We start from the raw sequence: 142,406 nt of genomic DNA on the forward strand, positions 1-142,406 counted from the left end.
TCAAATCTTTGTGCGACAGACTCCTGCCTAACCTCCAGTTCTGAATTTAAATCCCATGCCCTCACAGTGATCTTCCTTGGTCATTGGATCTGAAGCAGCTCTTAGGTTATCTGTTGGTAAACACCCAATTTTTGCTTATTGTTGGCCCTTACTTATTTTTCTCTCTGCCTCCCCGTGACAGTTGAACTCTGTCAGCTTATCTGCGCTCTCGGGACTGCGTTCCTACTGCTCCTGCCAGTGCCAGGCACGTAAATCAGTAATGCCCACTGAGTAAATAGAAGGGAGCTCTGACCGTCTCTCTCCTCCCCAGTTCAGAGTCGGTTACTTCGTCCCCTGTGCGGGCACCTGCCTTTTCCACGATCTTACTGGTTCTGCAGTCACACACAAGTCTGTTTACAAGACCTTGGGGCAGGAACTGTACGTTCAGTGCTGCATTCCCAAGCCCTTTCACTGTAGAAGGCATGGGTTAATATTTGATGAATGAATGACTTCACCCTCTTTGCAGGGGTTGACACCAGGTGGTCACATCACCAACAATCCACTTAAGCCATTTACAAGGCCAGTGGTGATGGATATTGAACGTGTCTTATGTAGGGCATATGGGTCAGGCACAGAAGACCTGACACTTCCCTTCTCATTAAAGTACGCAATTCGGCAGGGTCAGGAAGCTTCTGGCCAAATACCTGTTTCACAAAAAACACACCAAAAAAGGAGCAAAGCTGCACACCCAAAGCACAGTTGTATCATCTAGAAATATTTTGAATTGAAACACTCTTCCAAAAGGCGTATCATCTAAAGCAGCAGAGAAAGGAAAGCCCCATAAAAACAATATGACAAATTTCATTCAAATTAAAATCAATGGTTTACATAAGGGATGTTCCTGTGGACTCTGGGGTCTATCAAGTCTCTGGGAGGGAACCAAAGTGGATGAGGGAAACTCACAGAATAAAGTCATCTTAAAAGCAGACATGGCTTTTTAAAATCTGTGCTGTTACAGGATCATGTTAATACTCTTAAAAATGCTTTAAAACGATCCCCCAATTCATCTCGAGTTTATTGTTATTGTGGCTTTTCTTGCGTTACAAAAATGTGTAATTAGATACAAGCAAAACTGAGCTACCAAAAAAAAAAAAAAAGACAAGCCAAATAGGCAATAAAAAGAAAACCTCTGGAATGAGGTACCTAAAATGTCTAATCTTTGTGGCTATTGCATAACGTCCTCAATCCACGTGTCTTAACTAGTTTTCAATGGGCTGGAAACTTAACCTCCAGAAAGAAGACTTTCTCTTTGCTGCTTCCCACCCAGTCCACACCTGCTGGCCATGCTGCACCCAGCCACACCAGCCCCAGGGGCCAGTGCCGTTGTTCAATTCATTCACCAGCCTCTTGATCCTGGGATACAAAGTTTTGCCAGCAGGACCACGACAAGAACAAAGTGATACACCTAATTCCCTGGGACCCAAAGTCTTCAAAATGGCTTTTAACTATTTTTCAAGGAGAATGTTAGTGGATTTTCTTTTCCCTTTGAGTTATTCTGACAAAGAACAGAATAAAGAATTAGAAACTAAGATCCATTGAAGGGAACATAAAACAGGTGTCTGGGCAACAACGCTAACCCACCAGGAGCCAGCAGGTAAGACCAAAATCCCATCAAACGCTTCTGCATGAGAGCCATAGGATATGGGGCTGAGTATTTTTACCCAGAAATAAGCAGCTCTATAACTGTTCAGAAGACTGTAGAAATACAGTGTGCGAGGCAATGCTTACCACTGGCAGCTCTCTGAAACCTTGTGAACTGGAGGTCAGGAGACAGCCTGGGTGTTATAAGGCTAATGAACTAGAATGGGTTGGGCAGGGGGCGTGAAAGATGGAAGATGTACACTGGGGAGCTCAAACAGGGAACTGCAGAGACAACAGAAAGAGAAAACCCTAAGGGCAAGTGACCACTATCACTCTTTGTCTTTTCCTGAACATGGGGACTGGTGCCTGGAAACAAGCATTGAGTGGGAATCTGGTTTTGTCCGTATCACTGGTCAGCTGTCTGCCTATCAGTGAGTCTCCAATCCTCTCTAAACAGCCATTTCTTCCCTTAGAAACATTGGCTTTAAACTCTCCCGTTGATCCTGTAAGCTCTTAAATTCTTCAGTGAGTTGAGTTCAGATAATTCAGAATTGTCAGTTTTAACTAGACAGTCTTTCCCAGATACATACTTGTTTAGTGAATTACTCATTTGTCTAGAGAGTATAAAAGGAGTTATTTTTATTGGATCTGAACTGAAGATTTCGTTATTAATTTGATGTATACAATTAATGTGTGAATTCATTTCAATTAAATTTCTTTTCCTGATGAGAGGTTAAGGAGGTGATGCTAGAATTTTAATTTAAATGAATAGAAGCATATAGACCGAAATTTTATTCTTAAAAATTAAAAATTTTTTTTTCTAAAAAAAGTTTAGACTCTGAACAAGTAAAAACTTGAAACTAGAGCCATGATGATGATAATGAAGATATAGTTAACACCTATAGAGCACACATATAATAGAATTTAATTCTGATGACAATCCTAAAAGATCAACAACACGATCAACATTTTTCAAATGAAGAAACTTTCAAGGAAATGAAATAAGCTACCAAAGGGGCAGGGCTTTCTGAGGAGTGGAGCTGGAAATACAATCCAGATTTGAGGGATTCTACAGCCCACACTCTTAGTGGGCTTGCTGCAAACACTAGCAGAGTCACGGGAACGGTGGGTTGCTGGACAAACAAGGGTAAATGGCAGTTGAGATGAGCAGATGTCTTTGTATATTTTAGCAGTAAGATTGTCCATTCTTTCTGGATAAGGAGAATCAATTTATCGAGATCTATCTGAAGGACAACTAAACCTTTTCTGGACTTGAGCAATGTCAGTGCTCTACCCCTTTAAAAGTAGCAGAGAAAAGTAAATACCAGGCTCTTTCTAAACTGGGGATAGGACCATGTCTCATCTGCACCTGGGCTGGTCCACCCTTTTCTCACTTGTACCTTCTCTTTCTCCTCCCACAGCATCTCAACTCACACCCAACATGGTGACGGTTGCTTTCACTGCGGAAACCTCCCATCTCGTTTCTTCATCCATGTGATCCTGGTGTCCTGTATGAGATCTTGGAATGATCATCAACAGAGTGGTGGAACACAACCCCGCAGGACTAGATTGCTCATACCACATCGCTTGAGCAACTGGATAATATTTGGTGAGTGGCTGATGGCTAAAGCGGCTCTGGGAGGGAAGCAGCCACATCATTACCGGGAAATGAGTCATAGGGACCCAATTTTATCACCCCTGGGAAATGAGTCAAAGGAATTCAATTTAGGATAACGTATGTATTTAGTTCACTTGTTTAATTGCTCAAAGGTGGGGGGGAACAGTGCCTCTAGGCACTGATTTGCTGCTATGGATTCAGAGGAAGTCCTTATTTGCACAACTTACCCATATATAGGGGTTTTGTTTTTTCAATTTTTTATTGGGATATAAGTCACCTACCATAAAATAAACCTTTTGAAAAGTCAGTGGTTTTTAGTATATTCATAAAATTCATTATTTTATGTCAGAACATTTTTATCACACCAAAAAGAAACTCCACCCATTAGTGGTCATTTCCTATTCCCATTCCTCCCTTCTCCCAACCCTGCTAACCCTAGTCTACTCTCCATCTCTTCGGATTTGCCTGTTCCGAACACTTCATCTAAATGAAACATAGGGGTGCCTGGGTGGCTCCGTGGGCTAAAGCCTCTGCCTTCAGCTTGGGTCATGATCCCGGGGTCCTGGGATTGAGCCCCGCATCGGGCTCTCTGCTCAGCAGGGAGCCTACCTCCCTTCCCCTCTCTCTCTGTGTCAAATAAATAAATAAAATCTTTATAAATAAATAAATAAATGAATGAATCATAAATAGGTGGCCTTTTGTGTCTGCCTTATTTCATGTAGCATGATGTTTCCAAAGATCCATCCATGTTACAGCACAGATCAGTACTTCGTTCCTTCCTATGGCTGAAAAATATTCCACTGTCTGGTTATTCCTCGTTTTTTTAATCCGTTTCTCAGTTGATGGATATTTGGGCAGGGCCTACTTTTTGGCTTCTATGAATAATGCTGCTAACGAACATTCGTGCACACGTTTTTGTGTAGACATGTTTGTTTCCGGTTCTCTTGGGTATATACCGAGCAGTGGAATTGCTGGGTCATGTGGTAACCGCGCCGAACTTTTCTGAGGAACTGTTAAACTGTGTCCCAAAGCTACCGTACCATTTTAAATTCCCGCCAGCATTGTGTTAGGGCTCTGCTTTCTCCACCTCCTCGCTAACGCTGCTGTTCATCTTTTATTATCAGAGCCAGCCCAGTAAATGTGAAGTGGTGTCTCACTGTGGGTTTGATTTGTATATCCCTGATGACTGATGACGTTGAACATTTTTTCCAAGAGCTTATTGGCCATTTGTATATATTCACTGGAGAAATGTCGGCTCAGATCTTTTGCCCATTTTTTAGCTGGGTTGTTTTTTGTTTTTTTTTTTTTAGATTTTATTTATTTATTTGACAAAGAGATCACAAGTAGGCAGAGAGGCAGGCAGAGAAGGGAGAAGCAGACTCCCCGCTGAGCAGAGAGCTCGACGTGGGGCTCAATCCCAGGACCCTGAGATCATGACCTGAGCCGAAGGCAGAGGATTTAACCCACTGAGCCACCCACGTGTCCCTGGGTTGTCTTTCTTATTGTTGAGTTTTAAGAGTTGCTCCAAACAGTTTAAAGTACAAAAAGGAATGTGGCACACGTTATGTTATACCAAGCTGGAAATACAAGTTTAGAATTCATATATAAGCTTATTTTTGTTCTTTCAGGTTCAATAATTTTTTTTATAAATTGATACTTAGGGAATTCAGTTCTGGCCATAGTTATAAAAAGAAAGGCTCTACAAACTCTTCAATAGATACTAACAAAAGAAGTGCCAAATATACTTGAATTTTATTACAGGAAACTAAGTAATTTCTCAATGGGCATGATATCCAGTCACCTGTTCAGCTCTTCACATATAAACTGGCCACATATCTTTTTCCAATGATAAGTAATTGAAAAAATTCAGTTATATCAACCTGAACAAAGCAGGTTATATACATATATTAAACCACGTCATTAAATATTGGGAAAACAAGATTTTAAACACCTAAATTGTATTCCAAAAGAGATATGCAATAATTTATTAAACATTCCAGTTTGCATTAGTAAAAATATTTTAATAAATATCCTTATACATAAATCTGTGTGTACATATAGTGTTACCTTTAGAAAGAGTTCCAGGAATAGGCTTTCTGGGATTGATCCATACACGAGTCTTACTTATTACCAAACGGCCTCCCAAGACATTTTCCTAAGTTTACACTCTGACATCAGGTTGTGAATGTTCATTTTGCTTGATCTTTACTGATGGGGAGTTTTTAAGTAGTCTTTAGTATTATTATAAGCAGAAGTTGGTATCTCATTGTCTAAATTGTATTTAAACTGCTAGCTAGAGAAGCTATTTTCTCAAGTCTTTTTGCTGGTTCTAGTTCCTTTTGTGGGGGGGATTTGCCTATTCACATCCTTAGTATGTTTCTTAAATGTTTAGTAAAGAAACATTTTTCCTATTTGGAATATATTCATCCTCCAATATCCATTCTAGAGATTAACTTACGGAATTGCAGTCGAGCAAAGATTCTGAAAGTTGGTTCCTAATTAGAGAACACGAACAGCCCCCAGGTTCACTGGGGCAGTGGGCGGTGTAGCCTACTGGCCCTGCTTTGTAAGTCCCGTGTCACTCGCACACAGTGCAGCTGGCCCATTTCCGTAGCGCTGCTTTTGTTCTGCTGAGGCAGTGCCCAGTGGTTGGGACAGAGACCACACTGCCTGCAAAGTCTAAATATGTATTATCTGGTCATTTTAAGGGTGCAGACCCCTAACCTACAGAACTAGTAAAGAAATTTATGGCCTGACTAAAAAATTATCTCCGTCATTAAAAATCACTTTATATACTGCTAATGACGGAAGAGTACTTTTCAATTATTAAAATGTAAAAGCAGACAGAATATTTCCATAATTGTATGCCCAAAAAACCCCAATTATAATTGGGAAACTCGACATCAACATGTTGATATTGGTGATCTCAGGGTGATGAGGTTATTCTTTGGAGGGGGAGGGGCTCTTTTAAAGTTTTCTTCAATGAACAGATTTTACTTTTGTAAAAATGCAAATAACAGATCTATGAAGTAACTGCTTTTACCTGTTCAAAGGTAAATGGTTGGGGTACAAGAAAAAAAAATGTGAAATCATTTCTTTGAAAGCCCCTCCGCAGCCAGTGTCCAGCGTCCCGGGCAGCCCCTAGGCCAACAGGGGAGGGACCCTCCTCCTTTCCGTCACTGTTCTTCTGTGCCAACTGCTCCAGTGTGCATTGCCACAGTTCAGCGGTCACTACCAAGAAACACCTCCGGCGTCCTTAGCTGCTTCAGTTCTGTCATCTGCAGAGCCTCCTTTGCTTGCCAGTGACTGGCTTCAGTGAGCTGTGACCTTGAAGCCCGTTTCCTTTGAACTCCCCTCTTCCACAAACCCCTCTGAAGAGAAAGGCTTATCTCTTTCAGGCACACCCTCCTTTTACAGCCTCACCTAATGCCTTTATGTGTTATGAGGTCAGCCCTGGCATATGTCTTTACTAATTCTTTTTTCAACAAATAAAATACCCTCTGCACTGACTCCTGATTCCTAGAAACATTTAAAACTGAGTAAAAGGGAACTGAATTCAAATGTGCTTTTACATAATTTCTTTTCGTTTTTCTTAATCTACCTTAAGATTCTCTAAGGCAATCTTAGCAAAAAAAAATTTCTAAGATTTAAAAAGCTAGATGCAAAACTTATTTCTCTAACACAGGACCAAAAGTGGTGCATCTCGATCTCTTCAATGTGTACAAATCACCTGAGATTTGTTAAAATGCAGACACTGACTTATTACTGGGGGATGAGATTCTGCATGGTTAACACGCTCCCAGGCAACATCCAGGCTACAGAGCCCCAGACCACACTCTCGAGTAGCAAATAACCATGATCGTCTTTAATGCAACAGCTGCAATACAGATGTTGTAGAGAAATCCAAATTATTACTACTTTGCAAAGGAAAGTATTTGCAACAAGTATTTCTACACACACACACAAACACATTATCCTTTCACCTAATGCTCTAATTCCCTGGGGAAAAATTGGCCCAAGTGTTTCTAACAGCTGCTTTTCTGTAATTATGGAGTACCCACAACACAAACTCCTCTTCATCCTGCTTCCCTCTACTTCTGCTGTCTTAAATCTTATTCTTAGATTATTCTTCCCTCTACTTCTGCTGTCTTAAATCTTATTCGAGGCTACCACTGCTTTGTCAAGTCTACATCAGGCAGGGTTGAGATGTTTCCCACTCTCCAGAGCTCCCTTTCCCTGCCCTTGATCTGCACCAATGCATCCATCAGTCTTCCCCCAGCCCCCAGGTCTAGGGGGTCCTTTCCTTCAGGTGACAGTAAAGTGGTTCTGAGCACCTGCTTCGAGTGACAGCTGCATTGAGAGGTCAGTGCTAGCACCCACTTTGCCTGAGCAATTAAATCACCATCTCTAAGCCTGTCTTGCCCGATAAAATATAAGTCATTCCTACATATAAGGTTGTGAGGATTATTGGAAATAATATTTAAAAATTATTTAGCAAAGTAGCACCAAAATGACACTAAATGGGAGCTACTATTATGAAAAGGACATAAAGCATTTAATTTCTTTTACATGGGTAGTTCTCAAACATCACTTAAAAAGTCAAAATTGTTATGCATTTTAAAATGTTAGGCATTTTAAAGGTATTATTCTTAATATTAATTAATAACATTTTAATTAAATATCTTAATTAACACTTAAGATATTATTTCTAAATAGGAGAAACTCAAAATATTGGAAGTATCTCAATGGCCTGGGACTTGCAATTTTCTCTATTCTGAAATTCCCAGTTTACTTAGGATGTTGGATATCTTTATCTGGAAGACGTGGCAATTCCTCACTTCTCTCTTTGAGAGAGCCACCCAAATATGTATAGTAACTGAAAATAAGGCTTGAGGGGAACCGCACTGTTCCAAAATCATAACTAATGTAGTCTATAAATAAACACTATCCTTCTGTGGTAATTTCATGGAAATGTAGTCTGAAATGTTTTTTATAACCATAAAAATTTTAATATTTAAAATTCCTCTAGGATTACAGAAAATTTTCTTTCAAAATCTTGAACATTACTGTAGAAGCGCAAACGGCAGAGATGACACTTAAAGACACAAAGATCAAGAAACTTGTAGAACTGGTAAAAACTCAAGGACCATCAAATTCCATGCACAAAATAAATAATAAACAAAATAAACACCTACATCCAAATCCCATGGTGAAACTGATATATCCTGCAAAAGAGCCACTTTACTAGTTCTTTACTAGACTTTACTAGTTCTGTAGATCTGCACTCTTTTCTTAAAATGACCAGATAGTACGTCCTGCAAAATAGCCATTTCTGCATGTAGCAAATTCAGAGAAGGGAGAAAAGATGAGTTCATGGGCCTGCATAATGGCCAGCTCAACTAGGGGATCTGAAAAAGCAATCTTTTTTTTTTTTTTAAGAGATTTTATTTATTTGAGACAGAGTGCATGAGCAGGCAGGAGGGGGAGAGAGAAGTAGGCTCCCCGCTGAGCAGGGAGCCAGATACAGGCTGGATCCCAAAGTCCTGGGATCACGACCTGAGCCAAAGGCAGATGCTTAACCACATGAGCCACGCAAGCACCCCAGAAATAATCCGTTCTGGATTAAAAAAGAAAAAAAATTATGAAACTAGAAGGAATCTCAGCAGTTTTCTAGATTTGAAATCCCATTACAGATGAGGTTATTTATCCTAAATGACATCATTAGCATTAGAAAGGTTCTCCTTTGTATGTGTAATCCCCAAATACAGAATGTGATAAATAAAGATATACATTTAGGTGACCTAATTAATATTTTTACATTAACTTAAAAACAATCCACAAATGAGAAAAAACAACTAGGAAATCATGGGAAAAATCAACTTCAGTAATCAAAGAAAGGAAAATAAGATGAGGCATTATTTCATATCCCTTAAATTAGCAATCATTAAAAAGAATTCCCTCTGGCAACTGGATATAAGGTAAAAATGGGCCACATGCCTTTTAGGTATTTTTAAAAATTAAATCAATCCCTTTAAATAGCAATTCAGTTGAGAGGATAAAATGTTAATCCTTATACACCATTTGCGTGATTTTATAAGAATTTATTCCAAGACCTAACACAAATGAAAGGTTATACACAGCAAAATACTCAATTAACATTAAATTACGAATAATAAGTAACAAAGAGATACACTGCTCACTCAATAATTCTAAGAAAATCTGATGACAAACCCTAAGTGTATAAAGGGGGAGGTAAAAATTCTGATGCTGAAAAATTAGAAGCAATCTCAATGTTCACCATAGAGAGGCAAACACCACATAATGAAACATCCTTGACAGAGAATGTAGATCTACGTTTGAAACTGAAAGAAACCCATGGTATATTGAGGAAAAGGTTACAATATAGTGAGCACAGCATGATTCCACTCTGGAAGAGGTCTTTATATTTACTTATACATGGAACAGAATCCAGAAGTACTTACAATATATCTACACAAGAGTATAGTTTTTTTTTTTTAAAGGAAGTAATTTTCTCGATTTTCAGATTCTTTACAATAAGCATATTATTTTTACAAGCAGGAATGACAGTAAATACATTTCCAGTTTGGAAGAACATAGTCATGTGGGGAAAGTATCTTAAAAATTAACTGGCTATGATCACAATGCAAGATCTGCTACGGGCAAGGAGCAAATACGAAGGGGAAAAACAGCCAGAACTAGATCACTTAGGATAAGAAGGCTTTTTTTTTTTACTTCCATTAAGATTTGTGAAATAGGTTGTTTTTTCAAAAACAAAACCCCACTCTTACTAGAACTACTGGAACTAGAAGTTTCAAAGTATGAATATAGAAGAGGATGAATTATAAAGTCAGACAGAATTCTACTCCTGCCACTTACTAAATAACTATAATCTTGGCCAAATACCTAAATGTCAACTTTTCTGTCACAAATACTGCCTGGAAAAAGTTGTTGTGACTATTAAATAATAGCAATTCCATGTGATACAGGTCACAAAATTGGTAATTAACAAATACTAAATTCTAAACTGTATGAATTAGAATTCCCAAGGCTAATCACTATCTAATTTAAACACATATTCTAATGGCTGAGGGGAATCCTACTTCACCATTTGGAAGAGGTGTCATTTTGAACTTGAGGAACTGAAAGGATCTCAATTACAGGCCTGAAGGCCAGTTAACAGCAGAACTTAAGATTTGAACGCAGGAAATTTGACTCTGGTTTCTTTTTCCAGAGTCCCAATCAAGTTCAGTAAAAATTGTTAGCATACCCTTTAACGTGGGGAAAGAAAAGGAAAAAAAGAATTTTAATCTTTTCTCATTAAATGAGACTAAAATAATTTTCCCATAAAATGAGACTAAAATAGTTTTCCCCCAGGAGAAGGGAGGTGATACTGGTGATCATGGTGGAAATAAGGATTCTAAAGAAAGCACATTTTCTTCTGGGTTCTGGTGATGGTTATTAATGGAAATAAACAGAAATGTACAGAATAATCAGGATGGATAAAAATAATAGTAACGGCTACCACAAAGACTGGGGAGTAAAGAACCAGGCAGGTAGTTCACGATTTACCTGTTAAATTTCTGTAGGTAATAGTGTGTGTAAAACCCAATTACAATAAACCTATCTTAAAAAACAAACCAGATCAACATGTATCTCAAGGGAAAAAAGTCATCTTTTAGGGGCAAAAAATAAAAAAAAAATCAGTACTGGAAACAGTAAAAATACATGCTTTTAAAAAACGTTTTGTAATGTAAAAAGACAAAAGTAAGAAACGTTACTAATGTATAATTAATAGAATAGAAGAGATTAAGCTGTTAGTAGATGCATGAGCTGCTTTACAAAAAAATGTTATGTGACAATTAAAGAGGCTATTCTCAAATGGTACACAAATTGAGGAGTCTTTATTTTGAAAAAATTCTTCCAACAATATTTTACAATGAACAAAAACTCAACCAAATTTATCTACTATACTAAAAGGTTTTAAGAGATAAATACTGAAATCAGCCAGCAGGTTTTCGTCCCAATACCTAAAACCACCTCCTGCATTAAGATTGGTCTTCATAAATGTTGGCATGTTAAACACATCTTCCAAGACCTGTCTTGCTAGCTAAAAAGCTCTCCTCCTTTCTTTCAGACTTCTCAGTAAGTCCTCTCTCTCCCTATACTTAGCCTGAAGGTGCTACAGTACTTTCGCTATCAGCTAGTAGCGCTGACATCGGTCCTCCTAAAGAAACCTCCAGGAAGCACATCCTGTTCTGACTAATGCTAAATGCACATTAAGAAATTCTCTAGTCTTTTGAGGAGTAAGATCAGAACTTTAAGTTATTATCCAAGTCTTTTCTAAGGCAAAGGGAACTAATTTTGAAGAATAAAATACATGGTTGTGCCAGTATAGTTTACTGTAGTAAATCTATACCTTTTCTTTTTAAATATGAGGCATATTCTAAATGTTGATAAGGAAAGGTGCAACACCAACAAGCAGTAATAGAAAATCACCCCAAAGAGCACTTTTAGAAACTTCCAGAGTCATGGGTAGAGACAATGGAAAAATTGAAGTGCAAAATGGGTATGAACTTGCACAACCTTTCAATGACTGACTGAAAACCTTCAAAGTTTAATTAAAAAGCACAGAATTTTTCAAATATCTTCAGATAGTCAATTGGAAGGGTTCCCCTGCCTCCTTAACTAGAAGAATTTCCTAAATGCAAGTGTAAGAAAATAAACAGCTGGTGAGCCTCAAAATTGAATGAGGTCTGTCTGATTGAGTTTCCAGTCAGGCAGGGTCAAGACTTATCTTCATATATACGTAAGGATATAATTTTAATAATATAATTTTAATAATGGTTTTAGTAGAAAAATCTATACAAATACTCTTCAAAAGGGACATCCATATAATGAAATCCTGTAGCCAATAAATAATGAGTTAGAGCTGGATGTGCTAATATGTAAAGATAACCAATTAAATAAAAAGAACCAAGTTATAAAACTGTACATTTAAAATAAGGGACGACAGCAAGAGGAGTATATATATATACAAAGACATACGAAATAAATGATAACATTTCTGAAAGACTATACAAGAATACAAAAAACTATATTCCCCTGGAGTGTAGGAATGAAGTCACAGGAAGGAGACAAGATTTAATTTTTCACTTTATACCCTTTATATATCACATAATTTTAAAAAATCATAAGCATGTATTATTTTATAACATATAAAAAAGTTAGAGTCTTTAAAAAACCTGATTGTACCTACAGCATTCTAGGAAACATTGACTGTATAACCTCAGTTTACAATCCTTTGCTGCCTTTTATTTAATGGTCATTTAGTCAAAATTAGAAGGCTACTTGGGTGCATGCTTCCTCTCTCTCTCCACTCAAGATTAAGGGAAAATATTGAGAATTTAGAGTTTAAATCTTAACTCGCAATGATTAAACTGTGGCGTGGATGACACCTAGTCAAGATTCCAGAGAACCAATGACAAAATTAACTTAAATGAGAATTTTAATCACTAATTAAAATATTTTATCCGAGATCACTTTTCCTTTTTACAAGAGCCTGAGTCACAACATTTCTCTTTTCATTAAACTCCACAGCCCTCTGAGTTGGACAAGCACAGATTTCAAAAATACATTTAAATACATGTTGAATTATTATGCAGGACCACAACGTAAGCAGAATACATAGATGTCTTAAGTTTGAAAAGAAACACACTCTTAGCATAAGTCTTCACTGGAAAATAATATCATAAATTCAAATCCTACAGGACTCCAAAATCAGAACAAGAAGGTTGCATAAGAACTCCCTTACCTAGACATGGGATTTGCCAACTCAAGGGTCTTAAAATACATTTGAATGTTTGAGGCTAAGAAAATTAGGAGTAGGAGGCCAGTGGCCGTCTTAAGCACGCTTGCTTTAAAACTATGCAAAATCTGAGTTTGTGAAACACTGTGCTGGTCAAACAAAAAACTGTGGGCAGAGTGTATGTCATGACTGTACAAGCCTTACGATTAGCACAATAACTGGACTTTTTAACACCAGGGTTCACAATACTTGAGTCTTTCCAGATTAAGTATCTCCATATTCCATCTACTTATAAAAGCGAATTAGTGTCCAAATGCTTGCTGAATTAACAATATAAAACAAAAGGCTCTTCAAATATTGGATACCATCACCAATAAATTTAATGAACGAGGTGTGGAACTGGGAGTGTTGCGCTGCAGTTGGCCTGCAAAGGCTTGGGAGCCTGGTGCACATCTCTTTCTAATTCCAAGTTTAACGACATCAGATAGATAGGTGACATCAGCCATTGTGAGAGTATATACACCACAAATATCAGTAAACAGTACAAAACAGGGCACTTTTTCATGACAGAAAAAGTCTCATCAGCACAACACTAAGAACTACATCTTGGTCATTATACTCACTTGTTCAAATATACAATGCAAGCTTTTAATTAATGACATTACAATGTTCTAAAATATACAAGGAAAAATTTAGCTAATGAGGATGAATTTCATATAACAGGCTAACTTAACACAAATTTTAACAACAGCATCCTTTAGAAAGTAAATTTTAAAATCACCTAGAACACAAACATATCAATAAAAGATGGAATGTTTCTCAAAAATAGGAATCATTGTAATACTTCAGATATTTCTTTAGTAAAATAAGCTCCACTAATTACCCCATTAACTAAGTTGAAAAGTTTAAATAAAAATCTACTGAATAAACTGTACTGATTTCATCAATTATGAATGGAACTCAAATAACTAAGTTTTATTAGGTACACAGGATACAGAAATTGGAATTTTCAAAGACTTTTTAAAGGGCTACTTACACATAAATGTGACAGCCCTTTATCCAACAATGAAATACTTGCTCCCTAGAGCAAAAGCTCTGTCACTAGCTTAACCTCTCTATGCCTTGCCTTTTTTTTTTAAATTTTTTTATTTTAATAAACATATAATGTATTTTTATCCCCAGGGGTACAGGTCTGTGAATCGTCAGGTTTACACATTGCCTTGCCTTCTTTCATCCTTAAAGTATGCATCCACTTTAAGGATTGTATAATACATGAAAAGCACTTAGCAAGTTTCTCATATATTTAAAGGGCTTAATAAACCACACCCCATAATACCACCACATTACTTTGAAGTCATTACTTTTTTTTAAAAAACATATCTTCACAATGGTCTCCTAGAGATTTTCTGAGGGAAGTCTGACACTGTCGGTGGAGACCAAAGATGAGGTGAGTCATTCTGAACACAAGCTCAGTGAAGGAGCACAAACACATGGACGAAGAAGGCCCAAGAAGCAAAGCACAAGGATGGGCTGGGGATGGAAACGGAGTATTAGCTCAGAAAAGCCTATTTACAATATGCCAACAACAGCAGCAACAAAGCCAGAGTCTGTGGTGACTTATTATTGTGAACTATCTTTTAAAGTCACTTCAAAATAATTTTGAAACATTTTGTTTAAATGAGAAGCAACAGCAACTGCTCTCTTTATAGATGAACAAGGTATAAAAAGCCACTGGTAGAAAAACATAGCAAACCTCTTTCTAAAGAAGCAAACACATTCCTTTAATTGTAATAGCAGACTTCCTGGAGGGTAATGATTTCTGTTACAGGAATCCACTTTTCATTAAAAAAATTCTTTAACTATAGCTAAAATTATTAACTGTAAACATGAGAAATAAACTATTCACTTTGGACTTTTCAAAAAATGCAAAGCATTTTTTCATTTTTAAAATAGCTATTTGATAGCTATTAAACAATGACACAATTTCAAAGTGGTCGGAATAGTAGTAATTCCAAAATAAACATCAATAACCATGAATCAGAAATTGTAATATCCTTCAAGGACATATTCACCAATGTCATCATCATTAAAACAATTTTAAATAAAAATAGGAGAAAATCTAGAAAATAATATTAAAAATATTTGCAGTTTCAACTCAACTTTCCACTTTTCCCAAGCAAAGAAAACCACTGTCAAGTTCAATGAGCAGTATGTTTACCCTACAACCACACACTGTTATTCTGGAAAATAGAAAGTTAAAGTGTATCACAGTGGTTTTCAAAGTGTGTTCTGAGGACCTCTGAAAGTCCTCAAAAGCCAAGCGTCACAACTATTTGCATAGTACTACTAAGATGTTACAGATCTGTCTCATGAGTTCACAGGTGCACGGTGGAGTTTCCCAGGGCCCACATGCACGTGACGGAAAAATCACTGCGACGCCAAGGGAGCATGAGAAACTCGCTGCTTCTCAAGCCAGGTGCTAGAGATGTGCAAAACATAAAATAATGTTCTTCTCATTAATTAACTGCTTTTGGAAGACAACTATAGTTTTTATTTAAAAATGGCATTTATGGGGGCGCTTGGGTGGCTCAGTGTTTAACCCACTGCCTTAAAATTAAAATTTAAAATTTAAAATTTAAAATTTAAAGCCTCTGCCTTTAGCTCAGGTCATGGTCCCAGGGTCCTGGGATGGAGCCCTGTGTCAGGCTCTCTGCTCAGCAGGGAGCCTGCTTCTGTTCCTCTCTCTCTGCCTGCCTCTCTGCCTACTTGTGATCTCTGTCTAATAAATAAAAATTTTTAAAAAATGTTTAAAAATGGCACTTATGTTACATGCAATGGGTTTATTATTGTTATGTTTAAATGAATGAACACTGTTTTTTAAGTATCTCAGTTATTAATTTCTAATAGAGTAATTTCTGATAGATACAAACTACATAAACAAAAGCTCTTTGGGCATCTTCAGTAATCTCAAAGAGACTGAGTGCTGCCACACAAAAGCAACCAGTTAGTCTTCTCTTCATTTTCCCAACTTTCAGGAACTGTTCCAAACACGGTGTGTGCTGGGGGCTAGGGCAATGCACAGGTAAAGTACGGACAGGCGTCTTCAAATTTACAAAAGGAATTACTTTAAGGAAGAAAGTGATTGCCTAATCTCTACTGTCACAAAAAATATGCTTTTCAATATATCAACAACGTTTGCCACCCTAAAAGAAAATTTTTCTTCCAGAGCAAAGACAGGAGAGAAGATCTGATATTCTATTATTAAGCCAGGAAAATTTGAAGGTTTTCAGCCTTGTCCTCCTCTTTCTTCAATACTCAACACAAATCTGAATATGAAAGTCTAAAAGAATTGACTTAAATCCACATTAAAGCTGGATCACTTTTTAAACTAAGGATTTCTATCTTATAAGCACTCATTTAAAGTCAATAAGAGTTCTCATTTACTTAAAAACGTCAAGATGGTACCAGAAAAAAAAGTCTTTAAAATCAATTTAATAATATTTAATAACAACTGCTTAATTCACTTATTTCTTAGATGGAAAGCCTGGCAGGTTATTTTGGGTAATGGCCTACAATCATATAGCATAACTTTGTACATATGAATTAATTGGGATCCAATACAATCTAAAACATGGAAATTCAAAGACATTTCTTAAGTAGTTCCTCCATGAAAAAAGGGCTGGAGAGAGACCCCCAAACTGTACGTATTTTAAGTTATACCCACACACACACAGCTAGACCTCTGCAGCATTTTCAATATTAAGAGAAGAGGCATAACATTCAAAAAGGGGCAGAGAGTTCCATCTTCTTGCTCATCAAAATAGTTCAGACAAACTACACGCTGAGCTAGAGATGCAATGGACAGCAATGCTTTACCAAGTCTGAAACACTACACAGACTTCAAGATTGTGTAACAACTCATGTAGTCACCACTGGAAAAGGTATTCAACACAAATAAAATGTTTGAAGAAACTGATGTTCACTTCTTTTAATACCAAAGCTTTTAAAAAAAATGTTTAATCATGGCAAGATAAAACTTTCCAAACACGTATTACATATTTGTATATGTAACTTTACCTTTTCTTGATGACACAGAATCAAAGTACCAGACTATTATCAGAATATGATGTCATACAGTGATGTCCTCTAGGCTGGCCTGGCTGTCCTTAAACTAAATGGTCGACAGGTTTTCATGGTTTGTCTATCTCCTTCCAAACTGTCACTTCTGAACTGCTAATAATACACTAGGGCTGGGAAATCAAATAATCAAAATTTCACATAAAAACAAACATATAGAGACTTTGTGACTTGTGTGTGTTGCTCAAAAGCATTTAAAAAGAATTATTCCAAGTTTCTCAGTTGTGTTCTGTATTGATGAAGACTGCTAGATTACGTCTTAATGAATGAGGCATTACTGTACATAAATATTTAAACAAGTTCATCTATTAACAAAAAGATATAACTAAACATTAGTATCGTTGCCTTTTTAAACAAAGTATTCTATAAGGTAACACTGGGTTCCAGTTTGTTTTCCCCCCAGAAATGAACATAAATAAATGTCCTATTTTAATAATATCAGTTTGTCCAAACAAAGGAAAAAAAAAAACTGAGGTGCAATCATGTCACAGTTAATGCATGTCTGCTTCCAATACATTCAAAGACAGTATTTTTGTTTAAAAATCAATAGTTAAAATAGGACTTCTGCAGTCTGAGAATTCAAGATACTTAAAAAAATTTGTAAATACACATACATGCAAATTCTTCATATATACAAATTTTCACAAAATTAAGAAGTTGCAAAGAAATTAGAAGGATTACGGTGAATCTGACAAGCTACATTTAAATGCTTTACCACTGACATATTCCTGAATATAGCAGTCATAGTAGTTTTAATAAATTTTCTACATGGCCTTTTTTATAAAATTTTCTCTTTTAGACATAAAAGTTAGTCACTAGAAGTCTTCTGAAATTCTAATTTAAGAATTCAAGATGTTCTCAATTCACTACTCATATTTTAAGGCCACTTTGGTAAAGGCATTGCAGCAAGAACACAAAAACAATAGCATATTTTCTAATATTTATTTTTTTCACCTGCAAACTGTAGCAAAACATGATCAGCTTTATTATGCAGACAGGTATCCCTCTACATTTTTAAAGAATTTAGGTATGTATAAATAGAAGAGCTCTTTAGAAAGGAAAAATTCAAGAATGAATAAAACCTTCCAATTTTGACTTTGTAACTTTCCAGTAGCAATGGTTAAAATGATTTTAGGTCATTCATTCCAAGATATATGACAGCACCTTAAAAGTGGCTGATCTATTTCCCCAGTAACATTTCTCACATAACAATGTGTTAAAGTTACAAATACTGATATGCACAAATAGCTAATTTCTAAGAAAAATATGTACAGTACTGCAGCATAATGAATGTGGTATCTGCAATAACTTAATATTAGCCAATTTTTAATATACATGATACCGCTACCTTTTTCTGCCAATTCACAGGTTAAAAGTTGTTACTGGAGCCCTCTGTTTTGCACATATTACCTGGTGTTTAATACACAATGCAGGCTTTTTAAAGACTTCTCCTGTGTTTAAAGCTAAGATCAGTGAAACAAGACAACAGTGCAAGAGGCGGAGAGATGTAATGTGACCACGTAAAAGTTCGTTCCAGTAAAGTGTCTATATAAGGCTATAAGAAAGGATTGGTTGATGAGCTTCCTGTTGGAAATTGTCCTGTTGGTGCACCGGTCTGAAGGAAAACATAAGACAAAATAAAGACACAAGTAAGGGTGGTATATGTGTGAAACTATGAAAAGATTTAACTTTGATTAATTAAACAGTATTTAGATTAGAAATTATTTTATAATTATTGACAATCATATTTATTCATTACTGTTATTAGCAACACGATATAATTAAACTATTAGGTGTCAGAAGCACCTAAGTTATGGCCTTTAATATCCATTATTCCACATAATTCTTATAACAGAATCTAAGAAAGGACTTGGCCCTTAAGAAAACGCATTTGATTCAAACCAAATCTGAGTCCAAGCCCTTTTCACACAGTTCACTAAATCTACAGCTTTTCATAAAGCATTACTTTGACAAGAAAACAAATAAGTTTCACGCTATAAAATAGCTTATTTACTGTCAGTGCTTTGATTTGCAACTGATTAATGTGTGTGTGTCTTTTTTAAGTCAAGAAAGGATCATGCATGATAGCTGCCTCAATCTGTAAAATCTTTCACTGTCACATCAGTAGAATAGTCACATCTTGCTTTTCCTAATTTGAACACACAAATTATAAAGTGCTTAAAATTGCATCTCACTTACCATAAAAGGATTACTAGATACTCCAGCAGCTGCAACTTGACCAAAAGGGGTTACCACTGGCTTTGTTTGTCCAAATGCTGCAAAACCTGCACCTTGTTAAAATAGAACCACCAATTAAAACCCATACCTTTCAGAGACAATCTGATGTTTATAAAGACTCATAAGAAGTTTCAGAGAAATTCCTACTAGAGCAACAATAATAAAATATCAATGTTTAACTCTTGAGTCTCATGCTCTTTCAAATACCAGAGACAAACTTCCTGTGGCACATGTAACAGAGCTTTCATACAGCTTCTCAGAAATGGTTTCTTCTCATGTGTCTCAGCTATGTACGCTGCTGACATCTGAAGAATGGAATTAATAGATGACCTGTGACTATCTGAGACGGGATATGAGCAAAACACAATGGATTCATGTGACCAGTACAATATTTGTTAGGAAATATTTTATCATTACGGCTCTGCCATGGACCTTATTTCCAAATTTTTATCTAACCAGAGACACTAAATATAGATACACAATTATAATTTAAGAATAATCTTCAAATCTATGGACTTTCAAACTTCAGCAAATAAGCTTAATAGATAAAAAAAAAAATCCCTGGCTTCTAGAACAAGTAAACTCTAACCACAATACCGTTAAATACTTGGAAAATTAAGTCTATGTCTCCCACATAAATAGACTATACAAAAGAGCAGATCCACAAGTTTTCTGATGCAAAACAAAAACACTCAAGGTCTACAAAGTTTTCTTTCCTTTTTTTAAAAGATTTTATTTATTTATTTGACAGACAGAGATTACAAGCAGGCCGAGAGGCAGGCAGAGAGAGAGGAAGGGAAGCAGGCTCTCCACAGAGCAGAGAGCCCGATGCGGGGCTCGATCCCAGGACCCTGGGATCATGACCTGAGCCGAAGGCAAAGGCTTTAACCCACTGAGCCACCCAGGTGCCCTACAAAGTTTTCTTTTAAAATCAGGAGACATATTAGAACAAACAAGAGAAATTAATAAGAAAGAGACTGGGGCGGTGGTGAGGGAGCGCCTGGGTTGCTCAGCCAGTTAAGTATCCAGCTCTTGGTTTCGGCTCTGGTTGTGATCTTACGGGTCTGAAACCGAGCACCTTCTCCAGCTCCACTCTTAGAGGAGAGTCCACTTGAAAATTCTCTCCCTCTGTCCCTCCCCCAATTCACACACAGGCTCTGTCTCTCTCTCTAAAATAAACAAATCTTTAAAAAGAAGAAAAAAGATAAAAGAAAAGACACTGGAGATTCTAAGAAGGGGTACTCTATACAGAGCCTCTGATTTCTCCTAAATCTATAACCTGGTCACAAAAACTTACCAAATCATTCAGTCTCTAAGGCCCAAACTAATGAAGGCATCTGTACTTGGGTAGTAAATGTTTAGCAGACAGTGCCACAGCATTCTTTGGACAAGTCTTTCTGTCCAAACATAAAAGATTATGATACATAAAGGATATCTGAAGTGGACTTACAGCTAGCCAAGTGTTAGATCTTACCATTGGGCTGTTGAGAAAAAGCTGTCTGTTGAGGAAAAGCTGCTTGGGCTGGGAAGGCAGGCTGCTGGAAGCTGCCGCTGAAGCTGGTGGGAAGACTATAGGGAGCAGGAGTTCCGAAGCCCGCAGGCATGCTCATGGAGGCGGTGCCAAAGGTTGCAGCTGATAGGAGAAAGCAAGGGCTGATAACTAATACACAAAAGAGCAGGCTTTGCTCTTCATACCACACACTACAGAATGATTTCACTTGAAAAACATTAACTTATACACTAAAGGCACCTTAAATTCCAAAACGCTGACAAAGTCAGTAATAAGTTTTAGCACTATACAGTTTAACACAATCTATAAAATGTTGTTCTCCTGAAACCCATGACCAGAATGACACTAATAAAGCTATCATTTGAAATCATAAGAAAATTTCTCAAAGTAAAAGTCTAAACAGCAGTCAACTTTTTTAAAGCCCATCATACAAGTCACATGTGTACTAATATACATTTGTTTTTAGTTTTATTTTGCTACATACAGTAAAATCGTCAAAAATTGAATTTTATCCACTGAATTGTCTGCTATAGCATAGTAAGTATGTTCCTGATAAAAACAACTTTAAAACTTCTAAAAAACAGTTCATTGAAAATAACAAGACTTAGAGGAGAAACAGAGTTAGAAGCAGGGCTCTCAAAACCTATACAGCTTTGTAAACAGAGCCCAAAAGGGGCCGGAGGGGAATGGCTTTCCCTAATAAAACCACTAACACAATTAAAAGAACATGTGAGGTTCTTAATATATCAATTCCAAAAGAAATATATGGACCACCATATCTTATTTGAAAGATAAGCAGACTGCTTTGGATAAGGGGTTTAAGGTTAGGACTGCTAAGTTACAGAGATGCATAAAGATTGCATAAAATGCATAAAGATTAAAAAGGGAGTGAAATAAGCATTCTTAGAAAAGATGGATATAGGGTGAATGAGCGTAGTAATCTAGACTGCACTGAAATCAGTGTATTAACAATCACTACACAGGTGGTACGCTGCCATCACTCTCCCACTTATGAATTACTTATAACCTAATTTGCATTATAGAAACGCATGTAGTAGGGGCACATGGGTGGCTCAGTAGGTTAGGCGTCTGACTCCTGATTTTGGCTCAGGTCATGATCTCAGGGTTAAGAGACTGAGCCCCATATCGGACTTTCAGCTCTACGCAGGGCCTAAGATTGTCTCTCTACCGCTCCCCTGCCTCTCTCTCTCTCTCTCTCAAAAAAAAAAAAAAAAAAAATGGAAAAGGAACGCATGTAGTAGCAAAACAGTACATTACTTACTGCTAGTGAAGAATAAAAACAGCACCTTCTGAATATATGTTCCAGAAAAAGTCTCAGTAAAGTAAGAGTCAATAGTGGTGCTTTTAACACAGAATACTAGCAATTAAAATAGTGAAATATTGTTGGCATGATGCTATCAAAAACATGATAATTCACTGTATTTGATTTAAATTTTTTTTTTAATTTACCAACTTGATCTCTGATTTAAGGCACAGGAATTAATACTAAACATGTTACACAGATTATATTTTATTTTAAAAAAACCTTGGAAGTCATGTTATAGGTACTTCCCCCCAAAATCCTCATAATCCTATTGTTTATAACTATCCAATTTTTCTCAACGAACCTAATCAGAATGTCAAATTTTTTTGAAATTACAATTGATGAGAAAACAGGAGAAACAAGCCACTAGGAAGCAAGTGAATTAAAGAATAATAAGCACACTGCAAAGGAAACAGAAGGGTTTCATAACAGACAATAATGCATTGACAAAACTTTGACAAATCACTTTTTAAGAAAGCACTAAAAAGCGAAACTTGTATACAGTTAAGCAAAACCAAACCCCATGGAATAATGTGGTAAAATGGTTTTTGGTATATCAAAAAGGTGTCAAAAGTGCTATGAATTCAAACTCAAGGAAAATAATCAAAAAAGCTATTAACATTCTAATGTGACCATGGAGGTAAGCGATGATGCTTTTCAGCATCAAAACACAAATCACCACAATTTTTATGTAACTTTAAATATAATGTAACCCCAATGCCACACATCCATGCCCACTCCATTGTAAAACATGGAAAAAACTTAATTCCACATGCAGGGATCCAGAACACTAGCAGAAGCTTCCACAAGCAGGTAGACAGATTGCCACACAAATCCAGGTATCAGTTGTGGCCACCTACCAAAATGAGCGTGAGGGAACACTTGAGAATGCATTGCTCCAGAAAGGCCTTATGGAAAGCCATAAAGAGACCAATGTCAATTAACTTAAGGATAACTATTGTCAAAAAAAAAGTAAATTTGTTTCATTAGAAAGTACTAAATTTAGAATATACTGTTACAAAGTGGGTAGCATAAGAATACATAATAAAAAACATATCCATAAAGTCTTTTAATTTCAACAACATTCATGATACTAATATTTAACCTGTTTGAAATAAAGGGAAAATTAGCATAATAAATACCAGAGAAAGAAATACCAAATGAAAAAACCATTTATGAAACCCATTTTTAATTAAACACTAACATTTTTTTCATGTCAAGTTGCAGCTATGGCCCTAAAAAGACTTTGTAGGCCTCATGAGTTACACCCTATGCTATTCACAGGATTATCTAAAATGACCTAGAATCTAACTTTTACATCTAAAAAGTCAAATCTTGTGGACAGCACCTGAAGGATGTTTGATTATTTTATTTACAGTTCTGTACACTAACTAGAAATTCATAAAGATAACTCAAGTAAACTAAGTATGATGAGTGGGAAATTATTTAGTGTGAATCATTAGAAAGGTGAACACAACTTTCAGCTTACAATGTAATGGCTGAAAAGAGAAGAGAAGAGAAAAATACATCTTGTGTAAATCTTATCAGGCATAAATGAGGTCAGAGAGGTTACACATAAATACATGTAAAGAACAGAAACCAAATTTAGGTTTTTAAGTACTAGAAATTTTCTGTTGGTTTTAACCATCTGGAGTTGAAATGTTTCTAAAATATACATCCATGCATTTTAAATTAGCATACTTAACCAATTAAATGTGGGAAAACAGAACTAGTGAGAGATTAGAGTAGTTAGGAGTCTTGGTTCTGTCATTTTCTAACTATAGAATGTCATTTAACTTCCACAAGCTTCTGTTTCCTCATTTGCAAACAGGAGGCAGAGGGAGGGATAACAGTACCTACCTGAAAAAGCTGCCATGAAGATAAATTTAACACAAATTTTTAAAAAGTACTGTAAATACTCAATGGATATATGTTCCTTGTTAATAACTTTAAAAGATGGATACTTAAGAGATACAGCAGTACTGTGTTCTGAATTCAACAAGAGGGTAACTGAGGAGGAAGGATACCATAATAAGTAAGTTAGGTCACTCTATGTTTATCTCCTTTCTTAAAATCCGTCAGTGTCTTGAGAAGTCCTGTACTAATAGTAACGGATTAAACTGTTTGTACCAGTGTTTCCCATATATGTTTGGGCATAGAACCCTTTTCCACGGAGTATCTGATAACATCTCAAGAGACATGCTCTACAAAATACACTTTGGTACAAACTGACCTTTAGTCAACAGTGACTGTGACCCAGTATTAACTGCTGTAACCTCAGTCTGCAACAATGATGCCCTTGTAAGCTCTAGTCCTGCTGCTATAAAACTTTCAGACTTAACAGCTTTTTAAGATATAATCTACATTATCACACTATTTGTCTACTTAAAGTGTAGAATTCAACACTTTTTAATATCTTCCCAGGGTTGTAAAACCACCATCACAATCGAATTGTAGCACATTTTCATCACCCCCGCCCCAAGAAATCCCGTATCTATTGTCACCCTCCCTCTCACCTCCCCTCCTTTCCAGGTCTACAGATGTGCCCATTCTGGACATACCACTTATAAATGGAATCACAGGCTATACACTCTATGACTAGCTTCCTTTAGGCCAGTATTTTCAAGGTTCATCCATGTTGTAGCATGTGTCAGGACTTCATTACTGTTTATTACCAATCAAATTTCTATTGTGATTATAACATATTTGGTTTATTCATAACTTATTCATAAGTTGATGGCATTTTGGGCTGTTTCCACTTTTTGGCTATTACGAATAATGCTGCTATGAACATCTATGTACCAGTTTCTACGTGGATGTATTTTCATTTCTCTTAGGTATTGTTCTTAACGAGTGGAATCAGTGCAACCAGCAGAAATAATGCTGGTTTAGAGGAGTTCTAAACTACTACAACTATTAGATTAGTCATTAATCAATTCTGAAAGTTTAAGGCAAACCCATCAAATCAGTCTTCATCTAGGTAATAAAACAAGGATGCTGGCCTAGATGTTACTATGATTCTTTCATCTTTACATTTCTGTTAAGTTTATCTCGTTGGGGGGGGGTAAAAAAAATTCCTTAAATCGTTCACTCATTCATTAAAATGAAGTTAGGGAAATAAAGACTATTCATTCCATAGCAAAGGAGAAATTTAAGAATTATAAGAGAATTTCATAATAATTGAAAACTGTATTAACTGCTAGATTTAAGGTCTCAAAAGCTCTATAAAAAATGCTATTATAGGATCCTAAAATGAAAAAGGTCTTAGGTCATATTGGTTAATATCCTAATGAAGGTTTCTATGTAATACGGTAAAAGAAAATTAAAGCCCCAAAGCTTTATAAATGCAGAAGAAAAATGATTATTAAAATACGTATTTCAAGAAAGAAACATTAAAAAAAAGAAACATTTGTAAAATGTTTTAAATTTTCAAAGAACTGCTATGCAATACCCTCTTTCAAAGGCTACCTCATATTTAACAAAATATTTGAAAGCAACAAAAAATATGTCCTAAAGAACTAATATTAATTTTGACATGGGAAATTTCTAAGCATAGTGTATTTTATCAAAATACTATTTATGCTAAAAAAAATACTATTTATGTTACAACTTCAACAGAAAAATTAGTAGTTAACATTTACTTTTAATATTTTATAAAAACTTAACAAAGGTGATCAATGTCATAAATCAAAGCGGTTTATAATGGAAAACATTTTTTACCTTGAAATAAAAACTTGGGGACATAATTTCCTTTCAATAAACTGTGCTTAGCCTAATACTAAAGATCACCTTATAACATCTGAACATACATCATACCTTTTATATTCATGTACATCCTACATAGATCCTTAACTTTAAAGGACTTTCATACTCTACATAAAATAGAAGTTAATAGAAGTAAAGAAAGCCCTTAACTCTAATGACAAACCAATTTGGAGGCACAATCATGAAAGGAAAACAACAGAAAGATTTACCAACCATATAGGATAATGCAAAGACCAAACAGTGATTTGTAATTCTCACAAAAACTCTGCCAGTAGGAGAATATTGTTCACATTCTATAGAAAAGGGTAACATTAAGGCTCAGAAAAGTTAGATCAATATAAGCTTAGTCAAGGTACAATCTGGGTTCCCAACCTTCAGTTGTCAAATGGTGTTATAATAGCTATAAAAATTGTGACACTACCTTGCAAACAATTTTAAACACTCAACAAACGTTAGTACATCTTCCTAACATCTTTACTCTACTAATTATGAAATTAATATATAAAAAGATATCTTAAGATCATCTAACATGTAAATATGAAGTCAGGATTTGAACACAAGTCTGGCTGTACCCAAAACATATTCACTTAACTTTTCTAAGGCTCACTTTCCTCAGCTGTCAACACATATCTGATGAGAGTTAAGAGGACTAAATAAGACAATGTACAGAACTCTCTGTGCCTAGAGACATCATATATATTTATTCCACCAAGTCAAAATAATATGCTAAGAAATAGAAATGTTCCATATATTTTAACTGATGAATATTTCTGTCTGAAACAGAAATTAAATCACTGGTTAAGTATAACTGAATTAAAACAAAAACAATTTAAAGAATTATGTGAAATTAAAATACTTATTAAACATCTATTATGTGAGATACCAACAAATCATGACTGAAACTCCTACCACCACAATTCCTAATCTTGCCAATGACACAGATTTGCTAATAATTACCAATTCTTAAGGCACAAATTATGTTACAAACACCTTATTCTTTCAAGATTTCACAGCAATATACGCCATATGCTTAAAGATTTAGTTATAAAATTATTGGGACACGTGCACAAGAACAAAGCTGGCCAACTTTAAACTTAATGCGTTTCATGCTATACCATGTATACTTGCTGACACCCCAAGATACTGGCAAATAGTTCTGGTGTTCAGGGTGACAGGACAAAAATCAAAGAAGTGCAATATAAAAGCTATGTGGCTGGCTTGCAACATGAACCAAAAAGAAAAAAGGGAAGGAATAAAGAGGATTAAAAAATTATCAAGAGAGAATATTCAATTATACCCCAAATCAAATCAGGTTTGCACAACTTAAAAAATATGAAATGCTCTAAAAGAGAGAAGCACTAGAAGACCTAACTGCTAAGACCTCGTGTAATAAAGCTAATGTGTTTCTCACCGACTCATGAAGAGCAAAACATGAAACAAAAACAACTTCTCATAAATTTTTCCTATTAAGCTTGAGTGAGTAATAACCAGTAATTCCAAAACCAGACCACCAAATGAGTCAGAATTACTGTATTCAAAAGTCCCATCTCAGTCACAAAATGGCATGGCTGAAAGTCACATCTCCATGCTTGGGGCTGCCTCACCTGAAGAATGAAAGCTGTGACTGATCCATGGGGGCTGCTAGAGAACGGCTAGGGTTCCTCTCAAATATTAAAGTCCAGGATTTTATAAATTTTTGGCTAGTGTACTCTTTACGAACAAACTCTTCCATCCACTTCAGTAAGAAAGAAGAACTTTATTTTCTGATGTTCTTCTCATGGCGTCTTTGCAATAAATAAACACCTTTTCCAAAGTTTTCTGTTCCATAATCTATACTTATTTCTTACCTGTTGCTCCTCTGGCATTGGTCTGAAATGGATTTGTAGAAGATGCCACAGAAGGACCAGCAGCAGCAACAAATGGATTTGTAGAAGGCGTAGCTTTAAGAAATTACAAAAATACACTATAAAATCCTAACATATTTGTATTCAATTAACAAAAATATTTGTTCATACATTAATGAGGACAGAAAACTAGAGCTTTTTGGGGCGCCTGGGTGGCTCAGTGGGTTAAAGCCTCTGCCTTCAGCTTAGGTCATGATCCCAGAGTCCTGGGATGGAGCCCCACGTCGTGCTCTCTGCTCAGCAGGGAGCCTGCTTCCTCCTCTCTCTCTGCCTGCTTCTCTGCCTACCTGTGATCTCTGTCTGTCAAATAAATAAATAAAATCTTAAAAAAAAAAGAAAGAAAGAAAACTAGAGCTTTCTGATAAATTGTTGCTTTCATAGTCTTTCAGTACTCCTAAGAAAATGCAATACTATATATATATAAGCTTTATATGTTTTATAAAAATCAATATATATACCCCCCCCCACACACACACATATATATATATCTCCCAGAAATACATACCTCCAAATGGAGCAGGCACACTTGAAGAAGCGGGCTGTGTCTGTGCAGAAGCACCCACTGGCACTGTTCCAAAAACATTGCTGAAAACAAACACAGAAGGAGTTTTTTTTATTTTTTTAAAGCAAAGGTAATCAGTGTAAAGGGTGGCCATAAAATGTATAAACAGGTAATACTGAGAATACCATGTATCATAGCAGTTCTTAAACTTTACGTCTCAGGACTCAGTTACATTCTGAAAAGTTACTGAGAATTCCAAAGAATCTTTGTGTAAATGTGCTGTATATTAACAATATGTACAGTAAAGAAATTAAAACAGAAAATTTTAAAAATTTCATTCTTTTAAAATTAACCATAAAGCTATTACATGCTCACGTAACTAGCATTTTTATGATAGAGAGTTATATTTTCTAAAACCGAAGGAACTTAGCAAAAATCAAAAATTTACATTAATATCACCACTCATTTTATTAGAAAAGTAATGTGAAGCTGTAAGCTCATGGTGGATTTAAAAATTTTCTAAAATTCTAGTATTTGCTTGGATGTGTGAATTTTAACAGTTATTTTCCTTAAAGTGACAGACTTAAATATTCATTTTTGAGAAAATTTCTGCCAAATATCCAAACCTGAATAACCATGGTATATCATTCTTACTTTTAAGGAAAACCAGTGTTCCATAAAACAATGGATGTACTCATTATTATGTGTGGCTGGTTCATTCCACAACTCAACAACCATACAGGTTGACTTTCCTCAAGTTACCCACGATACTTTCAACATGCAGCAGAAATTACTTGATACATACCTTGCTTGAACACATAGAAAGTTAAGAGTACATTATTTAAGGGTCAGGATTTAATAAAATTAGATTTTCTTAGATTTTATTTTGGGGGGGGCACGAAAGAGGGGGGGAGAATCTCAAACCAGCTCCCCGCCGAGGATGGAGCCCAATGTGGGGCTTGATCCCACAACCCATGAGATCATGACCCAATCTGAAACCAGGAGTCAGACGTTTAACCAACTGAGCCACCCAGGCACCCTAGTAAAATTTACTATTTTGTCAAGAATATTTGTAAGAATATATAAATAAGTCACAGGGTAGTAATGTACAGCACAGTGACCAGTCAATAATACTATAGTGCATACTTGAAAGTTATAAAGAGAGCAAATCCTAAAAGTTAGCTTTGTATGGGGACGGATAGTAACTACATTTACATGATCATTTCACAATGCACACAAATCAAATTATTATGCTGTACACCCGAAGCCAATATTATATACCAATTACACCTAATGAAAATAATTAAAAAGAATATTTGTAAGAAAAACTAAATCAAGACTATCCACAAGTAAAACTGAGTATGTGGTGGTAAGAAATATAATGACTATTAGATGACTACTAGTACAGTTTGGTATCACGGTCTTAATTTGTGTTAAAGTGTTGGCAAGTTTTTACTTGTCACTGCTTCTGCACCATCAATACAAATGTCAATACTGAAAACACAAATAACCTGTGAGAACTATTATGACTGTAGTTTTAATTTCAAAGACCCCTTTGAAAGGGTCTCACGTACCCTAAATGTTCCATGGACCACACAGTATGAACCACTAATATACTGTAATATAGTATCAATAAAGCATTTGTTATGTATACCTATGCTTCCAGACTTTATGGTTACCTTGCTATAGGTCACTATTTCATATGTCTAACACAGACATCCTAATGAAACAAGATACATACAAATACTCTAAACTTTACTTTTAGATTCAGTTTTCCTGCTTGGCATATAGAAAATTAATTACTGGAGAATCCAAATAGTTAGTGGTACAATCTTCCCATTTCTCTCTAGAAAAGGTGCTGAAGGGAAACAAAAAGCTACTCAAATAACAGAAGAAAGAAGAGACAATCCGCAGGATGGAAAACAAAGAGATGGATAAAGCACTGTGCGGTAAGTCACCTGTACTTCTGCATCTGTTTTCTTTCAGAAATGTAAAAGTTACAACTAGAAGAGTTTTTAAAGCTCTACTGCTGTTAAAATGTGTTAAGACTTCCTGCTGCCAAAAACACCCTCACATCAGATATATTTGAAAAGAGTTAATGGTATGCCTATGTGTTAATACTAGTAGGACACCGATGAGATACAGAATCGGATCTTGGGTTCTCTTGCAAACATTTCTAAAAATATTTATTTACAACTAAAGCTACAACATGTTACTTTCAGTGTTTAGTCTTCATGACTGAAAACTGTACCTTAAAAGTATATAATTTTCTAAATGGATTCTCTGCTCAGTATAATTAAATCTGTATATAACTCCTCACTCTGAGATGTGTACATACCCTCAACTATAACTTTAGTGTTCAAGAAAGAAAAGTAACAAAACCTTTGATTAAATAAAAAGATAAAATGACAATTACTCAAGGATATTTGAATTAGCAAATTAAACTCAGTTTCTGCAAACTATAAAAATACTCAAGAATCTAAAAAATATGTCACCAGTCATTATTTAACATTATTATTCAGAGTCGAAAAAAGATGACAACACGAAGCAGGAACACTGACTGAGACAAGGTACCTGCTAGCATTACTTGTGGAAGTATATGCGTTACTGGAAGTGGCTGCAGAGCTGAAAACGCTGTCTAGTTCTGCCAGGGCTGCATATTTGTCTGAGGATGCACTTGACTGACTGGGAACCGAAACCACAGAACCAACAGGAGCTTTACCTGTGGTCCCAAAGCCACTCCCCTGATCACCACCTATAAATGAACAAAAACAAATTACACTGAAATTTTAAGTTATGTTTACAATTTATCAACCACATTTGCCATGAAACACATGTAAATTTAAAGCTGATTTAAAGCTAGGCAAATAAATGGATAGAACTCCACAGTTTTATCTAATAAACTACCTAGAAACCACTGGGCAAGATTAATTGCTACACATACCACTGTGGTAGAGACAAAATACTGTTTCTGTAACAAAAATGAACACTGTAACAATAACATGTCTAGCTTATGTATAAAGAACACATTCTCAAAGTGTTACATTAACATCTCCAAAACAGGTGATTCTCATTCAAGTGAACATTCAAATTTATAAAATGCTAGACCCAATGTGAACAACTCATTAATAATATCATTTTCCCAGGGTCGTCCATGAAAAAATTAGAGACAGTAATAAAAGGAAACATTCCCAATAGCACTTACCATGTGCCAGGCACTGTTCTAAGCGACTGAGATACAACAACATATACAAGTTCAATGCTATTACTACCCTCATTCTGGAGATGAGAAAGCATGGTCAGAGACAGATCAGGATGCAGACTCCAGTCCAAAAGCAGACCTCTGCTGTGTTCTATCACACTATGCATTTTGAGAGGCAAAATACTGGCCATAAGATCAAAACCATCTATAAATATATACTGTAAAAAAATGGGTTTAGTTTTTTTTTTAATACCAAAATATTAATAGCAAAAACAGTCCAAAACAAATATATTACAAAAACCACCACATAACCCTCCAGTCAGCATTACTAATAGGATTTGTTGGCCTTCCACGGCCTTCCAACAGTGAAGCATGCTTTCTAAGACAAAATTAAATTTTGTCACTTAATTTCTTTTAAAATTAGAAGCTTACAAATAGTTTCTAGGACTTCCAAAAGCCCTATTATTGGATTATGGTAAATACTCATGAACTTTTAGTACAGACAAAATTTTTTCACAACTATGAAAAGCATAGTGACCTTGAATTACAATAAATACAACCAAATGTAGACGACTGTTTAATACACAAATTTGTATTTATTTTGTTTAAAGCTTAATACCTTGCCCAGCACTGAAGATATTGTCTAAATTAGCAAGTGCTGCATATTTGTCTGTAGTCTGTAGACCAGCTTTGTTCGTTGAAACTTTACTAACAGCTGATGCTGTTTGATGACTCTGGGAAGTATTGAAGGTTCCAAAATCAGCACTGGAGGATTTGGGGAAGTTATCAAAATGAGCAAAATTAGCATTTACTGATCCAGCACTTCCACCTGTAACAGAATAAACAAAACACTTAAAATTTCTAGGCTTCTCCCAAAATCCTTTGATAGATTAGGTGATTTCTTCCTTAATTAAGTGTTCTATAAGCAATTCTATTGGCAAATGGCATTTAACTTTAATCATCTACGTATGACTTTTCATAATTTGGGAAACTACATTTTCAAAGGCCCTGGAAACATGTAGGGTAACAAGTAACTATGTATTAATTATCTACACTGAAGTGAAGACTATAATTCATAGAAGAGTAACTCCATGCTACTGGGTTTTAAACTCAGTTACTTTATAGACTATTCAGCTATCTATGTACCATCACTTTTTACTAGTTCTCCCTGAACAGTCTCCATAAGCAAGACGCAAAGTATCTTATACTATAAGATCTTACAGCTCCAACAGAGACATGGTTGAAACAAATCCCAGGGTACAGATTTAAAATGTTTAAGATGTACTATTTTGATCCACAATTTCTTAAAAATGTGGTCTTTGAGCTTTAGGCTTATTTTACTTGAAGAGCTAATATTTAATTCCACATAATAATTTAATATACATATAGTATCATGGTTGTCCTCAGTAAAATCATGCCCTATTATATAGTTCAAAGAATAAAAATTATACATGCAATGCATAATCTAAATATCATATCAATTTTTTAATTTATAGATCACAATTCACCTAATGGCCATTACTGTATATAGCCTGCTAAGAATTTAAAGACTGTTCTGTCCTCTAGAGACTTCTCTGAAGTACTATCAAAAGATTAAAGCCAGACTATTTCATTCTATGCTTTTGATGCTACACTGTTGGTATTAGTTCTTTACACCTACATATTAGTTTCAGCAATCAAAATAGCATATAGAGTTAAATATTAAATGATAGCAAAGCACAATTACAGATATTCTAAAAAACAGAAAGATACAGCTCTATTGAAAAAAGAAAACACACTTTTCCATCAAGTAGTATTAAGACATTGTAAAATTTACACTGATAAATTTTCAGGAATTAAACTCCACTTGTTTTCGATCAAAACTAAGTAATGTGTGTTGGTATTTAACACTGTGATCTGTTACAAGTAGCTGGTGAACAAAGTACATAATACTAAGCTTTCAAAATTTGATGAAATTTACTTCAAATTATTAAAAACTCAATTAATTAGTCAACTCTTTTTTGGTATACTATTGTGTTCTCTGAGTTTAGTAATAGTGAAAAGAGAATAAAAGTGAGACTTTCGGAACGATTATCATTAAAAGATGAGTAACATTCTATAATTGAAAAAATCCATGAAACAACATAAAACATACAAATTAGTAAAAGATGCCTACTTGACAACAGAACTTACTGTTGGAAGCCTGGAGAGGAAAAGCTGAAGTAAATTCACCAAAACTGCAGCTAGATGAAAGCATTCTAAATGCTGGACAGCCAGAAATTATGTAAATGATGGAATTTAAAGAAGGGGGAAAAAAAAGAAAAATGAAAGAAAAAGCTTTAAGACAATACACAGAGTTAAAAGTTGAAAGAAAAATAATCAGCCAAAAATCTAAAGGAGGGTTCAATGAGATTCTGAAAACAATACATTTTATGAGAGAGTACTCAATGTTTAAAGACCAATTCCTGCACAGAAAACTACTTCCAGTCTGATTAGAGTGACTGTTCAATGGTCTCCTTTTGACTACTAGTATTTATCTTCTCAAGCTTGCTGCCCTGAAAATTGCTTATATTTTTCTATCTATGGAAGCAAACCATCAGCTTCCTTTATTCAGAGCCTAAATCAATATGCCCTGACATTCTAACAAATTTTTAGCTCTGTAATGCTCCTGTGCATAAAGAAATTTAAGGGAGATTCATATGCAGGAAAAGGGAAAGAGTAGACACTGAGTTAGACAACACACCAGATAATTTAAAACAAAACAAAACAAACAAACAAAATGAACACGGAAAAAAATAAAGATTTCAGGTTTCCCCAGAGCTTTGTAAGGATTATAGAATTTAAGTTCAGAATAATTCTTCAAACTACATCTAGAGAGTTTTGTGTTTTAAAGTAAACATTGAAGCATAATGCCAGAGAAGCTCTACCTGTAGTTTGGGGCTGAAAAGGAGAGTGACTCGCTGTGGGGAAACCTCCAAAATTACTCGAACCACTAGACTGTCCAAATGCATCAAAGTTTGCAAAATCTGCATTTGCAGAATTCTGAGCTGTAAATGGTAAGGAACAATATATGTTAATGAATATGAAAATTATAAATGAAAAATATGACAAATGAAATTTTGTGAAGTTTCTGTCTCACAACTCACTTTAAAGAGAATTCATTTAGAAATCAAATCTTAAATCCTACCAGTGTTTATTGAACCCACTTTCAAGCAATTCATTGAAAAGTATCCCAAAATTTCCCCACTTTGTATTAATAATAAATGTGTACATACACAATACACTTTGAATAACCTCAAGAATAGTACAATAAAAATGATTCTGTTAAAGGAAACTCTAAGAGCATTAAATACATGAATTACAGTAATGTAAACACAGATGTAAGATTATAGATTACATTCTGGAAAATTCAGATTTTAAATGGTAGTAAGTGACTCATCGGCTATGTGAATCTAAAATAATGATACAAGGAAGGTTAAATTCCTTTAATATTCTTTTGGGTTTTTCTCTAAGTTTACAACTATTTTACACCATGGCATATAAAAATTTAAAAATTGAATGTATAACAGGGACATGATTGCCAAACAAATCAAAGATATTCACATTCTGTTAAAAGCCTGCCACTCTTCACATATATTAAAATGATGAAAACAGTAAAATTTATAACATTAAGGTACAAGACTCAATCAAAAAGACCCAACTGGTATCTTCCCACAGGTCATCAACAAAAAAAGAAAATTTTTAGGCTTCTCTAAATTTAAAATATGTAGTTAAGTAAAATAATTCAAAAGTTTTTGTTTTTAAAGGCTAAAATGGATGTTGAATAAGATTTTTATAGAGAATATAATGAGAAGTGGCTGGTATGCAGAAAAGGGAATGTTAAGTGGGAAGAATGAAAAGCATGCCCAAAAGATAAAGGTTAAATGCCATCAACATAGTAAAAGTCAGCCACTTTAAATCCTTTGCAGGCAGTATCACTTCAAGGAAGTTCCTGTGAAGAAAAAATCTTGTAAATGAATATGGCTATATCTAACAGTTAAACAACATGTGTTTAATAATAATGAAAAAAATTAAAAACTCAAATGGCCAGTAATGCAGGATCACTTAAATATACTACAGAACACTGCAGAAATATAAGGCAGCCATTTAAAAAAAAAAAAAAAAAAACACCACATAGAATATGTAGTTCTATTCAAAAATGCTTATCACAAAGTAAATAAGATAAATAGGCTAAATAAATTCCAAATACATTTTCATTTGCCAATTTTGTTAGCATGGTACCACATGCACGGAAAATCTGCATTTTCATTACCCAAAGTAGTGAATTTTCAGATTGGTTATCATTTTCTCCTTTGTTTGAGTTTACTAAACTTTTGCAATAAATATGCATTCTAACTTACACAAACCCAAAAAAAGTTACTAAATAAGAAATTTTCTACTAACAAAGTAAAACATTATCCTAGGAAGATAATCAGGAAAACTTACAGCATTTTATGTAATTACTCTTTTGTGTCTATCTGAAAGGGTATGACTGCAGCAGGGGGAAATGTACTTAAAGTAGACCTCTTTTTACTAGACACCTGAGCCACTTCCCTTCCTATGTCCTCACATCTAGCACGTCTGACAGGTGAAGTGCTATGCTATATATACATATTACTACTCACACTCTGTTCTTGAAAACCTTTTTTAAACATATTTGTCCTAGCTCTCAAACATTACACAGTGGTATCTAAATTAAAAGGCTGCTTATTACATAACAAAATAAATTTTGCATTTTCTGGATACTCTGAAATCTTTTTGTTATTATTTCTACTTCACATAATAAAATTCAATTTCTTTACAGGATGATATTTTACTTTCCCAAAAATAAATACAATGAAAGATAAACTAATAAGTTATAAATAAAAGATCAATGTATTAAAAAATATTTTGGAAGAAATATGTATACAAGTTTAAATCATAAATATAAGTTTAAACCCAGTTACCACTTAGTATAACCAAATAAGCTTGTGAAAAGGGAATCTAAAATAATCAGAGAATTCCATCTTAACATAAAAACTGTACAGCCTTGGGGAACCTCGGTGGCTCAGTGGGTTAAGCCTCTCCCTTCAGCTCAGGTCACGATCTCAGGGTCCTGGGATCAAGCCCCGAGTCAGGCTCTCTGCTCAGCAGGGAGCCTTGCTTCTCCCTCTCTCTCTCTGCCTGCCTCTCTGACTACTTGTGATCTCTGTCTGTCAAATAAATAAATAAAATCTTAAAAAAAAATTGTACAGCCTTGGACAAGTCCCTCAACTGCTCAAGCTCTACCAGTTTTTTCACTAGCAAAACAACAATGGCCTGTACTTGCAAATCCAGCAGTATGACTACAAATTCAGCAGTATGATTCTATAATTTATAAGACAATGGGAATTAATTTTTAATAACTTTGGAATACTAGACCCAGAAGAGGAAAATTCTACTAAAAGACAAAAGAAGTTGAATATTTAACTTATAAATAATACAACTATCAACCAAAAGAATAAAAGAATATGGTACAGGAAGTTTTCAAATTTAGAGTAGGTTATATTTCAAAGGACAAGTTCTAAGTTTTTTGAACAACTTAGTTGTACATTTGAGAGTAAATGAAATGGATCTATACCTTGGAGAAAAAGGAATTAGGTCCCTAAGCTGGTTCATCACTTATAACCTCCAATATATGTGAGTATGTAGTCTACAATAATATGTATTCTACAGTTAACTTACATTGAGACCATTACAGGGAAAATATACATTTAATACGTTTTAAACATCATCAGGAAACAAATCAGTTCAACATAATCCAATTTGTTAGTCAAGTCTACTATCTCACATTTATAAACCCTGGTGTTTTCCAGCCAGAGCACCAAACACATTAATCAAATACCTATTCATTAGAGCAAAGCAGGACTTTGTAATGCTTCTTTTTCAGTTTTTATATGGAGACATTGAATCTACTCAGTGTCTTCAACAACTGGTTATAGTAATTTTTAAAATTGTTAAGTACCATAGAATGAAATTTTAAAAATCACAATTTTGGAAAATAAACACTAATAAATTCAATAATACAAAAATTACTATCTGGAACCTCAAGCAATCTCTATACAAAGAAATATAAACTGAGCGGAATGTGACAAAACAGTAAATATGCTTTTTAAATGTAATCTTATCTCAAAGACCACAAAGAAGTAATCTCAGTTTAAGAATTTAAGGCACTAAAGTTAACCAGCCTGAACCTTGTTGAAAACTGTCTTTCATCTCCCGTGAAATAGGGGTACTCAGGAGAAAGGAAGATAAACAGAGACCAGAGTAGAAACAGACTGCCTTCATCAAATTCAGCTGAATTTGTTTCATCTACACATTTAAATTTTTCAACCTCAACACTTAGAAAGAGAACATTTCACATTAGATAAATAACTTTCTTGCTTCTCTTAAAAGAAAATCAGTGTATCTAGTAATCCTGAGCCTGTGTATCCATGTGGCAACAGGGGATTAGAACATCCCCCTTTGCACGTGGTTCCTTCATTGTATTACTCACTCGTGTTAACTGGGTGGCAAGACAATGAAGTTTAACACCCCTAGTACAAGGTGTGACAAAAATCAATGACAGTTTATAGTTCATAAGTTTGTGATATGTTTATTACCAAGCAAAATAACTATTAAATTCTGTAAGTTAATTACGTTTCTAACTGCACAAGTACTTCTATAGAAGTTGACTTTTCCTGAACACAGCAATAACCACACCACTGATACACATCCTCACATACCATGTCAACCAGAATGTTTGGATGAAGACATCTGGCTTTTAAGCCATTAAACAATCTGCAAACATAACAGGTTTCCCTATAAAATAATGCTAACTAGATTGGCATATCTGAATAATTATCATTTGCTGTTAAAAGTTCCATTTGTCATATCAATCTGTACAGGAGAAAATTTTCACCTTAAAAAGTTATTTAAGAGGTGCCTGGGTAACTCGGTTGAGTGTCTAACTCAGCTTTTGGCTCAGATCATGATCCCTTGGGAGAGTCTGCTTGAGGATGCTCACTCACCCTCCTCTCCCTCCACCCGCTGCACCCCTGCTCACCTGCACCTCTCTCTCTCAAATAAACAAATCTTAAAACTTTTTTTAAAAAACATGAAAATTTCGGGGCGCCTGGGTGGCTCAGTGGGTTAAAGCCTCTGCCTTCAGCTCAGGTCATGATCCCAGGGTCCTGGGATTGAGCCCCGCATCCGGCTCTCTGCTTAGCAGGGAGCCTGCTTCCTCCTCACTCTCTGCCTGCTTCTCTGCCTACCTGTAATCTCTGTCAAATAAATAAATAAAATCTTAAAAAAAAAATGAAAATTTCAGGGTGACAACTCAGTTATCAATGATTTTACATTTGTGGACCATACATGGAAAAGTAAAGATTCAGGGTTCTTGTAAAGGCTAGGGGAAAAGACAGAATGGAAAAAGAGGAAATAAATTATTAATTTTCTTAGCTTCCTCTTGTAGTATGTGTATATATTTTATTCTCCTGGGATCAAATGGAGTTTAAAAAAAAAAAAAAAAAAAAGGTGATTTGAGGGTATATTCGTAAATAAGAACTCCAAGCTGGGGCGCCTGGGTGGCTCAGTGGGTTAAAGCCGCTGCCTTCGGCTCGGGTCATGATCCCGGTGTCCTGGGATCGAGCCCCGCATCGGGCTCTCTGCTCAGTGGGGAGCCTGCTTCCTCCCTTCTCTCTCTGCCTACTTGTGATCTGTCTGTCAAATAAATAAATAAAATCCTTAAAAAAAAAAAAAAAGAACTCCAGGCTAAAAAACTACTCCTCTTAGGCAACCTGACATAATTGACGTGGTTATTAAACTATATCCTCACAGACTCATCTTTCCTACCATTTCTACCACATGTGGAAAAGAGACAAAATAGTTTAAGATCTATCTTATATCAGTCTGATAAAATTACACGTTTCATTTTTTTTAACATATTCTACAATTAAGTAATAGCTATTATTTTCAAAGAGCATTTTTTAAAGGAGTTATTGATGCTATGAGTGGAATCATGGTACAAAGCGGCTTGTGGAGCTGCACTGACCTGTATAACTATTTCTGGCTACCTATTTTTGGCTAACAAGGCTACCTGGAAGAATATAGCATAAATTCCCTGAATGGTGAATATTCACAAATTGCATTTAAAGACAACAACACAAGGGAAACATGAAATAAACTGAAAATTTACAAAAGAAATTGGTAGTTACTTATCAGTCACATCAAATTGTATTTCAGTAAGTGTAAAATTGAAATAAATGCAAACTATTCATGAATTACAGAAGGTTTCACTCTATATTCTTAGATTCTTCAACTCCTTTTGCCAGCATTCAAAAGCAACAGGTGGCAACAGAGAGCTGGGGGCTTACCTACCACAGCCCCAATATCTTAAGCTTCCTGATTTCTTACCCTTCTCAGTATAAACTTTGCTGAGAAAGATATCCTCTTCATCCTAGGATCCCTTTTTAAAGCAAACATACATAAATTACACCATAATTTCCTTCTGTAGCAGGCCCTTAGAAAATACTTTCATTAATACTTATTTTTTCTCATTAATATTTAAAACAAAAATTCCTTTAATGCTGGCTAAAAAGAAATGTGGCTGAAGAGCAGCTTTTCCATAATTTTTTGAACTATCTTAAACAGTACATTTTGGGTGTGTGTATGTGTATATATATAAAAAACATATATATATATACATATATGTTATACTTCATACCATTATTATCCAACTATATAAGCCAGGTCGTCAAATTAAAAAGAAGGGACAGCATCATAATCTCACGGGTGAGTAAAAGAAGGTAAAAGAAGTTCTAAAATACAACTAGGAAATCAATTCTGTTAAGTGCTAGTTTCTGCTATGCTCGCAAAATAGTGAAAATCCAAGTTTTAGAAAGATAGTCTTAAATTTTTCTTGGTTATATAAATGAAGTTATGAAAATCAGTGACAAAGAAACAGTAAAAAACATGAGCTAATACATTAAACATACATGCAAAAATATAAAGCAAAGTTTCAAATAACCAAATAAAACGGCTACAAAATGACTAAATCAATTCTTAATTTGTGTTCCACATTTGGTTTGTTGCTTACTCAACCACGCACAAATGCAAACAGACAAACTTTCTATGACATACACAAAGCTTACTGGCATTCAAAAGATTATTTCACGCATATCTCTGATATAAATACAATGTAGGCTTTCAGACCATTTACATCAGATCTTATTTTTTTTTTAAAAAGTAGAAGGAAGCATTAAGAAACAACTCTAAAGACTCATTCTGAATCCAAAGCCTATTTCTTTACACTACAATATGCCATTTCATTGTCCATTACAGTTATTTACTATTACAATTAGAAAGGCACAAATAACTACATCTATACTTTAATAATCAACTTTGAAATATTACCTAGGTAACTGCAATGTTTATATATTCATTTACAAAACAAAACTCCATAATTTCTAATTTCCAGTGAAGATCATTTAACTCTTTGTAACAAACATGTTAAGTCTGGGAATAAAAAAGAAGTTGTATATTCTAGAGCCAACCTGAAGATACTGCTACTCTAAAAACAGGATAATATGAACATCAATAAAGATAATAATGACAACAGATTTGAGATGCAGCAAATGTTAAATCTATGAATCCATAATGATATGAAACAAAAAACAGATCATCATTAAAATATGGTGGGGCTTCAACCATTCTAATATATGACTGGTCAGAATTAGTCATGTATTAACTTTCCTATACAAATTATACCACTTGGGTAACCAAAGATTTTTAAAGATATTTCAGCTCATAAATGAAGTAATGATAAATTTAGAATATCAACATTTTGCATAATGGACCCAGGGACAGAGCATCAACAGCCCACCTTACAAAAACAGAAATAATCGATAATATGCGCCTCTTAAACCGTAAATAGCAAGTTTGTACCCCTCCAAAAATATAACCTGTAACGGATCATATATCTAGAACCAATTATCAATTTAGAAAGAATACAGAGAGAAGAACCTGTCAAGGGACCCCACAGTGGTGCAATCAACAAATTCAGAGTAAAATCAACTAAATAGTCTGCAGGACAAATAACCTGATTTCTTCAACAAATAACAGAGGAGAAAAATGAGATGGAGGAAGAACCCACAGGCTATGTGATACATGTCACAACTACAGTGTGTACACCTTATCTGAATAACCTCTGTGTGTTTTTGTGTGTGTGTGTGTGTGTGTGTGTGTGTGTGTGTGTGTCTGAACTGGAATGGAAAATCTGAATAGTGACTAATGAATAATAATAAGTATTATTATTACCAGTTAGGGAGTGGTAACACTGCTGTGGTTATGTTTAACAAAGTTCTTCTGTTTTACAGATACATATAAAATATTTAGTGATAAACCAATATGTCTAAAATTGCTTCAAAATAATGTAAGAAAAGGAAATGAAGAGAATGATAAATGAAACCAGATTAGGCATAAGCAATGAGTACACAAAGGTTATAATATCTGCTTTTGAATATTCGCAATTTTCCTTATTAAAAGGGTAAAAAAATACATTAAAAAGTATTTTCCCATTTTTCTCTGGAAAGAGGTCATGTCACTAACTGTCTGACATTAGGTATAATCTCTTCTGTGATTAAAAAAGCACCACGGCTGGGGCGCCTGGGTGGCTCAGTTGGTTAAGCCACTGCCTTCAGCTCAGATCATGATTCTGGAGCCCTGGGATCAAGTCCCATGTCCAGCTTCCCCTGCTCTGCAGGGAGCCTGTTTCTCCCTCTTCCTCTGCCTGCCACTCCCCCTGCTTGTGCATGCTTTCTCTCTGTCAAATAAATAAATAAAATCTTTGGGGAGGGGGGCCACAATGGCTACATATTATACCTCAATAGCTATGAGGCCCAACCCCTCAATGTAAAACATTTACTGATATTTAAGTTTTAAAAAGAATGGCTGTTTCTTGGTGCTATAAACATGTGTCTGGCAAAAAGCTGTTGGGGAAAAAACACATACCTGCATGACTGTTGAAATGTGCAAAGTTAGCAAAATTGGCTGTAGCTGTTGACTGAGGTGCTGGAGCAGCAAAGATGTCTGAGCCAAGATCACTTAAAAGGTCAAACTGCTTCTTTTCCTGCTGCTGCACTTGAGAGCGACCTACAACTGGGGACTATAAACCACATATTAACTATAAAGAGCTTCTGGTCAGTTCAGGTACATTTTTATAAAACCATTTCCAATTCACTACATTTAAAGCACAGTTTTAAAGATTACATAATCTTTTACTTGTAGTCTTGAATACTTTTGGTATTTTCTGAAAAGCACAAATTTTCAACATCTATTCCCAAATTCTCTCTCAATTCTAAGTGCAAAGTCAAAGGCAAAGACATACTGTATGACAACAGTTGTTACACCTTCTAACACAAGACAGACTTACTGCTAAGAGCAGTGATGAGACTTTCACAAAACACATCCTTTATATGATGGGAAGAGTACAATTATTTTTTATTCCAACCTCTTGTGAAAATTGTAATTTTATCCAGATGCCCAAGTGTGCATTATTAAAAACAGTAGGCTTTAATTCAAATCGTACTACACCTCAGAACCACTCTTGTATAGGACAGACGCTGTAAGCCAGACAGGAACGAATCTGTCATAACTGAGTCAATTCTTAATAAAGTGCAGAAACACAAACTTTACCAAGTTATGAAAAGACTTCCGTCTGTTTAGTTTTTTAAAATAAAGTATATAGGGGCTTCTGGGTGGCTCAGTGGGTTAAGCCTCTGCCTTTGGTTCAGGTCATGATCCCAGGGTGCTGGGATCGAGCCCCGCATCAGCCTGCTTCCCTTCTTCTCTCTCTGACTGCCTCTCTGCCTACTTGTGATCTCTGTCAAATAAATAAATAAAATCTTAATAAATAAATAAATAAATAAATAAAATCTTAAAAAAAAAAAAAGAAAAGAAAATTAGGTATATAAAGCAAAGCCACCTGTGTTTCAGTGATAAACATGCTTCACCATCAGGCAGGGAGAAAATTCTACTGCTTAAGAAATTCCTTCTTGTGAAAGTCCACTGCAGAGACTATTCTGCTCTAACACTGATGGTCCCCATATACACATGTTTTACTAAATGTATGTTATATAACTGCTAGCTATTAACAACATTCCTGAATATCTTTACAAACCTGTGAAGCATTCAAAGAAACTCTAATTTGCAGTAGCAAAAGAGAACAAAAATATGCACCTTTCAACCACTTAACCAAAGTTCTTTTAACTTATTATAAACCTTTAGGACAGAATGCTATTGGCATATAAGTTTATGCTACTGTCTTAAAGAATTCTCAGATTCATGATACTCACTAACCTCCTTAAGTAGAAGCCTCTACAAAGACTTAAGACAACTCACCTGACTAGGTGTGCCCTTATTTAAGTGCAGTGCTGGTGCTGAATCTCCTAAAAGAGACTTCAGTGGTTTGACCTCAGGTGTGCTGCTTGTGCTACTGGCAGAGGACCCTGAAATAGATGCATGAACTGATGCCACCACTTTGGCTTGTTCTGGAGGGACATACCTAAAACATATGAAAAATTAAGCAGGTAGTTAACTTAAAAAATGTAGGGGTTACTCTGCTTAAAAATGATAGACTTAATTATCATTTTTTATGAGACTACTTCAACATCAATCTTATTTCAAAACCCTCTTAGAATTGATAGCTTCAGACTATATTTAATTGAAATACTCAGAAAGGGTAATAAAGACTAACTACAAATCTTGTTTCAATTATTTACTTAAAATTTTTCTAAGAAAATAAATACTGTGTGTTTTTTTTTTAAAGAGAACCTACAGTTAATCTTCATGATGAACAGTTAAAACTCTTTATTTTTAAAAACTAAACTATCATAAGATCATAAATAACATTTGGGAAGAGAGCAGAAGAATAGGAAAATGTTTATTATATTACAGTTAACAGTCTAAAATATAAAAGTCTATTACATATCTAGGAGAATAACAACGTAACTTTTAAATAAGCAGAAATAATTCACAAATGGAGACAAAGAAATGAAAAACACTTGTAAAACTCATAAAAATACAAATTATCATTCACATTTGCTCCAAGCATAAATTTTATAAATTTTGTTATTTCCTATTAAAATATATAGATAAGTATGCTCTGTGTCCCAGAAATACAACTTCCAGAAACGTTTCCTTCGGGATTAATGGGATAAGTAACACAGATACATGTGCAAGCATGTTATCAGCTCTTTTTATAATTTCAAAAAAACTGGCCACATATCAAACATTCATCAGGAGAAAAATACTTAAAGGGGTTATGTTAACATCTGTATAATAAAATGCTACATAGCTACTCTTGTTCTAACATGGAAAGATGTCCCTAAGACTTTAGAGGTCTTTCAGGTTTGTTCTCAGTCATGTAAATACAAGATTTACAGGAGGAAGAGCATAAAGACAGGAAAAAGAGGCAGTAAGAATAATACCCAAACATTGCCAATGCTAATCTCCAGGGCTGGGATCATGTAAGAGCTTTAGCTCTACTTCTAGTTTTCTGTCCCACCCTACCCTTCTCCCCACCCATACCCCCAATATCACTTGGGGGACACGGGAAAACACAGTGGTTAAGAGCATCTATATGTTCTAGAGAAAGAGTTCTAATCCCAGCTCTACCACTCAACAGCTATGAAACCTACAGCAAACTACTACTTCACCCTTTGTGCCTCCAATTTTTCATCTATAAAATGGAGATATAGTTGCTAGGAGGTATAACTGAGTTCACATTTGTAAATACTTAGAACAGTTCCTGGTACAGGTGTATTAGCTATATAATTGTTAGCTCTTATCAAATTATATAATAATGACAAACAATACAACTGCTTTCCCAATAAATGGGACAGATGTGATATGAAAATGGAAACAGGAAGTTATGCTTTTCCATAATTTGGTGTGTTTACTGATATCAATTTTTGAGTACAGTCAAATCTCCTCAAAGGATACAACCAGATAATACCTATTTGGTTCAAAACACTCACCTGACTAAAAGTAAAGCAACCAGGCTTGTGTAGCATAGGAAGTGAGTTTGAAAACTAGTCAATTTCAAAACCCCTTCAGATTTAAGACAATAGCCTCAAGGTGTTAAGTACAGTGAGGATTTTTAGAGAGACCGCATTTGGCTAGTGCTTATGTCATGTTAAAAACCCACTGCACTGCTCTCTCATTACATTGTCCCAGGGATGCAGAAGTGTGGGTTTAAAATGCACAGGGCCTGGCCCACCTGACTGTGGGTCACTCCCTCTAGGTGCCCATCTTTCAACTGTGTATTTGTATTATTCTTGTCATTACCACCCTGTTTCTCAGAACAGAAAAAGTAACATGAATTATAATTGAGGTTAACAGTTATTTGGGTTATGGTCTGAATTAATATTTTTATTATTATCATCATAAACGCAAGAAGGGAATCAATGGTTTTAAATCTATTAACTCTTACTAACGTACACTTTCCTTTTGCTGCTTAAAGATAAACCATCTGAAATCCCATCTAAGTTCTATTCAAACTAACTTTCTGAGTTGGTAAAACTGTTGGGAAAAAATCAAAATTAGGCTATAGCTATGCAAGGAGAAAGGTCTAACTACAGGATACAAGGTCTTGAAAATTAAGAGCTGAAATGATAGAATGATAAATATACACTTCATTTTAAGAGAATCATTCATGCCACCATGTTTTCACTATTACTCCACCCTCAAAGATTTTCTTCTTTCTTGATCTAAAATTTTACTAGTATGGGGGTGCCTGGGTGGCTCAGTTGGTTAAACATCTGCCTTTGGCTCAGGTCATGATCCTGGAATCCCAGGATCAAGTTCCAGATCAGATTCCCTGCTTGGTGTGGAATCTGCTTCTCTCTCTGCTCCTCGCCCCATCTCATGCTCTCTCACTCCTCCTCTCAAGTAAATAAATAGAATCTTTAAAATTGTACTGGTATGTTTTTATCTCCATTCATACTGAACATATCTAGTGCTGCTGAATATAGCCCTGGCTATGGCTAATCTTGCCTTGCAAAAAGTAGTCTCCTCTAGAGAACAATAAGAATTCAAAGTTCACAGAGCACAGAAATCAAAGCCATTTCTTTCTACTGTGCTCACTGAATAAAAGTAGAGATATGCCACCCATGAACCATAGCAAGTACTCCCTTAGGATCCCCTGGGTTAAAATACAGCTCCTCAGGGAAACAAGAAACCATTTACTTCCTCCTTATCTATTGCCCCTACTTGTGACTCTCTCATTAATCTTAACCCCCCAAGAAGGAAATATATACCAATGAATAAAGAGTCTTAGTAAACTGAATTGTGTTAATATAGCTAAAAATGATGATTCCAGAGTAGCTGAATACTAGTTTTATAGACATACTTCCTGCTCTGTTTTTTAAAGGGCTTTACCAGCCACATGTCCAACCTGTTCTAGTTTCTTTTTAAAAATTAACATCTGATGGATTTAGTCAGGGGAGAATAAAGGCTCCCTTCTTAACCAGGTAGTAAGATGATTTCTTGGGTGAGAAGTGAGGATATTTTGAGCAAAGACTTAACTGCAAAATGCAATTAAGTGGATGGATTACTACCCAAGAGCTTTAGCATAGTGCTTAGTATATAAAAGATGCTAAATACTTGCTAAATGAATGACAAATGATGATTTTAAGAAAGAGGCTGTATAAAACTAGAATGTCTTGAGAAGCTAATAGGGCTACAGAATGATTAGAAGGAAGGATCCCTAACTTTCCAAAAAAATGGTAGGAGGCCTGGGAATAAGGAACAAGCTGCTGTTTGGCACAGGTGACTTAAGTAGAAGTCAAGGCTTTTAGAAACCAAATCCAATAAAATGCCAGAATATAGTAAGGATCAATCTACCTGCACATCTATTTCCTTATTTCCTATCTACCTGAATTTCCTTCCTTTGTCTTCAGATTAATCTTACCCATAATTAATGTGAATTTGGGAGCCTTTGCTCTAAATACAAACTATTCACTCACCATCTTTTCTTTTCATACTTTTCTTGTAGGAACTCTTTCACTTTTTGTGGATCCCTGAAGTCTGGAATTGCTGAAGATCTATCATCAAATAATCCTAGCCAAATCTGTTTACAGACCTTTGGAAAGAATTAAAAAAACAGAAGTGTTAAATTCAACATGTTAACTTAATGAAATTTTAAGGGAAAATTAGGATTCTTTCAAAAAGCTAACCTACTTAATACCACTGCTTTCAATGAGAATATTTACCACAAAGAAAAATGAAGCAACGAATGAAGTAAATTTATTTTAATATATTCCAATATGCAATAAAATCTCAGCAACGGTATAAAAAATAACACCTCACAGGGAAACCACTAATAAAATGGGATTTGAGGGGATCTGGGACTTTTTGGTCTTGAAACGACCATAAACTGTAAGCCCTGAGCAAAGTTGTTACTTTTATAAACCTGTTCCTTCACCCCATAAAACAGAGGAATTAGATCAGCAGCAATTTCATGGATCTTTGACAGATTTAAAATCAACCAAAAAAGGGGTGCCCAGCTGGTTTCAGTAAGTAGAGCATGTGACTCTTATTTTAAAAACAGATTTATCTCTTTATTTGAGAGAGAAAGAGAGCGCATGCATATGCTTGAACAGCGGCAGGGAGTCGGGGGGCGGGCAGAGGGAGAGGAAGAAAGAGTCTTAAGCAGATTCAGCTTTGAGCATGGAGCCCGACATGAGGCGCAATCCCACGACCTGAGATCACAACCACAGCCAAAACCAAGAATCAGACACTTAACTAACTATGCCACCCAGATGCCTCTAGATCATGTGACTCATGATCTCAGGGTCGTAAGTTCAAGCCCCATGTTGGATGCAGAGATTAATTTAAAAAAAAAATTAACCAAACCCCCCCCAATATAAAGTACTAGAATCATAAATAATTTAACCTTAAAGTACAATAATAACAAAAATACAAGGCAGATACAATTCTAGCTTTATAATTACCTCCTATGCTTTCTTACCCCTAATGGCTAAAAAGTAAGAATCTAAGATATTTAACTTTTTAGAAAAACTACAGAAATGAAATGATGCAGAACTCATATACAACACAAAAAGCAGAGAAGTATAAAGAATAAACTGATAGAGAGGACTTCAAAATTTACAACTATTGCTCTTTCATAAAACTTAAAAGAAAAAATGAAAGGAAAGCCACCAACTGATAAAAAGTGTTGGCAAAATGTGTTAAGAACCTAAAAGAACATGAATCCAAAATACATTTAAAAATTCTTAAAACTCAATTATAAAAAAACTTGTAAAAGTGGGCAGAGAAGGTGAACAGACACTTCATAGAAGACATACATATCACTAATAAGCAGCCCCAAATCACTAGTCATGCAGAAAATTAAAACACCAAGACTCCACAGACACCCACAGATACCACTAGATGGCTAAAAATAAAAAGATTAACCATATCATGTGTTGTTGGTAACAAAGTGGAACTGGAACTCTCAAAAATGTTAAAATGGTACAATCACTTTGGAAGACTGTTGACAGTTTCTTAAAAGTTAAATATATACCTACCTACCAGATGACCCAGCCATCCCACTTCTAAGTATTTACCCAACAAATATAAAAAACACATGTCCACACTCAGATATGCATACAATGTTCACAGCTGTTTTACAGTTCTACTCCAAAGCAGAAACAACCCAAAATGTTCATCAACAGGTAGAATATATCAATTTTGGAATACCCAAGTAGGATACTATTCAGTAATTAAAAGGAGTAAATTATTGATACAGGCCAACTACATGAATCAACCTCAAGATAATTATGCTGACTGAGAAGCCAGACCTCCCCCTCTAAAGTACAAACTGTATGATTCCATTCATTTCTATTTCAGAAAATATAAACTTATCAATAGTAACAGAAAGCAGATCAGCAGATACATTACTAATGGGCAAAAAAAACCTCTTCAGGATAATGAAAATGTATGTTGTCTTGTCACTATAGTGATGGTTTCACATATATTAAAATTCATCAAAACTGTATAGTTTAAACATGTACAAGTTATTATAATTATTATTCAGTAAAACTGTAAGGAACTAGTCCACAAGTTCCCCAAATTACATCATTTTTAAAAATAACCAATTATGACACTGTGAAGAGAACACAGTATCTAGCTTCAAAGATCCCGACAAAGATTTGAGGAATCAGAATGAAAAGCAGTAGCACACCTCTCAATCTTACCCTGTTCACTGAAGTGGGTAAGGGAGAAAGAACCAGAAAAAGGACACACCCTTTTCCTCTATCTGTATCCCAAGCATGTTTCAAGACAAACTTTCTTGTGGTTTCCTCCTACTCCAGGCTCAATACAGATACTATACCATCATTAAGGCAGTCTAGCTGACACACGTTAAGTTCTAGACTAAGACACAGTATCATTATAAAAATTTTTCAGTGGCAAAGCCCAAGAAGTGCAGACACCCAGAAATGGTGATGCAACTTACTGCCAGAAATAATATCAACCCTGTAGAGGGCCAGTTTCTCCAAAAACTATTTAACAACTTAAAAGGAACCACATGGGACTCCCCTTAGTCAGAAACCTGACTAATGGTTCTCCAAAAATGGAATTTTGAAAGATGCTGTGGCTTTACAATTACATTTATAAAGGGGGACTGGAAGTTTCTAATTCTTCTACCTTAAAAATTCCCAGATGAGAACAAGAGACATGGCGATCATTTGCCCAAAGAGAATTATTAACTGTAACTGACACAATTAGTTCAGGACACTTTACAACATTTAGTCTTTACATTCCAAAAATCCCCATTAACTAATATATACAATTTTTTAAACTACAAACAAATAGTGAATAAATAACAAATACACAAATAAATAAAAAGAAGATGGGCTGAAGAGAGATCATTAAGTTACTGTCTTGGCACTCATCATGGTAATATAAAGATGAAGTACTTGATGGTAAACCTTACAGATATCTGGCATCAGCAGCCTGATCCGCCCTGCCACTCACAATTCTGTACTAACTGCTATGGTCCTGCTCCTGCTCTCTGACTGGAAAAATCATTAAAACTAGCTGCTCTGGTCCACTACAAATTCACGATATCTCACTATCAAAGCCCCTTAATGTTAGTCAGTTCTTATTTCTGACTGTTAGCCCACAATAACTATTTTCTATATTGCTCAAAATCCTAACCGTAACTGCCACTCTTGTCAGTTGACTTTGGACCTTCATACCTAAGTGAAGTTGCTCTCAAAATGCATTCCCTAGGGGGACCTGGGTGGCTCAGTAGGTTAAGCATCCCCATCTCTTGGTTTTGGGCTCAGGTCTCCTCAGGGACCTGTGATTAGAGCTCCAAGTCAGGCTCTGAGCTCAGCAGGGAGTCTGCTTCTGGGTTCTATCTCTCCCTCTCCCACTACCCCTCCCTCAGCTCATGCCCTCTGTCTCTAAAAAGAAATAGATGAATCTTAAAAAAAAAAAAAAAAAAAGAACAAAACATAACACAACACAACACTCTCCAACTCCCTGGACCAGCAGCATCAGCATTACCTAAGAACTTGTAAATGCAAACTTTCAGGACCCAATCAAGAACTAAGAAATCAGGACTTCAAGAGGTGGTGCCCAGCCATGTATCTCAGCAAGCCCTTTGGGGAACTAGGGAATAGGCCAAGGTTTGAAAACCAATGCTTTATTAAAATCTAGGCCAGCAAATGGAAACTTCCTTTCCATATATATACACTACATATAGTTTTCAGTATTTCTTAAAATTATGTAGTCTAAGCCTATTACTGGGCAAGATTCATTTGAGAGAAAGTGTTCCAGGGACACATTTGGGAAACTGTCAGTCTCTAAATCTTTAAGACCCATTCACATTTTAGTTCCTGAAAAGCTGGCTTCTGTTACAACCATCCTACTAAAATTGCTCTTTCAGGTTTATAGATTTTTTGATAGAAACGTATAAAGTTCTCTTTGTTTTGTTAGTAAAATAATAAATACTATCAACTGAAAAGGGACAGTTTTTTAAAGTTAAAGGAGAATGGGAGAGTGAATTACTAACACAGCAAGCAGTAATGAGGTCTGTGGTTGTGAGTACTAAAATGAAACCAGTAATCAAAGTTGTGTGTTTCCCTCCAGCCTCATCTGGCTATCTAGGTAGAAAGTAGTCAAGCGCTGGCTTTAACCAAGGTAAAATACAACAAAAATTAAAGAGGAATGGTTATAACAGGCTATGGAATCTAAAGTGAGAAAAACAAAGATATGATGAGGATGATGGACAACAAAGAAGTTTAGCCTCAGGTTGTACCAAAGTTGCTGGGAGTTAGAAATTAGAGGGAATGAGCTGGGAAGAAAAAAGTGGAGGTGCTCAGAGAACAGGATGCTTGAACCTGAACTCTGAGGTGATTCAGTTACTGATAAGTAAAAAATCTAAAAAAAGATGCAGGATTATTAGAGGTTAAGAACTCAAGGAATTAGGAGGCCAGATTGTCCATGCAGATACTGAGATTTGTGAAAATAAGGGAAGCCAGGAAATCAAGAAAGCCCATTTGTGTATCCAGATAAACCCACTGCCTAAAGCAGCAGGGTAAAGACCAGAGCTAGAAGGGCAGATGAAAGCTCTCCAGCATAGCACCCAAACTGTGGTAATAAATATATGCAGTGCAAGCAATTTAACAAACTCAATTACGGACATCAGAGATAGGAAACATCCATACCAATTCTCAATTACTCCTATAAAAAAGGAAGGGTAAGAAAACACTGCTGCACCAGGCTTGAGAAGGGTAGAGGGTACAGCTTTATTACCGTCTCATGAGACAGCAAAAGAAAGCAGAAATTTGTGTGAGAGGGAATTTACCTTTATAACCCTTATTTTCACAAAAAGGATACAAAGAATAAAGACTGTGACAAGACTCTGCAACCACTACATAAAAAGATAAAAAATAAGGAAAGGATAGAAAGATGCTCTGGAATTAGAGAATCTTTTTTCATTAATCCAATCTATATATATCCAACTACTTTTTTGTTTTTTCATTCCACACTGAAGAGATGGGAGGATTATTGACTCCATGTAAGATATAATTACAGCATCTGATAACATTGCCCATAAAATACAGAAACAAATAATGAAACTTAAAGAATTGAAAAGTTTATGAACAAGTAACTAATACCCACTCTTTCTAAGCACATGGGAAAATTGAGCAAAAATAAATATTAACAAACAGAAAATCCCATTGAAAGCTATCAAGAGAGATACCATGTATCAATACATTATTTTGCCCCAAAAAGGAGAAAAATCAGTTTTTTGCCTTATTTTGCCCTAAAAATCCAAAATGAGAAAAATAGCTCAAAAACATGTCATAACTCAAGTAAAATACTGGAAAAATAAGTATATTATTAACATTTCCTATACCCATCCAACCTACATTAGCGTGATTATTCTAATACTTCTAGACTGGTAGGTATTTCTCTGTGATAGCCTATCTAAAGGATATATATTAGTTAATAATACTCAGAGAAACAAAGACACTATTCATAGGAGTTATGCAAGAGAAACAAATAGTTTTCTGTGTATATATCTTTTTAGGACTATATGGCATATTCCAACTTAAAAATTTGGTTTTAAACAAACATGCCAGGGGATGCCTAGGTGGCTCAGTTGGTTAAGTGGCTGCCTTCAGCTCAGGTCATGATCCCAGCATCCTGGGATCGAGTCCCACATCGGGCTCCTTGCTCAGCGGGGAGCCTGCTTCTCCCTCTGCCTCTGCCTACCACTCTGTCTGCCTGTGCTCGCTCTCTCACATGCTCTCTCTCTCTCTAATAAATAAATTTTTTAAAAAATGCCAGAATTAGAACATATGCAACTGATTCATTGAAGAGGAAATCACAAACTTTATGTGCAGATAACTAAGAGACAGCCTCTGTGAGCCAGACACATAAATGGATATGTGAGGAAGTAAGACCTATATCAAATCCAATTTATTTTATCTTAGGGTTTTTTTTTTTTTAATTTAAGCACAAACTACCTTATAATGGCTTCCTTTATATAGAAATCAAATTCTTCAACAATTTAGGCTCCAAAGGAGCCAACCCCTGATTAACTCTACAGTCTCCTCTTCTATCATCACTCTTTCTAGCCATATAGGCCTCCTCAGAAGTCTTCCCTGAACATCCAATCCAAAGGGGGCAACAACCCCCACACCAAACCTCATATATACATTACTACAACATATTATTTACTGTGTTCACCCCTTTATCTCACAGCTAATAAATGTAAACTTCATGAGGCAGGAACCTTTTCTCTACCACTATTTGTATTCTCAGTGTCTGACACATAGCAGACATGAAATAAATAACCTAGTGCATGAGTGAAAGCAACTTCCTATCAGCACTGAAATATATGTGATGCAGAAATTATGTTTGCCCTTCGTTCCACTTAAAATATACATGCTGACCTAGAACATTAGCTTACCAACTTACTCATGCAGAAGTAATAAATTCACTGATCCAAATTCTCACATTCTATACAGACCAGAGGTTAGCAAATTAGACCTCACAGGCTAAATCTGGCCTATGGTCTGTGTTAGCAGCTCCAGTTTCATTGGAACACAGCCACGTGCACTGTTTATCTACTGTCTATGCTGCTTTGTTGGGTAGCTACAACAGAGACTGTATGGTCCACAAAAACCTCATATGTAGGGGCACCTGGGTGGCTCAGTGGGTTAAAGCCGCTGCCTTCGGCTCAGGTCATGATCCCAGCGTCCTGGGATCGAGCCCCGCATCGCATCGGGCTCTCTGCTCAGCAGGGAGCCTGCTTCCTCCCTTCTCTCTCTGCCTGCCTCTCTGCCTACTTGTGATCTGTCAAATAAATAAATAAAATCTTTAAAAAAAAAAAAAAAAACACCTCATATGTACTGTCTGACCCTTTACAGAAAGGTCTGCCAACCCCTGACTTACCTGCAAGTATGGATTCTACTAGGATACCATCCCAGCATCCAAAAATAAAAATGATTTAAATAGGATAATAAAGAAAAGCCTATTTTAGAGGCAGGTATCATACTGTGCATGGGGAATAACAGATATGAAACTAAAATGACCCCTTTCCAAGAATGAGGACTATATAAGGGCCAATTTATTCCCTAGAGAATAAAGGAGAAAAAGTATCAGAGTAAGTTTCATGTAAGGATTAATAGGTATTTAACACCTGTTTTCTAAGTAACTGATGAGTACAAAGAGAAAAGATAAAAGCAGCAAATATTTAGAACACTAGAGAGAAATTACATGCAGTGGAAACCACAGTAAAACTTACTTGCAAATATCCATGGTCTGTGAAGGAGATCAGGAGCTTTAACTCAGAAACCTACCATGGCCACTTAGTAAAAGGCAGTATACAATACACAGCGCATTCCCAGGCCTGATTTAAAGTCTCTAATATCAGACAGTATTCCAGATAGGTTTCAAAAAACAAAAACCCAGCCACAATAGTTCAGATAAAACAAGTTCACAGGACGCATACAGCAACACTTCAAGAAAACAAAGACTTATGGGAACCTAGCCTGCAAAGAGAAAGCCATCTGGGACCTAGGCAGTCTGAGTATGTTTCCAAAACCCCTCTCCAACACCGTCCCACCAAATAGTTTATTACCTCTGATTCTCACAGTATGTCTATAAAGTTACTGCTCTTATCTTAGTACATGATTTTTTTTTTTTTCCTGTTTACTTGTTAAGACTGCACATGGCCCAAGTACCTACTGTCTTCGGTTTAAGTGATTCATCAGTTGAATCCAGCCTCGGTGAACCTCAATTCAATTTCTTAAGAGAGAGGATCTGATTAGTCACTGGCCCCCAGGGTTAGCAGTCCATTCCTGGGCCAACAAACTGTGTGTTTTGTGTCCTTATTTTGTGGTTTTCCCAAGACAGCAAGGGAGCCTTCTCTCTTTCTTCCGTCAGCAAGGAGCATGAGCATGGTAAGGACTCCTCAACTCAAAATACATGTTGATTCATGAATGTGCTTTACAAATTATAGAAAGCTTTATAAATGTAAAATTTACTACTTTAGTGAAGTCACATTAGTGTGGAGAAAGATTATCATCTGCCCTAACTTCTCAAACTAAGATGACATATTTACATTACCCTGTATGGGTAACAACATTTGGGTCTTATAATTTTTGTATGTTGTATCTTTAAAAAGCTTCCTGGGGGGCGCCTGGGTGGCTCAGCGGGTTAAAGCCTCTGCCTTCGGCTCAGGTCATGATCCCAGGGTCTTGGGATCGAGCCCCATGTCGGGCTCTCTGCTCAGCAGGGAGCCTGCTTCCTCCTCTCTCTCTCTCTGCCTGCTTCTCTGCCTACTTGTGATTTCTGACTGTCAAATAAATAAATAAAATCTTAAAAAAAAAAAAAAAAAAAAAAGCTTCCTGGTTTTAGCTAGTTAAATTTATCAATATTTACTCTGTGATTTTTCCACTGCTTTTAGTATATAAAGTCCTTACAAATTTAAATGTTAAATAGATAGTCAGCTATATTTTCTATTAATTTTTATGGTAATCGCTTGTGGATTTTTTAATTGTCTACCCCCAAGCATATACAACCTTAAATACTACAATTTAGTCTGTTTTTTAGCCATAAAATAATTTGTTTTACAGAAAAGCTGCAAATGCAGTAGAAAAGAACTCCCACATACCCCTTACCCCAAGTCTCTAATGTTAACATTTACCTAACCATTCTCTCTTGAGACAAATTTTCTTCTGAACGATTTAGATATGGACCTTCTCTTCCTAAATGTGTATCTCCTAAAAATAGGGACATTCTTTTATATGACAAATATAGCAAAATTATCAAAAGAAGGAAATAAATATTTGGGGTTTTTATTATCTAATCCACGGACTAGTCAATCATCTTAATAATGTCCTTTACTGCAAAAGGAAAAGGATCAATCACTCGGTACAGAATCCATAACCGTCTTGTTGCCTTTAATCTGGAACAGTTTCTTGGTGAACAGTTCCTTCATGCGTCTTTGCCTTCATGACCCTGGTATCTTTGAAGAGCATAGGCCAGTTATTTTGCAGTATGTTCCTTTATATTGGTTTTCTCAAAACAAATTTTTGTCATGCATGTAATTCATATTGTAAACTCCTCGGTGCATATCAGGAGCACTGATGTCAACTTAATTCCATTCCTGGGTGATGTTAAGTGACATAAACCAGGTTTCTCCAAAAAAAAGTCATATTTTTCCCTTTGGGATTAAAAAACATCTTGTAGGGAGATACTCTGAGACATTTTCTATATTTTTATTGGTTTTGGGCTTTTAAATTGTAACTTTAAGTACTTCTGGGGACACCTAGGTGGCTCAGTCGGTTAAGCACCTGCCTTCAGCTCACATCATGATCCCAAGGTCCTGGGATCAAATTCCGCGTCAGGTTCCTTGCTCAGGAGGGGGTCTCCTTCTCCCTCTGCCTGCTTCTGCCTGCTGCTCCCCCTCCTTGTGCAAATTTTTCTCTCACTGACAAATAAATAAATAAATACAATCTTTAAAATTTTTCAAATTAACAATACTTCTGAAATATATTTTAATATACTGTCGATTAACATTCTGACTTTCCCTTTACTGAATAAATAATTCTTTCCATACCAAACTGCTGAAATTCATTTATTTTATGGTAACTTCATACACCTAATACATAGAGAGATTATAGCATATCTCAGAATCTACTCTACAGATCTGTACCTAGTCTAGTTTCAGACTACTGTAGTTCCCACACGTTTATATTACAAATTATTGCCTATAAACACAGATACATTTAGTATCTAAGTACAGCCAATCTTATTTCCTCTTCGGTTTACAGTTTCTTCCTAGTTAATTTTACTTCATTTTTTTGGATGAACTTTAGAATCACCATATAAAAAGGAGAACAAAATTCACACCAGTGTTTTGGTTCCAATCATTCTACACTAATTTGTGAACCTCTTAAAGCACAGCATTCTCATTCCCAAAGACAGTTATGAATCTTATATGCCAGACTGCAAGACAGTTATGAATCTTATATGCCAGACTGCCAAGAAGGAAAATTAACCAAGGTTTTGGTTTCTCTCTCTCCACAGAGAAAGTTTTCAATTTTTACATTTTCCAGAATATAACTAGAACAGAGAAGGTACTGAGCAAGGGAGGAGAATGGGCAAGTTAATATAATCATATTTCTTTTAGAACTGAATATTAAGAACCAGTTTTATTTACTTGTCATGATACGAAATAAGAATTGTTTGTTGATTACCAATGGTTTAACGATAGTATTAAATACCAGCGAATCAACTCTAACAAGAACACTACTCATTCAATGTTTAACTCAATCTAAGGCTCAACGATAATAATTGATTTGTACTGACACTTCTATTGTCTGGTTGTCCTGGTGACTAAAGGCATGCATTTGCCAGACAGCTGACTGAGGCTGGGAATGTAGCCTTTGGCTGAGGAATAGAGAGACTAACTGCCCCAAATGCAAAACAAGCCTCCGAAGTAAACCTGTTCTCTACCATATTCTATGTAAATGAGTGATCAGAAGAAGAAACATTTAGTTTTCTTTAAACATATGCAAATACAAGGGTGACTCATCGGTTGATAAAAAAGAAAAAAAAAGGAGGAATATTCAGGCAAAGCTCTTCTAAGCAGACTTGAGGTTTGCAGAAGAGCTGAGTTTTAACTAGGTTTCCAAAAGAGATTATTTCCGTGTCCAAAGGGGACAATTTGAGCATTAATAGGAATAACTACAACAGACTAAATACATCAAGTAATGTTATAATGATATTTAAAAAAACACACCTAGTTGGTCACTGTTGAAGATGCTATGGAACTCATTTTGAAAACAGTTAAATATTGAGAACCACAAAAAGCTCTATGTGCACTATACCTGATATGTATGAGACGTAGTTTGATGTACTTAAAAAGAATAATAAGAATAGATAAAAAGAATAATAAAAGCATTCCATATTAATGTAAATAACTTTTATTTATGAAAAACAGCTGTATTTTCTAAAACTAAAAAACATTAGTGAAAAAAAGTGGCACTGTTCTACATCTTTGCAAATTTCATTAATACCTGACTGAACATTAGACAGCTTATTTCTCATCTGCTTCTGCATCTTTACATTATATAGCATCTGGAAAACTCTCCTATATACTCATGAGAATGAAAATAAAAATAGCAAATCAAGTATTTATTATCAAAAATTTTTGACTTTATAGAAAAGATCTTAAGAATCATCAACAGGTCCCCAGACTGCACTTGGAAAATCGCTAAATTAGAAATCACCACCTTAAGCCCAAATTAATGGATCTAGGAATAGAGAACTGCAATAACAGCTGCTAACATACCACCCACCACCACACTAACATACCACCCGAGGGCTTATGAAACACCGCATCTTCCCCTTCTCCAAATTAAACATGAACCTTAAGAAGCTACTAGATCCAACTACCAATTTACAGGTAACCATGATGACAGAGGAACACTGACACTGATGAGGGAGCAGGAGGCTGGCTGAGGACAAAGCAAAAGCTGGCACCTTGCACCCCCTCTCCACCCACTCCCCTGGGAAATGTGTGTGACATTCCTCAGGCACCCCTGACTGCCATAAACAAGAAACAAATAGTTAACTTGCAGAGATCACAATCCTGTAAGACAGGAGTCTCCCTTGGTTTACCAATGTCCTAGAGATCTACAAACAAAGAAGTTACCTTATCAATAGCACAATTTCCAGAGGCAAATAACTCAGTTCCTCAAGCCCTAAATAAAGTTAAATTTCTTCTAAACCCAAATCTCACTAACAAGGACACTTGATAGGAGAAATGTGAAACTTTATCTCTAGATCTCCAAGATAGTGTCAAGAATCATTCCCAAGCATATGGCCCACTGATATACATCTAAAGGGTCTCATAAGAAGATTTTTACTACTAGTAATAAATAACCTTTCTCCCAACAATAGCTAGCCCCTCAAAGTCCTGGAGACCTTGCTTCCAAAATTCCTTAGAGACTAACATCATCCCCTTTGTTCTCACCTACCCAACTCCTGTGTATATAACCAGCCACTCCTCACATCCCCAGGGCAGCAGCTCTTCCTGCCCACGGGTCCTGTCCCTGTGCTTTAATAAACCACCACTTTGCACCAAAGATGTCTCAAGAATTCTTTCTTGGTCATCGGCTCCGGACCTCAGCCCACCAAACCTCACTTAGGTTCTAGAACTTCATCAACACTACAACATGGATAGAATCAGCAAAATCCAGACATTGGAAACTACTGAACAAATAACTGGACTGGGAGAAGGGAGAAGCAAGAGGGAGAGGAGAAAGGGAGGGGAGAAGGAAGAAGAGAGAGGGAGAGAGAATAGGAGTAAATACTGCTGGAGGAGAACCTTATAGAAAAAAGAAAAGATTTAAAAGGCAAGCAAAACAGTTTCCACTTCCAGTCATGTCAGAAGGGCTCATATTAACCCCCAACTCTCCAGCAGAGGACAACTATAAAATCTGTGCAAACAGTAACTATCAGAAGACACTAAAGAGCAACCATAGCAAAGAAAAACTGGAGAGCAAACTAGGTATTTTCTGTTTTGTTTTGTTTTTTTTTTTAAAGATCATCACTAGGAAGTAGGACCCAGTCAGTGTCAAGCAGAGCTGTGTAAAACTTGAACAGTAATTCACAAATCTTAAAAAGGAGATTCCTGCAACCACAGTAATTGGGGGGGAAAAGGGGGGGGGCAAATCCAGGGAGGGAGAGAATCAGACTAAGAGCCACAAAACCTGCAGAACAACTCTGCCCAGATCTCTGGCTCACCCCTTAACCTAGGCATGTATGGGGCCACTCCAAGCAATTAGAGACTAAAAGAACTAAAGCAGAGATTTTAACAGGTATCCTCGTGAGAAGCAGAGTTTGCTAAAGTAAAACGTGAACAAAAGAAGGGCCCCTGGGTGGCTCAGTGAGTTAAAGCCTCTGCCTTTGGCTCAGGTCATGATCCCAGGGTCTTGGGATTGAACCCCACATCGGGCTCTTTGCTCCGCAGGGACCCTGCTTCCTCCTCTCTCTTTCTGCCTGCCTCTCTGCCTATTTGTGATCTCTGTCAAATAAATAAATAAAATCTTAAAAAAAAGAAGTGAACAAAAGAAACAAAACCAATACCTTTAAGGGACAAAACAGAATCCATAGGATCTACAACCTACCATTTCCAATTTTCTGGATATCATCCAAAATCATTAGATATACAAAGAAATAGCAAGGTGTGACCTACAACCAAAAGAAAAGCAATCAGTAGGGACAGATCTGATATGACAAGGACTTCTGAATTAGCAGACAATGATTTGAAGCAGATAGTATCCCCATACGCAAGATCTTACAATGAATAAAACTATGAAATCTCAGAAGAGAAATAAAAACTATAAAAAAGAGCCAAATGTGAGAATGCAAGCTGGTGCAGCCACTCTGGAAAACAGTATGGAGGTTCCTCAGAAAGTTGAAAATAGAGCTACCCTATGACCCAGGAATTGCACTACTGGGTATTTACCCTAAAGATACAAATGTAGTGATCCAAAGGGGCACTTGCACCCAAATGTTTATAGCAGCAATGTCCACAACAGCCAAACTATGGAAAGAACCTAGATGTCCATCAACAGATGAATGGATAAAGAAGATGTGGTGTGTGTGTATACACACATACACACGCACACACATATATACACAATGGAATATTATGCAGCCATAAAAAGAACGAAATCTTGCCTTTTTGCAACAACATGGATGGAACTGGAGGGTATTATGCTGAGCGAAGTAAGTCAATCAGAGAAAGACAATTATCATATGATCTCTCTGATATGAGGAATTTGAGAGGCAGGATGGAGTTGTGGGGGGTAGAGAAGGAAAAAATGAAACAAGATGGGATCAGGAAGGGAGACAAACCATAAAAAGACTCTTAATCTCATGAAACAAACTGAGGGTTGCTGGGGGGTGGGGGGAATAGGGATAGGGTGTCTGGGTTATAGACATTGGGGAGGGTATGTGCTATGGTGAGTGCTGTGAAATGTGTAGGCCTGATGATTCACAAACCTGTACCCCTGGGGCAAATAATACATTGTATGTTAATTAAAAAAAAAAAGAAGAACCAAATGTAAATTCTAGAAATGAAAAGTATAAAATTAATTCTAAATAAAAAACTAGAGTATGGAGATAACAGAAGAGTCAGGTGGGGAAAAACAGAAATTATTCATTCTGATGACTGGAGACTGGAGCTGAAAAAAGTAGTTAAGTAAACTTGAATACATAAATTAATAGAAATCTGAAGAATGAAAGATTGAGAAAAAAAATTAACAGAGCTTCAGGGACTTGTAGGACAATATTAGAATGTTAACATATATGCAGGTGAAGTCTCAATTTCAACATAATTTTGGGGGCACCTGGATGGCTCAGATGATTAAGCGTATGCCCTTGGCTTAGGTCATGATCTCCAGGTCCTGGGATCAAGCCCCGGGTCCCGCTCCCTGCTCAGCGGAGAGTCTGCTTCTCTTATCTCCCACTGCCTCTCCCCTCCGCTCGTGCTCTCTCTCTCTCTAATGAATAATTAAAATCTTTAAAAATAAATAAAATAATCTCGAAGACAAATTCATAGATTCAAAGCTCAGCAAACACCGTGAGTATAAACACAAACATATATATACTTGCAAAGCACGCATAGGTACATCATAGTCATACTTCAGAAAACAAAGATTAAGAGCTTTAAAATGGCCTATCACTACAGAGCAACAACAATATAAATATCATATAATATACTCTTTTCAAAGAAGAGTACTACCAAAGATAAAAATAGGTATTGTGTAATGACACAATGACACCTTTATCAAGATGACATAGTAATAAATGTCAGCCCCTAACAACAGTTTCAAAATAAATGAAGCAAACAATAAAATAGGGGGAAATATGCAGATCCACGATTATTTGTTAACTGCTCTATCAGTAACTGATAAATTACCTAGACAAAATCAGTAAAGCAGACCTACAAGAACTGAACAGCACTATTAACCACAAACCTATAAATGACATTTACAGAATACTATACCCAACAACTTCAGAAACAGATTCTTTTTGAATGCACATCATATGTTCACCAATACAGACTATGTGCTGGACCATAAAACAGGTCTCAAAAAATAAGAAAGCGTTGAGAGAACATACAGAGAATGCTGACTGACAAAAACAGAAGTAAATTAGAAGCTGATTAGAGTAAGAGACCTACAAAAACGCCAAATATGTGGAAATTAAGCAATCACTTTTACATAATCCATGGATCAAAGAAGAAATCACAAGGAAAACTGAAAACATTTTGAACTGAATGACAAAACACAACATACCAAAATTTGTCCAAAGCGGGTAAAGCATAGGAGAGAAATTTATTGCTTTAAAATACTAGAAAAGTGAGCTTTCAAATCAATGATTTTAGGCTCTACCTTAAGCAAAGAAAGAGCAAATAACAGAGCAAATAGAAGGAAAAAAATAATAAAGAGCAAAACTGTTATAGAATCTGTACACTTTTAAAAGGGGCTCTCATTAATGTCAATAAATATGACAACTTACATGAAATAGGCAAATTCCCTGAAAAACAGAAATCATCAAAACTGATATAAGAAACAGATAATCTGAATAACCACAGTGGTCACTTTCATTCTCTGCCCCAGTGACACTCAGATCCCAGCATTCTTCCTGTCCTAGAGACCCCGGTCATCTCAACTTGAGCAGCTGGCCAAAGATGATAGAGTCACCCACTCCCACATTAAGATCCCAACACTTGGTACAGAAGGTGCCAACAGGGTGAAGGGGAATGGGGACAGCAGGGGGGCAGGCAGCCTGGGCTTGGTCCCTATGTCAAACAACAGTAGATCGCTAATTGGGACATATAAAAACAGGCAATTGGCCAAATTTGGATGGAGGTGCGGGGGACACAGTATGCCAACTCCTGATCTAGACATGTAGAGTATTCTTCAAAGAAAGGGAAACTGGACTTGCACTAGCTGACCTCAAGATTGATTGATGTGGCACTGGTGTAAGGACCAATGAATAAATGAATGAAACCGAACACAGAACCCTGAAACATCATCATTCTTACATGGTCATTTCATGTTTGACAAAGATTTCAAGGCAATCCATTGAGAAAAGTGTTTTTAACAAATGGAGCTGGAACAACTGTATATATTCATAGAAAAATATGAACCTCTAGCAGCAATGTCTACAACAGTCAAACTGTGGAAAGAGCCAAGGTGCCCCTCAACAGACGAATGAATAATGAAGATGTGGTCCATATATACAATAGAATATTACTCAGCCATGAGAAAGGATGAATACCCAACTTTTATGTCAGCATGGATGGAACTGGAGGAGATTATGCTAAGTGAAGTAAGTCAAACAAAGAAAATCAATTATCATATGGTTTTACTTATTTGTGGAACGTAAGAAATAGCATGGAGGACATTGGGAAAAATAAAGGGGGGGGGATCAGAAGGGGAGACAAACTGAGAGAGGCTATAGGCTCTGGGAAACAAACTAAGGGTTTCAGAGGGGAGGGGGTGGGGGGATGGGTTAGCCCGTGATGGGTATTAAGGAGGGCACTATTGCATGGAGCACTGGGTATTATAAGCAAACAATGAATCATGGAACACTACATCAAAAACTAATGATATAATGTATGGTGACTAACAACAACAAAAAAGTGAACCTCAACCTCTAGCACACCATATACTAAAATTAATTTGAGATTGATCATAGATGTAAATGTAAGAGCTGAAGTTTTCAAAGCCTCTAAAATAAAATGAGATTATTATGATTTAGGAAAAGGCGGAGATTTCTTAAGATAGAGCTGAGAAAGCAATAACTATAAAACTAGAAACAGATAAAATTCATCAAGAAGACAAACTTTTGCTTGTCAAAAGACCCCAATAAGAAAATAAATGAGAAAGCCATAGACTGAAAGAAAATACTCACTAATCACAGATCTTACAAAGACTGAACAAATTCTTATCTATTCATATAATAAATAGAAAAGTACTAGGTAATAAAAAAAAGGAACTACATGTATCCACATCCATAACTTTCAAAATAACAAAAAAAAGCAAACTTAATTATTTTATTTATATTAATACAAATAAAAATCAAAACAATGGTTGCCTCTGGAGGGAATTAAATATGAAGGAATGACAGGGAATTTCTTGGGAAGATGGCCATGTTCTTTATCTCTGCAGGGGTCTGGGTTGTCAAATTGGATGTACTTATTAAAACTCTTTCCCAAGGTAAGATTTTTATAATGTAAATTATACCTCAAACAATTTTTAACAAATACTGAATTTCAATTAATGATAACCTAAAGATTTAAGTGGTGATATGAACCAATGTTTGCAGAATACTTTAGAATATAAGAAAAATATAAGATGGATTGACTAATGCACAGATACATGCATACGTGCTAAAGGAAACATAGCACAGTATTTACTGTACCTGCATAATTTTTCCACTTCTAGGTATGTTTGAATCCTTCATAATAAAATGTTAGGAGGCAGAGGGGCAGAAGACAGGCAAATCTAGTCACTGTGCTGCAGCTTTGAGCACCCTCTGCTAAGATGAGATCTTGCCATGACCATCCACAAGAAGAGGTTCTGAGAGACACCGCAGCATGTAGCTCAACCTGGGAAGCAGAGCCGCTGCTCCATCACAGCACTCTCACTACTGGGAGACCCCACTCACCTTCAGTAAGATCTAGAGGATCAAGCTGCAACAAGTTCTGTAACAGAAGATGAATGCTCATAATCACCCCATCCTTGCAAAGATCCTAGAGTTACAGGCCAGTATGAGATTGTCCTTGGGGAATCGGTGGAGCCCACAGTCCAACAGAAGACTAACAAGACACAATCTAAAACTCTAAGAAGTTTTTGCTGGGCATGGCCTTTGCTTACTCCTTCCCAAAGCTGATCTTGCCTGTGCAGGATGGCTTGACTTTCATGAAACAGATGAAAAAGTCTTCAATGTCATCACCAATTCCTCAAAAATCTAGGGGCCCAGAGCCTGTTTCAACTTTCTTCTTACCAGTTTATAAAGTACCCCACAACCAGATGGCACCCTGTATTGCCAAGATGAATGCCAGTTGCTACCACAGAAGCCAAACAGACTTCCTGCTCTGTAGTTAAGAATTAAACATCAATCATGAGGAAGCTGTACAGCAGCTGACGCTGGAGCAGTGGAGGAAACATGGATGAGGGACTATGCCTTAAAGGTGTGCCACAGGGTACCTGTGCTGTAGGTTTGACTGCAAGGCCTAAAGTAATCTGAGCTGTTATGTTTCCCGGGGACATAAGATGGCAGGGCCCCCAGGTTACAGGTTATCCAGCCCCACTGGTCTGAGGCCCTTGCTCTCAGAAGCAAAACTGGCTTGTTCCCTGAGTCCAAGGGATACAGGGCCCAGGAATTTGCCTGGTCAGACTGTGATCATCTAGTCTCTGATCCTTTATCAGCAATACAGTTTCAAAACCCATATTAACCACTCACAGCATGTGGACCTTACTTGTATTTTGATTTACACAAACTCTTACAAGAAGGAAAAAAATGAAATTTATGAAATGAAAGAAATTTGAATACTTGCTAGATAACTAGATTATTATTAATTTTTATGGATGAGAAAATGGTATATATTGTGATTATATGTTTTTTTAAAGTCCTTGTGTTTTAGAGATAACACCGCTGGAGGGTTTACAGATGAAATTATAGGTCTCAGATTTGCTTCAAAACAATAAAGAAGGAGCAAGACCATGAGTTGGTAGAAGTTTGTTATATCATCTGTCTACCTGCATAGATATATGAACATCTCCATAACAAAAAGTTTTAAAAGGAACAAAAACGACTAATAATTTCTATTTTTAATTAAATCCAAATAAGTTTTTAAAAAGATAACACACTAATAACAAGAAACAAACAAAAAGCTGAGATAAAAAGAAGCTAAAATGGCTGAGGCCAATAAACTACAAGGAAATAAATCATGTGAACTTGGATACCAATGCAAAAAAAAAGTTAAATAAATGCTCAGAACAGTAGTTACAACCTAACATCTAGGTCTTTCTTCAATACTCTGGGTTTTCAATCTCCACTGGAAAAGAGCATGTTACAATATATACAAAACAAAGGTACAAAACAGGTACTTCTCACAGATTACAAAGGAAAACAAAGCTCAGGAAAAGCAGTCTGCCCAAAGTGACAAGATTCATTTTATTAGTGGTGCTGAAACCAGACCACAGATTATTTTGAGTCCTAGTCAGGTGTCTTTAGTTGCTATACTGGTTGTCTCAAATGGTGGTCCCTAGCCCTCAGCTTCAGAATCACAGTCAGGTTCTGGCCAAAAATGCAAATAGTCCTTTACCTCATCCAGGATGAGAATCTCTGGAGAGTTACACCCAGGACTTTTCACACAAAAAAATAAATATTAAAAAAAATTTACTAAGAGTAATTCCAATGAAACTCACATGAATCTTAAGTTTCAAACTCCCTTGGCTATATAGTATTGTACCTTCTCACTGCTGTACACATAATGAAAAGGTATATAAGATTATGCCACAGAAATGTCTCTAATGTTCCAAGGGTAGTAAAACCAACACAGAAGAACTACAAGAGCAATAAAAATTTTGGGTAGGGGTACCTGGGGGGCTTAGTCAGTTAAGTGATCAGTTCTTGATTACCACTCAGGTCATGACCTCAGGGTCCTGGGATCAAGCCCCATGTGCGACTCTCTGCTCAGTGGGGTGGTCTGCCTGAGATTCTCACCTTCGCCTTCTCTCTGCCCCTCCCTTCCACTCACTCGTGCAACTCTCTCTCTGGCTCTCTCTCTCAAATACATAAATCTTAAAAAAAAATTTGTGCAGTATCTTATAGTGAATACTATACACACACACACGTGTGTATATACATGTGTACGCACACACACACATACATATAAATATATATATAAATTTTTAAAGTATGAGTGGGGGTTTTATTGTCCCTATCAGCCACAATATTCTTGGAAGACCTGATAGGAGAGTAAAAATTTGATAGGACTTAAAAAAAGATTCACAATGAATAAAACAGCATAGGCAAGATGGCAAGAAAACGAATACAGACAGCAAATATGGAAAACAAAACAGAGATCACTACAGTTAAAACATTTCTGCTGGGAATGAAGCAAGATTAACTAGGAAGGTTATAAAAGGATTTACATTGAGAAAAGAAAACTTTGGAATGCCACAGACCAGGAATCTTAAGCCCACCACCTGTAGATCAAATTGGGCCACCGGCCTGCTCTTGCACTGCCCCGATCTAACAATGGTTTTTAAATGTTTAAAGGATTATTTTTTTTAAACGTTTTTTTCAAACAAGGATATGAAACAGTGACCATGTAGATGGCCCACAAAGCCTACAATATTTACTGGTCCCTTATAGAAATAGTTTACGAACTTCTGCTAAAAGCAACACAGTAAGTGTAGATACTGGAATAATGAGTCTGTAACTTAGCTCTGTGCTCAATAATGACATTGAATATGTTGTTACTAAAATAAGAGCCAACTTTTGCTATTATTATTTAAGCTCACCATAAAGGTTAAAACATCCCCAGAGTTTAAATACATAAAACAAATATTAATGTATATGACACTTTTAAACTCTATGAAAACTAAAAAAATCTTTCTAATAATAAAACCACTCAGTGCAGGAAGTAAAAATATTGATAATCCTTCCCCTATAATTTCTATTATCTCAGATTTTGACTCAATAAACATCTGAATATCTACATTATTTGGCAAAAACTACACTAAAAGCTTTCATAGGTTGCCTGACTTCAAAGTATTTTAGGGGTGGCTGTGTGACTCGGTCGGTTAAGTATCTGCCTTTGGTTCAGGTCATGGTCCTGGGGTCTTGGGACTGAGCCCCGCATCGGGCTCCTTGCTCAGTGGGGAGCCTGCTTCTCCTTTGCCATTCTCCCTGCTTGTGTGCTCGTGCGCTCTCCCTCTCTCTCTCAAACAAATAAAATCTTAAAAAAAAAAAAAAAAGAAATGAATACAATACTTTGAAGCTACATGATTATTTCCATAAGCTGATTCACAAGTCATTCAAAAACTCACTGTCTTTGCTCTGATAATGTCCTAAACAATCTTCCTAATATTGGCTTTCTACTTTTCAGAGTCCACGATTTTGTATAAAGAATCACCATCACGTACTATAGATTACAGGATGGGATGATTTAGGAAATAACCCTAGTGTGCTGTTTAACCTCATAACAGACTAGGTATATATAACATATCATAAAATGATACCTGGATATTACAGCAAAACTATCAGAGCATGTGAATTTAGAATCTTAAATTTTTTTTAGAAACTAATTTTTTTTGTGGTAGTGCTTGCCTGTGGTTATAAATGGCTCCAATCTCTCCCAAAGATACAATTTAATTGCCCAAAAGCTCTGAATAACTTGTCTCATAAAATAAGGCCTATTTAATCATAAGTATACCATCCTGAAAAATACTATGTCTCTGCACTCTGAAAGCACCTGCAACTCCCAACTGAAATCTGCTCCCCCCTTTTTTAAAGATTTTATTTATTTGTTTGACAGAGAGACAGAGAGAGAGAGGGAACACAAGCAGGGGGAGTGGAAGAGGGAGAAGCAGGCCTACCACCAAGCAGGGAGCCTGACATGGGACTCGATCCCAGGACTCTAGGATCATGACCTGAGCTGAAGGCAGATGCTTAACAACTGAGCCACCCAGGCACCCTTTCTCACTCTTTAACCAAAATGGAATTGACAGAAATGATTTTTCTTGTCTCTCTCCCCCCACTAAACTCTAAGTGTTATATAAGGGCAAAATCATATCTGCTTTTGATTATCCCTGTATCTCTGGTACCCAAGGGGACAGTCCCTGGTATACAGAAGGTGATTAATGAATCTCTGCTTCAAAAATGAAAAATGAATCCATCATAATCGTTAACAGAGAAGAACACCTTACTTTATGGGTTTATTGTTTTAGAAGGATTTTTTTAAAAAGCAGTAGTTTGTTTTGTGGGTTATTTTTAATAATCTAGCATAAAAATAATCAAATACTGTCAACAACGCATGATTTTCTCTGTGTAGACTGTATGTCTGTGGAGCATCAGTAGTAACTCTTTTATTCTCAGGCCTAAAACATAATTATGAAGAGTTCATTTGCTACCAGAAAAGAAAAACTGATGCTTCAAAATAAAATTACAAATACATTTTCTTTTTATTGAATTATGTATAGCTCTGATCACCAGCCCTCCTTCCATTAACTTTAATAATCAGAAGTTAATCCAATAGTGAAATTCCTTCAACTAGAGGACCATAAATTACCCACAATATCACAAAAGAGGATAGATGAGGAAAACCACTAAAGATTTTTTTCAAAGTTAACATCATGATATAAAAGAAAGTATTGCAAGATAAATATGTGGATTTTTTTTGTAAAATATTTTACTTTGGGAAAAAAAAAGTTAAAACAATTTCCTCAAATAAATACAAAGTGCTTCACCGCAAAATATTTTACTAACATCTGACATACTATGGTCTATAATGTAATAATGTACATATCTGCTCCACTGAACACACTTAGGAGTCTGAGAAAACTAAAGTAATATTCAAGTATTTTGTAAACTACACATATAGAAACTAATGATGTATTTTTATAAATACTAAGCATGTCCTTGGTACATGCTTATAAATAGTAATAACTTTATTTGCTTACCACAGCTTACAGACCAATACAGATGTACTTTATTAATGACTCAAATACCGTAAGTGGCACTGCCATCAGTTTTGAGATTTTCCAAAAACAATGAACAATTCATAATACAGTACTGAAGGAAAACTGAAATCTTCCCTAGATATACACATGTGCTAGGCCACTGTGCTGATGGTGAATTAAATGGCTTCCCTGTATCCATGTCCTTTGCCCTATAACTTGGCAGTGCCCTCCTACTCTTTTTTCTGAATTTGGCAGCATGATTTTCTTTGGCAAGTTGTTCACAACTGTAATGCAAGCATTAAAACAGATTAAACACAGATGACTGCACAGGTTTTCCTACATATAAATGTATGGAGGAACATTCAAAGCATGTATAACATAGATTAATTTATCACTCTGTGAGTCATCCAACAACCACTGCGCTTACCTGCTTAAGCCTGCAATACTGGAATCATGAACCAAATAGGGCCCTCAGAACACTAAGCCCCCTGGACGGAGTAAAAGAACCCGGACTGCTGACAGTCAGTTTACTCTCTGTTAACTGGTGAAACACTCCTCTTCAGGCATGACCCATTCATGCACAAGATGTATAACAGTAGTGTCTTTTTTTTTTTTTTAAGATTTTATTTATTTATTTGACAGAGATCAAAAGTAGGCAGAGAAGCAGGCAGAGAGAGAGGAGGAAGGAGCCTCCCTGCCGAGGAGAGATCCCGATGTGGGGCTCAATCCCAGGACCCTGAGATCATGACCTGAGCCGAAGGCAGAGGCCTGACCCACTGAGCCACCCAGGTGCCCCAACAGTAGTATCTTTTTAAACCAAAATGTAAGTGATTAAGTATGGCCCTTTCCAAACTACTGACAGATGACACAAAGAATATGGCAACATGTTTTGAAATGAAAAATTAAGATTTGTATACTTTTCTCTATGCATGTTATACTTATGATTTAAATGTTTAAATAAAGTAAACTGATAATGAAGCAACTGCATTTGAAGTCTATGAAGTTTTTAAGTTGTTAACCATTCTGCACTTCATATCAATCCTCACCTTCTATACATCTCTTAAGTTTTTAAAAACACAGATACTGTTACTATTGTTAAGAATTAAATATACCCAGCCCAATACTTTGGTTCTAAGATGTTCTTAAGGACACAAAGTGTGTGTGTCTTTCTTAAAAAACTTTTAAAAAGTTGGTATATTTTCTAATAGTATGAACTATCATAAATTTCCCTTCTCCTTTGTGCATTGTGTTTGATCTGCCTTCAGTATCTTTTCCTGCCACAGGGTACCTTGCTAGTCAAAAGAGCATGTGACTTTTGATCTCAGGGTCTTGAGTTCAAGTCCCACGCTGGATGTAGAAATTACTTATAAACAAACTTAAAAACAAATGAACCAAACCAGTATCTTCCTGCCAGCTTAGGTCCTAACCGTTTTACCTCTATGAGATCTTCTAATCCTCTCCTTTTCACCATCAAGTTGAGCCTCTTCCCATATTCATACTTCTGAAACTTTTTATTGTTACCGTTAATTAACTAACACATGCTATCACTGTTACATTATCTGTGTCCCCAACTAGATTTTTTTTTTTTTAATTTATTTGACAGACAGAAATCACAAGTAGGCAGAGAAGCAGGCAGAGAGAGAGAGGAGGAAGCAGGCTCCCTGCTGAGCAGAGAGCCCGCCGCGGGGCTCGATCCCAAGACCCTGGGATCATGACCTGAGCCAAGGCAGACGCTTTAACCCACTGAGCCACCCAGGCACCCCCCCAACTAGATTTTTAAGCTGTCAGCTAAGCCTATGAGAAATGCCTATAACTGCATCTGCAGTACCTAGCACAGCAACTGCCTTGGTGAGTGTTTAAGTGACCTATCAATTTGCACAACTCTTTTTAGGATTAATATTCATGAAACCATTCCAGTCATCTCTAAGTTTACATTCTGCTTCTATTTTGATATGAGTTGCTCAAAATCAAGGATTTCTTTGTATATATTCTAAATTTATTGTGTTATCAATCTTAATGACTGCTATATTTGACATGATTGAAACCTGAGGACACAAGGCTAACTGAAATAAGCCACTCACAGCAGGACAAAAACTGTCTGATTCCACTTACATGAGGTATCTGAAACAGTCAAACTCATAGAAGCAGAAAGCAGAATGGCAAATGGCAAGGGCTCAGAAGGGGGAATGGGGAGTTGCTAGTCAGTGGGTATAAACTTTACTTACGCAAGATGAGGAAGTTCTAAAGACTTAATGTACAACACTATCCCTCTTTGTAAGAATACTGTATTGATACTTGCAACTTTTTTAAGAGAGGAGATCTTATGTTAAGCGTTCTTACCAAAATTAAAGGTTCCTTCAATCTTAGTATGTGGAGACCAGTTTTCACCCAAACTTAGCTACTTCCTGACAGGTACAGATGTTTTTACTTACTTCTCCAATGAACTGTTACTTTTTTAGTTCTACAACTCTGAATTTATCTGAATAAATACTCTGAATTTAGATTTTTAATTTAAGAACAGAATATTTTTCTTTTTTTTAAGATTTTATTTATTTGACAGAGAGAGAGAAATCACAAGTAGGCAGAGAGGCAGGCAGAGAGGGGGGAGGAGGCAGGCTCCCTGCTGAGCAGAGAGCCCGACGCGGGGCTTGATCCCAGGACCCTGAGACCATGACCTGAGCCAAAGGCAGAGGCTTAACCCACTGAGCCACCCAGGTGCCCCCAGAATAATATTTATTTCTAACTCCACATTCTGATGTCCAAAATTTTGCACTCTAGGCCAACATTCTAAGAGTGCAACCAGAAGTTTACACTATGGGTCTAATCTCAAACTTTATATATAAATAGTTCAAACTGTATTTCAATTGGTAAATATATTATTCTATACTTACAGCCATTACAAATCTTCTGCCCTTTCCTCTAGCTTTAGATTTTTCCCACATCAGTCTGGAAGTTGATTATGCAAAATAATTTTTTATCAGCAAAATAGTGTGTTTACTTCTCTATATCATGTATTAAGTATTTCATAGTTTTTAATTTATACTTCTTCACTGTTTTAGAGCCAAAATGACATGTGCATAACAAGAAGGCAAGCAAGTTTAAGATATTACTATCAAAATGTTAAGGAAGAAAGAGAGGAAAATTATAAAATGTTTACATATAACATCTCAGGGTGAAAAAGATTAAAGCTAATAAAATCTTACAACAACTTTCTTCCTATTATATCAAAAATATGCAAGCAGAATAGTATAACTAAAGTAATATTTCCTTCCCATTAAATAAGGAATAATGGTTATTATTAATCAGTTAGGATGACTGGCTCAATCTTATCCCAAAATGCCCACTTTTCTTGTCAATTTTATAGTTTTTTCAATTATTAGATCATCACTTTTACCAACAGCATGGTAAAAACATAAAACCAAAAACAAGAAAGCAACAATCAGAATGCAATTACTGGAAACCCATTAAAGCAGAGTTAGAAGGAAAAAGCTCCTCTCCAAATTCTTACTGGGTTCCCCTTAATGATGGGCTGCCCCCAACACTGCCAGCGCCCTTTCCTCCCAGCACCTGCTCAACAGAAAGTTCGGCATATAATAATAAGGCATGAGGGGACCTCAAGTAAAAGCTGATCACACAACGGCCTAACAGAAGTTTACTACAGTACCACAAAGTTATTTCTCTTTCTCGTTCTCTCTCTTTTGTCCTTTTAAAGCAAAGACTAACGGTTACTCCAATACTAGATGTCCTCCAAAAATGCCTTTTACATTCAACACTGATGAATTTTAGATACATGTTTCACCTCAGGAGAAAGGCATTTATTAGATATTTAGTAGATATTAATTCTAAGTACATTATGAAGTGAATAATTCTAAAATATCTAAATACAGAATACAAAGATAACTTTTCAGACAGCAAGATTCACCATTCTAGGCAACTTATTAAATCTTATTAAAATGACTGCCAACAAAAAGTTAAAAATTGTAAAAACACTTACTTCATTTCCGTGTTTTTGCAGAAATTCAATTTCTTGTTGTGTGAATGTTGTCATGGAGATAGATTTCACCCTGTGTGGTGGATTTAACCCTCTCCTAAAAGATAAAATATTTACAAATTTATTACTATGTATCTTAAAAATTACACATCAGTATAAAACATTTTTAACTAGCACATTTAAACATTTAAAGTGAACAGTATTCACTTATAAACTAAAAGTATTTAAAAATTATTTTAAACTATTAACCCCCATAACAGATGTGTCAAGGTAAGTTAGGTTCACACTAAATAATGCATTTAAATATAAATTCAAGTGCCATCTAGTTAGGAACACATGGCACCTGTAACACATGAGCTTCTAGGAAATAAAATATTACTTTACTGTGTTTCTAATGGAAGAAGATTATGTAAGAGCTCTATGGTAAAGAATTCAAAAAGTAATTAACCATTTAAATATTTTCACATTTCCTAAGAAAATGACAATATTTTGCTAAGTTTGGAGCTATACAAATATTCTAATCAAACAGCCATTACTTTAAGCTTGAGGATGATTTGAAAACTGAAAACTAACCCAAGAAAACTGGAAATTATTAACCCATAAGAATGAAGTCTCACCTCTCCTTCAATTCAAATAAAAATTTATAATAAAGGACATTTTCAATCACCTCAGAAAGTAATTTAAGTGCTCAAGAAGAAACTTAAAGACATGAGGGAACTCGAGAAATACCTGGATACATGATTAAATGCCTCTGAAGTTCTTTTACACTCTTGAAGCCCTTCTGTATAGATGGCCTTAAGAGAACTTTATCTCTATGTTTCTTTTTTTTTTTTTTAAGATTTTATTTATTTATTTGACAGACAGAGATCACAAGTAGGCAGAGAGAGAGAGAAGAAGAAGCAGGCTCCCCACTGAGCAGAGAGCCCGATGTGGGGCTCGATCCCAGGACCCTGGGATCATGATCTGAGCCGAAGGCAGAGGCTTTAACCCACTGAGCCACCCAGGCGCCCCATCTCTGTTTCTTGATGATGTTTACAGTGCACATAAAAAACTGATAGAAAAGCACTCAGAGAAGAGTAAAAATTATTTACATTTTGTCCAACTATAACATATGTTATATATTATGTCCAACTATATATATATTGTCCAACTATAACATAGAGTATATATAATACTCTACCACCTACAAAAATAAGGGTTAAATAATCTATGCAAAGTAGCAAGTAATCTATGCAAAGTTTCATAAAATTATGTTTAAGTCATGTCCTCTGCCAAAGGCCTCATTTGGAATCCAAGTTCTAGAACAGATTATTAATACTTTTACATAATTTGTCATAGTCATCATGCTAATTGAGAGATTTAATAATGATGTAAAACAATAAATGAACCAAAGGTCTTCCAAAAATAACCTGAAAACATTTTTGAATAAATATGGTGTATAATAATCCTAGAAACTCACAATGTTGTAATTCAACAATAAGGGAAATTCAGAACAGAAGGTCCTCAATTATAATATCCCACTCCTCTCTCTCTGACAGAACTGTCAGAGATAGATGGTACATCTTTTGAATATGCTTTGAATGGGGGCAAAGCACTTTTATCTGTTTCATATTTTGAAGAAGGAAAACGTTAAGTTGGGTTTTGTTGCTGTTTTGTTTTGTTTAAATTTTAAACTAACTCATTTATTTCTAACTCTTGATTATGTTACAAGATACAGAAACAAAGACTGCACAGTAGAAGAAACTGAGTACAGCAATTTCATCCTTGTAAACTTACGAACTTCGCTATGAAAAAAACTAAAGAATGAATTATTTTCAAGTAAGTCTGCAATCATAAATTAAGGCTTCAGAAATATCTCCAAGGGGGCACCTGGGTGGCTCAGCTGGTTAAGCATCTGACTCAGGGTTTCAGCTCTAGCCATGATCTCAGGGTTGTGAGATCAAGCCCCGCCCCACCCCACCCCACGCTCCTACCCTGGGCTCCGCACTCAGTGGGAATCTGCTTGAGATTCTTTCCTCCCACCCACTCCCCCCACTCACACGTTTCTCTCTCTGTAAAATAAAATAGATAAATCTTTAAAAAATAATAAAAATAAAAAATAAAAGTTATCTTCCAAATTTCCTAAAGTGAAAATGTAGGAAAGCCATTATTCATTTAAAGCAGTAGGTTTCTTTTTCCAATTCATCTATATTATGAGAACAAGACTGGATTCACCATTTTCAGGAAAGCTTATTAATCTATGATGTGTAATTACATCCTACCTTGTTCCAAAATAACTTAAGAAGGAATTAACTAATTGTTCTCTTAAATTTTACTACTCCTCCCTCTAACTTAGCAACTTTGTCTCTCCTTATTTCCTAATACATCCTTCTTTATTCCAGCCAACCGTTTACTTTTCCACCTCTCTTACAGTATCCTTTTTAAAAAAGGAAAAGGCAAAGTAATAATTTTCTAATGAGAAAATGCCAAGCACTATTAAAATGGCTTATGTTTTGGATAAGAAATTTTAGAGCACAGAATTATGCCCCTGTATTTCTCAGAACATTAAATGAGAAAACCTCTGATTCTTTTTTAGTTATATTATACAGATGTCCCCTCATAAGAGCAGTACAGTGTATAGCTTATTCACTCACAAATATCATGGCCCTACGGTATCACAGGGTCTACTTATGCATAAAGAAGGCATTCATACTACTTAAATATGTGACAAAATTTTGAACTTACAAAACAAATACAACCAGAATGAACTCATAACCAAACTATGAAAAGACATTTTTTTTCCCACTAAACAAGAACATTTACTACAGGACCTAAGTGAGCTGACTCGGTGCATTTAAAATAGGACTCAATTTACACAACTGCAAGACACAATTTTGCCAGGCCACAGTAATTATACAAATTACGTAACTCCAAGGAAATTTTACATTTGTTCATGTTGCCTTCTCTAATCGCCCTTTTATATCCCATTTACCCAGGCAGATTAACCATACTCTCAATGCAACGATATACCTGGATTTTTCCCCGTTTAGTCTCCAAAAGCTTTATAAAGATATTACATGCTTATAAAATAATTCCGTTAAAAAAAGTTAAGTCCAAAGTGAAAGCTGATAGTCTCATACACTAAGGTAGGATAAATTCACCAATCTGTATCAAGAAAAGAACCTCATTCACACCTTTTGACCTAGTAGTAACCTTTAACAAAACAGGTATCTGAAACACAGCTATCTCCAAGATGTTCATCAAACAGGATTTATAACAGGAAAACATCAGGAACACCTCAGTATCAAAGAGGAAGTGATTAAATGACAATAACATTGTAAACATTATGCACACTTATGGTTATATTTTAATTTTTAGGATGAAAATTATATAGTATTCTCAGAACTATATAAAAAATATCTGCAAAGAAAACAAACTAAATATCCCCAAATGTTAAGCAGTTCTTGCATATAAATGATAGGGATAGGATGATTTTTTTTTCTATTTATAATTTTCTATTCTCTCCAAGTTTTCCACAATGAATATGCATTATTCTATAACAGGAAAAAGAAACAGCAAGAAATAACAGAGTCCAACTGACTAGTAACAGTAGTCAAAGATATTGGACTTTCAAGTCCTGGCGATACGGATGTGAATGTCTGTGCTGAAGAATTAGAGAAAGAAAATATGGGAAGGGGAGAACAATTTTCCTTTCTAAGGCTTTCCTTCATTTTTTCTTAAAAAACTGGAAAGCCTTTCTTCCCAAATATATCTACCAGCATCAACACCTTATCTTCACTTTGTTTCTCTAAATCAGGGGTTTCTCAATTCGGGCACTACTGACATTTGGGCCAGGTCACTGTTTATTGCAAAGGAGCTGCTCTGTGCACTGTAGGATGTAAAGCAGCATCCCCAACCTCTACCCACTAAATACCAGTAGCATCTTCAACCTGTAGGGACAACAAAAAAATGTTTCCAGATGCTGCCAAGTCCCCCCCAGGCAGCAAAATCCCTCTAGTTGAGAATCACTGCTCTAAATATGCCAAATGTTAATTGCCAAGCTAAAGAAATTACTGGAATTCCTTTGGATCTTTATCGAATATAAACCCTACCTAGGTTTAATCATCTACAAAACTCTCTACACATTCACCCTATACACAATAAAAAAGTTGGAATTTTCCCATAAGTCATTATTTTCAGAAGAACAGAAAATAGAAATGTACACTTTTTTCTATGAAATGATAGCAAAATAAATAATACAAGCTTAAAAGTTGTATTGTACATATCAAACTTAAATTAGAAAATACTAAGGAAAGTGTCCACAAAAAACAACAACAACAACAACAACATGGAACTGTATTATGTCAAGCACGCTTAATACAAATGCATAGGCAAAATGTAAGTTAATAAGGCAGAACAAAATTAGTATTTATAAAGTACCTATAAGGCCCATTTAATCTCATCCAATTTCTACTTTCAATTGTATGGCAGACCGGATATTCTGAAAAGTTTCCTCTGCTAAAATATGAGAGATACTCCGTAAGTTATAAACCAAAATGAACAAAAAAATCCTAACATATTGTTGAGCTACCTACAAAGTAAAGGAAATCTCTAAGGATCCCTACCCAAAAGGAAAAAAAAAAAAATTAAAAACTGAGCTAAAACCAGAAGAGTGACACATTTTATACCCAAAATTTAGTATTGCTCAGAAGGCAAATACCAATCAACAACAGCTAAGACAAGACGACAGAGCTGAACCTGAGACAAACCTGTTAAACCTAAGACCCTGGATAAGAAATAAAGCTGCTTCAGGCTGTAGTATCCCTGGGTCCCAGCAGAAGAATATGCAAATCCTCTCAGAAGGAACGTAGTTTCCATTTATGCTCTCAGGATTTGGAAAAATTAAGTTTAATAAAAATCATCACACAGCAACAAAACATGACACTGAGCTTGTCAGTAGAAACATCTTTAGACTGACCTCTCCCGAAGACTTTAGATATTGGAATGATCAAATACAAAACAGAAAATATAGTATATAGGAAACATTATAATAAATAAAAGACAGCATAAAAATAAACAAGATATATGAAGTTATTAGATAACCATGCACTTTAAAAGTCAGAACTTTTAGAAATGAAAAATTATAAATGTGGAAATTAAAAACTCAACAAAGAAGGTAAAGAGCAGATTAGAAAACTAGCGAATTAAAAGACAGGAAAAAACCATCCAGAAAGCAGCACAGACTAAGACAGAAGGAAGAAAAAAGGATATTAGAAGGTCTAACATATCTAATCAACACTCTAATTTAAGATTTATTATTTTGAGAGAAAGAGAGTGGGCATGGGAAGCGAGCAAGGGGAGGAGAAAGACAATCTCCAGCAGACTCCCCACTCAGCACAGAGCCCAATGAGGGCTCAGGTTTTAAGATCCTGAGATCATGAACTGAACCGAAACCAAGAGTCTGACACTCAACCTGTCTGAGCCACCCAGTTGCCCTCTAACCAACACTCTTTACTTTTGAGAGTGTAAATGAAAAAAATGAAGAGAGGTGATATTTGAAGAGATCACGGCTGAGATTTTTCAGATCCAGTGAAAGGCATGCATCTACAAATACAGGGATTATAGCTTATCAAAAACAAGATAAATAAAACCCACTCTCAGAAACATTTTGTTGAAACTTCAAACACAGAACAATCTTAAAAGCAGTCAGACAGAAAAGACCAAGAAAACAAAATTTGACTAAAAGTAGACTTCTCAATAGAAACCAAAAGATAACAAAACATTATCTTTAAGTAGTAAGAAAAAAATAACAGTTGTGAACCCAGCAAAACTATCTCTGAAAATATAAGATCAAAATAATATTTTCAGATAAACAAAAACCCAGAGTTTACCCCAGGAGATCCTCACTGAAAAAATATAGATTATAGAAGAAGGACCCCAGGAAGGTCCTGAAATGCAAAGAGGTAAGGAAAGAAACTGGTAAACATCTTTAGGTAAAACCAAACATCATCTGATTTTAAAATGTCCAATTTATGAGGAAGAACCGGGACAAATTTAATATCTCACCAACAACAGCCCTTAAGCGAGGGTACTTTGTATTTTTAAAGACCTTGTGTTATTACGGAAAGGTTAAAATACTGATTAACTCTAGAATGTCAATATGGAGAATTAAATTTCAATGATGACCATGAAAGTACATGAAATTTACAGCTTTCAAGCTAGTAGAAAGGGAAAATCAAATCAGATCAAAACAAAAAACTGCCATTTTTAAAAATAACATCAAATATACAATTTCCATATGACCTAGCAATCCCACTCTTATTTATCCAGGTGAAAGGAAAACTTATGTTCACCCAAGAATCTGTATATAAATATTTGTAGCAGCTCTATTCATATGAGTCAAAAACTAGAAACCCAACTATCCTTCAAATGGGAAATGGATAAATTCACAAGCAACGGAATACTAACTACTCAGTACTAAGGAGAAATGAACTATTGGAATATGCAACTAACTTGGATTAATCTTTTTTTTTTTTTTTTTTTTTTAAGATTTTATTTATTTATTTGACAGACAGATTACAAGTAGGCAAGAGAGGCAGGCAGGGAGAGAGAGGAGGAAGCAGGCTCTCCACAGAGCAGAGAGCCCGATGTGAGGCTCGATCCCAGGACCCTGGGATCATGACCTGAGCCGAAGGCAGAGGCTTTAACCCACTGAGCCACCCAGGCGCCCCTAACTTGGATTAATCTTAAAGATACTCTGCTGAGTGAAGGTGGCAATCTAAAAAAGTTACATACTTAAGACAGAATTTCCGTAACATTCTCAGAAATAAAAACTAAAATGTTGAGAGAATTAATAGGTAGTTGGCAGGGGTTAGGAACAGATAAGGGTTAAGAGTCTTCAAGGGTGGTGGCAGCTGACTGTGGCAGAAGTTACATGAATCCATACTGATTAAGACTCATATAACTGTATACCAAAAAAGTTAATATTGATGTAGATTAACTAAAGAAACAAAACACTATCATCTTGATTCTATGTTACCATTCACAGTAACCACAATTTTCACACTAATTAAATATTTTCTCATTAGTGGACCTACCTTCTTCTCTACCTACCAAATCTGATTATTTAATTGAATGAAATCTAATCAAAACGGAATTACTTATCTAGTTATTTCAAAGGAGTATTTGTGGAAGCTGGTGCCACTTCCCTTTTTTTGCTAAGTCTAGTCTAGCTGTCATGTGAATTTAATGTTTATAAAACAGCTTACTGTAATGACATTAGTCATAACTACTGGATGGGAGTGCTGGACAAGTAAGCCACATCATTTTTGTAGTGCCAATACAGTGACCCATTTCAGATCCTAAAATACAAATTTTAAGTCTCTAGTGCAAAAAAAATTAAATAATGACACATTTAGTAACAACAGTATTGATATTTTGAAAGCATGTTTGCCAGTTATTTGGTTTCAAGAAGTTCCAAAGTCACCTACTAGTAAGCCAGTATGTTTTAGCAGTATAATTAAGTCATATGCAGATCCCCAGGAGCTTTAGTTTTAACGACCACCACCCAGGTATGACTGTAACCAGATGGTGTGACTCATTCCATATGTCCACCAGTATGCTGCTCTTAACTATGCCTCAAACAATCTTGCAAATAGCCATTTGTTCAACTCAAATAACAATGTATGCGATGTGAATAAGAAAGCTTGTTTAGTTTTATTCATCGCTTTTCTCCTGCTGGGAGAGAAGCTGGTTAAAATATTTTAATGACTGTGGAAATTTATGTGGTTGCTAATCCTGACATAAAGTAATAAAGTTAATTTGACATTTAGATCTATCCCAATCCTAGTTATTTAGCAAAAATATTACATATAAATCATTTTTAATTCAGAAAAATTATATACTTAAAGTCTACAACAGATGGACGATGCCTTTAACAGGACATCAAGATTTCACAAACTACTGATGCCAAGGCACTATATGTACTGGACGGTCCAAAATATTAGTCTATCCAGAACCCCATTTAAAATACTGAAAACACACACACAAAATGTAAACCACATTTGTTATTTTCGTTTTGTTTTGCTTTTTCCCTGAAAATCACAAAACTACACTGTAAAGTCCTTGTAACACTTAGGAGAGACATCTAAAAAATAATACTCAACAATTTAAACCTAATTAAGGTATCCCAGTTAAATGTGCCACCCCCCAAAAGAGGGGGCACCAACTCTTTGATTCTGGCCCTGAGGTTGTGAGACTGAGCCTGCCATCAAGCTCCAGGATCCGGGCTGGGTGGGAAGCTACTTAAGATTCTCTCCCTCTGCCCCTCTCTCTCCACCTACCCTGCTAATGCGCTCCTACGCAAGCATTCTCTCCTTCCCTCTCAAAAAAAAAAAAAAAAAAAAACGACAAAACCCAAGGTCTTCACAACCTCTCCAAACCTCACTGAAATGAAAGCAAAGGAATAAAAAGGCATTAACCCGCAGAGACAGAGGGGCAGAGAATAAGGGAGGAGGCCAAAAGCATACTATAGGTCTCCAGTAACAAGTTTTAGAAGATAAAAAATGAATATACCAACAATAACTGACTTTGCAGAGTAAAGAAAAGCAAAACAGAAGCTCCTTCAGAGAGAGGCCAACTAGAAGCTGATTCCCACTACAGAACCCCTGAAAGATTCACTAAAGGAATGAGAGGCAGGTCAGGGGGATTCACATAGGGTCAAAAATAAATTTCCAGTTCCCCTTCAGCCACAAGACTACCTCTACTAGGCCCTAGGCAGAAGTCTGAACGACAATTTAATCTGCAGAGATTATCCAAATAGACTCCGGACTCAGGCATAGCTAAGGACTGTTATTAGGCACCCTGTTAAAAATTAAAGAATTAACTGAGACTTTACCTACTGAATGATTGATTACGTGCCCCTCGTCTCCTCCCTCAACCTGGATCCTAGAAAAATGGCAGCCAGGCTCTTTTAGTCACCAACAAGAAAGAATATTGGAGAAAATATCTCTGAACTTAAAACAACAACAAAAAAACCCATGTCTTCCAAACCAATGAGTCCAAAAGAATGGCTACAATATTGAACAAAAGACCTAACCAAAATGTTTCCATGTACAGTTCAGAAAAGCAGGAATAAAAAAAGATCATATATAATCCCAAAGAGGGAGGGGGAAAATGGGGCACAAAGAATCAGTAATAAGAAGAGCATCAGGGGGTGCTGGGTGGCTCAGTCGGTTAACAGTCTGACTCTTAGTTTCAGCCTAGGTCATGATCCCAGGGTCCTGGGATGGAGCCCCAACTTGGGCTCTGCACTCTGCACTCAGCATGGGGTCCACTTGAGATTCTTTCCCTCTAATAAATAAATTCTTTAAAAAAAAAAAAATAGCATCAGACTTCCCAACATTGATACTGAGGATATGAAGATAATTAAACACTGCCTTAAAACCTCAAGGATAAAGTATTTCCACCTTATGAATAGGTACAGACTATCAATTTAAAAATGAAGTGGATGAGACATTTATAGCCATACACCTCTCAAAATAATCTCCCAGTGACCTTCAATCAGGAGGCCAAGGGAGATGTGGGGGTCCTGAAAACAGAGGGTCCAACACTGGTTAGGCATGAAAAGAATTTCCAGAATGAAGGCAGAAGAAAAGTCCCAGGATGATCACTGCATAGCAGGTCTAGAGAGCAGCATTTCCAGACTAGAAGATGACAAAAGTACCCAGAAAAGATTTATCAATTTAAAACAAACAGGTACCTGATGTTATGATGATACTGAAAGAAGTTTTACGCCTCAGCCAGAGACTTTTTAATGATTATTAATGATACATATAAGAAAAAGGAAATGATGAGAACTACACAAGTACAAACTTCCTGAGGGAAAAGGTTGTACAAGTAAGAAAATAATAGCAATATACTGTATGACTCAGCTGAGAACAATACGTATACTTGCAACAAGGCAAATACCAAATAAGTGATTTAGCCAACAACTGTGATAACATTATATGGAAGAGGTAGAGACAGTAGGTAGAAAAGAAAAAAGAAGTATGAAGAGGATCAAATCCTTATCTTCCTCCTCGTACAGCAGAAGTCAATATATAAAGCCAAACTGAAAAAAAATTTTAAACAGCTGTGTGTTAGCTAGAAATACTAAGGTAAACATAGAAGGAGGGCACAGACAAAAGTTGAGTCACTGTCTAGGGCAATCAGAAATGGAGGAAGGGAACAGGTAACTACTGTTGTTCATTGAAAGCCTTTGCCTTTTTAAATTATAGGCATGTGTTCTTCTGATAAAAATTAAAATTGAATTAAAAATTGAGCACAAACAAGAATGGAGATAAACAGTTCTTGCTCTTCAAAACCAAATTTAACTGACATACACTTACAGATTATTATCTTTGATGAAAAAGTTTGAGGAACTTTTAAAATTTCTGAAGTATCAAGTCTCTTTACTAAACACCAGAGATCTTTTTGTAGAGGTTACCTACTGAACACAATTGTTCCAAGTTAGAGCCACCAAGATTAACTGAGTAAGAGATAAAGCTCTGACGACAAAAGAGAAAGAGTCTTCACATATTCCCAAAGAGTTTTCACATGTTCCCATATTATTAGTTCCACTGATTTTAACTCTCCCCATCAAAGAGCTTGCACAGTCTAACAAAAAATGGGGGAAGAACAAGAATCTTTAGAATTTGACAACAACAAGAAAAATTCCTCTCTTCCTTTTGTAAACATGCAAGTTTCTCTGTAACTTCCATACACTTGTCTCCTATCTCCCCCTAGGGAATATATATCTATTACCTCTTTCACATATAGGCTTTAAAATTACCCAGATAGTGACCATATGTACAGCTCCCCACACCCACTAGTCTTTTCTTCTTTAAGCTAACATTTCTGGCTCCTGCAAATGTTCTTCTCATACATAGTTTTAAGTTTCCTTATCATCCTGATGAAATTCCTTAGAGCATGCTATAGTTAGTATATCTCTTAAAAGAAGCAACCAGAATAAAAGCAAGGTGTAATTATGAATCCCCCACTCTAAAACAGCATAGTACCGATCAAAAAGAGACCACGTCTTACTCAGGAGTCTTTGAAAGAAGTATGTTCTAACATAAAAAGAACAAAAAACAAACAAACAAAAAAAACCTATCATTCCTCATATTCTGAACAATTTAAACAAGTTTCCCATCCTTACTGTAATAGAAGTAAATGAATTTCATTCTTAACACACCCCTGATTGGGGTGTGTTAAGAGAGAGCTCTCACCTGTGGGCCTATAAAGGATGTCAGAAGGAATATGCTACTAATTAAAGTACTCAAAGTTATGAATGATTCCCCTTTTATATATATGGGTATTCCTAACCAGTTACCAATCTAACCATATGAAGCGGGAAATGCATTAATGAGTTGGGGGTAAATGCCAAGGGTAACAGCTCCAGTCCTGAATATCTCCGCAGAAGTTTCTCAAGAATATGAACATTATGCATGTTGTATAGAAAAGAGTGAAAATGTGATGTCACCATACCACATATGCTTAAGAGTTTTGCCAGGACAAGAAGATGTTCACAGTACGATAGAAGAGTCCCTCTTAATCAATTTGCGAGGTGAATCCATGTTTCTCCTCCCTGCTGAAAAACCTACAGCAAAGGCCTACTGCACAACAAACATTCATAGCTAGGAGGGCATGCTGTCCTGCTCCTTCCAACTGAGTTTTATGTTTATCAAGAGTTGTTTAATATAATAACTTGGTAATACAGTTGGCACAGAATTTGGTAAATATATAGTTGAAGTGAGTGTTTTGTGAAATACTGACACAAGTGAGAACTGTTTCCATAAAAACGAAGTATTTTAGAGACAACTAAATTCAATTACCATGAAAAGCTGTTACTTAACTGTAAACAAGAACTGGAAAAAGACTGAAAAAAAGATCTAGAACAATCCAGCACTCAACTTACTTTAAAAAGTAACTTAGGGGTGCCTGGGTGGCTCAGTGGGGTAAGCCTCTGCCTTCAGCTCAGGTCATGATCTCAGGGTACTGGGATGGAGCCCCACATCAGGCTCTCTGCTCAACAGGGAGCCTGCTTCCATCTCTCTCTCTGCCTGCCTCTCTGCCTGCTTGCGATCTCTCTCTCTGTCAAATAAATAAATAAAATCTTTAAAAAAAAGGTAACTTAAAATTCTGAACACTGTAAACACGATGTGAGTCTGGGTTATATCAATGGGACAATGAATCTAATCAGTGGAACCACATTCAAAGAGAAGTACTAGGTGTTACGTTAAAAGACTGGCAAATTAACAATTATGTTAAAATTTTAAAAACCTAAGTATATAAAAACATACATATATATGCATACATACATTATTTACTTGCAAATAAATCTAATCACTATCTATCCTACATGCACAGGGTGAGAGGTTTTAATTACAATTCAGATAAAGAAAACAGCAAGAGAACTCATTCATGGCAAGATAGCTGGGCCAAATTCAAAACAGGTACCACCGAATTCCCATTATACTCACAATATACAACAGCAGTTTCTGAATAAAACTCGAAGAAAACACAAAGTTAAGAAAAGCTAACTTCCTTTAAATTTTTTTTGAAAAAGCACAGCTATAAAGCAAAATGCACATACATCCATAAATTATGTTTTGCTTTTAAAATAAACATGAAGTTAAAATCTACTATTTAAATCCCCCAACTACAGAATTCACAAATAACTTACAATAATTCATGGGAAACATATCTACCTTTGTTAGTGGTGGATCATCATTAGTTCTGGCTGCCTAGTTCAGGGTATCACAACAAAGCTTTAAGAATGTAAGCAAATTTTACAATTTGAAGTTGGGGGAGGAATCTTCATAAGATTTTTATTAGAATCACACCTGACACACAGCTAGCACTCAATAAATGTGACTAATAGTTATCATTATTATTATTATATTTCCCATTTCAACAAATACTGTGTTATATCCCCTACATACGTACTAGTGCCAATCTGCTTAAAAATGATCTTTCATAATGGGATCAAATAATTTTCCCACTTACACTAAATTGAAATTGTACTATATTTTCAAAATACCTCATCAAATAGAAAGAAAAAGGAATTAAAGATATAAATCACTGCCCACTGTAACCTCACAAGGTCTTGAATATTATAAACAGAGCTCCAAAAAGTATTTGATTTCAATCCACTCTAATGTTAATAAACGTATTAAAACAAATTAAATGCCTTTTCATCTAACTTTAAAAATTCTTGCAATATTCACCATTAAAGTCAAAATGCACACAAAATTAACAACATGTAAGTTAATATCAAGCTCTATCTATACACCTATGAAATCCCCACTTTAAATACTCTGTCCACATAAAATAGCTGGAACTGAGACAAAGTGTTTCTTAAATTTATTTTTTACTTTACCTAAACCCTCTCTGAAAAACTTGTGAATCACCTTTTAAAGATGAACAATTCTTATTTACTGATTAAACTAATGTTAAATAATTTGGTCTAAACCTCATCTTTAAATCAACTAAAGCTCTTCGGCATGAAGGCCAATGTTTTGTTGTAGGCTATCCATTCATTATTTGAAGTATTTTGGTAGCTAGAACATGAAAGAAAGTGACAAATCTATCTGTTACAATACCCCCATTCTACCTCAGTAATAAATAGTAAAACTGCCTCTAAATTTAAAGTTCCGCAAACTGAATTCAGTTATATACTCTGAATGAGCACCAAACAAGTATACGACAGTCACCCAGAAGATTCTGAGTCTAGTAAAATAAACAGTAAGATGCTTGTTCAATTTGTTTAAGCAAAGACACTGTTAAATTAATGATAAAAGGTACATGACTAACCTCTAAAATTTAGAATTCATGACAGCAGATACTCTTTATTGTACATAAGCATTTTCTAGGCAATCAGGTTTTCCCAATGGTAGCTAGAAGCTTTATACTTTGTAAATCCACTGCTTAGTCTCATCCTCTCATATAGTATATGTTCAATAACTACTCAAATTGTACAATCTAATCCTTATACCAACCTTAAGCTATGCATTATCTTCTTAATACAAAAGAAACTAAGGCTGAAGAGATGGATCCAGGTTAACTGACACATGGTGGCCGGGCTTAATACCTTGCCCTAAGTCTCAATGCTAGTGGCAGTGTCAGAATCTGATTTCAAAATTATTGTCTTCCAAGTATCCATATCATCAAAATAGCAAACATATAATTACTCAACTCAATAGTTACTCAATTCTTCTCAAATTATTTTCCTTTATTACTGCTTTTCAAGAACAGAAATCCTTAGGAGCTTCAATAGATCCCTTCAATATTTCTACAGTAGACATCTGATCCAGCATCTATCCCTTCCTTCCCAAGAATCCCAGATTTCTAACTTGAGATTTCTCTTTGGAGATCTTTGTTGTTCCAATGAAGTCACTGTAGAATATGAGTCCAATCAGGGCACTGGTTTAAGGTAGCTATATGACCTGAGTAAAGTGCAGAACTTCTGGAAAAGTTGGGACACCAATATAAGATAAGGCAATATGCAGCCCTAGGAGCTGGAAGCAGCCATCTATGGATGAGAGAAATCTAGGCAACATCATTAAGCCACTGGAAAAAGTCTTACTTAAAACAAAGAAAAATCCAAACTCACAGATTTTTACAGGGGTTACATCTTGTTTCAATGTCTTTCCAATACTGTTCCCTACTCATGGAATACCCTTTCCCCCCTTGTTAATACCTCCCATTTACTGGGCAGCTATCACATACCAGGCATAAAATGTGATGTTAAACACATGTTATCTCTAATACTGAAAACTAATCTACATCCAAAATTTACAAGGTAAACTTCTCAATATTCATGGATGAGAAAATTCAAACTCAAGGAGACTGAGTGACACTGCCAATGCCATACAGCTAATACGCAAAGCCAGGATTTAAGACCAGGTTTATCCAACTCACGAGTACTTATTCGTTCAACAACATGAAGCAGTCAGCCACATGGATCTTGTCTTTAAAGGTCTTTGCTCAGGCATCACATCTTTTGTGAAGCTTCTATCCATTTACATATTTCAGGGATAGCTCATTTAGAGAAAGGAAATATTACAACGTATCATCACTGTTTATTTAAAATGCAGGCTCCTTAAATCTAAGAGGATCCAAGGAACACCAGTGCCTCCCACAATGTATGACATAGGCCAGTCAAGCAATAAACATTTGTAAAATTATCCCTGAATGGAGATAGAAGTCCTATCTCTCACAGATTAAATTCTTTAAAATAAACAACTGTCATTACACTGAGATATTCTCTTATATAGAATGCTTGAGAAATTTGGGTTTTAGTTAATGTGTAAATATTTCTTAATCTCATACTTTTGCTGCAGAAAATGTTGCCTGCTAGACTTATGAAGAACCACAGAGAAATGCCAGAAATTCAAAACAGTAACTACACACATTTTTTTCAAACCAAGTATTCCATATGTACCAAAGGATCTTGTGTCTAGTAAACAGAGGACATACTTACTATGCAAATAAAAATCAAATACACTTAAAACACTGGACTGTTAGCTTCATTCTAGAACCAGTTGCCTAACCCATGTCAGTTTATCTGTAAATGAAAACTATGAATCAGACTATCTCCTAGATTCCACCCAGCTCTACGATTCTGTTGTAATTCAGTAATATCACTGTCAACTTCTCAGAGTGCTTCCCTAACTATAATTTAAAAGTAACCTCTCAAACAAGGGCTCTGCTATCATACTATTTTAATACATACTTATCCCAGACATTTTTCTCATTTAATGACTTACATATTAACATCTCCCCTAGCAGAATGTAGCTCCAAAAGAACAGGGATTTTACTGTATTCATCAGCACTTCTCAAGGCTTCACACAGAACACAGTAGACACCAGGTACATGTTTGTTGAAGAAAAAACATTCATGGAAGAATAATAATGCTTTATTGCCCAACATGAAGGGAAAAAACCAAATGGAGCACTGCCGGGCATGTCCTGCATTTTCCAAATAACAAATTTTCTAATATATTATGTACTCCATCTCAGTATTAATCTTACAAAGGTTTTTTCGGGGGGGGAGGGCGCAAATTAATTTCTATGAAGAAATGCTACAAATGAAAGAACCCAAGTAGATATTTTGTTGTAATAAAGATTTTAAGACTATTTAGTGACTACTTTAAATACAAGGTCACTACTACATAAAAGCAACTTACCAGTTCCAAAAATCATCCACAAACTTTCCAACGAAAATTTCACAGTAACAAAGTAACAAAAATATTATCAAAATAAAGCTTACTAAATTAATAAAGCAAAGAACACAAACCATCCCAATAATTCAAGACAGTAGTCTCCATTTTTCTGAAGCAATGATGTCTTCCCATCTCTCCCAATTTCTGTATACAGCCTTGTATCGGTACCGATAAAAGTCTTACAGACACTACCACATGTACAATGACACAGCTTCTAGTCAATATCTTATTTCCATTAAAACTCTCCCCAAACTCAAGACTCTCTTTGGACCATAAAGCTAAAACCCCACAATCTCACATCTGCTTCTCTGCCTCCCTCTCTCGCAATTAAGCCTCTCGAACTTTTCCCTTGGGATTCAAATCTCTGCCATCAAGACATTTTAATCCCGCTACTACTCCTAAGTGCCTGCTTTCTCCCAGTGACCTAGGTGCTTTCGACCCGAGTAAAAAAAAAAAACAAAAAACAAAAAACAAAAAACAAAAACCAGGTTACCCATCCTTGCCCTTTCCCAACCTAGCTTCTCCCCCACCCTCTCTACGGGTGCCTTGCAGGTGCCTCACTGGGAACCTCAGCGCCACCCGGGGCCGCCCAGAGGAGGGGCACACAAAAGACCCGCACGGCCCTCCCAGCCTACTCCTGTGTCTCCCCTACAGTCCCATCGGGTCAGTGCCCTGGAGAAGAAGCGGAGGCCAGAGGGAGACGGCGCCGGCTCCGCCGAGAACAGCGATGCTTGCCCCGGGGGCCCCTTACAGACCCCACCTTCGCCCACGCCCCACCCACGAAGACTGCCCTGGGCCGGGACCCTCGCCCAGAGAAACCGAAAGCGCATCCCCAGCCCGGGAGCAAGGGCAGAGCGCATCCCACCCGCCGCCCTCCGCCGCCCCTCCCCGCGAGCCCGCGCCCCAACCGCCGCGCCGGCCCGAGCGGGCGCCCCCGCTGGCCTCCCGCGCCGCCTGCACCCCCCCGCCGGCCCAGCTGCCCGCTTCCCCGCCCCCCAACACGGGGGAAGGGCCCACGCCCGCCCAGCCACCCGGCACTCACAGGCTGCCGGAGCAGGAGGTACAGACGAAGGAGCCGACCGTCATGTTCACGTAGGTGGGGCCGCGCTGGTCGCAGTCGAAGCACTTTCGGTTGTGCGGGAGACCGGTCATGTCCCGCAGCATCTTCAGGTGCTTCTCCTCCTGCTTCCGCTTCGCGCTGGCCGCCATGGCCGCGGCGCCGAGGGAAGAGGCCGGCAGGGCCAGGAGCGGGAGCCGGGCGGCGCTGCGCCGGGGGCCCGCGGTCCCACGGGCCGCCCTGGCCGCGGCCGCCGCCCTCCGTCAGCGCGCGCCGCCCGCGCTGGACCTGGCCGCCTCGGCTCGACTCGACTTCGCTGGGCGCGGCGCGGACGCTGTGGAGCGCGGGCTGACGGGCCACACCAACCTGCCGGGCCGGGACAACCGCCGCCGCGACCGCCTCCGCCTCCACCGCCGCCACCACCACCGCCACCTTCCCGACTTCTCCAGAGGGGAAAAGAGGAGGAAGGGGGACGGCAAGAGGAGGCCCGCCCTGGGCGGCCGGAAGCCAAGTGTCGGCCGGCGCCCTCTGCTGGCCAGGAGGAGTTAGTTACTGCGGCCGCGCTGAGGCCCGGATTTGGGCGGGGGCAAAGCAGCAAAGATACAAAGGTGGTGGTGACGATAGAAAGTATTTATTAGAAAGCTTATATGTGCTAAGCGCATTACCGAACTTAACTTCGTTCCCTGCTCAAAACTCTCCAAGGGCTGCCCACTTCTTTGGAGATAATTCCAGGGTTCCACACTGTACTCTAAAAGGTGCTCCCTCATCTAACCCAACCTACCTCTGTCCCCATCCGGGTTTCTCACCACACTGGCTTTCCGTTTGTCCCCCACACATGATAAGCTCCCTTCTGACCCAGGACCCTTGCCATGCTGTTCTCTCTCTGTTAAGGTTTCTCAACCCTGACACTATTCACATTTTGGACTTGATAATTGTTTGGTGTGGGGGATATTGCGTTGAGAGGTATTTCATGGCATCCCTAGGCTTTATCCACTAGATGCCAGAATGACCCCTCCCCACACCCTACATGTGGCAACCAAAAATCCCCACACATTGCCAAGGGTAGACTGAGACGTAGTCAATTCATTTATGCACATCTGGCGGGCAACCTTCCTTAACCCAATCAACCTATTTAAAGTTGCGACCCCTCTTCCTGAAAGTAGCCCTCCCTGAAATAGCTGTGTTGGATTTCCTTCCTAGTGCTAGCTATTTGAAATCCTTCTTATTTAGTGTTTACTTAGTGTTGTTTGGGATCCCCCGTTAGGCTCCAGATTTTCCTCACTACTCCTCCACCCTCTGCCCCTCCCAGAGCTGGAAGCTAGTGTTCAGTGTTCACGGAATGAATGCATTCAGTATCTCATTTAATCTTCACAAGATCCCTTTGGGGTAGGCATTACTGTTCTTTCCATCTCACAAATCTGGAAGCTAAAGCTCTGGGGGATTAAGTAAATTTACTGGAGGATACATATGGGAAAACTGGGATTCCAACCCAGACAGTCAGACTGTAAGACCCAAATCTCTTCATCACTCTAAGCAAACACAGCCAGCCGGATGTTAGAAATCATCCCTGCCCCTCCTTCCCCAGAGGAGTGCAGGGAGACCCAGAGAGCTGAAGTTCTGAAATCACCCAGCTGGTGAATGGGAAAGTAAGATTAGAACGCACATTTCCTAATTGCCAAAGCTAGCCCTCAGACATCCCTTGAAAGTAACTGGACGAAACGCCCAAGTGAGACTTCATGTTAATAGAATAATAATAATAATAAAATAAATAATAATAAAATAAATAAATAATAATAAAATAAAATAATAATAATAAAATGCTATTAGTAATATCTAAATATTACAAGAAAGTGATCAACAGATTTTGGATTGGTCAATGGATTTTTAACTTTCTATTAGGGAAAATATCAAACTCCCATGAGACTGTGTCCCATCGTCAATAATTATCAGCTCATGGCTAATGTGCTTTCTACCCACCACAAACTCCCATCACCCCTCCTATTATTTTGAAGCAAATTGCAGATAGCGTACCATTCATCCGCACATACATTAGTTTGCATTGCTAAAATACATACATTCATAAATAAATAAATAAATACTTTTTAAAACTGAAACAGGGTACTGTTAGCACACCTAAAAAACTAACAATAATTCCATAAGAATCATGAAATATCTCAGCAAGAAATGAAGTTTCCCATTGATGTTTAAAAAAGATGCTTATAGTTTATTCTAATCCATACATGTAGTTGGGTAATATATGGGTACTAAAGTCTTTGTGTTTCCACTCTATCTCTTTTTCCCTTGTAATTTCTTTTTTTTTTTTTTTTTTTTAAGGAACTGGCCATTTGCCCTGTTGTTTACCACAGCCTATGTTATTTAACACCCCTACCTTTCCTAAAAATTTGTGGGTGGGTCCAGTTCCCTTGTTTCCAGTTCAGTACTTTTGTATTCTTGGCAAAATTTGATTTCTTTGTCCCCTTCCATCAGCCAGCACATAATGGGGGGAGGGGAGGGTCCTTTCTGTCTTTTTATATTAGCAGCCATTGATGATTAATATCTAGATCGCTTAATTTATGAAGGGTCACAGAGTGGTGATACTCTAACTCTGTCATTCCTTCTCTCTTTGTCAGCTGAAATATTCCCCCTTGGCTACTCTCTGGCACAGCTTTTGTCAGAAAAACAGGATAAATGTTTGATTCCTTTATTCACAAATTTTCAAAATAATATATTGGTTTCCTGTCACCTTGCAATGGTGATCAACATGTTTGTCAATGTCATGACTAACTCAAGAAATTAAACCTAGTTGATATGTTTCATATCACCTTGCAATGGTGATCAACATGTTTGTCAATGTCATGACTAACTCAAGAAATTAAACCTAGTTGATATGTTTCATATCCTTGGTGCTTACACTGTCTCATCACTGGCTGGTGGGAGGCTCTTAAAGCTGGCTCTTGAGCCTTTTTGACCTTGACTTAAGGTCATCTGGAGCGCCCTTATGGCAGGGCTCTGGGCTGCTTAGAAGACGACAGCACTGGAATATCCAAACCTGGCCTGATCAAAACAGAGGCTCACTTACCAGTCCCACTCTGGCTAAATATAATACACTCAGCAGACTTATTCATCACCAACAAATGCATTTAACCCACAGCCAATGCCTTGCTTCTCTGTTTGTGATGATCCTTTGGCATTTGTATGTTTTCTGGTTGTTCATCATTCCATGGTTTGTCATCTGATAAATGCCAAAATCAGAAGGCGTGGCTGCAGCACCTTGTACAAACAGTTTACTATGGGGTTGTTTTATTATCGTGTTGTTTAATGAAGCCGCAGACAGTATTTCCAGACTACCCATCTGGATAGCTGAAGTTCAGGTGAAGTCCAAAATATTTTCTACACTTAAAGCTGAAAGTCCATATGACGGGCTGAATTTTGGCTTTTTTGTATTCTGTATAATATCAAAGCGGGTTGCTACTTTTAAAAATCCCAAGGGAAGTTCACAGTGTGTCAGGCCAGACTATTTATTTATTTATTTACTGAAATTTGCTTATCCTTCACACCAACGCGCGAGGAGGTATTATTATCCCCACTTTATATAGGAGGAAATTGAGAGTCTGAAATGCTGGCTTGCCCAAGGCCACGCTGGAAAGGAAGCAAGAAGCTGGGATTCAAACCCACATTAGGCTAGGCCGCCCCAGCTTCTGCTTCCAGTAACTGAATCTTGGCCCTGCTTATGAAACACAAATCACCTTCAGAGATGTTAGCACTGCAGCAAGACTGATCTTTCAAAATGTTAATGTGATTCAGGCATCCCTAGTCTCCTCCCCCTGCTTAAAGCCTTTCAGTGACTTCTCATTGCTCTGAGGCTGAAAGAAAATCTGGGAGGCCCAGAAACCCTTTGAAAGTGGCCTCCTTCCTGCAGACCATGCTGGACCTCCCCACCCTGCCCCAGCTCCCATCTCTACCACCCTGCTCCAGCCCTACTTCCTTCTTTCGTTTTTATATTCTCTTTTGCCCCACCTCAGGGCCTTTGCACATGAATTGCTGGTTCCAAAAAGAGACTTCCCTCTCTGTCCCTTCTCATCCCTTAAATCCAGCTCAGTATCTGGTTTCAGAGATCTTTCTCTGTCCCTCCTAATTAAGCCGGACCCCATAACAGGTGCTCATAGTGGCATGTACCTCTCGTTTAGAGCACTTGCAGCTGTGGCAATTTACAGTGCTTTGTGATTTTTCATTTGGGGTCCCTAATCCTCCCCCCCACACACACACTATACAGTGGACTTGACTCAGGAGGGGCCTCAGTCTACATTTCCTCACCATTACTCCTCCAGCACTTAGCATGGAGCCTGGCTCTTAGAAGGGACTTAGTAAATATTGGTTGAATGAATAAATGAACACAGCAGTGAGAATAAAGCTTCCTTCGATCGTATGCAGTGGGTTCTGGGTTCTGTTTATTGTTGTTCTGCTCTTTTGGCTCCTGGGATAACTACAGCTCTGTCCAAGCTACTAGAGTTTTGTTAAAGAACTTGTAAATTCTGAAATCAAACCTCTGTTGGTAGGAATCTAAAACCTGACTTGCTTAGAGGCTCCTGCCTGTCTTATCACCAAGAGTGACTCAGAGAAAATGTCCTGAACAAACCCTGGTGTTTGGAGAGGCCCCAAGGAGTCAGCGATGGAGCTGCCAACTCATCCTAGGCTACCCCACCCTCTGCGCCTGGAGGCCAGGCCCAGAAAGGAGGGCCCTCTGCTCAGACAGCAGAGCTGAACAAGCGTTCACAAGAATCAGAGGATAGTTAGAAGTGACTTTGTTACCCAGAGCATTGGAGTGAGGAGGGAAGGGCTCCCCATTCAAGCAGGACTCAAATTTAGACTTAACAATAATCTCTAACTGAGTTACCCACACGGTCAAGAAGATCCACCAACAGAACAGAAAGAAGATATTTCCAGACACACACACACATGTCCATCCTTGCCACCTGCCACACACCCTGAATTCATACTTCTAATAAGTCCTAGATTTACTTTGTGAATGGTACCATTGTCTTGTTTTCTTAGTTTGCTTAGATATTAAAATGTCTCATTTGTTAAGCATAATTATTTTTAAATATGCCACAATTTTTGTGGTTCTATATTGACATCTTTTCATGTTTTCATAAACTGGAAGCCTTGAAAATTTTGAAGGGGCATAAACATTCTCTGAGGTCAGTGCCAAGTTCCCTCTTCCTCCCCTCTCTGCCCAGCTCCAGCTTGGAGCGCTAAACTTTCAGAAGTTCCGGGTCCTCCCTCAGACACCCAGTTTCCGACTGGTGAGCCTGGGCTGTTGGGGAGGCTCAATTCTACCTTCTTAGGGTCTTCATATCTTCTTTTCCTTCAGGACCCCCTGATGCCCCAAGCTGATTTTGATTAGGAGAGGCATTACCATGGGGCACCTGGGTGGCTCAGTGGGTTAAAGCCTCTGCCTTCAGCTCAGGTCATGATCCCAGGGTCCTGGGATCGAGCCCCACATCGGGCTTTCTGCTCAGCAGGGAGCCTGCTTCCTCCTCTCTCTCTCTCTCTCTCTCTGCCTGCCTCACTGCCTACTTGTGATCTCTGTCTGTCAAATAAATAATAAAAAATAAAATCTTTAAAAAAAAAAAAAAAAGGAGAGGCATTACCAGACAAGAATGAGAATTTACAACCTAGGAAAACTGAACTGCGGGTTTTCCCTCTTTCTTGACAACTCTACTCCCCATAGTGTGACTTTTTCCAACTTGTGGCCCTGAAACCAATGCTCATTTTTGTAGCTCATTTATGCACAAGGCAAGTAATGGTGGCCCCATTAGTTCCCCCAGGCCTCCAGGGTTTCACAGAATGAATAATCACAGGGTCTGTGTATAAAGCACCACGGAATAATATTCAACTCAATTTTTCCTCCTTTCTTCTGTTGATAGCGCCTTCCTTTAGCTGTGGTTTGATTATTTTTAACATTGCTTTCTGAGTCGCTTTTTAATTTGCAAGAAGCAGTGAGATAGAAAAGGAAGAGGGGAAAAAACCTACAGAAGATATGCAGTTAGTTCACACTTCCTGGAAACATCGGTGTGGTTTCTGGGTAGTCTCTGCCGAGAGCACCAAGAAACTAGACACCTGAACAACCTGAGACCCTCAGCGCCAGGCTGTCACCTGTCTTCCTTCTCTATAAAGACACCAGGATAAGCAGAGAGGCGGCAGACCTGTTCCCCCCCACCCACACACACAGCTGTCCAAGCTGTTGAAGACCTTCTTGTCTGCTGGTGTTCATTGTACCCTGTCTTTTGTGAGCTTTGTCGTATTAGCCAAAAATCTGTCTGCTCAGAGAGCAGGGATCATCAGGTCATAACCTGTGTCTCTAGTTTGTTAGGCCCTAGAAGGGTCATGCCTATTGGTTGACGGATCCACCCCCAAAACATTCTGGAAGAACAACTGCAACTAGACTTCAGTTATCCATGTATCAGAAAGGCATTTTCCAGGGTGCCTGGGTGGCTCAGGGGGTTAAAGCCTCTGCCTTCAGCTCAGGTCATGATCCCAGGGTCCTGGGATTGAGCCCCGCATCGGGCTCTCTGCTCCGCGGAGAGCCTGCTTCCTCCTCTCTCTCTCTGCCTGCCTCTCTGCCTACTTGTTATCTCTGTCTGACAAATAAATAAATAAAATGTTTAAAAAAAAAAAGGCATTTTCCAGATTTTAGAGAAAAACCAGAAATACCTTTCATCCATCATTCATTCATTCATTCATTCATTCACAAAACCTCTACTGGCTGCCAGGCTCTGGGCCAGACACTAGGGACTGGGCAACGAACAAGGCAGAGTCCCTACTTTCCTGGAGCTCATGCTCCCACAAGAGTGAGAACAAGCAATGAACATGCTAATATAAATGGACGAGGTGGGGCTAAGCGCTCTAACGGAAAATGAAGCAGAGTAAGGGAAGGTAGTATGAAAGGAGGGGATGTTCCTGGGTGGTCAGGGCAGGCCCAGAGGTGGGTGACACAGGGAAAATTCTGGCACTTGCACATGTCCGAAATCTTAGGGAAAATGGCCTGTTATAGAGACCCTGCAGCTGAGCAGCTTCCGTTCCTCAGATCGTGCTGGAAGCAGAAATCCTGAACTGCCCTGTCCTAGCCGCCTCTGGAGTCATCATCTTTGGGAGCCAAGGGAGAGAGAAAAGGAAGAGTCTCAGGGTAAGAAACGCTCCATTCACGTTGTCAATGGAACGTTGTTCTTGCCCATTACTGAAAAGAGAAAGGGGACCTTCCCTTCTGGTTCAGGGGAAAGAAAGGGGCCCCTGTGGGAAGAGAAACCTGCTCTAGTTATCAGAAAAGAAACACCAGCCGGGCCTATGAGACTTACAGAAAGGGAAAATGGACCCTCCCCATCAGCCCTCCATTTGGAAGGGGTCAGATGAAGACGTTTTAAAAATGAATCTCTGAAAAGATTCCTCTTCCTTGTCTAGTTCTCACCTAATGCTGGCAGACGGGTAATGGCTCCTTATACAACAGGGGGTGAACTGAGCACAAAGTAACTCTCTTGAGCCCGACTGGATGATGTTGCCATCACACCTCACCTCCGAAAGGGAAGAAATTGCACGGAATTGCACTGTTACTATGCCAATAATGGTGACTAGCGTTTCCTGGCCCGAAGCATTAAGCCCTACACAGAGCATATGTAGCAGAGTAACCCCATTAATCCTCACACCAGCCTTGCGTGGTACCTTTTATTGTTATGCCCATTCTACAGATGAAGAAACTAAGACTCCCGAGTTAAGGACCTTGCCAACATCATACAGCTAGGGAGTGATGGAGCTGGGATCTGCAAGCTGGCCCTTTGACTCCGGAGCCCAGGCCTCAGCCTCCATGGTCAGCACTGCAGTCAGTCCCTGCCGGATGCTCTTGTCAATCAAGCCCGATCCGACAGGAGAGCGGGAGAAATCAGGAGGTATGTGTGCTTTCCTGCTCTCCATCTGGCTGCTGAGGGTCTGAACAGCCCAGGCTGCGTTAGCGCAAGGTTTCTGCTGATGAGGACGCAGCCTTCCCCCCAGAGCTTTAGGTTGTGCACTTGAAGGACCTGTCTTCTCTCAAGAAGCTATTTAGTTGAGCAAAATTACCTGAAAAGCCACATACACCAAGTTCCCATGGGGAAAACATCCCGAATGTTCATTTAGGTAATTGTTGCCATACAGATCTGGTCCTCCCTGGATGCGTGTGGGGCTCTGGAGAGCCAAGTGTGCTCTGGAGGTTGGGGAGCCCCTGAAGCAAGTTAGAGGAACAAGCCCACAGTCAATGTTATGATAAGGATAATGTACCACTATTTTACTTTGTTTATTTATGGTGACATCCCAGCCCTGGGGCTACTGATGGTTCAGAAAGTTGCAGTAAGGACTGAATGAGGTGATGTACCCAGCACAGTGCCCGCCATTTATGTCAGCCCTAATCATTCTTATTTCAAATATGCCTATGTATTCCCTTTCCTTCCCTCTGTGTGTGTTGCTTGTAAGGCACCAAGTCAACCACAATTGCTGCTGAGCACCAATTTACTAGAAGCTGCTCTAAGTGAACACCCCCCCACCCCCACCATCAGTGGCTGCTCTTTGACCAGGGCGACGTCCCACTCTGATTGGTGGAAATCACGTGTGGTCTGAAGAATCTGCAAGGCAGGAGGTGCTATGCACGAACTCAGCCCATACTGGCTTTTATTGCTCGGAGTAAATGTCTGACTTTATCTTGTTCGATAGATTCTGCATATGAAATGCTCCAAACACGTCTAACCATAGAAGCCACCGCTCATTGATGATTGCTGTATTTGGAGAGGAGGGAGAGCATGTGGCTCTGTGTGTGTTTAGGAAGTGGTGAGAAGTTTCTTGAAACAGATCTACATCTCCTACATGGGCCTTGCACAGGACAGGAGGGCAGCTATGAGCACAGGTTCTGGGTCAGACTGTCTGCACACCAATCCTGGATTTCCCCTGGGAGCTTGAGCAAGTAACTTCACTTGTCTGTGCCTCGGTTTTCTCGCCTGTAAAATGGGAACAATACTAACACCTGCTTTATAAGATTGCTATGAGGATTAAGTGATTTAATAGGTAAAAGCAAGCACTTAAAACAGTGTCTGACAGGTAGAAAGCACCCTACAGTGTTAGGGGTTTCTAGTATATCCCCTTCCCTTCCCCTTGTCTGCCTCACCCTCAACTCAGCCAACATAAACAAGCAAATATATGTGTGTGTGTGTGTGTGTGTGTGTGTGTGGTGTACACATGTGCTAGCTTCCTAGAACACTCTTTTCTGTGATCATTTCATTTGTTTTTTTTTTTAATATCCTAAGTACTATAGGAATACAATCTCATTAAAAAAAAACAAAAAACAAAACTTCAAACAATGCTGGTGTGTGGTGAATTACGCCAATCCTCCATTCACCTGGACCCTCAGGAGGTTATCTTATTCAGAAATGGGGTCTAGGGGCACCTGAGTGGCTCAGTGGGTTAAAGTCTCTGCCCTCGGCTCGGGTCATGATCTCACGGTCCTGGGATCGAGCCCCACATCGGGCTCTCTGCTCTGCGGGGAGCCCGCTTCCCCCTCTCTCTCTCTGCTTGCCTCTCTGCCTACTTATGATCTCTGTCAAATACATAAATAAAATCTTAAAAAAAAAAAAAGAAAAAAAGAAAGAAATGGTGTCTAAAGGGATGCCTGGGTGGCTCAGTCGGTTAACTGTCTGCCTTCGGCTTAGGTCATGATCCCAGCGTCCTGGGATGGAGGCCCTCATCAGGCTCTTTGCTGAGCAGGGAATCTGCTTCTCCCTTTGCCTGCTGCTCCCCCTGCCTGTGCTCGCTCGCGCTCTCTCTCTCTCTCTCTCTGACAAGTAAATAAATAAATAAATAAATAAAACTTTTATTAAAAAAAAAAGAAATAGGGCCTATGAAGATGTAATTAGGGATCTCAAGATGAAATTAGCCTGATTTAGAGTGGGCCCTAAATCCAATGACTGGTGCCCTTAGAAGATGAGAGGAGGGGTGCCTGGGTGGCTCAGGCAGTTGAGCCTCTGACTCTGGATTTCAGCTCAGGTCATGATCTCAAGGTCATGAGATTGAGCCCCGAGTTGGGCCCCACACTCAGCATGGAGTCCCCTCCTGTCTCTCTCCCTCTGTCTGCCCCTCCCCCTGCTCACTCATACTCTCTCTCTAATATGAATAAATAAGTCTTAAAGAAAAAGAAGAAGAGGAAGAAAAGAGGACACACACAGAGGCACAGGGAAAGAGACTCTATGACAATGGAGGCAGAGACTGGGGTGATGCTGTCATGATCTGAGCCACACCTGGGACCACCAAGAAGTGGGAGATGCAAGGATGGATTCTTCCCTGGAGCCTTTTCGAGGAACATGGCCCTGCTGACACCTTGATTTTGAGCTCCTGGCCTCCAGAACTCTGAGAGAATAAAATTCCAGCTGTTTTCAGCCACCTAGTTTGTGAAACTAGCAGCCCTAACATTGAATACAAGTCAGTAAAACCCGTTTCCTCCAGACCACACCACAGCCAGGATGAGGTCAGCCGCTGCCACGGCCTTGTCTGGGAAACTTTACGGACCATATCCTGTCTCCTGTGGACATTGCCTCTGATTCACAAACTTAAAAGATAAGGGAATCCTCTAGAACAATGTCTCCTCCTTTCATAACTTATGGGCTTTTAGGGTAATTTTAACGTTACTTCCTCTTTCTCCTACAGGTTACATTTTCGGTCCCCTTTAGTCATTTTCTACAAAGTTGATTAATATAGGTCCTTTAATATCAAGATGGGTCCACTCTCTGTAAGAAATGGAAGTTGCTCTTTGAAGAGAGCTTGGTCCCATCTTGCAGCTGTGAGCAGGAGACACAGTGACCCTTACAGGACAAGGGATCTCTACATGCAACATTTCAAATTAAATGAGCGTTAGAAATCACTTCTGCCTTTGACCCTTAATGGTGTGGGGGTTACAGCTCTTTTTGAGAATCCGATAAAAGATGCCAACTCCTCATCCCTGAACTATGCACCGAACATCTAAGATATCATTTGAGTTCTGTCCTTGTGTAGAGGTTAAACTTCCCCTCATTTTACAGATGAGGAACATCAGCCTCTGGAATATAAAGCAAGAAAGACCTCAAAGGGATCTGTGACAGACTCAGGAAAAGAGCCCAGGTTCTCCACGACCCCCTGCCCCCATCAGGGGGCTCTTTCCGTACCTCAGTCTGATGACCCCGGTTTGCCAGCAGAGGCGACAAAGAGGGGGAAGCGGGTGCCAAGGGAAGGGAAGCCCCAGACTAAAGGAGCCAATGGTTAGAGCGAGGAGAGAGTCCAAGGGCTGTGTCTTCGACAGTGGTGGTGGCCAGGACACCACAGTGGGTTCCGAGGACCTGGCTCTCTTCCACTCTCCACCGAGGCCGAGACAAAAGAGAACTTTACATTAAAGCAACAAAGCCTCGGATAATGCAAGGAGAACTTATTTTAAGTAACAATCTTTGCATTTCTGAAAGAAGTTTATAGAATGTCCTCTAACGCAAACCTCTTAAAAATAGAATAGCACCTCATCTTTCTAAGACAGTTTAAATGTAGATGAATATGAAGGCACAAGGAAGGGCTAGTCAGGAAGGGTAAATACGTTGTCTGCTTACACCAGTCCCACTCCGTTGACCTGAGAAAGACATCACTTGTCCACATGGTACCACGTCTATACCAATACCAGATGTGGCCTCAGAATCATTCCCCTCAGCACTCTAGACATTACTCCCAGTAGGCAATGAGGTCTGCAACCTATTTGCCATCCTAGTGCTAAATGAGCTTCCGACACTGTTTCTAGTCTCTTGTGAGTAGATATCTCCCTGTGGTCCCATTTAAAGTTTCTGATGGCTTTACTTGGTTCAGCAGAGGCCTAGAGACCTCCTTTTCTAGGGCAGTGATCTCCCCCCACAGGATTTCTTCTAATAGCTGTGCTCCTACATTCTACATCCTAAGAATTCTCACTGACTTCCTGATGTTGACATGGACCATGAAGACGGTTCTTTCCAAGTGTCAGGTTCAAACTTACTATCGCCCACAGGTCTTGTGTCTTGGTTTTTGATAGTCTCTTTTGTAACAGTGATCTCTTTCTCCCTTCGCTCTCTCAACTACATCCGTAATGCCCTAATGTTAGATACTGAAAAAGGAAAAAAATAGATGACAGCAGTCCAAGCTACCTCATGAAATTCAAAGACAATGACTGAGTAAGGAATGGTGTGGTATTTCACATCTTGTCACTCTAAATGTAAAGAAGAGCAGTTCTGGGGCACCTGGGTGGCTCAGGCAGTTAAGTGTCCAATCCTTGGTTTCAGCTCAGGTTGTACCTCAGGCTCATGAGATCAAGCCCCATACAAGGGGTTCCGCATGGAGCCTGCTTAAAATTCTCTCTTCCCTCCTACCCCTCCCCTTGGATTCTTTCTCCCAGAACAAAACAAAACAAAAACAAACCAAGAGCAGCTCTATGTATCCACTATATAGTTTACATACATTGACTCTAGAGCCCTGTGCTGGCCTCCTTTCATGACCCTGTTGTTTGCTTGCATCACCAAGAATTCCAGAACTACTCTGGAACTTCCAACCCTATGTTTGCCTCAGTGCCCCTTGACTTGGTGCTTTGTCTTCTGTGATATAACTGTATGCCCCTCACCCCCCTAGGGAACTACCAAGTTAGTTCAAAGGAAATGCCCCACCTGAGTGGAAGAAGCCAGATGTTAGGGACATTGCAGCCTGTGTTGGAGAGTGTGGCCGAGTTTTCTGTGCAAGACATGGAGCACACAGAGGGGCTGAACCGAAGGTGGTATTGTGTTTTTGGTGTTCTAGTTCAAAGTCTGGTTTAAAACAGCGTAAACCAGAAGATGCCTGGGTGGTTCAGTTGGTTAAACGTCTGCCTTTAGCTCAGGTTATGATCCTGGGGTCCTGGGATCGAACCCTACATTGGGCTCCCTACTCACCGGGGAGCCTACTTCTCCCTCTCCCTCTGCCCCTCCCCACTGCTCTTTCTCTCAAATAAATAAATAAAATACTTAAAAAAAAATAAAACAATGTAAACCAAAGAGGTTTTCATACTTTATGATGTGGTTTCTGTTCAAGAAATCATTTGTCTTCCTGCTTCCATGCTCAGCTTCCTCCACTGTCCATTTCAACCCAATGCTAGAGGGATCTTTTTAAACTTACAGATCATGTCCTGTTGCCGCTCAAAAATCCTATATTGCCCATCCCCCACCCCCACCTCTGTCCCCATGTCTGCAAGGCTCCTCCTCTTCATTTCTTCTCTGCTCCAGCCACTCTGACTTTCTTGCCCCAATCAGAAAGACACCAGGCTCCCACCTGGGGCCTTACTCTAACCATCGCTTCTGCATTAACCTGGATGTTCCTTGGCCAACTGCCTCACTTCTCTTCATCCTGGTCTCTCCACAGGGCCTATCCTGGTGGCCCTGTTTAACCTGTCTCCACGTATGCACACTCTAGCCTGCCATCCCCATTAGCCTACCCTCCTTTTTGTCTTTATTTTTATTTTCCCAGAACTATTGAACTTCCTAGGTACTATATTATTCCCATTTACTATGTTTACTCTTTATTACCTAGCTCCCTTGAGAATATAAACTCCAGGAGGGCAGGAATCTTTTTCACTAATTTTCTTTTGCACTAATGTATTCCAAGGGCTCTGACTAGTGCTAGGCACTTAAGAGGTTCTCAGATAATATTTGATGCATAAATGGTTGAATGAATAAATAAATGAGTGAATAAAGCCTTTGTTCTGGGATACATAATGATTAGTGGTAAAAAAAAAAAAAAAAATCCCCTTTGAAGGATTTCTGAAGTAAGGAAATGGAGGGGAAAATCAACATTGTAGGAAGACCAAAAACAAATAATGGCATTCACCCTTCTCCTGGATAATATTACTCACCAGTGGTATTTACCTATCTTTATAGGTACAAAACTGACAAAATTTCCAGCAGGTAGTTTTTACAGTGATTTTATTTTTACACTAAAGAAGTTCCCAGTAGATCTTTGGGTCTTTTAAGCAAAAAACAAACCGTTGTTTAGATTACTCTAACAGAATGTTAGGTTTCCCTTCATTGGACAGGCAGCAGAAATGCACGTACAGGAAAGTGACTTAAAAGTCATAAATGTTTTGCCCAAAGAAAGATGCTTTTGTGGTTGAATGATGGAATAATTTATGCGAACTACCTTTCAGTGGCTCTAATTTTGCATGCAGAGGTGAGCTCATGTGATGAGGAGCCAAAAAGCCTTCGTGAGACATGCTCTCTGGACTGTTAATGAAATGCCAGGCCCAAGGGTAACACTAAGGCAGTGTAATGTAAGATCATGGAATAACCATCATCCCATCCAATTAACTTTTGCAGAGGAAGCAACCTTGAATCTAAATGCCAACAATATTGGGCTGCATAAAGACATCATGACTCTCTAAAAGAAAGCCCAACACTTGAGGGCTCATGAAATTGTGTCCATACAACTCTGAGCCTGAAAGAGGAGAGATCTTCTGCAAAATAACAATACAAACTAGATGTACTCAGAGACGTTATGTTTAAGAGAAATGTGCATTTTTATAGCAGTTCATGTTTGAAAGACTGACAGGTGTTCCTTGTCTCCTTCACTGTACTTGGCTGAAGTACTTTTCAAAGTCTAAATGCCGACGTGATTGATTAAACACGAGCACAAAACATGCTATTATGCACTCGTAACAAAATTTGCGAGTCTAATCTTTTAAAAAAGCATACACTATCGTCAAGACGTGATGAACGGTGACACTGGAGGAAAGCCCTTCAGATGAATCCCTGGTGTAAGTCAAGGGTCAGCAGAATTTCATGGACAGAGAAGGAAGGGACTTAACCTTAAGGCTTTCTTAGACAAGGTGGTCTTCTAAGAAAACCTAGGCCCTGTGTTTAAATCTGGCCTGCATTTGCAAAATCTGGAACCCTCCTTCTTGTTGCCTTTGAAGTCAAGGTATTAACAGGGCTCAATGCCAGGCCATTCTCTGTGACCTCTCGGTGGCCACAGTGCCAAGGCTTGTCCCTCCAGCCCTTGTATCCCAAAGATTCTTCAACACACACCATTTCCTTCTGACCGTGCGTCTTTCTTCTCTTCACCTGGCTGCTCCTCAGGAAAGGAAGACCCTGAGTTTTTCATTCACCTTCTCTGCTCCCATACTACTTCCCGTGCCCAGCCTCCCCCATCCCTCTTACCTCCACCTGCACCCTCCACCCCCTGCCCCATCCTGTTCCATGCCAAGGTTATGAGTTCAAACCCAGGAACCCCGCAACTCAGGTCTAGTTACCGCTCTGCCCCCAACCCTGTTTGGGACTTTGGATTAGCCACCTGCCCTCCCCGTGCCCTGATTTTCTCATTTGCAAAGTGGATGACAGCACTAGCCGCCAGTGGCTAGAGCCTGTTTTGGTGAGTATTTAGTGAGTAAATTGCTCTGAACAATGTGAGGCACAAATTAACCCCACAGCTACAGTCTTCAAATGCAGAAATGTATTTATCCTTCAGGCCTCAGGCCAGATGTCAATCTTACCGGAAGCCTGGCCAGATTTGTTTGACCAGATGTAATGGTTCTTGGTTCTCGTTTATTAATTTGAAGACTTGAGTACTAGCATCTTTCTTATCCCCTTGGAAAGGTAGCATTGACCAAGCAACTAGAAGTTTCTGGCGTAGGGGTTCGATACTTCATGAGTATCCTCCTATTTGTTTTTGGAAAGTAGGTATTACTACTTTCATTTTCAGTTGAGGAAACCAACACTCACAAAAGTGAAATTCACAAAGCAAACAGGACTAAACTCACATGCCTCCTCCACTTCATTTCTAGATTAATTGCCCTCCAAAGGTAAGGTCAGCAGCTCGTACTCACTTTCTCTGTCCCTCAAATGGAGAAGGTGTTTGGAAACACCAACTGTTGTTGATTTGACATGAATGTACAGTTTGGATACGAGAATCTGGCGATATAAGAGTTGGCATGTATACAACATTGAACAACTTCCCAAAGCACATTCACCTGCATTATCTCGTTAAAATTTTGCAACAGTTCTGGAAGATATGTGTTGTTATTGTCTTAACTTTTCAAATAAGGGACTGGGAGAAGGAGAGGTTAGTTGGCTTTCCCCAAACCAAATCACCAATAGTGGCAGAGCCAGGACACCCATGCAGGCATCCTTCCATATGCTACCCACTAGAACACCATTATCTTTTTCCCCAATACCATCTGAGATCCAGCCGATGGCACAGTATCTTGGAAACAGAATACATGTTATATGAACTCAGTTACTGCAAAAGAGGCAATGGCCACACATTACCAGAAAAACGTGAAACTGTGTTCCCAGAGTTCAGTTCTTCAAAAGGAGACAATCCCCAAGCCTGGCCAAGTTAAAAAAATCTAATTCTCATTCTATGGGAAGAAATATGCAGCTTGAATAGTTCCTTTAATCCAAACATCAATTTATATAAAGTAATAAGCCAATGGGTATAGGAAACCTTAAAAGTTGTTCTTCCTTATCCAAAGAATTCACTTCTAGAACATTCTTTCTTGTCTCTCTGAAGGATTAGGCATGGTGTCATTTCAACCTCTCTCCTGCAGTGGTACCCCTGCAAAGGGTTTGGACCACGTGACGTAATTGTTTTTATATTTCCGAATATGAATGAGCAGGTTGGGGTGTTGTACAACAGAGAAAGAAAATGAATGGCTGTGTCTTTAGTAACAGGCCCCATTTCAAGAAGAAGCCCGTGTTTCCTAGAGAGTCTGTTCATCACAGGTCTGAAGAAAGAATGGTAGCAAAAATGCTGACACATGTTCATAAAGGGAAGGATTGCAACATTAGTCCAGGGAGTTGAACTAGAATTCTTATTTGCCTTTCTTCACTTGATGGGATTGGAAAGGAGCTTAACTCCATTCTCTTGACCTCCAGGCAGACTATTCTACCCTAAGTAGGGTAGAATAAATATCAGACGTGGATGGGGTACCTACAGGGCCGTGGATTTAACATTTTGTATACTGAATGCAGAGCTCTCAGCCACATGGTATGAGAAATAGAACAAGGAACCAGAGACAGATCCTTTGCTGGAAGGGTTTTCTGTATAATAAGAAGGAAATGTAAATGACCTCAAAATGAGACAGAAAGTGAAGCGTCACAGGAGTGGTGAGATAATGTGCTAAGGCAGCTCAAAGGAAGGCATGATTTCATCGGTCTCAAAGCCTAAGGGACAGGAGCACTCATAGAGGAGGTAAGTGGCAGTTGAGATGGGCTGGTTTTGGAGGGCACTCTGCCCTGGGAAGAAAGACCATCCCAGACAAAGGAAACAACCAGGACTAAGGTTAGAAGTGGGAAAAGCCAGGAGGCAGACAGAGAATAGAGAATTTTGTCGGATCATGGTGTAGGATGTCGGAAGGTCAGACTTTTATGGTAGGTTCTACTAATGAGGTTTAGGAAACATGAGTAGGGGTGTCTGTCCGTGAAGTGAAATTGGTATCAATGAACCAGTCACTTGTCTGAACCTCTCATACCTCTCCTAGCAGAAGATGTTTTCAGGAGCATCAAGCCTCATGGCGGGTTCGGCCAGTTGACCAGCCACCCACTAGAAAGCAGTTCATGGAATAATTTTAGCTTTTACAACTAAAGACTCGTCTGGGGTTCATACAATAGGAGAAGTTCTGCAGGCTCTGGAGAAGATGGCAAAACCCACCCTGCTTTCTTCCCAGGGCTGGCTAAGGTAGCTGCCTGATTTTCAATGTTTAATCACATATTAGCCATACTCGACGCTTGTGCTAATACATCCATGCCCCGTGCTGGACTCTACAATCCAGATGTGTTGAATCAACTTTTCTTCTCTCTATGAACACCATCATGGAAAAAAAAGAAAAGAACACAAGGAAAACTGTTTTTTGTTGCTTTTTTTTTTTTGTCCTGGCGTCTCAATTTCTGCATTTCATAATTCAGCAGAATCTAGGAGGCAGAGTGTGATATCTCTCCCAAAAAGGAAAGAAGGTGTCTTACTGCCAAACCGAATATCTAGATTTGGCTGGGAGTTTTAAGCCACCTGGTTACATATTTCAAGATTTCTCCTTTTGCGACTCTATGTTAGTGCCTTCAGTGTACAAATAGATGCTGGGCCTCACTGAAATAAAAAGGCCGGGTTTTACTTCTCCTTAATCTCTAACGTTTTCTGCCTTATGAAAAATGTACGCTGCAATGTTGTGTTTGGCCCAGGCTACTAAAAAACAAAATAAAACTAAACAAAACAAAAAACTTTCTTCAGGAGAATCTGTCCCTGTTCCCATTGTTTTCTCAGCATGTTTTCAGCATCAGGACATTGATTATGCTGTCATTAGCCAGAATCCTGAGACAGGAAAAGATCTATTAGGTCATCCAAGTGCATTCCTGGAGCAGGCCGATGTCCCCCGGGAGAGGCGGGGACACGCCGTCTTAGGCAAATGACCAAGGAAAATGGAGAGGCGTGTACAATTTTACCCTGCTACAGTTTTTAATTTTTTCAAGTTTCTGAAATAACTCCTGGAGATTCTATGAAACAGTTACACTGCTCTCTTTAGGTTAGTGGTTCTCAGCGGAGAGTGATTGTGCCCCCCGACCCCCCACCCAGGAGACATTTGGCAATATTTGGAGACATTTTTGATTGACACAGCTTGGGAAAGGAGAGGGTTCTAGAAGGTACTACTGGGTAGAGGCCAGGGAAGCTGCCCTACGTCCCACATTGCATGAGGCAAGCCCCCTCCACCACCTCAAAGAATTACCCAACCCCAAATGTCATTACTGCCAACGTTGAGAAACTGGTTTAGGTCTTTTCCTTGCTTTTTTATTTTTCCTGTTGTCTAACTATTCACTCAGGCCCAAGGAAAACAGATTCCTTGGCTTCCTGGCTTCAAGGAGTACACATTATTCTGAAATAAACCATTTTAAACAGTTTCCTACTAATTCTGACTTCTAGTCCCAGCTGAAGCAAGTATTAAAAATCATACAGAGAAACAAAAGCACCTTTTCTAGTTATTTCAAGAGTCAGACTGTTGAATTTCATAAGACTCTAGATCAGGTAAATCACAGTCTAGAGCCTTAAGGAAGAAGAAACCGTCATACTTGCCTGAATTATTAGAGCCCTGTCGTTCTTCAGAAGCTTATATTTTTGTTTCTACATATTCTCCAGCGTACTTTTTTTTTTTAAGATTTTATTTATTTATTTGTCAGAGAGAGTGAGCACAGGTAGACAGAGAGGCAGGCAGAGGCAGAGGGAGAAACAGGCTCCCCGCTGAGCAAGGATCCCGATGTGGGACTCGATCCCAGGACCCTGGGATCATGAACTGAGCCGAAGGCAGCTGCTTAACCAACTGAGCCACCCAGGTGTCCCTCCAGCATACGTTTTTATAGGCAGAGTAGATCTTTAAAGTCAAACCTTAAGTGAAAACCTGCTGGTAGCAAGCAAATATCCCAAGGGTATTCAATTGATAGCTTATCCCCTGTCCTTACCCAAATCATAACCAGTATTCATTCTCCCTTAGAAGGAAAGAAAGGAGGATAGGGCATGAGCTAGGATGGAGCAGTAGCATAAGGGCAAAGTGAGGAAAGGAAAGATATAATAGAAGGAAAAGAGAGACATAACCAGAATGTTGCGTCTGTAACTTTGGAAGGATCTTGGCCGCCCAGAGATTCCTGGTTAGATCTTCAACTTCCAGTAAGGAAGATTTCAAAGCTACAGGTCAGGAGATGTTATAAAGGAAAAAAAAAAAAAAAAGAAAGAAAGAAAGGAAATGGATCAAACAATTTACCCTAGGAACAGTTACCAAAATACTAGCATCAAAAAAGTAAGCAGCGTTACAAATACATTGGCTTAAGGTTATCACTTGTCATAATATTTTTGCTTGCTTGGAGTTTTCTGCTTTGGGGAATCTAAGTTGAGTTTATATTTTCAAAGACCAAAGAGTTGTTACAAATTCCAGGTTAGCTCAGATGTTTTGGAAGTGTGAGGAGCAAGCCAAATCCCCTGCAAATCCTTGTGAAATAACATGGGATTTTGTTTAACTCTTTGAGATCCGTAGCAGAGTAATGCATGCCCATGTGAAATGTTAAAGATGTTTACTCTATAACCCATCAAAGAGTCATTCTTTCCTTGAAATTGTGCCTTGATTATGACATTCTTCCCCATCCCCCACCCGAAACAGAATCAAGGGTGGACTTTTCTGCACTATTGGGCTAACTTGAATTAAAATCTGTCACTTGCATTCAGTTAGAATTCTTGTTACATTTCCTAATGAACTGTGTCTGATCTTTGGGCATTTCCTGGGCTATTTATGACAATAGTGCAGCTAAGGCTTAGCAGAGACTTCATGGTGATATTTACCAATTTAATTATTTTTAATTTTATTTAAATTCAATTTATTAACATACAGTGAATTGTTAGTTTCAGAGGTAGAGTTCAGGGATTCATCAGTTGCATAAAACAGTGCTCACTCCATCCGTGGCCCCCTTAATGCCCATCCCCCAGTTACCCCATCCTCCTACCCACCTCCTTTCCAGCAGCCCTCAGTTTGTTTCCTACAGTAAGGCATCTCTCATGGTGATGTTAATACATGAAGCATCTTTATGAAGGGTACAGTCTAGAATCTTAGTTCTGTATTGTTATTAAAATCAGTTGCCTACAATCCTCCTCTCCTGAATGAGGCTGCCCAGGATAATTCAAACACAAATTCTTACAGGGAAGACAATAACAAGATCATAATAGAACTAAGAGTCGAAAAATCCAGTCCTAACTTTCTCTGTAAACTCCGAACACACTTAATAAACTCTTTTCCTTTCTTTCTGTTTTACTTAATTTCTACGAATTGCAATAGTCATTTAAGCTCATGGTGAATGAAAAAATGCCTACCTCACAGAGTGGTGGTGAAAAAAATCTCCTTTCCCTACCTGCCCAACCTCCAGCCCCATTGCTCAGAAACAGACACTATTAATAGTTTCTCATGTGTTCTCCTAGAAATTTTCAGAGAGGAGAAGAGAGGGGGAAAAAATGATGTTTTTCTGTGCCCCAATTCCTTCTCTCTCTCTCTCTTTTTTAAAAAATTTCCAGAGCTCACAGTACTTTACATCATCACTAAATCTCTACCAGACCAGTCCCATAAATATCTCAAGCTATTCCAAATACATGAGAGAGATAACTAGAGAAAATAATCTCTTAATATAAGAGACAGATTTTAGTAACATTGTCTCTAGCCTTTGGTGGGTTCGCTCTTTGTTATCTGCTTTTAATCCAAGTTTCCAAATTCATTTTGAATCATGTAGCTGTTTTTTCCTTAATTACAAAAAGGGCCTCATTTAGTGAAATGCACTGGAGCTTTAAACTAACATTGATCCTGCAAACCCAAGGAGACCGCGTGGAACTAGGATGTTCATTAGCAGACACACAGACCTTGAACATCTTGTTGCTTCAAAATGCAGGACCCTAACCATTCCCTTTAAATCCTAAAACAGGAATGCATCATGCTCCCAGCTATCTCTTCTCTTAAATTCAGATCAGTCTGGAATTTTAAACTCCTGATACCGCCCCATTAATAGAAATAAAACCGAGTAAATTTGCAGAGAGAGAAAGGCATAAATAAACGGCAGCTGAATGAGGGCTGGTAAGGAGATAGCTTCTGTCTTCAGAATCCCAACCCTATTGGCAGCAGCTGGTTTGGCAATGCCCAGTAAGCCGCCCAGATGAGGAGAGCACTTTCTTGAAGTCTCCTCACTCTGAGGAGAAATCAAGGTCTTTCCCTTCTCTCTGCAGACATTGCCACCAAGGATATGAGGCCCAGAACTTCTCAGTGTTAGCCCACAAGTGTGGCAGAGCCTGGGGACTGAGACTACAGCTGTAGATTTGGCCACCCTGACAACCCCATACCAACTCTCTGGGCCTGGGAGCCAAGACAGCATCTCACTGTTTAAGCTGGTTAAGTTTAGCGTCTGTTACTTGACGCTGAAGGCATTCGGAATGATACAGAGATAAAGAAGCCAGCCTCAAAGGAACAAAAACAGAATTTCCACTCCACAAACCGTATTTTGTCTTCTTGGATAAAGTAACTGCTTCGAAAAGAAAAGCACACCTACAGTTCTTTCCAATACCTTATGGTTTCCTTGAATTTCTTTACTTCCATTGTGTTTGTTTTGGCCTGTTTCATTTTGTTTTCCTTATGGAATGAAGACTCAAACTGTGTGGGGTTTTTTTTTTTCCTTTCCTTTTAATTGAGAACCCTAGAACCCCGCTAAATGTATCATATTAACAGTACCAATAAGAATAACAATTGTATTCAAGGCCCTGGACTCAATCCAGGGGAACGAGAGGAGGCGTGAAGAGAGATGGATAGACTGTGCTAGACGTAGGATGCTCCCTTTCTGATTCTATCCGCACAGAGTCATGGAGAAATAGCAATTCCTGTAATTCTAACTGACAATAGCCTTGAGTACAGGTGACATGTTACCTAAGTCTCAACACACTTTTTATATATATATATATATATATATATATATAAAGGACCTTCCAACATAAAAAAAATCCAGAAAATTATGTAATAAGTACTCATGTACTATTTTTATAAATACTAATATGTTGCCAATTTTGCTTCAGATCCACTTTTCCTTTTTTTAGAAGATTTTATTTATTTATTTGACACAGAGAGACAGGGAGAGAGGGAACACAAGCAGGGGGAAAGGGCAGAGGGAGAGGGAGAAGCAGGCTTCCCGCTCCAGCAGGGAGCCTGATGTGGGGCTTGATCCCAGAATCCTGGGATCATGACCTGAGCCAAAGGCAGACATTTAACAAGTGAGCCACCCAGGTTCCCCTCAGATCCACTTTTCTAATGAAATTTTTTATCTTGACATATAGTAGATTCCCACGCAGTTATAAGAAGTAAGACAAGACTTCCCTGTAAGCTTTATCCAGTTTTACCCCATAACATCTTGCAAAGCTATCCTACAATATCACAGCTAAGATACTGACATTGATACAGTCAAGACATGGAACATATCCATCACCCCAAGGATTCCTGATGGTGCTCGTTATAACCACACTAACCATCTTTCCCGCTCTGACTCTCCATAACACCTGGGAACCACCCATCCGTTCTTCATCTCCATACTTTCTTTCTTTTTCTTTTTTTTAAAAAGACTTTATTTATTTATTTGACAGACAGAGATCACAAGTAGGCAGAGAGGCAGGCAGAGAGAGAGGGAGAGGGGGAGAAGCAGGCCCCCTGCTGAGCAGAGAGCCCGATGTGGGGCTTGATCCCACGACCCTGAGACCATGCCCTGAGCCGAAGGCAGAGGCTTAACCCACTGAGCCACCCAGGCACCCCATCTCCATACTTTCATCACATCACCAATGTCATAGAAATTGAAGCAGACAATACGCAACCTTTGGGAATTTGCTTTTTCACTCAGCTTAACTTCCTGGAGATTCATCCAAGCTGTTCTGTGTGCTAGTGCATTCTTTTTCTGTTGTTGCTGAGTAGTCTTTCAGGGTACAAAGCTTGTGTGGCCCTTTATCCACTCAGGGACAGCTGGATTGTTTCTAGTTTGGGGCTGCTATTAATCAACGTCATTATTATTGCTACAACAGTCACATACAGGTTTTTGTGTGAACGTAAGTCTTTATTTCTTTGGGATGAAGGTCCAGAAGTGTGATCACTGGGTTGTAGTCATTGCATGTTTAGTTTTTTAAAAGTATTTATTTATTTATTTACTCATTTATTTAGAGAGAGAGAGGGAGAGCAAGAGAGAGGGAGCGAGAGCACAAGCCAGGGGAGGGGCAGAGGGAGAGAGAGTGTGAGACTCTCACGCAGATTCTGCGCTGAACGGGGAGCCCAACATGGGTCTCAAACCCAGGACCCTGAGATCATGACCTGAGCTGAAGACAAGAGTCAGACGCTTAACCGACTGAGCCACCCAGGTGCCCCTGCATGTTTAATTTTTTACGATACAGCCAAACTCTTTCCCACAGAGGCTGCCCCATACGAGATTTCCATCAGTAGTTTGATGAGCGCTCAAGTTTTCCAGCATCTTGTGTTCTCAGTCATTTTTAGTTTAACTCTTCTGGTAGGTGTTTCCCGGTATCTCCTCGCAGTTTTGATTTGCCTTGCCCCGGCGACTGACAATGTGGAGTATCTTTTTATATGCTTATTTGCCGTCTGTATATCCTCTTCTGCGAAACGTCCCTTCCTGTCATTTGCTTACTCTCTCACTGGATTGTTGATTGTTTTACTGCTGAGTTTTGAGATCTCTTTGTATATTCTACATACTAGTTCTTAGTCAGGTACGTGGTTTGCACAGATTTTCTCTCACTTTGTGGCTTTTCTTTTTTCTCAACAGGGTCTTTGGCAGAGAAGGAATTTTTAATTTTACAAAGTCCAGCTTATTAATTTTTTTCTTTGAGGGATTGCACTTTGCCTAGTTCTAGATCCTGGAGAGTTTCTCCTCTGTTTTCTTCAAAAAGTTTTATAGCTTCACATTTTACACTAGTTCTGTGATCCACTTTGGGTTAATTTTTTAGAAGGTCTGGGACATAGGTTGGGGTTCAGAGTTTTACTTGTGGATGTCCCAGTGCTCCTGCACCATTAAGGCTACATTTCCTCCTCCAGTAAAGTGTTTTGCACTCTTGTCAAACATTAATTGGGCATATTTGTGTGGGCCTACTTCTGGGTTCTTTATTCTGTTCTACTGATCTATCAGTGTTCTCGTCCACACATACCACACAATCTTGAGTCCTGTAGCTGTATGATACGTCTTAAAATCATGTAGGTCACTTCCTCCCTCTTTATTCTTCTTTTTCAAAATTGTTTTATCTATTCTGCTTCCTTTCCCTTTCTGTATACCTCTTAGGATAATCTCACCTAAATCTACAAAAATTTTTGCTGGGATTTTGATAGGAATTATGTTAAAACTGTATATAGATTTGGAAGTAATCAATATCATCATGATTTGAGTATTCAATCCATGCACACAGTGTGTCTCTCAAAAAAGTAGATCTTCTTTGAATTCTTTCATCAGCATTTTGAAATTTTCTATGTATAAGTCCAACACATGTTTTGTTAGATTTACCCCTAAGTAATTCATTTTTTTAAAGTAATTGTAAATACTTTTTGTATTGTATTTTTAATCTCAGTGTCCACATGGTCATTGTTAGCATACAGAAATACACTGATTGTTGTAAGTTTGTCTTGTATCCTATGTCCTTGCTAAACATACGTGTTAGTGCTGGGAGATTGATTGATTGATTGGGTTTCCCCTTGGGATTTTCTACATAAAAAAGCATATAATCTTCACGAGGACAAGTTTCTATATGTGGGTTTTTTTCTACTTTTATTAAGGCCAATGTAACTTTTTATTTCTTTTGAGACAGTCTCTTTGGATCATCTTTCAGTGTTGTTTAGTTTCCAAGTGTTTAGAGATTTTCATGCTATATTTCCATGTTTGAGTTCTAGTTCGATTCCACTGTGGTTGGAAAACAAACTGTGATTTCAATTCTTTTAAATGTTTTGAGCTCTCTTTTGTGGCCCAGGATATGATATATTTTGGTATAGGTTCCACTGGTACTTGGAAAGAATGTGTATTCTGATGTCATTAGGTGGAGGGTTCTATAAATATCAGTGAGGTCCTGTCAGTTATTGGTATTGAATTCTATACCATTGCTGATTTTCTATTTAGTTGTTCTATCAATTGTTAAGCAGAGCATTGAGGTCCCCAAATATAATTGTGGATTTCTCTGGAATATATATGAGACAGAAAGAGGCAGAAAGAAAGCCCAGAGAACTTAGCACCATTTCATTCTTGGCCACCTGAGGTCCCTAGACAGTCTGCCTTCCTCTCTTCACCTTTCAGAGTCTTACATTTGTTTTCCATATAATGTCCAGCTGTTATAGTTGCACTCAGGCTAGGGAAGTAGGGAAAATTACATATACCCCTAACCGTAAGATTCATTGTTTTTAAGGAAATAAAATGTTATGGTTCATGTTGAACACTTCTTCGTAAATTGTACCCAGTTCTATGGTCTTCTCTCCTACCCCGTGTACCTATCACATTTGTGTTTATCAAGCAGTACTTTTGTGGTTTAAAAATTTATATCATATGAAAACAAATCCAAAATGGATCATAGATCTAAATGTAACATATAAATCTATAAAACTTTTTGAGGACAACATAGGTTAGTCAAAGTGTTCTTAAGCATGATGTAAATAGTAGTCACCGATTGAAGAAAAAAATGGTTAATTAGACTTTATCAACATTAAAAGTTTTTGCTCTACAGAAGATATCTTTAAAAGAATGGAAAAAGAAAAGAAAAAGGAGAAAGTATTTGCACATTGCATCCCTGACAAAGGATTTTTATATAAACTATATGAAGAACTCTTAAAATTCAACAATAACAAAACAAACAATCCAGGTTATTTTTAGTGGGCAAAAGATTTGAGCTAATACTTCACCAAAGATGATATCCTAATGGCAAATAATCACTTGACAAGATATTCAAATTCTTAGTAATTAAAAGTCTAATTAAGCCACCATGAAATTTAACTATAGCTATTAAAATGACTAAAAAATAAAATGCCTGACAATGCCATGTGCTGGCAAGGATGTAGCACAACTAGAACTCTCCTACAGAAAAGCTGCCTGGCAGTTTCTCATAAAGTTAATATGTACTTACTATAAGACCCCGTAGTCCTAGTTCCATATTGTTGCCTAAGTGAAATGAAAATCCATGTTCGCACAAAAACTTGTGTGCAATGTTTAACATCAAGTTCACTTCTAAGTGTCAAACCTAATGGCTCTCAACTTGGAAATAGAAAAACAAAACAAGGTCTGTCCATGCTCTGGGAGACTACCTAATAATGAAAAAATAGCTAGATATGAGCAATGACTTGGTTCATCTCAAGGGCATTGTGTTGAGTGAAGAAAGCCAGTCTCAAAAGATTGTATTCTCTATGATTCCATTGATAGGACATTCTGGAAAAGGCTATAATGACAACTTGTAGATCAGTGCTTTTCAGAGCGTGGAGGGGCATGGGGGGAGTACGGTGAGGATTGACTACCAAGAGGTAGCAGAAGCAAATTTAGGGTTGTGTGTGATGAAACTGTGATGGTAGTAACAGAACTATCTGAATTTGTCAAAACTCACAGAACTGTACACCAAAAAGAGTACATTTCATTGTAACTAAAAGGAGAGAAAAAAAAGTTACGTGTGTGGTTATATACTATGCTCATTCTTTTGCAACTTTCTTATTGACTCAAAATTTAAAAATTTGTGGATCTAGCTGTGTCTCGGAAAATTTAATAGGTAGAATTCATTCCAAGTGGAGGGACTACTGAGAACAAAGATTCAGAAATAATATGACTGGAGGGTCATCTATGCACTTGATTCAAAAATGGAAAATGTCATTTAAATGGAGCAGGTTACATTAGGGCTGACCCTCTGGGGATCATTACTTGGACCTGAAGGTTGATAGAGGTTATCTGTCACAGCCATTGAGTCTGATCTTCAAGGCTGTTACTCTCAAAAGATGAATTTTCCTACAGATCTCAGCTATATCAACACTAAGTAAAGAACATGGGGAGAGAAATCGCTACATTCTCTCTGACTGGTTTTCATCCAGTCCTATCAGAATCAAATTTATGTATGCATACTGCATTGGAAAAAGTACCAGATGAGTTCCAGTCCTATTTTATCTTCCAAATAATTGGTGATGTTGGCAAGTCACTTATATACATGGAATTGCTTTCCTCTTCCATAAAAAGTTGCACTGTGCTAAATTATTTTAAGTCTCTTTCTGCCTATAAAATATTATGTGATATTAATCAAAACTCTGAAGCATTCAATTGTCCATTCAACTGCCTGACGTGTCTCGGGAACTTTCTAGGTGCCCTAGATACAAATAAGAATTAGAGTCCCTGGTTTGGTGGGGGCTGAGCACACCACGGGGACAACAGGTAGGTTGGTCAAGGCCTGGAGAAGCGCCAATGAGACAGCAGCTCATAGCCAATGTGGGAGTCAGGGAAGGGCATGTAGGAGGGGAATGCCAAAGAAACATCGAGACACATCCTTCCCCTCCCCCCAAATTCACTGCTGCTTCTGTGTTCTCCACATCTGTTGTTGTTTGAGAAGGAAAGTTTTTCTCTCCTTCTACTAGTGTCAGTGGATTTAATGAGCAAGAAGCTCCCTTCTCTCAGACTGAATGCTCAGATGTATATCCTCTCAAGTCCTCATTTCTTATTTAACAAAACACAAAATGAAGACCCTCTGAAAGTGGAGGGCGCAGCACTCCTATGAATGTAATGCTCTGAAAGATTTCCCAACAATGAGTAAGCATTTCGAATCCAGGCGTTTTGTTGTTTTTTAAAGTGGTAACAGCCCCGCTTTGAGAAATATGTGTAGCATATTTTCCCACACTTCTTCTAAAGAAACAGCAAAATAAATAAATATTCTAGAACATGATTTTAGAGAATGAACATAATTCCTGCCCATTAATTACCACATGATTTGATGCCAGGAATGTTCACTTAAAAACAGTTAACCCAGAAAGTTAAATGACAAGAGAAATTATGGTGGTAAAAATCAAATGGTCCATTAATACAGTCTCACATATATGTGGAAAAGCATAAAAAATTAAATATGGAATAAGTACTATGTATTAGGAATGTATTTCTCAAGGATGGAACAGGATCTCCTTGTATATAGAGAATCTTGATTAATCTGAACGTTTTTATTCAAATTGAAGTAGGAAATAGGACTTATTTTCAGTGCTCTTTCTTTCTTTCTTTCTTTCTTTTTGAAATGCTTACTAAACCATATAAGCTTTCCTGATTTTCTAAGCACAAAGAATCACCATGGTTGAGTTAACCCCTGGAGACTGAGGTATCAAAACTTCGGTGCTAATGGCCAGGGTTCATCATCCTGCGGTAGATGCCAGGGTTCAAGATCAGTCCTCAGAACCGCAGGTAGATGCTAGAATATCCTTTGGAGAGATAAATTCCTGATACCATCTTTAAAACATTGTTTAAATCCTCTTCCCCGCCACCCCCCCCCCCCCAGGTTATAGGGAGCAACCAATAGTCTAGCAAGGAACAACTTCCATTTTATTGACTCTGGTCAGTCAAGCTTGGAGAAGAATGCTCGTAAATATGGTTGTTTTCGGAGAAGAATGTTTTTGGAGAAGAATGCTCGTGAGTATAGTTGCTGAATCATATGGTGGACCTCAAGGAACATTCCCCCAAATTCCCCCCAAAACTGTGAAGGGCAAACCTGTTACTTTACAGTGGAAAACTGTGGCATACACCATCTGAACCAAATGACCAAAGATAACCTTGCAGCCATGGGACTAATCAACAGCATGTGTCTCCTGCCAGGCTACTGTGAGAACCTGCCATTGCTCCTGTGGTATTCCTGCCCAACGTGCATAATCTGAATCTAGTCATGAGGAAATACGAGTGGAGGGACAGTCAGCAAAATAACTGACCTGTATACTCTCCAAAAATACCAAAAATGCCAATCTCATGAGGAAGAAAGCCTCGGGGAAATGTCCCAGATCACAGGAGACTGAAGAGACAAGATGTCTGAATTCAAATTTTGGATTGTTTCCCATAAAATAAGACAACATGGGGACAATTGACAAAGTCTTAATAAGGTCTACAGGTAAGATAACATCATTTCAGTGTTAATTTCCTGATTTTGATACTCGTCCCATGGTCATGCAGGAGAATTCATGTTTTTAGGAAACAAGTATTTAGGAAATAAAAGATCATCATGTCTGCAACTTTTTCTTAGGTGAACATGAGATACCCTATTGGTTGATGAAAATGTTTCATGTCTTGACTGTCATGGATGATATAGTGGTTACACAAACATATGTATTTGTCAAAGGTCATCCCACTTTATTAAATATATGAATTTTATTTCTTGTAACCATACCTCAGTAGATAAGTAGACTTGATTTTTTTAAGTGCTGTTCACTTTGATATTGTATGATATTGTTCTGTGACTTACTGTTACTCAGAAAGTAAGTCATATGAGCTACCTTTCTGGCTTTAACATGTATAGTTTTATATTGATTGATTGATTGCCTAACCTGGTACCCTGATACATGAAATTCAATAGTTTCTGAATTGTTACAAGCTCACTCCTTCCATTACGTCTTTTTATCTCCCCTATTTTAAGTAGTTTGCAAAGTGGCACAAGGCTCTCATTCAAATTCGCTTGCATTTTAAATAGCTCCAAATATTTTCTATCTAAAAAATCTTCTTTTTTCCCCCAAAAGATCTCTCCAACATAAAACAATCCCTATAGTTTGTACTATATAAAAAAGAAAAAAAAGAGGAAAAGCATGTTGGCTCCTTCAAAGGAAAGGAGAAACTAGGACTAGGGCCATTTCTGATCACTAAATAATAGGATTTCAGTTGTTCCAAATCCCACAGGAGTTTAGCCATTAACTCAGCTTAGGAAAGGAATCGCAAACTGGACTGTCTCCTGTTGTGAAGCGATTCTGATGCCTTTACATCGCACCACCAAAGGCTTGAAGAAAGGTGAGCCGCCAGGGTCAGCAGGTACCATAGAAATTGGCTCTCAAAGCTCAGGAGTGAAAGGCTGTTAGTACAAGTGGAAGCATCGCTGACCAGCACGCAGATTTGAACCTGACCCACATTAGCAAGGCAGGATGAGGCTGCCGGTTTATCCAGATCTGAGCTTAACAGAGAACGGGCTGGAGATGTGGCAGTTCTCCTTCCTTCTGCCTCTACCAAATCAACCAGGTGTCCATGTGCACACTCCTTCTCTATGGCTCAGCTTCCTTATCTGCAAGATGAAAGATGGCACTGAGCAATCTTTCTGTCTAACATCCCATGATTCTGAATCTCAGCATCTCTGGTATGGAGCACAGTGTTTCTTCTACTCCCCAACTTTTGTCACCTCTCTCCCTCTTGCTTCCAAAACCAACAAGATTGTCCTATTTATTTTCTATGGTACTACATGGGATGTTCTTTGGATAAAAGGAAATATTTAAATTTTTTCTATTGTGGTTTTCACTTACTGGGGGATAGAAAATATTTCCTCCCCTCCACCCCTACTAATTCCTGGGAGTATCCTTAAAACTCTCCACAGTGGGTGCAGTAACAGTGTACAGATATAGCTAATAGATACCTTATGTTTGCTTAAACACCTAGGGATTCTCTAAGTAATTGTGTAACTTTATTTCATAGGGAATAATAACATCTGTGTGAATGGACCTGTAGGTTTTGCTATCATCATCTACAAGTGAACAGATTCCGGATTCCAGATTTTACATGCCTGAACATGGATGAGGACAGTTTAAGCTTCAGCTTACAGCCTCATCCAGTTTTCCTTATGGTGAAAATGGCTGGTTTAAAGTTGGCCTAGGTTTGGAAACTGGAAAGTGCTGGAAGTCACCAGGATCTACCACTCCAAAACATGGCGTCTTTGGCATATGGATCGTTCTGAGAACCAGCAGAAGAAGCAAAGGCTTTGAAAAAAGGGCACAAGTTTCCTTTTCGTAAAGGAAATTTATGTTGGGAGAGACATCTTCCCCTTGTTTGCTCAGAAAAAGAGAACTCTTAACTACCATCAGTGTAGAGGCACCTTAATAAATATTACCAAACTTTAGTCCTTGTTTAGCATACTTTTCCTCATTACCTTACCATAACTCGTCTCTGCTCCCAGAAGCCAAGACCCCTTTTCCTTTGTCTAGCCTACCATAGTTTATAAGCCCGAGTTCCAGCCCCACTTTCAGTTACTCAGGGCTGAGTGTGCCCACGTTTACACATGATGCACAGAATTAACTTCTGTTTGCTTTCTTTTGTTAGTCTGTCTTCTGCCAGCCTAATTTATAGAATCCCAGCTGGAGAACCTAAGATAGATAGAGGAAGAGATTTTTTTTTTCCTCCCTACAGTGCTGTACCTGGACTAAATTATTAGAATAAACATTCTTAACCTTAAAGAAGAGAAATGTGTCCAGACTTATGAAAGAAGCTATTTTTCCATCCCCTTTGGGGTCATCCTGGGGAACTCTTTGTCACATGTCTTCCTGAGAACAATAGACATGAGAGAGATGTGCATGAAAAAAAAAAGGTTCTGAGGTCAAGTACATAGAGAAATGCTAACTGTTCTACCCCTCCTGGGAGAGTCACAGTCTACACTGGCCCGTTTAAGGTTCTGTATTCATTAAAATACATTTTGCTTTATGATTAACTTTGTTTAACCTGTAGCATTCCAAATTTAAGTGACTCAGAACCTTTTTTCCACATAAACTCTCCTCGTTCTGCAGAACACACTTCGGGAAACCCGGCACCAGGGTTCATTTTCCTGGTAAAATGTCCAGAATAATCTCTGGGCAGTCGTTGCAACATCCCCAAGCTTCCTTGGCAGGACGGAATCTGCTTCAGGGTGTGGGACATGGTAGCAGTCACCCCTGCAGCACCACGCAGGAGTTGCAGAGGGAAAGGTTTGAGCAACCTGTTTGGGGCCCTGTATAGCAAATGGCTGTGGGGCTGAATGGGGTAGTGATGAAGGAGAAGGGACTGCCATTCTTTCTTAGGACCAGCAATCCTCAGATTGCCAAACCTCAAAGTGAAAGTCAAAGCTGGTGCTTCTACCTGGAAATCTGATCTGGGAGTACAGAAAAGACAATCTGTACTTTGATGATGAAGGGCTCAGATTCCAGATTCTGTCCAAATTTGGCTCAGCCCCTTGCTGGCCGTCGTTTAGCATACTTTCGGAAGGAAGCATTTTATGCCTTTATTTCTTTGTCATAAAGTAGCGATTAAGATAGTGCCTATTTCTTTAGCTTGTTGTAAGGATTAAATGAACTATTACAGTGAAGAGACTTAGCCCAGTATCTGGCATAAATTAAGTACTTAAAATAAAGTTAGCTACTGTCTTTGTCAAGGGTAAAAATACAGTTACAAAATAAGTTAATAAATACCAGCCACCAGTTCCATAAAAAGTCGGCCAACAGAGAATTGCAGACCCTGAGTAGCAAGAGGAACTTCTGTATTGGTGAGAATCTTTGACTAGGACACAAGCTTTTTTGGCCTCAGAGTGAAGTTAGTTAGGCAAGAAAGCTACAACTTAAACAGTGCTTGAGCAAGTAGATGTAGATGACAAAAGAAAACAAACAACAACAACATCAACAACAAAACCCACAATATATACTTTGCTGTTTGTATTTGTATCTCTGAGTCTGTATCTAGGAATTATAATACATTTTTAATTTTATTTTTAAAAGTTCAGTCTGTTGTTTAATAGGTGTAGAGTTTCACTCTTGCAAGAGAAAAAGCTCAGGAGGTATGGCAACGTCAATATACCTAATTTTACTGAACTATGCACTTAAAATGGTTAAAAAGATAGGGTGCCAGAGTGGCTCAGTAGGTTAAGCTACTGGTCATCATCTCAGGGTCCTGGGATGAAGGCCCGTGTCAGGCTCTGTGCTCAGCGGGGAGTCTGCTTGAGGATTCTCTCTCTCCCCTGACCCCTCCCCCTGCTCTCTCTCTCTCTCTCTCTCTCTCAAATAAATAAATAAATAAATAAATCTTTGAAAAAATGGTTAAGAAGGGAAATTTTATGTTACGATTTTTTTTAAACCACCAATCAAAAAAAAAAAGATAAAGAGAGAGAGAAAAGAGATTGATCTGTATCTTGTGTTCACGTGGTCTGTAGTACAGGGCCTGCCTTCAGCGTTGAAAGTAAACAGCATGCTCAGTGTTCCCATTTCCATCAGTAGGGGCAGGGGATGTGAGCAGACACTGAATGGCTTTAGAAAATCTCTTGACTCCACTCAAGATTTGGTGAGAAACTAGGGCGACTCTTGGAACGTGGCGTTGGGCCATAAATGGGCTCTGCTTTTACCCTTTTGAAAGTAGCCTATCACAATTGGGGAGTAGGTCCAAAACTGAACTCCTTTTTTTTTTTTTTTCTTGCGGAACTGCTCCTTCTGTGTCCCAGCACCCCACCAACCTTGTCTACACCACAAACCCAAGCCATGGTGTGCTGATAAATGCATCCCAACGAGCTCTCCAGAAAACAAGAAAGTGTGCCTTTATTCACATATGTGTATGGAAACTTTTACTAATATAAAGAACATATGGCACAAAATTTACAAATGTAATAAAATGTATAATAATCTTTACTGTAAACCCTTACTGAATGCTCCTGTTGTTTTTTGCTGACCTCTTGTAACAACAGCCATCGTACTGTGGAACAGATGGAAGAGTGTGGATCCACCATGAATGTTGGCTAATATTTATATTTTTGTTTGCAATAGTGAATATGAGGCAAGGAAGATATATATTGACTCTTTACTCATTCATCTATGATGTGGATGACTTCTTTGCTGAATCAGATAATAGATTTGAGTACCAGAAGTTTCAAGGTTTTATGCTACTCACGATGTAATGGCTATAGACCTGAAACCCTTTATGTTTAACTTACATTATGAACAATTTCTCCATCACTTTTTAAAAGATATTATTTATTTATTAGAGGGAGAAAAAAAGAGAATGTATGAGCAGGGGAAGGGGGAGAGGGAGAAACAGACCCTACTGAGCAGGGAACCCGACCCGTGGGGCTCGATCCCAGGACCCTGAGATCATGACCTGAGAGGAAATCAAGAGTTGGACGCTCACCTGACTGAGCCACCCAGGCACCCCTCTCTGTCACTTTCTTGTCTAGAGCAGGCATTAGCAAATCATGGTTGCTGTACAAAAAAACAAAAGGAACACCAAAATTTCGGGCAGCTGCCTGCTTCTGTCAATAAAATTCTACTGGGAACCAAGTCCACTCATTTATGTTTCGTCCACAACTTTCACGCTTCAGTGACAGAGTTGAATGTTTTAACAGGGACTGTATGGCCCAGAGAGCTGCAAATATTTATCATCTGGCCCTTTGTAGTAAAACTTTGCTCACCCCTGATCTAGAAAATCAACAAGGTAAGTCCTGGTTTGTAGCTTTTCCCCATTCCCATAGCATAAATGTCGCCACCGTGGCAGATTTCAAGCAGCTAGTGAGAAGTTAGGAAGAGATGATCAGGAGCACAACCTTATGTAGTATTTCCACACACAGATACAGGCAATGCAGATAACCCCAAGACCTTAGAGAACAGTAAAAGGTAGTAAAATAATTAGTGATGACTTTTGAGAATTTATGACCTTTGTATTTAATATAATTTATTTTATTGTCCATGCATATAATTTAAATTTTAGTAATAGCTATGTATACATACAATGGGATTGCCTCCTGGCTCTGGCATGCCATGCTTTGAAGGTCATGGGAGCTTCCCTCTTCCCTTGTGCCAGCTATACCAGTTTTCTAGTCCTATAATTCCATCCCGCGGACCTCTGTAACATTTGTTCTGTTTGCTTAACATTTGTGCCTTAGGTCTGGACATCTTCATCTTGTGGCCAGACTATTATAATCTCCCAAATTGTCTCTTGACTTCCAAACACATCCCTGCAATCTGTCCTCTAGACAAAGCTTCCTAAACTACAAGGTGCATCTGCATCATCTGGGATTCTCATTAAAATAAAGATTTCAATTCAGTAGGTCTGGGAGGCCTTGGGATTCTGCATTTCTAACAGGTTCTGGGGCAGTACTGCTGCTGCTGGTCCTCTGATCACACTTGAAGTTGCAAAGCTGGGCTGCCACTAAGCTCTCTTGCTAACACGTGACTCTGACCTTGTTACTCCCTGCTTCCCAGATTTTCACACCTTTGTGCTTTATTAATATTGCCCCCACTGCTTGAAATCACTCTGCTCCCTCTTGCCTCTTGCCTGGGAAATATCTTCTGTTGCAGAGCACTGCTGTATGGCCGCCTCTCCTAAGACACTTCTCCCAACGTCCCCAGTAAGAAAGGAGCATCCTCCCATCATCGGATCCCCACTGCTCCTGGCCAGCACATCCATCTCAGGACACTGCTGCGTTTATTTGTTTGTGTCTCTTTCTCCATCATTAAATTCTGAACCCAAATTCCGTAAGCCATATTCTGACCTTAACTCAAATATTATTTTCTCAGAAAGTTCCTCTGATGCGCCTGAGAAGCCCTGCCATCCTTGCCTGGTCACTCTCCATTCTACCAGGCCTGGCTTGTTTTTTTGTTGTTTTGTTTGTTTGTTTGCTTTTTTGAGAGCACCAGTCACACCCTACAATTGCCTTGTTTTAGTTTTTAACAGAAGCAGTTTTGTTTAACGCAATTGAGACCAGTAGTTGCTAAGCTGCTTACACAATGAGGTACAAAAATTGGGGAATCATAAAAAAGTGATCTTTATGTATGTTAAATATTTTCATGAAAATTTAAATAAATGCACATTCATTTGCCTTGGTTTTAACCTAGAGACAAGGTCACCATCCTTAATAGGAGTTCGTTGATTCAAGTTCAGCATCATATTCCTTGCATAAACCATAGGCATAGAGCATCACCTCTAATTTCCGGTTTCTATTGCTTTAACGTGGAGCATGGACATAAAGGAACTTGGAAAGCAAGACTGAAATTTTTTTCCCTTATCTTTTACAATTAGGCCTTGCCCACATCTAATTTAAAGGCATTGTTTGAAAGCAACCCACAATTATCAAATCTTCCAAAGCCTGTAATTTAGTTTTTTCTTTTTTTTTTTTTTAACAACAAACATTTTATTTTGGAGTAAGTTTAGATTTACAGAGAACTTGTAAAAAATAGTACAGGGAGTTACTAAATACCCCTCACCCCACTTCTCCCAGTCATCAACATCTGCATTTGTCAAAACTAAGAAACTGACAATGATATATTAACTACTAATAACTCCAGGCTTTCTTTGGATTTTTCCCCCTTGCCCTGTGCCTCTTCCTGTCCCAAGAGCAAATCTCGAGTGCCACATTGCATTTGGTTGACCCATCTCTCCCTGATTCCTGTGGTCTTTGAGAGTTTCTCCATCTTTTCTTGTTTTTCATAACCTTGACCATCCTGAGTACGGGCCAAGTATCTGCAGAATATCTCCCAATACCTGATGTTTTTTTCATGAGACTAGAGTTGCGGATTTTTGGAAAGGACAGGCAGAGATGAGATGCCCTTCAAACATATACTATCTATCCAGGGGTACCACTGTTGATAATAACGTTCACATCATTTACTTTTTATGAAAAGAATGCTCATCCTTTGAGCACTTACATTTTGCTGAGTTACGTATTATTTCGTTGAATAAGGTAATCAGAACCATAAATATAAGAGGCACCCACAGGATCCGGAGCAAACACAATGGATCTGGATCAGTGTGGGTGTCGCCTGGTGGGAGCAGGGGGGTTAGGAACACAGTCATCCGCCTGACAGGGTCTGTTTCCCTCCTCCCCCATGCGTGCTGGGAGCTGGTCTGACTTACTCATCACTGAATCCCCAGCACTTTGCGCAGGTCCTGGCCCACAGCAGGAACTCATTACGTGCTTGTTGAATGAGTACAAGCACTGAGCAAACTTCAGGTGTCTTGTCAGTCAGGGTCCAGTCAGGAGATAGCTGAACGGAGAGAACTTAACGGTCAACGAAGGGCAAAGTTGTTAACTAGGTAACAGAAATGGCAGAAGATAATAATAAATGATCATGGAAGCAGCAAGTGTAAGGAAGCAGCCATCACCCCCAGGGCTTGGAAACAAAAAGAAGAGGCTGAAGCTATTGAATCTTGGGTGTTCTGAGGAAAAGCCCCCCAGCACTGAAAACCAGACCCGGAGCAAAGATGGCTCCCTAGGGGGCATAAGGAGAGCAGCTCTGGGAACACCGGAAATACTGCAGACTAGATACGGCAGCTGCCCCGGGGCATACCCCCTGCAGCTGCCGGGGTGAAGAAGCATTGTCGGGGTGCCACTCACAGCAGTGGGAAGTAGTGGGGAAGGAGCCTGCCCTTCTCCCTCCAGCCTTGCAGTCTTCCTCCAGCATCTTCTAGACAGAGCCTAACAGGGAGCCGTCTCCACAGCAAAAATGTGGTCAGCAATGGCAGAATCAGAGCAGGGTGTGGAAGGCTGGATTTGGAGCAGAGAGAAGACAGCTTCGTGCCTGCACAGGTATAAATTAGGTCACAGTACTTATCAGTGCAATTTCCCCTTTCCACCCACACCTCTGCTGGGGCTCAGCTGCCATTTCTTGGCTCCTTTCCCTTCTGGTATCTTGCCGTGTGTCGGGGGGGGGGGTCCCTAGAAGTGTCTCAGCTATAGTAAGAATGCATTTGGTGTGCAGATTTCAACGCTATCCTTATCTCCAGGTCAGTGACCAGGGTTGCGATGATCTAGGCTGGTGGTCTCATCTCGCCCTTTTCACTAAGGGGCAGTTCTTCCTCTTCTGGGCTCTTTTAAATGGGTTCATACCCAGAGTTACTTGGACCCAAGATGTAACACGTTTAAGTCAACAACTCTTCCAATTTTACACAAAATCCTTTTCCCCACAGGCCGTTGACATACCTCCATTTTTCTGGCTGGGTCAGGTGTGGGGTCAAGGGCAGGTGACCAGATTTAACACCTGCTTTGTTTCTGAATAATAGTCACACGCAGAAGAGTCTAAAGTCAAAACTTTACTATATACCCCAATTCTAGAAGTCTATTCAAACCATGAGTCTATAGACATTTATTTTGATGATAAAATAAAAGCTGATGCGGTTATAAACAGTTAAAGATGTGAATCCAAACATAATATAAAAGCTGTTTTGCACAAGTTTCATGGAGGAGATTTTTCTGCATTGAGGTTTCCAAAAATATAAGTCCAGTAGAGTTTGGACTGAAGATGCCTTCCTTTTCTGGTAAAGCTGCTCAGCAAATATAGCCATTCCTCATTGCAATAAGGAATTTCGAACCAAATTAAGAGTTAGGATTATCTTTCCTGAACAAAGAAGTGGTATTGTCAGTGTATTAAGCACCGAGGTTTGCCAGTGCTTGGAATGGTAAAGGTGAGAAGGGACAGGCTAGGACTTTCAAGGTGGCTTCATTCATGGCTTTGCTGCTATTTCCTCAGAGCTGCCTGCTTAATGCTAGTCAATCTTTTTAACTAATTTTGGGGGAAATCTCCCATATTCCTGTAGGACAACCTGCAGCTTCCCCCCTGAATTCTGATATGCAACTGACTCATTTCCCTAATTTGATTGAATCATTCTCCACTTGGGCTACAGACATTCTACAGAGCCTCTTCTTGAACCTTTCAAAATTTCAGAAATAATGTCAATAGGGAGAGAATTTTTTAGGGCAGTGAAGCTGTTCTGTATGACACCATAAAGGTGGATGTGTGTCATCATATATTTATCCAAAGACGTAGGATGTACAACATCAAGAGCCAACCCTAATGTAAACTATGGGATCTGGTGGCAATGATGTGTCCGTGTAGGTTCATTGACTGTGACAGATGAACTACTTTGGTATGGGGGTGGGGGGTGATAGCCGTGAGTATGTAGGGACAGGAGTATATGGGAAATCTCCTTACCTTCTGCTCAATGTTGCTGTGAATATAAAGCTGCTCTGAAAAACAAAGTCCATTAAGAAAAAATAAAAAATAAAGTATAATAATGTCTTTGCTGAAATAGTTATTTGGTTTAAAGGCAAGCCACCATGATGATGACTTTTTATCCTAAGGAACCACAGGTTTCCCTTTCAATTGGGAGTCTATTGTCCATTTCTACCCTCCCAAGCCAAATTCACCATACCTGGGAGGGAGTGGCCAGGGAGAAGTGTTGTGGTCACCAGACCTACTGGAGCCTCAGTTTTGGACCATTCAAGAACCCATGTCACCCTAAGCCTTTCTCCCTCTTTTTGAAGATGTATTTCTCTGAGAGAGTGCCCTAGGGTAGGGAGAGGGAGATTGCAGATCCCTGCTCAGCAAGGAGCCACCCCAGGACCCCAGGACCCCAAGATCATGACCTGAGCCAAAGGCAGGCACTTAATGGAATGAGCCACCCAGGAGCACCCCCACGTCACCATAAGCCTTTCAATGTCAGGGACTGAGTCTGATTTATCTGGGCTTTCCCAGCACCTTAGTGCCTGCCACATATCATTTGCTTAATAAATGCTCATTGAGTGAATGAATAAAGAACAAGCAAGAAAAACAAATGGAGATTCAGGAGTTGGGTAGAGGCATTTGGTGGAGAAAAGATTTAAAGAAAAAAGAAAACGATGACAAAGCTTGTATTTTTAGTATCCCTTCTTCTGTTCCTTGGCAACTCCCATGTGAAGAGCAGCAGAGACTGAGTCAGGAAGCCTCACTCCAGGTTTAGAAAACATTGTCAGGGCGGCAGAAGAACCTAGTCCCATCCTTCCTGCTGGCCTCGCCCAGCCTGACTCGGTGCTCAGGAACACGCAGTTCAAAAGCTGACATTTCCAACACCAGCAGCTTAGAGATCCCCACAAATTTCAGTATCCCGAAATATAGGGAAGAGAGAAATTGGTTACTGGACTGGGTGAGTCTGTTACAGCCACAGAAATACACATGCGCAGACCCTCGTTGAGGCGAGGGATTCGTAGAGCACAAGTGATTTCAGGCCCATTTCGACCTTCAGTTTTGGCATACGATGCCCCGGGCAGGATTCATAAACCCGGGCCCTAGCGGGGAAACATGTCTGGCATAGGTGTTCTTTGGGTTTTGTTTGTTTTTTGGTTGTGTTTTTTTGTTTTTTGGAGGGGGGGGTGCTTTTCTCTGGTTTTTTTTTTTTTTTTTTTTAATTCTAATTCATTGCCAAGAATCAGAAATTGAGAAATTTCAGATCAAAAGTGGATTTCCGGCTTCTAGTGAAAAAGCAGATCTGGGAACAGCTGGCCTATGTTTCCTCATGACCACAATGTGCTGGCCTGGGGGGAGGGGGAGCAGCTTTCTTCACCTGACCAGCCTCTCTCTTTAACCCACCAGCCCGGCCATGTAGGCGCTGGCAGGTACACCCCCTGCTTCTCTGGACACCACCCAGCAAGGGCCTTCATGGGACTGAAGCTGATGGTGAGGGCAGACTTGTGTGATACAGTCCGGAAAGGACAATATTCCACTCAGCCATTCTGTGTAGCAGGAACTGAAGCTTCCTGGAGCCTCTCACAAGCCCCAGTAGAGAATGTCACAGTGCTGTGATTGTATTGGGTGATTTAAAGATCCAAGGATCAGGTTTTGTCAATAGGACCGATTGTTCCTCTCTTTGCTCTGGTCCATTTGGCCCGTTTCAGATGGCGGGAGAATGCCTTCATTTTTATGTGTCTATCTGGGCCAAACGTCCAAACAGAGGTACGTTGCTTCCACATTTAACATTTCACCATAACTCAAATTAAGTAAAGACTGCTGCGAGAAATAGTCTTTAAAAAATTGGCTGAATTACGAAATTTGCACTTATTTGAAATACCATTTCCTACTGACATTTCCCTTCCGGCTGCCTTGGCATTAATGTAAGAATTATTTATGACTCAGCATTTCCCCACAACAGCTGCCCACAGGACAGAGCATGAACTGGGGAAAAGAAAAGAACCAGGCTGACTTCACTTGAGCAGCGAGCAGTGTCGGCACTCCCAGCTGAGAACAGGCAGCAGTTCCAGGAGACAGGGTACAGGCTTCCCTGGAGGCTGAGCTGGATTCAAATCCCGGCTCTGGAATGTACCAGCTCCATGACCTTGAAACTATTATCTGCAACAGGGATCAGCAAACAATTTTTATAAAGTGCAAGCTCGCAAATACCTTCCGCTTTGCTCTCCAGGATAGTCCCTGTCATGATTACCTGACTGTTAGCAACGGCTGTAGCCCAAACCCAGCTGAACACAAGGTACCAGTCTCCCAGGGAGGCCATAATGAAATACTACAGACTGGTTGGCTTAAACACCACGAATTAATTTTCTCTGGGTTCTGGAGGCTAGAAGTCCAAGATTGAGAGTGGGCAGGGCTGGTTTCTTCTGAGGCCTCCCTCCTTGGCTTGTAGATGGCCATCTGCTTGCTGCGTCTTTCCCTGGTGGTTCATCTCTCACCATGTCCTCTGTGTCCTAATCTCTTTCTGTCAGGACATCATTCCTGTTGGATCAGGACCCATCCTAATCCATTCATTCTAACTTAATCACCTCTTTAAAGGCCCTATCTCCAAATGCAGTCATAGACTCAGGTACTAGGGGGTTAGGACTTCAACATACAGATGTTGGGAATGACTCAATTCAGCCCACAATAGCACGTCAATGAGTAGTCTCTCTGTGTTCAAATGAAACTTTGCAAAACAAGGCACGTGGCCACATTTGGTCTGTGGATCCAGGTTTGCAAATGGCTGGTCTCCACTCTCCCCTCTCTGGAGTCCCTCCCTCTCCTCAGCCTCCCTCACATTCTTCCACCTAAGGCCTCCCCTTAAGGTCACCAGTGGCCTTGTCTCTCTTGCCCCAAGCAGTGTCAGCTCCACACAGGTGACCTCCTGGTGAGCCTCCTTTCCCTGGACTCTGGTGAGACCACACTCCTTGGATTTCCCACTCTCTCAGCCACCCCCCTCCCCTGATTCTTTGTTGACATCTCTTCTTCTTCCCAACCACTAATGTTCTACGGCCTCAAAGCTCAGTGCGGGGCTCTCCTCCCTTCTTGCTGTATGATTTCTTCCAAGGTGATCTCATCAACACTTCTAATATCAGTAAGCCTCTAGAAGCTGAGGACTTCCAAATATACAGCTCTAGCCCGTACATCTGATTCCCTCCCCCAGATTTCCTCTTGTCAGTGTTTCTGTAATTTTGTGTGCTGCATCTTGGCTGTTTACTATTTGCTTTTCTTTCACTACTGTGATCTCCAGGGTCAGTTTAGTTCCATCCTAAAACCATTCCCATGGCTCATCTTCCTTGGCCCACCTCCCTGCCCCACAGTGGAAGCCCGAACCTTCTTCTACCTGTTCCCCAGTCCGTATAGTTCTTCTTCCTTCTTCCCAGTTTCTAATCACAAATGTGCATGATTGATTGATGTCTGTCTACTTTGGAGGATAGTAAACCCAAGAGAAGGGAGGAGCTTGTCTTTTGTTCTCTTAGTTTAGAGCCTGACACAGACTAGGGCCTCAGTCAATACACATGAGATGATTAAAAAACCTTAAGTAAAATAATGAAATTCTCTGAGATATTGAGAATTATTTGATTTCAGTTCAGAATATTTTGTTTTAGGCTCTGCTTGTTTAGTTTATGACCGTTAGGAAGGTGTTCCCTATATATTTCCATTCCTTCTATTTTTCTACCTGTGTGGAAAATGGAGGTCATTGGAAGAATGAACATGCTGGGCTCTCTGTATTTCTTTAGTTTCGTGCATAAAAGGAGGGATAGAACCCTGGAGGCAGACAATCTCGGTTCAAATTCCAAGTTGACCTCTTACTAACTGTGTCACCTTGAGTCACTTGCTTAACTTCATTATTCCTCAGTTTCTTCACCTGTAAAGTGAGGATACGAACACTCGTGTTAAATGTATGGTATATATGGACAGGGCCTAACACAGTGCTGGTGTTAGTCAAGTTTCCGTATTTGTTTCACAGATATTTTTTATGTGCCCACAAATGGAATTAGGCACTGGGGGTACAGCAGTAAGGGAGTCAGCCTAATCCTATGCTTGGGGGCTCACATCCTCCTTGGGGAGACAGGTGGTGAAGACAAGGCCGGGTGAGGGTATAGAGATTAATGGTGAGGGGGAAAATGCGGAGCATTTTAGCTGTGGGGATCAGAGATAGCCTTCCTGATGAGCTGAATGGAAGTAGTTAAGAAGGAGATATCCGAGAAGGAGAGGAGAAGTGAGTTGGGGGAAATTGGAGAGGGAGACGAACCATGACTGTGGACTCTGAGAAACAAGCTGAGCGTTTTGGAGGAAAGGGAGGTGGGGGGTTGGGTGAGCCTGGTGGTGGGTATTAAGGAGGACACGTATTGCATGGAGCACTGGGTGTGGTGCATAAACAATGAATCTTGGAACACTGAAAAAATTAAATTAAATTTAAAAAAAAGAAGAAGAAGAAGGAGATATCTGAATAAAACAAGGATCCACAGATGTTGGTTTTTCTCCCATTTTGCTCCACCACAAAGGGAGAATTTCCCCTCCACCTGGTCTCTAGGGAGAATGTGTCACCCCTACTCATTTCTGTCTGGACAGGAGCAGTGCCAACAGAAATAGGAGGTGGGAATCAGGGGGCTCTGGGCTTTTATAGGCACAGATTGTTTCACTCAGCTGGGGGTCAAATGTCAAGGTCTTGGGCTTGTTTTCCAAACTTCATAATAGTTGATATGCAACCCAGATTAGGCACAGAGAAATGTTGCTGTGTAATGGAACTTCTGCTCTGAGAACAGTAAGTAAAAATAAAACCACAAGAAATCCCATATCTTTCAGTTGGGTCTGAGGTAGGAGTTGGCAGATTTCTTTTGCCTTCGCAAACAATAAAATTGGAAAGACTTAAAATCTTCACACTCAGTAATTTCTCCCCAGGAGACCCCACACACTTTCTCCTGTCTGGTCAAAGAGAGGGCATGAGGAGCAAAGAACCCGGATATATTTTGTAACACTTATAAACCCAAGTAAAAGGACTTATCCCCATCTCAAGAATCCCTCTCCAGACTTAGAGCTTGTAGCAATGAGGAGGTGGATCCTTATTATGTGAGAGGTAAATTTGACTGCCTGGGGATACCAAGAATTGTCAACTTATACATAAAATATTTCAGTCAGATAAACAGCTGAACCTCAGAAGCAGTTGAGAGGTTAGAGAGGGTACTGATACATTAAGATTTAAGAAGCTGAGAATCTTCAGAAGCATTTGATTGGTCACCAGATGACAAGTTCTTAGAGTTTTTAAGCTCCAACAGAGCCACAGCTGGGGAGCATACACCCAAGAACCATCCCTCTCAAAGTGCTGAAGAGGGGAATTTGAAAGTCGATATGCACCTAATTCCTGAGGCAAATTCCTTAGCAAGGAAGTCAGACTCTTCTCTCAGACATCTAAAAGTATCAAACAAAACCAGTTAAGTGTCCAGGTATCTTTGAGTCCAGATCAAAGGGAAGAACTTTAATCCAAAAATGATATATCAATAAAATAAAGGTATAGATGACAGAAATTTGGTCGTTCCCATTTCCTCTTTTTAGCCAGCATTTATGGGGGTCTCCTTTGTACAGGACACTCTTCCAGATGCTATCGAAGAAGAAAAAGATGAATTTGACCCGCTCTTGGGCCTGGAGAGCTTTCCCTTGGGGGTTGCACGATGTGGAGCAGAGCATAGAAAAAGACATAAGCGACTGATTTCTTGTGTGTGAGTGATGACCCTTGGCGAAAAGTGGGACAGAGTCACTGTGTTGGTCTGGCTGAGCCCAGCCTATTAATGTGGGATCATGCCACTTGAGCAGCTGCTGAGGTTCCCTCCAACTCCACACTTTGGGAACATCACAGATGGGTCCTCCGAGACTCAGCCAATGGCCTGGATCTCCCAACATGCTCCCAATAACCAAGTGTCCCCTCTTGGAGTGTGGTCATTTGGATCCCAACTAGCTTTTTCCTAGGTTTTAATAACAAAAGACCTCGTCTTAAGAAACTCTGTCCCTTCATTTTGAACGTTTGAGGCTCTTCTCTTCATTTCAAGGGGAAACGAGTAGTAACCCTAAGTAGAGAATGATGAACTGGATTTTAAGGCACAAGAAACATGCTGCAGCCGATTCCAGAGTCCCTAAGATGCTTCCCGACTTATTTACATCAGTCACATCTGTGTTAGAGCAATGGAACAAAAACCAAACAAATTACATAGTCTAGCATCAAAGCTTTAATTGGACGGCCATTTTAATGCATTTAGTACACTTCAATGTATGCTTAATGCATGGCTATCAGAATTCATCCGAATTGAGAAATTAGAAAAAGAAGCTCTCAGAGGACAAATGAAGAATATCTGTGCTAATTTATACAGAGACTCTTTTCAGGAAGATATAAGACCTAGTAGGACTATGGCTACCTCTCTTGGGAGGAGCCAGGGGCCTGGAAAGTGGGGTGGGCATCTGGAGGCTTCTCCCGCCCTCACCTTTGAACTTTCTGGATTTTGTGCCCTGTGGATGCATTACCTACTCAACATGAAGTAATTTTTTTTATTACATATTAAGTAATTTTTAAATTACATACGCTTATTTATTTTTGTCATGAAGTCACTCCCTCTGACACTTTTCCTCTCGAGGCAGAAATTCTTTCAAGGCCTGAGGAAAATGATGAATTGAACTTTTTCTGACAGGAAAGACAAGGTCTGAAAATTCTGCCTGACGGATAGAAGGAAGAGTCCTGGCAAGAGCCGAGGCGCTGACAGATGAAGACATGTGTGTCTGACAGAATCTGGACTTTTCACCAAAACTGAGTTAGAACAAGAAGCAAAATGTGTTTGGAATTGTATCTGCCTTCTTATTGTCAGTCTAGTCAACCTATCAATGTCCTTGTTCATCATGGCATCCACATTCCAGCCTCATTCAACTCACTGTGGAGCCTTTTTCATTTCTTCTGAACCAACACAAAAGTCAAGAGTCAGCATGGGCTTTGGCACTTGTTGCTGGCTGGGTACAGTTTTCACCACAGGATGGTTCCCTGTGCCGCGGCATGACCTGTGAAGGCCTCTGTGTCAGGAAATTGCGAGATCAAGCTACGCAACTGCAATTATTGGAAGGGATTAGCGACCGAACAGCCCACTGGACACATGGAGGCGGGGAGGGGCGCTCCCATCAGGCTGTTTGACAGAAGGGGGCCAAGGTTTATGGATTAGGTCACAGCCAAGAAGCTCTTTCTGTGGTGCCCTTTGAGCTTTTTGGAAGGCAAACCACACACAAGACCAATGATAGGCTCCAAACTGGAACATGCTGCTCTGACCCAAAAGGGATAGCAAAGGGTTGGATCCAGAGTTTGCCATTACGTCATTCACTGTAGGATTTTTTAAAAAAAGAAAAAAAATTCTTTTCTGGGAAGGGTTCATGAGTGTTGCTGCCTAACGGGTGAGACGTGTGTTGTGTGGGGAGCCGGGCAGTAGTTTACGTAACAGATACCAGTCCTTCTGTTCCGTCTTTCCTCAAATCCCGATTTTTAAAATAGCTAATGGCACAGCAGCCTCTAGGAGATGGGAAAAGCTGGCAAGGAGCTCAAACGGGGTACTATGGGCAGGGATCTGAGGGAGCCACAGTGTCCCACAGAAGTGTCAGATCATGTGGGGTTTAGAGGCCTTGGAGCTGACTTCTGGCTAAAGAGGTTGGGGAAGTTTCCACGAAGAGGGGCGTGCATTGTTTCCTTTGTGGAATAAATCCCCAAATCAGTGAAGTGCAAGCAGGCCAAGCCAGAAATCATCTCTAGGGCCAAGACCACACGCATTTCCCACATCCCCTTTCACTTGGTAAAAGGTTGTTCCAATCACCACTTTCCACCTGGCAGTTGGAGCCACTGGGACCAGATGGCATCTCTAAAAATGTGGCCTGCAGCCATGATTGGAGAGTTGAAATGTGTGACTTGCCTTCTCTTTCAGAATAAGAATAGATAATGTACGATAGTGCTGGTGAGGCCTGGCTCGCAGAGGAAAGAAGCTGGTTGGTGGAATTATGTGTCTGAGCTTATTCCTTTGTGTCCTCATTTATTCATCCCACCCTCCTGTGAGAAAGGAAGCTTCAGGAGGGCCAGTGCATGGGCTGTGGGACTCAGGGCTGCCCCCGAGCCCCTTGACTTGCATCTGGCACAGGGCAAACATACAGTGCATTTTCCTCGAATGAATGAGGGGCTTTCTCATAATACAGTGTTTGTGATCAGTGATCAACACAGCTGCCGGTGCTCTGCAGTCTTCAAGTCTGCTTTTTCTGAATATCCCAACAGAGGACTTTTTTTTAAAGACTTTATTTATTTATTTGACAGGCAGAGATCACAAGGCAGAGAGGCAGGCAGAGAGAGACTGGGGAGGGAAGCAGGCTCCCCGCTGAGCAGAGAGCCCAATGTGGGGCACGATCTCAAGACCCTGGGATCATGACCAGAACCGAAGGCAGAGGCTTAATCCACTGAGCCACCCAGGCGCCCCAACAGAGGACAAGTCTCAATTACAGTTCTCCTCAGCTGGGATTGCACTCCGGACTGCTTACGCTCAGTCCTGAGCTCAAGGACAAGAATTCCTCCCAGCTCCTGATAGGCTACCTGCACGGTCTGACTTAACATCCAGCCTCTTTGACTAGGCTTTGGGGCCAGTGTTGCCCTCCCAAACATATTTTATTAATCCCTTTTAGCTCCGGGAGTTAAGCCAAAATTCCAGGAGGAGGTCGAGTCCTCTTCGCTGGTCCAGGTTGACGTTTGAGCGCACACCGCCCCCTAGTGCCCACCGCGCGCTTGACAACGTCGTTCTCAACATCTGCTAAAGCCCTGCAGAATGAAGTCTTCTAACCGCTCAACATGAGCATCTCCGCGTTCCTGGCGACGGAGAGCAAACATGCCAGTTTGCCCAGAATAGGCCAGAATGTTGTGAAGATGGTACTACCTAATCCAGAGCTTTGAAAATTAAAAAAATAAAATAAAATAAGCCTTGCCGGAATCCAAAGTCAAGAGCCTATAAATAGAAGATTTCTTCTTTGTAATGGGGTTCAACATTTTCCATAAACTGAACCTTGAACTGTGAAGCAAGAGCATGAGGATGTATTCCCAGCTTTTTCATGTTCAAGGCTTTGCCTTTTGAATCCCCTTTCATGTCCTTTTTTGTTTTGCTCCTTCACGCGCGTGCGTACACACACACACACACACACAAACACAGACGCAGAAATAAACCCATGGGATGGGTTGCACTCTCAGTCCCAATGTAAGACTGCTTGTCTTGCTCATGTGCCTTCTCATGGACAGAGAGGGACCTTGGGTCTCTAACCCTGACGCATCCCCTCCTCTCCATCCCTTTAAGCAGGTGCAAGGTGGGTTTCTGGCACAACCTGACAAGCAAGCACCTGAATCTAAAAATTCTCATAGTCAACTTGCCCTAGTATGGTCCTGGTTGAGACTTGTGGACCAAAACCTCTGTTCTGTTTTTTTGTTTTTGTGTTTTGAGAGACTAGAACAAAGACACTTTCACCATCGACATTATAAAAATCATCATCTGAACACTCAAGTATGTGTTGTCCTAGGTCACAGCAAATATAAATAAAGAAGAAAGCCACACTTTGCATTGAAGGAGCATGCTTTATGAGGTGCCCCTCATACAGGTGCAAAAGCTACAATTAGGCTCTCTGCAGGAGGTCCCAGATGCTACATGAACAATACCTCCAAAGGTGTGCAGTGCACAACATGAACATCTCTGTGAAGCAGCCCCAATAAAATATCTTATTGACAAAAGAGCATCACTGCTCAGACTATGCCTTAAAACCTCGTTTTGGTCACTACTCAGCAAATTCGAGAAGTCAGGCTTGGCTTTCCTTTGTCCCCTTCTGAATTCCCATTCTGGTAGTACTCTGCCTTCTCCCTGCCCCCCTTGACGCCTTCCCCACCTTTGTGCTTTGAGGTATACCCTGCTTTTACGGGGTGTAATCCCTTAGCTCGGAAGAAGAAAGCTTTTCTGGCAAGCTCAGGGGCCACGTTACCCACCAACAGGTAAGGGAGATGCGGGGATGGCACATCTCTCATATCCCTTTAAGCACACTTCCTCTGTCTTTGTTATCTCTGTGACAAGAGGCCTCTCTCATCCCAAACTCACTGACCAACGGACACTGGCCCCTTAGCTTTGTAAATCTGACCTTTTCTTCGAGAGCCTGCAGTGGGCAGCACTAAGCCCATCTGTGAAACTGGCCTAGGGGGATCAGGACTTGCTCTGAGCTAAATTCTTCTGGTACATTTTTTTCGATTTCTCTTTAAAGTAAACTGAAGCTACAGGTAAAGGGCCAGGCTCTCGGGCAATCGGGGTCACAGTTTTATGCTGTAAAAGAGACAAGATTACAAACCTAACAGCACCTCAGTCATCTCCAGGTCAGTTTCTAAGGTGTAGGATGCTTAACTGGGTTGATTAGGTAGGTAGGTTGATTAGCATTTCAAAGCGATTCCCAGAGACATTTTCCTTTTCCTGAGGCTGGAGATGGGTCTCCGGGTAGAGAACCTAAGAGAGGTCTAAATATAACTGCCTTCACTCGACCCAGGCCTTCAGCCTGTTCTAATTGAGCTCCTCACACCACCCAGAAGGTTCGCTCCAATCCCCATGCTGTTAAATCCAGGGCACCGTGTCTGGCTCTCCGCAACCTGGAGCTCTTTGCAGGATCTGCCTTCTCGGAAGTGGCTCATTCTCTCCAGAAACAATCTCTTTCCTTGGCACTTTTCCTGGGTTTCTTACCACAGCTCTGCCTCTTCCTCCGTAGCTCCTACAAGGGCTCCCCTGAGCTGGTCTTTTTCTGAGTCTCAGGCACATTCATCCCACAACCTACTTGGCATCTCCGTGACACTATCACAGGTATTTCCAATCCTTTGTGAGTGACCCCTAATCTTGCATTCGCCCCAAACAATCCGGTAGCAATACTGCTTCTCCCACACTGGGTTACTCAGAACCTGGAGCCTTTCTTGCTCATGCCCCTCCCTCATCAACCTTTAAGTCCCTTCTGAGAAAATGGCAACCCATTGACTTCTTCCCACAGCGGTCACCACGGTGGTCCTTCCAGCTCTCTGTCTGTCACAACAGCTCTCT

General features: G+C 38.7%; 1 protein-coding gene across 2 annotated transcripts; it reads right to left on the reverse strand.

Moving 5' to 3' along the window:
* Window positions 1-17,035: 17,035 nt before the first annotated feature.
* Window positions 17,036-92,204, reverse strand: AGFG1 (ArfGAP with FG repeats 1). Of its 2 annotated transcripts, XM_080799106.1 has the most exons (16): window positions 92,060-92,204; window positions 91,749-91,970; window positions 74,466-74,559; window positions 47,687-47,802; window positions 44,061-44,223; window positions 42,672-42,825; window positions 34,553-34,672; window positions 33,819-33,890; window positions 32,266-32,475; window positions 31,019-31,199; window positions 28,448-28,527; window positions 27,886-27,978; window positions 23,134-23,181; window positions 20,914-21,072; window positions 19,401-19,492; window positions 17,036-18,816 (listed from the first exon to the last, which is right to left on the reverse strand). In XM_080799106.1, the coding sequence occupies exons 2-16, from the start codon at window positions 91,913-91,915 to the stop codon at window positions 18,757-18,759; spliced, it is 1,809 nt and encodes a 602-aa protein (XP_080655232.1). In that variant the 5' UTR covers window positions 91,916-91,970; window positions 92,060-92,204; the 3' UTR covers window positions 17,036-18,756. The 2 variants fall into 2 exon arrangements, with proteins under 2 accessions (XP_080655232.1, XP_080655233.1); XM_080799107.1 differs by lacking the exons at window positions 23,134-23,181; window positions 33,819-33,890; window positions 92,060-92,204 and having other exon boundaries at window positions 91,749-92,039.
* Between the last annotated feature and the right edge of the window lie 50,202 nt (window positions 92,205-142,406).

This window comes from Martes martes (assembly GCF_963455335.1).
Source record: "Martes martes genome assembly, chromosome: 3".
In the NCBI taxonomy this organism is placed as follows: Eukaryota; Metazoa; Chordata; class Mammalia; order Carnivora; family Mustelidae; genus Martes; species Martes martes.

Excerpts from the sequence above, each read along its gene's own strand:
- AGFG1 (XM_080799106.1), bottom strand. The coding sequence starts at position 91,915 with ATGGCGGCCAGCGCGAAGCGGAAGCAGGAGGAGAAGCACCTGAAGATG. Across the intron at positions 42,826-44,060 it reads ATAAGGGCACACCTAGTCAG|TCCCCAGTTGTAGGTCGCTC; the intron begins GTGAGTTGTCTT and ends TGTGGTTTATAG. Across the intron at positions 32,476-33,818 it reads TCCTCTCCAGGCTTCCAACA|GTGGAAGTGCTGGATCAGTA; the intron begins GTAAGTTCTGTT and ends ATTCTGTTACAG.